We start from the raw sequence: 141,051 nt of genomic DNA, 5'->3' as shown, positions 1-141,051 counted from the left end.
ATTGGGCCAGGCACAGTGGCTCATGCCTGTAATCCCAGCACTTTGGGAGGCCAAGGTGGGTGGATCACCTGAGGTCAGGGGTTCAAAACCAGCCTGGCCAATATGGTGAAACCCCATCTCTACTAAAAATACAAAATTAGCTGGGCATGGTGGTGCATGCCTGTAATCCCAGCTACTCGTGAGGCTCAGGCAGGAGAATCACTTGAACCTGGGAGGCGGAGTTTGCAGTAAGCCGAGGTCATACCACTGCACTCCAGCCTAGGCAACAAGAGAGAAACTCGTCTCAAAAAAAAAAAATTAAATTAAATTAAATTAAATTAAATTAAATTAAATTAAATTATCTCTGTTCTTTAGTTGGTACTAAAGTATCCAGTACTCAAGCACTACAAGAACTAGTTTATTGGCTGGGCATGGTGGCTTACGTCTGTGAGTACTTTGGTACTAAAGTATCCAGTACTCAAGCACTATAAGAACTAGTTTATTGGCTGGGCATGGTGGCTTACGTCTGTGAGTACTTTGGGAGGCCAAGGCGGGTGGATCACCTGAGGTCAGGAGTTTGAGACCAGCCTGGGTAACATGGCAAAACCCCGTCTCTACTAAAAATACAAAAATCAGCTGACTGTGGTGGCACACGCCTATAATCCCAGCTACTCCGGAGGCTGAGGCAGGAGAATTGCTTGAACCTGGGAGGCAGAGGTTGCAGTGGGCTGAGATCGCGCCATTGCACCCCAGCCTGGGCAACACAGCAAGCCTCCGTCTCAAAACAACAACAAAAAAGAACTAGTTTATTGTGACAAACCTAATAACCTTCTTTATGGGCTGCACACGCGCACAAAACAACACATCCATCCTCTGTCTTTTTTCCAAATTTTTCCTTTCTTCTTCCATCCCTATCAGCTTAAAAGACAGAGGAAATGCCCGGTGATATTTTTGCTTTGATGCTCTTAAACTGAACCACTGGGAAGAGACTTGCGGCTTTTAAATAATCTCAACACCAAATACACATAAAGGAACTTCACCATCTTCAGGACAGGGTTCTGGTTTTCAGAAGTACTCATTTATACCTATGTGCCTTTTTCAACAGGAAAGGTGCCTTTCCATGTTGACATGCATGTAAAATTGTCATTGTTATTATACAAGACTGTCTCTTTGCTGCAACTCCATGAAGTGCTCACTACTTTTTCCTTTGGTCAAAATTTCGTTTTTTTTTTTTTTTTTTTTTTTGAGACAGAGTCTCGCCCTTTCGCCCAGGCTGGAGTGCAGTGGCGCGATCTGGGCTCACCTCAAGCTCCGCCTCCTGGGTTCATGCCATTCTCCTGCCTCAGCCTCCCCAGTAGCTGGGACTACAGGCTCCCGCCACTATGCCCGGCTAATTTTTTGTATTTTTAGTAGAGGCGCGGTTTCACTGTATTAGTCAGGATGGTCTCGATCTTCTGACCTCATGATCTGCCCACCTCGGCCTCCCAAAGTGCTGGAATTACAGGCGTGAGCCACCGTACCCGGCCCTTTTTTCTTTTAAATAAAAGCCTAGCGGCCGGGCGCGGTGGCTCAAGCCTGTAATCCCAGCACTTTGGGAGGCCGAGACGGGCGGATCATGAGGTCAGGAGATCGAGACCATCCTGGCTAACACGGTGAAACCCCGTCTCTACTAAAAAATACAAAAAACTAGCCGGGCGAGGTGGCAGGCGTCTGTGTTCCCAGCTACTCGGGAGGCTGAGGCAGGAGAATGGCGTAAACCCGGAAGGCGGAGCTTGCAGTGAGCTGAGATCTGGCCACTGCACTCCAGCCCGGGCCACAGAGCCAGACTCCTTCTCAAAAAAAATAAAATTAAATTAAATAAATAAATAAATAAATAAATAAATAAATAAAAGCCTAGCACAGTGCCTCATGCATGTAATCCAAGCACCTTGGGAGGTTGGGGCAAGTGGATCACCTGAGCTCAGGAGATTGAGACCAGCCCAGGCAACATGGCAAAATCCTGTCTCTACCAAAAATACAAAATTTGCCATGTGTGGTGGCATGTGCCTATAGCCCCAGCAACTTGGGAGGATAAGACGGTGGGTGCTAAGACAGGAGAATCACTTGAGCCTGGGAGGTGGAGGCTGCAGTGAGCCGAGATCGTGCCACTGCACTACAGCCTGTGTAACAGAGCAACGCCTTGTCTCAAAAACAAACAAACAAACAAAAATAGACACAGGGTCTTAGTATATTGCTTAGGCTGGTCTCAAACTCCTGGCCTCAAGCTATCCTTTCACCTTGGCCTCCTGAAGTGCTAAGATTACAGGCATGAGCCACCATACCTGACCATGGTCAAATTTTCTCATACTCAAGGTACGAGTGAGAAAAACTGTGCTTCCCAATTTGCTATTAACTAGCTCATTTTTTCATGCTTCTTTTGTCCCTTCCCTGGAAGACACTTGCACACTAATGATCCTTCATTTGTCAAGTTCAGTCTTTACTGCCCCCAGCATCACTCTAGATTGCATGTATTAAATACTTATATTGAGCACTCTTGGTTACCATGTAATATCAAAGTCAAGAATTTTATAAAATTCACCTTTTTATCACAAAGGACATTAACAATATGCTGTTTCTATGCTTGACTAGTTTGAGATAACCACGAACGGCCCAGCGCGGTGGCTCAAGCCCGTAATCCCAGCACTTTGGCAGGCCGAGGCGGGCAGATCACTTGAGGTTGGGAGTTCAAGACCAGCCCGAGCAACATGGAGAAACCCTGTCACTACTAAAAATACAAAATTAGCCAGGCATGGTGGCACATGCCTGTAATCCCAGCTACTCAGGAGGCTGAGGCAGGACAATCGCTTGAATCCGGGAGGCGGGGGTTGTGGTGGGGTTTGCAGTGAACCGAGAGCGCGCCATTGCACTCCAGCCTGGGCGACAGAGTGAGACTCTGTCTCAAAAAAAAAAAAAAGAAAGAAAAACTGTCTTTCACAAAACTAGTCCCTGGTGCCAAAAAGGTTGGGGACTATTGGACTATCTAACAAAATGGGGTATCAGACGTGAGGAGGTTCTAACCTCTTAGCTTCTCCTAACTCATAGACGATCTCTAAATACATGTAACAAAACAAAAGTGCCAAGAGCACAGCTGCTCATGTGCCAGAGGAGAACTGCTCTGATCAGCCACTGACTCAGTTCAGTCTTTTCCTGGAGAAGTCTGACTGAAATTCCAGGTTACAATGCAGACCGACAAACTAGTGAGTGTTAACAATTTGACTTTTTTTTTTTTTTTTTTTTTTTTTTTTTGAGCTAAGATCTGGCTCTGTTGCCCAGACTGGAGTGCAGTAGTGCAATCACAGCTCACTGTAGCCCTGACTGCCCAGGCTCAAGTGATCCTCCCAACTCAACCTCCGGAGTAGCTGGGACTATAGGTGCACACCACCATACCTGGCTAATTTTCAAATTTTATTTGTAGAGATGGAGTATCACTATGTTGCCCAGGCTGTTCTCAAGCCATCTCGGACTCAAGTGACCTTCCCGCCTTTAGTGTCTCAACGTCCTGGAATTACAAGCGTGAGTCACTGTACCTGGCCAACGAGATTTCTTTTTTTTCTCTTTTTTTTTTTTTGAGACGGAGTCTCGCTCTGTCGCCCAGGCTGGAGTGCAGTGGCCGGATCTCAGCTCGCTGCAAGCTCCGCCTCCTGGGTCCTCGCCATTCTCCTGCCTCAGCCTCTCGAGTAGCTGGGACTACAGGCGCCCGCCACCGTGCCCGGCTAGTTTTTTGTATTTTTTAGTAGAGACGGGGTTTCACCGTGTTAGCCAGAATGGTCTCAATCTCCTGACCTCGTGATCCGCCCGTCTCGGCCTCCCAAAGTGCTGGGATTACAGGCTTATGCCACCACGCCCGGCCTGAGATTTCTTAATGATAACTCTTCACATGACAAATCCTTTTGTTATCACAAATTCGATTAGGGTAGTAAAGAGACTTCACCAATCAATACTGCTTTTAGAATCAGACCCCAATATTTCTTGGAGGATTAGTGACAAACCTGGCCAACCCATGGCTACAAAGACCATGGTCTATTACTCTGCACCCTTCCACCAACTAGTAGAGAGCTCTCAGTCATCTAAGGTGGCCAAACCATGGACCTAGGGTCACATGTGGCCCTTTCCTATGCTCTAAGGAACTCAAGAATGCAGAAAAAATAGCGATGACAAAGTAACCTTACTATTCACTACCAACAAAACCCAGGATAATCACAGACGGCCAGGGAACAGCTATGTGGTGTGCCAAAGCTCCCTTCCGACAGGCACTGTACCCCTAGGCAAGCCCCTCAGGTCTTCCCCTTATTTATAAGATGGAGAGTCAGGCCAGGTGCAGTGGCTCACACCTGTAATCCCAGCACTTTGGGAGGCCGAGGTGGGCGGATCACGATGTCAGGAAATCAAGACCATCCTGACTAACACGGTGAAACCTCATCTCTACCAAAAAATACAAAAAATTAGCTGAGTGTGGTGGCGGGCGCCTGTAGTCTCAGCTACTCGGGAGGCCAAGGGAGGAAAATGGAGTGAACCCGGGAGGCAGAGCTTGCAGTGAGCCGAGATCGTGCCACTGCACTCCAGCTCGGGCAACAGAGCAAGACTCCATCTCAAAAAAAAAAAAAAAGATGGAGAGTCAAACAAAACTACCAGGCAAAAAAGACTCCAGTCACCAGGAGGCAAACAATATAAAACCAAAACTGCTGAAGAAAATGTGAATTAGGGCCGGGCGCGGTGGCTCAAGCCTGTAATCCCAGCACTTTGGGAGGCCGAGGTGGGTGGATCACGAGGTCAGGAGATCGAGACCATCCTGGCTAACACAGTGAAACCCCGTCTCTACTAAAAAAATACAAAAATTAGCCGGGAGCGGTGGCGGGCGCCTGTAGTCCCAGCTACTGGGGAGGCTGAGGCAGGAGAATGGCGTGAACCCGGGAGGTGGAGCTTGCAGTGAGCTGAGATCCGGCCACTGCACTCCAGCCTGGGGGACAGAGCGAGACTCCGTCTCAAAAAAAAAAAAAAAAAAAAAAAAAAAAAAAAGAAAATGTGAATTAGTACATCCTCAGTGAGGGCAATGCAGCCCCTTCCCTCAATACCACAGGGAATGGACCCTCACAATCAGAAATTCCTTAGGATCTTCCTACAGATATACCTGAAACACGGATAACATGATGTACATACGATGAGGCTCACAAGAGCCTCTATTGTGTCAGCATAAGACTAGAAACTGACACACGAGACAATGAATAAACCGATGCATCCACACAAGTTGCCATGAAGCAGCAGGAAGACAATGGAAACACATCTTCCTTCCAAGGTACATGAATCTCATCATAGTGAAAGAGCCATCATGGTGAAACCCAAATTGAGGGACATTCGACAAAGTAATTGGTAAAATGTCACGGTCTTCAAATGTGTCAAAGTTTTCAAAGTCAAAGCCGGGTGTGGTGGCTCATGTCTGTAATCCCAGCACTTTGGGAGGCTGAGGTGAGTGGATCACTTCTGAGTCCAGTAGTTCAAGACTAGCCTGGGCAACATGGCAAAACCTCATCTCTACTAAAAATACAAAAATTAGCCCAGGATGGTGGCACACGCTTATGGTCCCAGCTACTAGTGAGGCTGAGGTGGGAGGATCGCTTGAGTTCAGGAGCTTAAGGCTGCAGTGAGTCATGATCATGCAACTGCATTCCTACATGAGTGACAGAGCAAGACCCTGTCTCAAAAAAAAAAAAAAAGTAAGTCAAGGAAAGGCTGTGAGGAACTGCTCCAAACTAAAGAAGACTGAATAGGGCCGGGCGCAGTGGCTCACGCCTGTAATCTCAGCACTTTGGGAGACTGAGGCAGATGGATCACTTGAGGCCACGAGTTTGAGACCAGCCTGGCCAACATGGTAAAACCCCATCACTACTAAAAATACAAAAAAATTACCTGGGCATGGTGGTAGGCGCCTGTAATCCCAGATACTCAGAAGGCTGAGGTAGAATCACTTGAACCCGGGAAGTGGAGGTTGCAGTGAGTCAAGATCACACCACTGCCCTCCAGCCTAGGCAACAGAGTGAGACTCCATCTCAAAAAAAACAAAACAAACAAAAATGAACCATAAAAAGCATCCAGCACACTAGTGGCACTCAGTGCCATTCTTATGACTAATATAGTCTGGGCAATGTAAACTGATCAGGACATGAAGGTCTGGATTTTTCAGAGACACAGATGGTGTAATTGCCCACTCCCTGTGAGGCGATGAGGAGATAGTCCCATATAGAAGCATGGACGCTCCCAGGCCAGGATTCCCCAGGCGTCAGTCCCCTGCCCTCAGGGAAGCAAGGACGATGCTCTCTGAAACAGAGATAGGCTAGAAACAGGCCACAGTGCAAGATAAAATGCAGTGCAAAAACCTGTCTTGATGGGCATGAACCAGGAGCAGTTATGCACCACACTTAACAACTAGAAGCTTTTCAGCAGAGCTGAGCTGACAGACACTGGCCTAGGGTCAGTGCAAACCATGGGAAAACACTTTGTCATTGAGGAGTTTAAAGGTTGGGGAGTGGTGGCTCACGCCTGTAATCCCAAAACTTTGGGAGGCTGAGGTGGGCGGATCACTCAAGGCCAGGAGTTCAAGACTAGCCTGGCCAACATAGTGAAACCATGTCTTTACTAAAATACAAAAATTAACCGGACATGGTGGTCAGCACCTGTAATCCCACCTACGGGGGAGGCTGAGGCAGGAGAATCACTTGAACCCAGGAGGTAGAGACTACAGTGAGCCAAGACTGTGCCACTGCACTCCAGCCTGGGCGACAGAGTAAGACTCTGTCTCAAAAAAAAAAAAAGCCTGCAGAGAAGTACACAGGTAACAGTACAGCGTGACAAACGGCAGGAATTCCAGAAGACAGTAATTGTATTTGGGGAAGCATTTAGTTTCACATGCAAATGAATGTATAACTTTTTTTTTTCCTTTGATGAGACGAGTCTCACTCTGTCGCCCAGGCTGGAGTGCAGTGGTGCGATCTCAGCTCACCTCCGCCTCCTGGGTTTAAGCACTTCTCCTGCCTTAGCCTCTCAAACACCTGGGACTATAGGTACACACCACCATGCCCGGCTAATTTTTGTATTTTTAACGGAGACGGGGTTTCAACATATTGGTCAGGCTGGTCTCGGACTCCTGACGTCGTGATCCACCCACCTCGGCCTCCCAAAGTGATGGGATTACAGGCGTGAGCCACATGCCTGGCTTGAGTGTATAACTTTTTTCTTTTTTTTTTTTTTTTTGAGACAGAGTCTCACTCTGTCGCCCAGGATGGAGTGCAGTGGTGCGATCTCAGCTCACTGCAAGCTCCACCTCCCAGGTTCACGCCATTCTCCTGCCTCAGCCTCCCGAGTAGCTGGGACTACAGGCACCCGCCACCTCGCCCGGCTAATTTTTTTTGTATTTTTTAGTAGAGACGGGGTTTCACCGTGTTAGGCAGGATGGTCTCGATCTCCTGACCTCATGATTTGCCCGCCTCGGCCTCCCAAAGTGCTGGGATTACCATGCCCAGTCTGAATGTATAACTTTTAAAAACGGCCGGGCGCGGTGGCTCAAGCCTGTAATCCCAGCACTTTGGGAAGCCGAGACGGGCGGATCACGAGGTCAGGAGATCGAGACCATCCTGGCTAACACGGTGAAACCCCATCTCTACTAAAAAAAATACAAAAAACTAGCCGGGCGAGGTGGCGGGCGCCTGTAGTCCCAGCTACTCGGGAGGCTGAGGCAGGAGAATGGCGTGAACCCAGGAGGTGGAGCTTGCAGTGAGCTGAGATCCGGCCACTGCACTCCAGCCTGGGCGACAGAGCGAGACTCCGTCTCAAAAAACAAAAACAAAAACAAAAAAAAAAAAAAAACTTTTAAAAACACTAAGTTGGTTCTTCATATGAAAAGATAATCAATTATATTGTTAAGGTTTTTACAGAAAAGAGATAAAGTAGTCAGTCCTCTTACCTGGGTATTGTCTGTATAATGAAAATATCTTGGCCACGAACAGATTCTTTTATTTCAACTCTTGTTTCTGAAAAATAAAAATGTTCTAAAGTTTTAAGAAAAGCTCCTATGTGTAAAAAGGAGAAAAAAGAAAAAAAAAAGCACTTCATGCCAGGCACAGTGGCACATGCCTGTAATCCTAGCACTTTGGGAGGGCCAAGGAAAGGAGATCACTTGAGCACCAGAGTTCAAGAACAGCCTAAGCAACATGACAAAATCCTGTCTCTACAAAAAATACAAGAATTAGCTGGGCATGGTGGCTTACGCCTGTAATCCCAGCACTTTGGGAGGCCAAGGTGGGCGGATCACTTGAGGTCAGGAGTTCGAAACCAGCCTGGTCAACATGGTGAAACCCTGTCTCTACTAAAAATACAAAAATTAGCCGGGCATGGTGGCAGGCGCCTGGAATCCCAGCTACTCAAGAGGCTGAGCGGAAGAACTGCTTGAACCTAGGAGGTGGAGGTTGCAGTGAGCCAAGATTGTGCCATTGCACTCCAACCTGGACAACAGAGCAAGACTCTGTCTCAAAAATAAATAAATACATAAATAAAAAATTTTAAAAATACAAGAATTAGCAAGGGCCAGGCGCAGTGGTTAATGCCTGTAATCCCAGCACTTTGGGAGGCCGAGGTGGGTGGATCACAAGGTCAAGAGTTCTTCAAGACCAGCCTGGCCAATATGGTGAAAAATCATCTCTATTAAAAATACAAAAATTAGCCAGGCGTGGTGGCACGTGACTGTAGTCCCAGCTACTCAGGAGGCTGAGGCAGGAGAATCACTTGAACCCGGGAGGCGGAGGTTGCAGTGAGCCGTAATCGTGCCACTGCACTCCAGTCTGGGCTACAGAGCAAGATTCTATCTCAAAAAAAAAATAATTAGCCGGCATGGTGGCAGGTGCCTGTAGTCCCAGTGGGAGGATCACCTGAGCCAGAGAAGGTCGTGGCTGCAGCATGAGCTAAAACTGTGCCACTGCACTCCAGCCTGGGCAACAGAGACCTTGTCTGGGGAAAAAAAAAAGAAAGAAAGCAGAAAAGCAAAGCACTCATGATGCAACAGTTAGATAACATTTGGAGGGAGTAAAGATTAATCTAAACCAACATTTAATCTGGTGCAAAACAATAAATCTCAGAGCAGTATGAAGAAGAGGAAGCAAGAACGACCCCCAGACTGACCGCAGTCCGTGCACTGCCACTGCATTCCGCTCCCAGTGCCTGTATCTGGCCGCTTTTGCTGCCACCATGCCCAAGAGAAAGGCTGAAGGGGATGCTAAGGAAGGTGAGGCCAAGGTGAAGGACGAACCACAGAGAAGATCCGTGAGGCTGTCTGCTAAACCTGCTCCTCCAAAGACAGAGCCCAGGCCTAAAGAGGCCGCTGCAAAGAAGGGAGAGAAGGTACCCAAAGGGAAAAAGGGAAAAGCTGACGCTGGCAAGGAGGGGAATGACTCTACACAAAGTGGAGATGCCTGAACAGACCAGGCACCTGCTGGAGATGCCGAGGGAAGTGAGTGCATTTTTGACAACTGTGTATGTCTGGTGACTGTACAGTTTGAAATACTATTTTTTATCAAGTTTTATAAAAATGCAGAATTTTTTTTTTCTAAGCTATGTTGTCAGCACACAGAACACTTCATTGTTGTTTTGGGGGAAGGGGCACATGTCATGAATAGAATGTCTCCGAAGCTGGATTGATGTGGGGAAAGCACCTTTCCCTTCCAGTTTTTTTGTTGTTGTTGTTGTTTTGGTTTTTTTGAGACAGAGTTTTGCTTTTGTTGCCCAGGCTGGAGTGCAATGGCGCGATCTCGGCTCACCGCAGCCTCTGCCTCCCAGCTTCAAGCGATTCTCCTGCCTCGGCCTCCCTAGTAACTGGGATTACAGGCATGTGCCACCATGCCCGGCTAATTTTCTATTTTTAGTAGAGATGGGGTTTCTCCACGTTGGTCAGGCTGGTCTCGAACTCCCGACCTCAGGTGATCCACCCGCCTCGGCCTCCCAAAGTGCTGGGATTACAGGCGTAAGCCACCGCGCCCGGCCCCTTCTAGTTTTGAGACTTCCTCTCGGCTCCCAGGAGGAGGGGTCCCCTGAGTTTGACACACATGGCCACCTCAGCACACAAAAGCCTCGTGGTCTGAAAAGACAAATTCGTGTCTATGTCCTCTTCTCCCTTTCCACCTTTCAGCATAGACTTAAATCCCTTAAAGCCAGACACTGCTGGGACCTGACTCCCCATAATTGATTTCCAGTGTGTCAGGCAATCTGCACCTTCCAGTGATGCCACTGACATGGCGCCCCTCAAAAGAGCAGTGGTTCCGTTTCTACACTGTGGATCTTCAGATAAATTCTGCCATTTTCAATTCACTTCTGAAAGTCAGGGTCAGCTCGTGAAAAGCTGTTAAACATGCTAAATGTTCACTGGGTTTTACAGTGACTTTCTGACTTTTGGTAGTTCATTGAAAAGGGGAGTTTGAAAGTTATTGGGCCAGGCGCAGTGGCTCATGCCTATAATCCCAGCACTTGGGGAGACTGAGGTGGGCGGATCACCTGTGGTCAGGAGTTCAAGACCAACCTGACCAACATGGCGAAACCCTGTCTCTACTAAAAATACAAAAATTAGCCAGGCGTGGCTGCACATGCCTGTAATCCCAGCTGTTCGAGAGGCTAAGGCAGGAGAATTGCTCGAACCTGGGAGGTGGAGACTGCAGTAAGCTGAGATCACGCCACTGCACTCCAGCCCAGGGGACACAGCAAGACTCTATCTCAAAAACAAAAAAAAAAAGAAAGTTATTATATGCTGTTAATGATTGTCTGCCCATGTCCTGCCTGAAATACCATGATTGTATATTGAAAGTATCTTTAAAGGCCGGGCAGTGTGGCTCATGCCTGTAATCCCAGCACTTTGGGAGGCTAAGGAGGGCGGATCACGAGGTCAGGAGATTGAGACCATCCTGGGTGACACGGTGAAACACCGTCTCTACTAAAAATACAAATAAAAACAAAATTAGCTGGGCATGGTGGCGGGTGCCTGTAGTCCCAGCTACTCGGGAGGCTGAAGCAGAAGAATGGCATGAACCCAAGAGGCAGAGCTTGCAGTGAGCTGAGATCGTGCCACTGTACTCCAGCCTGGGTGACAGAGTGAGACTCCGTCTCAAAAAAAAAAAAAAGAAAACATCTTTAAGAAAACTGAATACAGCTGGGCGCAGTGGCTCACGCCTGTAATCCCAGCACTTTGGGAGGCCAAGGCAGGCAGATCACCTGAGGTCGGGAGTTCAAGACCAGCCTGACCAACATGGAGAAACCCTGTCCGTACTAAAAATAAAATTAGCTGGGTGTGGTGGCACATGCCTGTAATCCCAGCTACTTGGGAGGCTGAGACAGGAGAATCGCTAGAACCCGGGCGGTGGAGGTTGCAGTGAGCCGAGATGGCACCATTGCACTCTAGCCTGGGAAACAAGAGCGAAACTCCGTCTCAAATAAAAGAAAAAAAAAAACAACTGAACACAGTTTGATTTGAAAAAAAAAAGGGCCAGATGTGGTGGCTCACACCTGTAATCCCAGCACTTCGGGAGGTCAAGGCAGAGAGATCATTTGAGGTTAGGAGTTCAAGACCAGCCCGGCCAACAGGGTGAAACCCTGTCTCTACTAAAAATACAAAAACTAGCCGTGCGTGGTGGCGCATGTCTGTAATCCCAGCTACTTGGAAGGCTGAGGCAGGAGAATTGCTTGAACCGGGGAGGCGAAGGTTGCAGTGAGCCGAGATGGTGTCACTGCACTCCAGCCCGGGCGACCGAGCGAGATTCCGTCTCAAAAAAAAAAAGTCAAACTCGAGGAAAATAAGTCCCCTAAAATAGAAGACAAAACTAACCAACAGTTCAGCATAAAGTCTCAGGGTCAAAAGCAACAATAAAACAACAACATGTTATCAAAATAAAGACACAGGCTGCGCACGGTGGCTCACACCTGTAATCCTGGCACTTTGGGAGGCCGAGGCGGGTGGATCATGAGGTCAAGAGATCGAGACCATCCTGGCTAACACGGTGAAACTCTGTCTCTAATAAAAATACAAAAAATTAGCCGGGCGTGGTGGCGGGCGCCTGTAGTCCCAGCTACTCGGGAGGCGGAGGCAGAAGAATGGCGTGAACCCGGGGCATGGAGCTTGCAGTGAGCCTAGACTGGGCCACTGCATTCCAGCCTGGGCAATGGAGCGAGACTCCATCTCAAAAAATAAAAAATAAAAGGTAAACAAAGAGGCCAAAGATTAACATCCTTATTATTATTATTATTATTTTTTTTTTTGAAACGGAGTCTGGCTCTGTCGCCCAGGCTGGAGTGCAGTGGCCGGATCTCAGCTCACTGCAAGTTCCGCCTCCCAGGTTTATGCCATTCTCCTGCCTCAGCCTCCGGAGTAGCTGGGACTACAGGCTCCCGCCACCTCGCCCGGCTAGTTTTTTGTATTTTTTAGTAGAGACGGGGTTTCACCGTGTTAGCCAGAATGGTCTCGATCTCCTGACCTCGTGATCCGCCCGTCTTGGCCTCCCAAAGTGCTGGGATTACAGGCTTGAGCCACCGCGCCCGGCCCATCCTTATTATTTTTTAAACAAATGCTGACGCCTCCTCCATGTCGGGAACTGTACTGGGAACCACAAAATGCAGGACTTGGACGAAGGGACAAAGACTGACTCAAGAGACATGATACGACACCAAGGCCAGCAAACCCTCAGGCCCAGCATGCCGGAGATGCTATAGCTGTGACGAAGGAGAGAGAACAATGGGGCTGGAAACAAGGGCCTCACTGCAATCCAGAACGAGCAGTGCAGAAGGGGGTTCAGGACTCAGGAAGATGTGGATCCGAGCGTGCCAAGCAGAGGCGCAGGCAGTTAGTCTACTTAGAAAGCAGAGAGACTGAGGGGAAAGAGAGAGACAGGAAGTCAGTGAGCCAAGGGACCAGGACTTGCAGGACTTTGGATTTCATTTCTTATTCACTAATGAGTGGAATTTATTCTAGCAGTGATAGGAAACCCACTGGAAGATTTGAGTTTGGGAAGGGTTTCATCTACTTGTTTTAAAAAGACTACTGGTTGGCCGGGCGCGGTGGCTCAAGCCTGTAATCCCAGCACTTTGGGAGGCCGAGACGGGCGGATCACGAGGTCAGGAGATCGAGACCATCCTGGCTAACACGGTGAAACCCCGTCTCTACTAAAAATACAAAAAAACTAGCCGGGCGAGGTGGCAGGCGTCTGTAGTCCCAGCTACCTGGGAGGCTGAGGCAGGAGAATGGCGTGAACCCGGGAGGTGGAGCTTGCAGTGAGCTGAGATCCGGCCACTGCACTCCAGCCTGGGTGACAGAGCAAGACTCCGTCTCAAAAAAAAATAAAATTAAATTAAATTAAATTAAAAAATAAAAATAAAAAGACTACTGGCTACTGTGTGAAGAAAACCATGGCAGGGCAGGAGTGGCCACGGGGAGGCCACGGCAGCTGTTTTGGAAGATGTCTAGCAAGCAGCAAATGGCAGGCTGGACTGGAGTGGAAGCAGCAGAGGCTGTGAGAAGAGGTTAGATTTAACAAGTATTCCCAAGTCAGAGCACACAAGATGTGGTAATGGATGGATCAAAGATGAGGCAGGTAAAGGGGTAGAATCTAGATTCCCAAAGGGCCCCATGTAATTGCTAAAAAGACTGGACTCCAGCCTAGAGGGCAGGAGTAAGGAAGCAGTAGTAAGAAAAAATATTTGCATTTTAGAAATACCATGGTGGAAGCCGAGCACGGTGGCTCACGCCTGTAATCCCAGCACTTTGGGAAGCTGGGGCGGGAAGACTGCTTGAGCTCAGGAGTTCAAGACCAGCCTGGCCAACATAGTGAGACCCCATCTTAATAAAAATAAATAAATAAGTAAAGGCTGGGCACAGTGGCTCATGCCTGTAATCCCAGTACTTTGAGAGGCCGAGGTGGGCAGATCACCTGAGGTAAGGAGTTCAAGGCCAGCCTGGCCAACATGGTGAAACCCCATCTCTACTAAAAATATAAAAATTAGCCGGGTGTGGTGGCGGGTGTCTGTAAACCCAGCTACTTAGGAGGCTGAGGCAAAAGAATTGCTTGAACCTGGGAGGCGGAGGTTGCAGTGAGCCAAGATCGTGCCGCTGCACTCCAGCCTTGGCGACACAGTGAGGCTCTGTCTCGAAAAAATTAAATAAATAAAAAATTTTAAAAAAAAGAAATAATTTTAACTTACCTCCATTGGTTTCTTGATATACAACAGACTTCCCCAATTCAGCACCAAGGCGCCTATAGACCAAAAAGAACAAAAAAGGGAAATTAAGATTTCTCTCTTTTTTTTTTTTTTTTTTTGAGACGGAGTCTCGCTCTGTCGCCCAGGCTGGAGTGCAGTGGCGCGATCTCGGCTCACTGCAAGCTCCGCCTCCCGGGTTTACGCCATTCTCCTGCCTCAGCCTCCCGAGTAGCTGGGACTACAGGCGCCCACAACCGCGCCCGGCTAATTTTTTGTATTTTTAGTAGAGACGGGGTTTCACCGTGGTCTCGATCTCCTGACCTTGTGATCCGCCCGCCTCGGCCTCCCAAAGCGCTGGGATTACAGGCGTGAGCCACCGCGCCCAGCCAAGATTTCTCTCTTTAAAAAAATTCCAGTTTATGGCCGGGCGCGGTGGCTCAAGCCTGTAATCCCAGCACTTTGGGAGGCCGAGATGGGCGGATCACGAGGTCAGGAGATCGAGACCATCCTGGCTAACACAGTGAAACCCCGTCTCTACTAAAAAATACAAAAAACTAGCCGGGTGAGGTGACGGGCGCCTGTAGTCCCAGCTACTCGGGAGGCTGAGGCAGGAGAATGGCGTGAACCCAGGAGGCAGAGCTTGCACTGAGCTGAGATCCGGCCACTGCACTCCAGCCTGGGCAAGAGAGCCAGACTCCGCCTCAAAAAAAAAAAAAAAAAAATTCCAGTTTATATGCATATGTCTAACAAAAAGACTCAAATAACTAAGCTGGCACTCTTTCCAAAAAATAATTTAGAAAATCTAATTCATTGAACTAAAATTCTGCTGTCACTCCATAAGCAGCTCACCACGTTGTAACATACTGCTTTACCAGACGGAGCTCACAACCCATGGTTATGTCTGGTCCATTGTTCTTTGAATAGTAATTTTCTTGGAAAATCACTTCCAAGTACTTGGTTACTAGCAACGATTTCAGTAACACACGCCAGAGATAAATGCCTCAATTATCAAAAGCATAGAGAAAGAAAGAGGCTTCAGCACCATTGACCAAATGTGGTGTGGATCTTGTTTGGATCCTGCTTAGAATAAACCAAGTATGAAAACCCATTTTTGGCCAGGCACAGTGGCTCATGCCTGTAATCCCAGCACTTTGGGAGACCGAGGCGGGCGGATAACCTGAGGTCGGGAGTTCGAGACCAGCCTGATCAATATGGAGAAACTCTGTCTCTGCTAAAAATACAGAATCAGCTGGGCCTGGTGGCACATGCCTGTAATCCCAGCTACTAAGGAGGCTGAGGCAGGAGAATTGCTTGAACCTAGGAGGCGGAGGTTGCAGTGAGCTAAGATCACGCCGTGGCACTCCAGCCTGGGCAACAAGAGCGAAACTCCGTCTCAAAAAAAAAAAAAGCCATTTTAAAAAATAATCAGAGAAATATGGACAAAGACTAGATACTACGTAATATTAAGGAATTAATAGTAGTGTGAAGTTTTAAGTCCTGATTAGTAAGCATTACTATTTTTACAAGAGAAATGATATGATGTAAGGGAATCTATTTAAAAATACTCCAGGCCGGGCGTGGTGGCTCACGTCTGTAATCCCAGCACTTTGGGAGGCAGACGGATCACCTGAAGTCAGGAGTTCGAGATCAGCCTGACCAATATAATAAAACCCCATCTTTACAAAAAATAGAAAAATTAGCTGGGTGTGGTGGCGGGCGCCTATAATCCCAGCTACTCAGGAGGCTGAAACAGGAGAATTGCCGGAATCCAGGAGGCAGAGGTTGCAGTGAGCCAAGATCGCACCATCGCACTCCAGCCCGGGCAACAGGAGTGAAACTCCATCTCCAAAAAAATAATAATAATAAAAATAAAATAAAAATCTCCAGTCAGGCCAGGCTCAGTGGTTCAATGATTGTAATCCCAGCATTTTGGGAGGCCAAGGTGGGCGGATCACTTGAGGCCCGGAGTTCAAGACCCGCCTGGGCAACATGGAAAAACCCCGTCTCTACCAAAAATACAAAAATGGGCCGGGCGCGGTGGCTCAAGCCTGTAATCCCAGCACTTTGGGAGGCCGAGACAGGCGGATCACGAGGTCAGGAGTTCGAGACCATCCTGGCTAACACGGTGAAACCCCGTCTCTACTAAAAAATACAAAAAACTAGCCGGGCGAGGTGGCGGGCGCCTGTAGTCCCGGCTACTCGGGAGGCTGAGGCAGGAGAATGGCGTAAAAACCCGGGAGGCAGAGCTTGCAGTGAGCTGAGATCCGGCCACTGCACTCCAGCCTGGGCGACACAGCGAGACTCCGTCTCAAAAAAAAAAAAAAAAAAAAATACAAAAATTAGCTGAGTGTGGTGGTGAGTGCCTGTAATCCCAGCTACTTGGGAGCTAAGAAACGAGAATCACTTGAACCGGGAGGCGGGGACTGCAGTGAGCCAAGATTGTGCCACTGCACTCCAGCCTGGGTGACAAAGCAAGACTCTGCCTCAAAAAAAAAAAAAAACAAAACTTCAGCCAGGTATACACATACAATGGAATATTATTTGGCCTTAAAAAAAGAATAAATTCTGGTATGTGCTATGATACGAGTGAGCCTTGGGAAACGTATGCTGAGGAAAATAAGCTAGACACAAACAGAGAAATGCTGTATGATTCCTTTTGTATGAAGTCCAGAGAATAGGCAATTCACAGAGACAAAGTAGAACAGAGGCTACCAGGGAATGCGGGGAGGGGAGAATGGGGAGTTAGTATTTAATGGGTACAGAGTTTCTGTTTGGGATGATGAAAAGTTCTGGAAATGAATAGTGGTGATGGTTGTGCAACACTGTGAATGTAGTTAATGCCACTGAAGTGTACACTTGAAAATGGTTAAAAAGGTAGGCCAGGCGCAGTGGCTCATGTCTCTAATCCCAGCACTTCAGGAGGCCAAGGTAGGTGGATCACCTGAGGTTGGGAGTTCGAGACCAGCCTGACTAACACAGAGAAACCCTATCTCTACTAAAAATACAAAATTAGCCAGGTGAGGTGGCGCATGCCTGTAATCCCAGTTACTTGGGAGGCTGAGGCAGGAGAATCACTTGTAACTCAGGAGGCAGAGATTGTGGGTAAGCCAAGACGGCGCCATTGCACTCCAGTCTGGGCAACAAGAGCAAAACTCCGTCTCAAAAAAAAAAAAAAAAAAACAGTAAACTTTATGTTATGTATATAACAATTTTTTAAAATACTCCAGGCCAGGCACAGTGGCTCATGCCTGTAATCCCAGCACTTTGGGAGGCCAAGGCGGGCGGATCACGAGGTCAAGAGATCGAGACCATCCTGGCCAACACGGTGAAACCCTATCTCCATTAAAAATACAAAAAAAAAAAAAAAAAATTAGCTGGACATAACGGCACACGCCTGTAGTGCCAGCTACTTGAGAGGCTGAGGCTGAGGCAAAAGAATCGCTTGAACCCGGGAGGTGGAGGCTGCAGTGAGCTGAGATCACGCCACTGCAATCCAGCTTGGCGACAGAGGGAGACTCTTCTCAAAAACAAACAATACTCCAGCATCTCCCCCACCTCAAAAAAAAGCATGATAGAGACAAGATTACCAAAAAGTTGCTAAGTGTGGAAGCTGGATTAAGGATACCAGGTTGGGGCGGGGCAAGTAACAAAATACATGTAACTTTCACATATCCTGGGAAGGTCATGTATCTAACTATTTTATTGATTAAAGTTCACAATCAGCGGTGGCTCAAGCCTGTAATCCCAGCACTTTGGGAGGCCGAGATGGGCGGATCACGAGGTCAGGAGATCGAGAGACGATCCCGGCTAACACGGTGAAACCCCGTCTCTACTAAAAAATACAAAAAAATAGCCGGGCGAGGTGGCGGGCGCCTGTAGTCCCAGCTACTCAGGAGGCTGAAGCAGGAGAATGGCGTAAACCCGGGAGGCGGAGCTTGCAGTGAGCTGAGATCCGGCCACTGCACTCCAGCCTGGGTGACAGAGCAAGACTCCGTCTCAAAAAAATAAATAAATAAATAAAGTTCACAATCAAAAAAGTTTGAAGATCCTTGCTTGAAGTTTAGACAGTCTGAAAGAAATCATGGAAATACAATATCATAACTTCAGGGGTTAAGTAATCTACTGATCAAACTTTGTTCAGGGGCAAACAACCTTCTTGTAAAATAAAATCTTACTGGCCGCGCATAGTGGCTCATGCCTATAATCCCAGATCGCCTGAGGTCAGGAGTTTGAGACCAGCCTGGCCAACAAGATGAAACCAACCGGTCTCTACTAAAAATACGAAAATTAGCCACGTGTGCTGTCGGCACCTGTAATCCCAGCTACTTGGGAGGCTGAGGCAGGAGAATCGCTGGAACTTGGGAGGTGGAGGTTGCACTGAGCCAAGATGGCACCACTGCACTCCAGCCTGGGTGACACAGCAAGATTGTCTCAAAATAAATAAAACAGATAAAATAAGGGAAGTATTTATGAATATGTATCATTGATAGTAATTCAAAACCTTTCTGGAATTTGCCAGGAAATAATCTAAAACAAAAAAAAAACCCTCACTGACTTTTAAAATGTGCCCTGCTCCCCTCTGCTCTCCCTCAAGGTCAGGTGGGGTAAATCTGAACCACTAGATACACACAGAAGCTTCCTTTAAAGTCAGTGTTTTCACTGGCCTCAAAAAGAAAGACAAATAATCAGGGGTTAGAAATAGAAACTAGGCAGTAGACTGCAAAAGGATTGATTTGTTTTTTTTAACATTCTTCCAATCTCCAAACTCCAACTATTAAAAAAAACAGGCAGAGCTGAAAAAAATGACTAAAGTTTTCCCTTTCTTCTACATTTCCCCCAAGAAGTTTAAAATATATCCCTGCAATTATTTATCAACCCTAAAAATTTAACGAAGTAACTCTATAAAAACTGTTTAAGATGTGAAAATGACTTTAAATATTAAAAGACGAGCTATTCATTTTGTCTTTGATTTCTTTTTTTTTTTTTTTTTTTGAGACGGAGTCTTGCTCTGTCACCCAGGCTGGAGTGCAGTGGCCGGATCTCAGCTCACTGCAAGCTCCGCCTCCCGGGTTTATGCCATTCTCCTGCCTCAGCCTCCCGAGTAGCTGGGACTACAGGCGCCCGCCACCTCGCCCGGCTAGTTTTTTTTTTTTTTTTTTTTTTTTTTTTTTGTATTTTTTAGTAGAGACGGGGTTTCACCGTATTAGCCAGGATGGTCTCGATCTCCTGACCTCGTGATCCGCCTGTCTCGGCCTCCCAAAGTGCTGGGATTACAGGCTTTGTCTTTGATTTCTAACAAGTGTATGTGGAAAGGACATATAAGGCTCCTCCTTTATATCAGAGCTCTGGGATTCTCCAAAAGAGCCAACTAGAAAAGAGGCCATTTAACCAGGCACAGTGGCTCACGCCTGTAATCCCAGCACTTTGGGAGGCCGAGGCGGGCGGATCACGAGGTCAGGGGGAGTTCGAGACCAGCCTGGCCAACATGGTGAAACTCCACCTCTACTAAAAATACAAAAATATTAGCCGGGTGTGGTGGCACGCGTCTGTAGTCCCAGCTACTTGGGAGGCTGAGGCAGGAAAATCCCTTGAACCTGGGAAGCAGAGGTTGCAGGGAGCGAGATAGCGCCACTGCACCCAGCCTGGGCGACAGAGCAAGACTCCATCTCAAAATAAAGAAATAAATAAAAAGAAAAGAGGCCATTTAGTAAACAGGTATTCAGAGGGCCACTAGGAGCCCTGCTCTGCTAGAACCAGATACTACTACTACATTATCCCGGTCATACTCACAATATTCTTGGCCAACAGACAGAATCATGCCCATTTCACAGATGAGGTTCAGGGAAATCAAGTCTCTTGCCCAGTGACAGAGCTAGTAAGTGGCAAGGCTGGGAAGGCATCTCAGAGCTGTCAGACCCCAAAGGCGACTTGAGACCAGGGCCTTCCTTGAGTTAAAGACACACATGACTGGTCTTATCCCAAGCTGATTTGCAAAGCAGGGTCAGGCCTGTCATTTCTACCACCAGCTCCGGCCCATCTGCCTCCCTGGAATTGCCTTCTTCACGCTACCAGTCCCCACACCTTTGCTCTGCGGCCGCACCCGCCGCGTCGGGTCCCCCAAGTCACAACCACGAGTCTCACTGCAGGGAGACTCGAGAGTGGCGGCGGTCAGATTCCCAGGTCAACTCCAGCCGTGGGAAAGGGAGCCAAGACCAGAGCCCCTCTCCCCAAGGCACGCACTTTGGGAGCTCCAGAAAGCTCGGCCCGCCCCGGAGTGTGGGAGTGCGGAGACGAAAGGCAGGTAGGCCGCGGACCCAGTCACGGGGCGGGGGCTGAGGTCACCGAGAGTCCGCCCCAAGCCTCCCAGCTGGGAGGCGGGTTCTGGTTTCCGTCACCTCCAAGGTTTGTCCGGCTGGGAAAGGACAGGCCCGCGCCTCCCGCCCAGGTGCAGGAGGTGGGGCGGGTGGAGGGGAGTGGGTACCTCGGGGCGCGAAGGCGAGCGAGGCGCCGCCGCCCCCGGCCCGGCCCTCCCGCCGCCCCCTTACTCTGTGATGCGCTTGGCCAGCTCCGTGCAGGCGGCCGTGGAGTTGGCCGAGAAGACTCGGTAGCCGGTGCGAGCGGCGTTCATGGCCGGCGGGGGAGCGGGGCGGGCGCGCGGGACACGGAAAGCCGAGGACGCGGAGAGCGGGGGCAACAGCAGCAGCTTCTTGGGCATCGTCCGGCCCGCGGCGCGGTTACGGCCGGCCCCGCGCGGGGCTGCACCCGGAGCGTTTCCAACCGCGAGACCCCGGTTCGGGTGGGGAAGGCGCTGAGAAACGGCGCAGGCTGGGAGAGCTCCGAGGTCCGCACCCTTGCGTACCCCACACCACGGACTGCAGCTGCGAGCGTTTGCTGCGCCCCGCGCCGCCGCCTGAGAGCCAGAGACAAGGCCACCGCCCCCTCCGGGCATCCGAGGATTGTCGGCTAGAGCGCCCTCAGGCAGCCATCTCGGATGAGGGCAGGGAGCCGGGCGACTCTCTAAAAGCCTGTTCTGCCGATGGGGCGTGTCACAGGTTCGCTCCACCCCTGCTTTGACCGCTTCCACGGGAGCTCTTTCGGTCTCACCTTCTTGGGAGGAGCATCCTACCTCGGTAGTGGCTCCAGCTGTTTCCAACTTTTTTGGCCAGGACCCAACATGTCCGCCTCCGAGGAGGTAGACGATCTAGCTCTGCATGTCTATGGTAGCACAGTGCCCGACCCCCGAGGCGCGTGCGCCGGCCTGAGATTAATTTGAAAAGTGGAGGGCGGGGTTCTTTCCAGCTGGTTGACCGCAGTACTGAAGCGTCAGTACTGAATACTGAAAGGTGGTGTTCTGCTGAGCCTGATCTTTCAGGCGTTTCCGAACAGATCCCCAACCCTGTGTCTGCGTGTAAGGCAAGATTCCCTGAACGTGCCAAAGGCCCTCTTGCCGGTATTCGCTTTCAATCATAAAAGCCCTCCTTTGGGCCAGGCGCGGTGGCTCACGCTTGTAATCCTAGCACTTTGGGAGGCCGAGGTGGGTGGATCACGAGGTCAGGGGTTCGAGACCAGCCTGACCACCATGGTGAAACCCCCGTCTCTACTAAAAATACAAAAATTAGCTGGGCGTAGTGGCGCACACCTGTAATCCCAGCTACTCAGGAGGCTGAGGCAGGAGAGTTGCTTGAACCCGGTAGGCGGAGGTTGCAGTGAGCAGAGATCGCACCACTGCACTCCAGCCTGGGCGACAGAACGAGACTCCGTTTCAAAAAAAAAAAAAAAAAAAAAAGCCCTCCTTCCCCTCTTTCCATATGCACCACCCCTCCAAGACCCACTCACGATGCGTCTGCTTCACAATCTTTCTGGGTGACCTCAACCACAGAAGCCACCCAGCCCGCGGGACTGTGCCACATGTAGGTGCTTGCATTTTTTAAATTTTTGTTGTTGTTGTTGTTATTTTGATTCTTGCATATTTATTCACCTTTGCAAACATCTGTTTTCCCAACTAGGATGTAACCCCTTTTACGGCCACATTGTGAGTTCCTTTTTTTAAATTATTATTATTATTTATTTATTTATTTTTTTTGAAATAGGGTCTCGCTCTGTCGTCCAGGCTGGAGTGCAGCGGCGTGATCACGGCTCACTGCAGCCTCTACCTCCCGGGCTCAAGCCATCCTCCCGGAGCCTCAGTCATTCAAAATGCCAACATTATAGGCCTTAGCCATCACGCCCCGCCAAGATCGTGTATTCCTGAGTGCTCCGTGTTTCCCAGTGTCTAGGGCAGTGTGTGGGCTCCAGAGGCCCGCAATCAGTACTTCTTGAAGTAGAAAATAAAGCCCAGGGAAGCATTTGAGGTCTCTAGTTATCAGCTGCACCAGAAATTGAAGGGAGGAGAGGTGCCTCACACATTTACAGTACCATCATCTGAGAATGTCCTTTAGAGACTCTGCTTGTAGTGACATTGGGTTTGAGGGAGCAGTAGATTGTGACTCAGCATGTCATGAAGGACCACAAGCCTGAAGCTACAGGATTTGGAAGTTGAGCTGCCCTGAGCCTGCAGCAGCCTGGTCCCTATTCCAATAGCTCTCTAGAAAAAAAAAAAAAAAAAAAAGACCTGGCGCGTTGGCTCAACCCTGTAATCCCAGCACTGTGGGAGGCCGAGGCGGCAGATCATGAGGTCAGGAGATCGAGACCATCCCGGCTAACACTGTGAAACCCCGTCTCTACTAAAAACACAAAAACATTAGCCTCTCTACTAAAAACACAAAAACATTAGCCGGGTGTGGTGGCGGGCACCTGTAGTCCCAGCTACTGGGGGCTGAGGCAGGAGAATGGTGTGAACCAAGGAGGCGGAGCTTGCAGTGAGCCGAGATGGTGCCAGCCTGGGGGACAGAGTGAGACTCCGTCTCAAAAAAAAAGAAGGACAGTGTGTACACAGCCTAGGCCGAATTATTTAACTACTGCACACATATCCAGCTCATGGACCCTGACAAAAATCTTGATACCTTCTTCAAAGTGGGGAACAGGCCAGGCGCGGTGGCTCACACCTGTAATCCCAACACTTTGGGAGGCCGAGGCGGGCAGATCACGAGGTCAGGAGATTGAGACCATTCTGGCTAACATGGTAAAACCCCGTCTCTACTAAAAATACAAAAAATTAGCCGGGCGTGGTGGCGTGTGCCTGTAGTCCCAGCTACTCGAGAGGCTGAGGCAGGAGAATGGCATGAACCCGGGAGGCAGACCTTGCAGTGAGCTGAGACCTTGCCACTGCACTGCAGCCTGGGCGACAGGGTGAGACTCTGTCTCAAAAAAGAAAAGCCAGGGGGAATAGGCTGGGTGCAGTAGCTCATGCCTGTAATCCCAACACTTTGGGAGGCCGAGGCGGATGGATAATTTGAGGTCAGGAGTTCAAGACCAGCCTGGGCAACATGGTGAAACCCAATCTCTACTAAAAATACAAAAATTAGCCAGGTGTTGGCTGAGCGTGGTGGCTCACTCCTCTAATCCCAGCACTTCGGGAGGCTGAGGTGGGTGGATCACCTGAGGTCAAGAGTTTGAGACAAGCCTGGCCAATGTGGCAAAACACTGTCTCTACTAAAAATACAAAAATCACGCTAGGCATGGTGGCTTATGCCTGTAATCCCAGCACTTTGGGAGGCTGCGGTGGGTGGATCACGAGGTCAGGAATTCAAGACCAGCCTGGCCAACATGGTGAAAACCTGACTCTATGGCCGGCAAGGTAGCTGTGAAACCCCATCTCTGCGGCCGGGCGCGGTGGCTCAAGCCTGTAATCCCAGCACTTTGGGAGGCCGAGACGGGCGGATCACGAGGTCAGGAGATCGAGACCATCCTGGCTAACACGGTGAAACCCCGTCTCTACTAAAAAATACAAAAAACTAGCCGGGCGAGGTGGCGGGCGCCTGTAGTCCCAGCTACTCGGGAGGCTGAGGCAGGAGAATGGTCTAAACCCAGGAGGCGGAGCTTGCAGTGAGCTGAGATCCGGCCACTGCACCCCAGCCTGGGCGACAGAGCAAGACTCTGTCTCAAAAAAAAAAAAAAAAGAAACCCCATCTCTACTAATAATACAAAAAATTAGCCAGACGTTGTGGCGCACACCTGTAATCCCACCTACTCAGGAGGCTGAGGCAGGAGAATCGCTTGAGCTCAGGAGGTGGAGGTTACAGTGAGCCGAGATCATGCCACTGCACTCCATCCTGGCAACAGAGCAAGACTCCATCTCTCTCTCTCTCTCTCTCTCTCTCTCTCTCTCACACACACACACACACACACACACACACACACACACACACACACACACTCACACACACACACACACACACACACACACACACACACACACACACACACAATTAGCCAGGTGTGGTGGCAAGCACCTGTAATCCCAGCTACTTGGGAGGCTGAGGCAGGAGAATCGCTTGAACCTGGGAGGTGGAGGTTGTAGTGAACCAAGATTGTGCCACTGCACTCCAGCCTGGGCAACAGAGTGAGACCTCGTCTCAAAAAAAAAAAAAAAACAGGCCGGGTGCGGTCGCTCACACCTGTAATCCCAGCACTTTGGGAGGCCGAGTCGGGCGGGTAGCGAGGTCAGGAGATGGAGACCATCCTGGCTAACACAGTGAAACCCCATCTCTACTAAAAATACAAAAAAAAAAATTAGCCAGGCGTGGTGGTGGGTGCCTGTAGTCCCAGCTACTTGGGAGGCTGAGGCAGGAGAATGGCGTGAACCTAGGAGGCAGGGTTGCAGTGAGCCGAGATCGTGCCACTGCACTCCAGCCTGGGCGACAGAGTGAGTCTACGTCTCAAAAAAAAAAAAAACAAAAAAAAAACAGGTTGGGCACAGTGGCTCACACCTGTAATCCCAGCACTTTGGGAGGCCGAGGTGGGCAGATCACAAGGTCAAGAGATTGAGACCATCCTGGCCAACATAGTGAAAGCCCATCTCTACTAAAAATACAAAAATTAGCTTGGTGTGCTGTTGCGCGCCTGTAGTCCCAGCTACTCAGAAGGCTGAGGCACAAGAATCACTTGAACCCGGGAGGTGGAGGTTGCAGTGAGCCGAGACCACACCATTGCACTCCAGCCTGGGACAGAGCAAGACTGTCTCAAAAAAAAAAAAAAAAAAGAAAGAAAGAAAGAAGAAAAAAAGGTTTGATTTTAAAAGAATCATTGATGATGGGGAAATGTTCATGAAGAAAGTGGCAAAATAACCTGACTTAGGCATTATCTGAGTCATATTTTCCTGCATGTCTGAAGAGAAAGAAGGCACACAAGATCATGTTCTGAGGACCTGAAACTCCCTTAAGAGGCTTTTATTATTTTTATTTATTTATTTTTTAAGAGACAGGGTCTCACTATGTTGCCCAGGCTGAACTCAAACTCCTGGGCTCAAATGACGCTCCCAAGCAGCTGGAATTGAGGCTTTTATTATTGAAAGCCTAAATTCCCAAAGGCAAGAACTGGAGTGTCCCTGAGTGCTCCAGCTTTGGAGAAAGGGAGTCCTCACAAGTTGAAGGGACAGTTGGACGAGGAGGTGGGGACTCTAGCAAGTACCCTGGGGACTCTCATAAAGATGAGGAAAGAATGAAGACCAGAGGCTCTCCTTGAAGCTCAGGAACTGGGTAGGCCCTGGGTCTCTTTTATGTACCAGTCCCGGCAGAGGACTTGGAGTCAGATTTGATCTTGTTAAACAGAATTTATGGCCCGGCATGGTGGCTCATGCCTGTAATTCCAGCACTTTGGGAGGCTGAGGCAGGCAGATCACCTGAGGTCAGGAGTTCGGGACCAGCCTGACCAACATGGTGAAAGCCTGTCTCTACTAAAAACACAAAAATTAGCTGGGTGTCGTGGCATCCGCCTGTAATCCCAGCTGCTAGTGAGACTGGGGCAGGAGAATCGCTTGAATCCGAGAGGCTGAGGTTGCGGTGAGCCAAGATCGCCCCATTGCACTCCAGCCTGGGCAACAGAGTGAGACTCTGTCTCAAAAAAAAAAAAAAAAAAAAAAAAGAGAGAGAGAGAGAGAGACTCTCTGAAATAAAGCAACATTTATTTGGGATTGGGCATGACAATGGGAATATGTGTACCATAGTAAACTATGTGTGTATCCAACGAGGTAAAGGAGGACAAACGTTTTTAGAGGAAGATTGAGGGGGATTACACAATTGTTTGGGGATAATTTTCCTTGGCTACAAGGATCAACAACAAGTGTGACCCAGTGCCAGGTTGTACAGGCAGTTGCTGGGCAGATGTCCTCGCAGAAGTATTTTTTGTGTAAGATTTCAGTGGCCTTTGTGCAAGGTTGTGATTGTTGCTGCGTCTTCTGTGATAGTTTTTGTTATCTGGCATTTATGCATAAGAATCTTCTCTTTATAGCCTTCCTAGCTCTATTTGTCAGAGTTTTTTGTTTTGTTTTAACACAAGTGATTCAATTTTGCTTCTGACAACTTTCACAGAGTCTTCATTTTTACTGATGGGTGAGGGATTTTTTCTTTTTTTGAAACGAAGTTTCGCTCTTGTCGCCCAGGCTGGAGTGCAATGGCACGATCTCGGCTCACTACAACCTCTGCCTCCTGGGTTCAAGCAATTCTCCTGCCTCAGCCTCCCAAGTAGCTGGGATTACGGGCATGCGCCACCACGCCTGGGTAATTTTTGTATTTTTAGTAGACACGGAGTTTCACCATATTGGGCAGGCTGGTCCAACTCCTGACCTTGTGATCCGCCCACCTCAGCCTCCCAAAGTGCTGGGATTACAGGCGTGAGCCACCGTGCCCAGCCTTAACATGACTTTTTTGACGTTTGAAGTGAGACTTCACTTGACCAGTTTTGTTTTTTTACCGTTTGTCTTTATAAGACTAGGCTGACTCTTGAGGCTCCAGACCCGCTGGACACCTCCCGCAAGATTGAAGACAGCTGTGCCTCCACAAAGTGACATTTTGCATCTCCAACCCGATTTCAGTTTTCAAGTTTTAAAAAATGAGCTGCTTGTTAACCGGGCCAGTTTCAGCATGAATTATGGAAAGATCTCCTCTGTACTAGAAACTAGAAGACAAACGGTGGCATAAGTACAGATTTGGCATGAAATATTGTCCAGGAACAAACAGGACAAGACAAAGAGGGGTGTGTTTAGGGTTGCTCAGCCCTGTCCCCAAGGGAGGAACTAATTGGAAGACAAGGTCAGTCTTTGCAAGGAAAGGGAACATTTCAGGCAATAATTCAGAAGTTTTGCATCCACGTTGCACCACTTGAACTTGAACTTTGGAAAAATATGAGGCCTTTCCCTGTTTTCATTCTCCAAACAAGCCTCAGCAAGCTGGGACTGAGTGATCTTTATTTCTAAAAATAATACCAACTTGGATCTCTAAGCTGATTCTCTCTATAGGGTACCAGAAACCATGCTGGGGGCAGGAGCAAAAAACAGGCAGACAGAGCCAAGCCTGCTGGGAGTGACCCTTCCCAGCTTCAACAAGGACAGTGGTAGGCAGCAGCTGCTGGGCTGGTCGCTGGAAAATCCGAAATGGAATCGCAAGGCACTGAGCCCTCAACCCCACCTATGCCTTGGTTTCAATAGCTCTTGGTGAGAGTCTTCGGAGGCATTTGAGGGTGTCTGAAATGCCCAAACATCACTGAAGACTTTGGTTCAAGTGGAAACCCTCGAGGGGCTTCTAGTGCCTTCTCTCTGTGCATCGCAGAAGCTCCTGTCAAATGACGTGCTTCCTTGCCCCTGTGGCCAGATTCATAGTGGCACTGGCAAGATGGGGTGGAAGTGGAAGAAATGAAGCAAGGAAAAAGGCCAGGGCCGTAGGGGCTGAGAAGGCAGAAGGCAAACACTAAGGAGACATTATAACAACTCAGGAGGCAAATGATTCAGGAAGTCACAAGGTTCTTGGCTCAAGTGTGCCAAATTTGTCAGTTCAAGGGGGTCCAGGTCTACGAGAGCTAAAAACCCCCAAACAATGCAAATGTCCAAAGGTAGCTATGGGCTGGGCATGGTGGCTCACATCTGTAATCCCAGCCTCCCTTGGGAGGCCAAGGCAGGTAGATCACCTGAGGTCAGAAGTTTAAGACCAGCCTGGCCAACATGGTGAAACCTATCTTTACTAAAAATACAAAAAATTAGCTGGGCGCCGTAGTGGATGCCTGCAATTCCAGCTACTTGGGGGGCTGAGGCTGAGGCAGGAGAACTGCTTGAAGCCGGGAGGCGGAGGTTGCAGTGAGCTGAGATGGCGCCACTGTACTCCAGCCTGGGCAACAAGAGCAAAACCCTGTCTCAAAAAAATAAAATAAAATAAAATAATAAAAATAAATAAATAAAGGCCGGGCATGGTGGTTCATGCCTGTAATCCCAGCACTTTGGGAGGCCAAGGCGAGTGGATGGCTTGAGCCCAGAATTCAAGACCAACCTGGGCAACATGGTGAAACCCCATCTCTACAAAAAACACAAAAGTTAGCCGGGCATGGTGGTTCATGCCTGTATTCCCAGCTAATTGGGAAGCTGAGGTGGGAGGATCCCTTGAGCGCAGGAGGTTGAGGATGCCGTGAGCTGTGACACTGTCTCTTTTTTTTTTTTTAAAAAAAGGGCAATAAAAGTGAGACAGGAGAATAGGTTCTGGAAGCAGAGAATCTAAGGACTTCCTAGAAATGAATCAAATGGAAACACTTCAGCTATGACAGGAAATATCCTCTCCATTTACAAAGGGTGCTCACCGAGTGAATGACTTTGTAACTTTACTTAATCCCTTCATTTACATAGGGCGTACACCAAGTAACCAATGGAAACTGCTAGAGGTTATTTAAACCCCCCAAAATTAGCCCCTATGCTCGGGCTGCTCCCACCCTGTGGAGTGTACTTTCTTTTTTTTTTTTTTTTTTTTTTTTTTGAGACGGAGTCTGGCTCTGTCCCCCAGGCTGGAGTGCAGTGGCCGGATCTCAGCTCACTGCAAGCCCCGCCTCCCGGGTTCATGCCATTCTCCAGCCTCAGCCTCCCGAGTAGCTGGGACTACAGGCGCCCGCCACCTCGCCCGGCTAATTTTTTTTGTATTTTTTAGTAGAGACAGGGTTTCACTGTGTTAGCCAGGATGGTCTCGATCTCCTGAACTCGTGATCCGCCCGTCTCGGCCTCCCAAAGTGCTGGGATTACAGGCTTGAGCCACCGCGCCCGGCCCTTCTTTTTTTTCTTTTCTTTCTTTTTTTTTTTGAGACGGAGTCTCGCTCTGTCGCCCAGGCTGGAATGCAGTGGCTGGATCTCGGCTCACTGCAAGCTGCAAGCTCCGCATCCCGGGTTCACGCCATTCTCCTGCCTCAGCCTCCCGAGTAGCTGGGCCTACAGCTCGCCACCTCACCCGGCTAGTTTTTTTGTATTTTTTAGTAGAGACGGGGTTTCACCATGTTAGCCAAGATGGTCTCGATCTCCTGACCTGGTGATCCGCCCGTCTCGGCCTCCCAAAGTGCTGGGATTACAGGCTTGAGCTACGGCACCTGGCCTCTTTTCTTTTCTTTTTTTTTGAGACAGAGTATTCTCATGTCTCAGCCTCCTGAGTAGCTGGAATTATAGGCATCGCCACCACTCCCGGATAATTTTTGTTTTGTTTTGTTTTGTTTTGTTTTTGAGACAGAGTCTCGGTCTGTTGCCCAGGGTGGAATGTAGTTGCATAATCTCAGCTCAATGCTGACCTCCACCTCTTGGGTTCAAGCAATTCTTCTGCCTCAGCCTCCGGAGTAGCTGGAACTACAGGCGCCCGCCACCATGCCCAGCTAATTTTTGTATTTTTAGTAGAGATGGGGTTTCACCATATTGGCCAGGTTGGTTTTGAACTCCTAATCTCGTGATTTGCCTTCCTTGGCCTCCCAAAGTGCTGGGATTACTGGTGTGAGCCACTGCACCTGGCCTAATTTTTGTATTTTTAGTAGTGACAGGGTTTCACCATTTTGGCCAGGCTGGTCTTGAACTCCTGGCCCCAAGTGATCCTCCTGCCTTGGCCTCCCAAAGTACTGCAGGGATTACAGGCATGAGCCACCATGCCCGGCCTGTACTTTTGTTTTCAATAAGTCTCTGCTTTTGTTGCTTTATTCTTTTCTTTTTTTGTGAGTTTTGTACAATTCTTTAAGACACCAAGAACCTGGACACCCTCCACCAGTAACAAAAGGATTTTATCCCAAAATATATTTCTTTCTTTCTTTTTTTTTTTTTTTGAGACGGAGTCTCGCTCTGTCACCCAGGCTGGAGTGCAGTGGCCGGATCTCAGCTCACTGCAAGCTCCGCCTCCCGGGTTCACGCCATTCTCCGGCCTCAGCCTCCCGAGTAGCTGGGACTGCAGGCGCCCGCCACCTCGCCCGGCTAGTTTTTTTTTTTATTTCTTAATAGAGACGGGGTTTCACTGTGTTAGCCAGGATGGTCTCGATCTCCTGACCTCGTGATCCGCCCGTCTCGGCCTCCCAAAGTGCTGGGATTACAGGCTTGAGCCACCGCGCCCGGCCCCAAAATATATTTCTTTCTTTCTTTTTTTTTTGGGGATGGAGCTTCGCTCTTGTCGTCTAGACTGGAGTGCAATGGCGCGATCTCAGCTCACTGTAAACTTGGCCTCCTGCCTCAGCCACCCTAGTAGTGGGATTACAGGCACTCGCCACCACGCCCAGCTAATTTTTGTATTTTTAGTAGAGACGGGTTTCACCATGGTGGCCAGGCTAGTCTTGAACTCTTGACCTCAGGTGATCCACCCACCTTGGCCTCCCAAAGTGCTGGGATTACAGGCCTGAGCCACCTCGCCTGGTCTCCCAGAATACATTTCTTTGACATATTTTGAAATGGCCCTGCAAAGCTTTCTTTTATGGGGGAAATCTGTATTCTGTAGAGAATCCCCTTCCCTTCTCAGGTCTCTCTGGAGAGACTGGCACCTGTGACATTCACATCTCTTCTCTCGGAAGCCTGCTACCTGAAGGCTTCATCTACAAGAGAAGAACTTTGGCATCCACAACTGCCCGCCACTTACCATAACTCAAGCTGATTTCAGCTCTTCAGGCAGAGCTTAACCTTTTCAACCAATTGCCAATTAGCAAATGTTTAAATCTACCTATGACCTGGAAACCACCCCCCCCTTCAAGATGTCCCACCTTTCTGGGCCCAGCCAAAGTATACCTTACCTCCGTCCATTTATGTCTTTTCCTGTAACTTGTCTTCCTAAAATGTATAAAATCAAGCCTTAGGCCGGGCACAATGGCTCACGCCTGTAATCCCAGCACTTTGGGAGGCCGAGGCGGGCAGATCACTTGAGGTCAGGAGTTTGAGACCAGCCGGGACAACATGGCGAAACCCCATCTCTACTAAAAATACAAAAAATTAGCTGGGTGTGGTGGTGTGAGCCTGTAATCCCAGCTACCTGGGAGGCTGAGGCAGGAGAATCGCTTGAACCCAGGAAGTAGAGGTTGCAGAGATTACACCACTGCACTCTAGCCTAGATCGAGACTCTGTCTCAAAAAAAAAAAAAAAAGCTGGGTACAGTGGCTTATGCCTGAGCCTGCCTGGAGGTTGCTGTGAGAGCTAAATGAGATGGAGAGTGGATGACAAGGAGGAGTGAGGTGCCCTGTGCGGTCCTTCATGTTTTCCAGGAATTATGAGAGCTCACTGCTGAGAATAAAATGCACCCCCAATTATTGGTTCAGGGAACCACCCACTGAGGGGGCTGACTGGGAGATACCTCTCAGCCCTGACACTGTCAATCCTGTGTGGAATTGAGAATTCCACTGGCTTTTGTCCCTGGTTCCTTGGAGGTAACTTCTAAATCCTCGGAATTTCCTGAGTGACAGTAGTGTCTGTGTTAGTCATGATCGGGCCTTGGAGGACACCCAGTCGTTTATGCAAATGACTCAAGGTCCAGGAAGACCAACTGCGAGAATAGAAGGCTGTGGCTCTGGAGCCTGGGTGATGGAAGGTGATTGAGGCTACAGTGAGCTATGATCCTGCCACTGCACTCCAGCCTGGGCGACAGAGGGAGCCCTTGTCTCAAAACAAAAGAGGCCTTGTCTCAAAAAAATTTTTTAGGCCCCGCGCGGTGGCTCACGCCTGTAATCCCAGCACTTTGGGAGGCCGAGACGGGCGGATCACGAGGTCAGGAGATCGAGACCATCCTGGCTAACACGGTGAAACCCCGTCTCTACTAAAAAATACAAAAAACTAGCCGGGCGAGGTGGCGGGCGCCTATAGTCCCAGCTACTCGGGAGGCTGAGGCAGGAGAATGGCGTGAACCCGGGAGGCGGAGCTTGCAGTGAGCTGAGATCCGGCCACTGCACTCCAGCCTGGGCGACAGAGCGAGACTCCGTCTCAAAAAAAAAAAAATTTTTTAAATTAGCTGGGTGTGGTGGTACACGTTTATGGTCCCATAAGAGGGATCATAAGGGAGGATCACTTGAGCCCAGGAGTTTGAGGCTGCAGTGAGCCGTGATCCCACCACTGCACTCCAGCCTGAACAACAGAGCAACAACCTGTCTCAAACAAACAAACAAACAAAAAAATAGCAGAAAGAAGAAGACAAAAAAATTAGAAGGTTGGGTCTTTGAGCCACTTGTTATCAGCCTGGCTTCCGGGGACGGAGGGGCTGGAGTTTGAGTTCAGTGGGTAGTGAATGATTCCTCCATCATGCCTGCATATAAAACCCCAAGGTGACTCTACACGGAGGCTCGGGTGGACTTCCCTGGTTAGCGATGCTCTGTGTATTGTCACACGTGGAGGTACCAGGAGGGTTAAAGTGTCCCTGAGGATAACAGCGCTTTGCACCGGGGACCCACCCAGCCCTGGCCCAGTGCTTCCTAGCTGTGGCTGGTTCTGATTCGTGTTCTTTCGCTGTAATAAAACCGTAAATAAACTTCAGCATTTACCTGAGTGCTGTGAATCATTCTAATCAATTATGAATCTGAGGGGGTGGTGGGAACCTCTGAATTTGAGGTCATCTGGTCAAAAGTGAGGACCCTGAACTTATAGCTGGTGTCTGAAGTGAGGGCTGTCCTGTGGAGGAAGGTGGCTGCCACCTGTCACCTGCGGCCGAACCCCGGGTAGTTGGTGTCAAATGTCATTGCACCTGCCCTGAAAGAAGGAGGGAGGGAAGTGAGGGAAGGGGCCACCTTTTGGAGACAGCCAGTGTCTGTGACAAAAGGTCTCAATCTTTTTTTTTTTTTTTTTGAGATGGAGTTTCACTCTTTCACCCAGGCTGGAATGAATGGCGCGATCTCAACTCACTGCAACCTCCACCCCGTAGATTCAAGTGATTCTCCTGCTCATCCTCCTGGGTAGCTGGGATTGTAGGCACCTGCCACCACACCTGACTAATATTTGTAATTTTAGTAGAGACGGCGTTTCACCATGTTGGTCAGGCTGGTCTTGAACTTCTGACCTCAGGTGATCCACCCACCTCGACCTTCCAAAGTGCTGGGATTACAGATGTGAGCCACCCCGCCCAAGCCCCTCATTTTTCTCTTTCTCTCTCTCACCTGATCTAGGGTGATCAGCCTTCCTCGGCTTCCCAAAGTACTAGGATTACAGGTGTGAGCCACCATGCCCAAGCAAGCCTCACTGTTTCTTTTTTTTTTTTTTTTTTTTTTGAGACAGAGTCTCACTCTGTCGCCCAGGCTGGAGTGCAGTGGTGCGATCTCAGCTCACTGCAAGCTCTGCCTCCCGGGTTCATGCCATTCTCCTGCCTCAGCCTCTCGAGTAGCTGGGACTACAGGCGTCCGGCACCATGTCTGGCTAATTTTTTGTATTTTTAGTGGATACAGGGTTTCACCGTGTTAGCCAGGATGGTCTCGATCTCCTCACCTCGTAATCCGCCTGCCTCGGCCTCCCAAAGTGCGAGCCACCACACCCGGCCTTTTTTTTTTTTTTTTTTTTTTTTTTTTTTTTTTTTTTTTAGACAGGGTCTCGGTCTGTCACCCAGGCTGGAGTCCAATGGCGTGATCTCGACTCACTGCAACCTCCACCTCCCAGTTTCAAGTGATTCTCCTGCCTCAGCCTCCTGAGCAGCTGGGATTACAGGTGCCAGCCACTACACCCAATTAATTTTTGTGTTTTTAGTAGAGACGGGGTTTCACCGTGTTGGTCAGGTTGGTCTCCAACTCCTGATCTAAAGTGATCTGTTTGCCTTGGCCTCCCAAAGTGCTAGGATTACAGGCGTGAGTCACCGTGCCCGGTGAAGCCTCACTCTTTTGAGAGGACTTGACTGGTTTCTCTTGAAACCAGATGGAGGTTGTGGGAGTTGGGGACACAGTGGAATCACTGTCTGTCGAGTGTGTGGGAGGGCAAGGAAGCACACCTCTGTCCCAGCTGGCTGTCTTCTTGGCTGTGCACTGGCTGTTCTGCCCTGGGGCTCCTGAGGTGTGGAAAGCACTGAGCTGGGACCACCCATCCCTTCAGAAGATATTTTTGTTTGTTTGTTTGTTTGTTTGTTTTTTGAGACCAGTCTCACTCTGTAGCTCAGGCTGGAGTGCAGTGGCACAATCTCCGTTCACTGCAACCTGCACTGTAGGGGTTCAGTCAGGATGGTGGGAGAAATTGTAAAATAAACACAAACTTTCTTGGAAGGCCTGCAGGTTTTTGCAAAAGCCTCAAAATAGAGTTATGGCTGAAGGCAGCCTAATCCTCTTTGAGCTATAGCAAGGGTAATTAACATAGGAATGTAGAGGAGTCTATCTAAATAGCTTGTTTACTTTTGTGGTCCTAAGACTAACCTTTGACCATCTATGGGTGCAAGATTGCTCTCTACTTGGGGGGTCAGCAATGGTAATTACCTTCTAGTGGTGTTTACTTGGTCATTTAATGTGTCCTGAATAAATGCCAGGAGGGTCAGTGAGTCGAGACCATGGCTGCTATTCTTTACAGCACCTTCCTTGGTGTCTGTGAGGGGCCTGGACCCTTAGCCGGACTGACAAGCAGAATATCTGTGTCAGTGTACATTATTCATCCATCGTTGGGTCAGGGTCTGCGGGACAGACCCCCCCCCCCCCCCCCCCCCCGCCGCACTCCACCTCCCAGGTTCAAATTATTCTCCTGCCTCAGCCTCCTAAGCAGCTGGGATTACAGGTGTGGGCCATGACGCGTGGCTAATTTTTGTATTTTTAGTGCAGACAGGTTTTCATCCTGTTGGTCAGGCTGGTCTTGAACTCCTGACCTCAAATGATCGGCCCACCTCGGCTTCCCAAAGTGCTGGGATTACAGGCATGAGCCACCGCACCTGGTCCCCTTCAGAAGATGGACGCTGTACCTTCAGGCCCAGAGTCGAGTCTAGAGTATGGTCGAATCCAGAGTATGGGAGTCCCAGTCCTGCGGATTACGGGACTGGGGGTGGGGGTACCCTCTCAGAGCAATATGGTGTGAGGCCACCTCCTAGAGTCAGCAGAACGCGTCACCCAGGGGAGCCGCTTAGGAGACAGCCTCTCATCAGCAGGCCTGAGCAGCTGTCCCTTGGCCACGACAAATCAGTAGAGGCCTGGCTCTCAATCAGTGGTAAGTGTGTCCTGCAGGGGCATTTGGCAAGGTCCAGAGACATTTTTGGTTGTCACAACTTGGGGGCTGCTACTGGCATCTGGTGAGCAGAAGCCAGGGACGCTGAGGAACAGTGCACGCACAGGCCCCTGCTGCAGAGAATGAGCCGGCCCCAAACATCAACAGTGCTGAACTGGAGATAGCCTGGTCTCTGCAACAAAGCCCCCAGCAAGGGGAAAGCAGAGCCACTACCCACCAGGAACCGCGGGAAACACGTCTACTTTCCATTTCTCTCCTTCCTGACACAGCCTCACAGAATCAGCACAGGGACAGGGTGGTACTTTTTTTTTTTTCTTTTTTTTTTTTTTTTTTTTTTTTTTTTTTTTTTTTTTTGGGCGGAGACTTTTTTTTTTTTTCTGTTTTTTTTTTTTTTTTTTTTTTTTTTTTTTTTTTTTTTTTGAGGCGTGAGTTTCGCTCTGTCTCCCAGGCTGGAGTGTCACCTCATTCTCCTGCCTCAGCCCCCAGTGTTGGCGCCTGTGCTGGGAGGGGATCAGGGTCTTTTGAGACAGGATTGATTTTTTTTTTTTTTTTCATTTTTTTTTTTGAGACAGAGTCTCACTCTGTTGTTCAGGCTGGAGTGCAGTGGTGCGATCTTGGCTCACTGCAACCTCCGTCTCTCTGGTTCAAGTGATTCTCATGCTTCAGCCTCCTGAGTAGCTGGAATTACAGGTATGCACCTCCACACCCTGTGCTAATTTTTGTCTTTTCAGTAGCGATGGGGTTTCACCATGTTGGCCAGGCTGGTCTCGAACTCCTGACCTCAAGTGATCTGCCCACCTTGGCATCCCGAAGTGCTGGGATTACAGGCGTGAGCCACTGCGACTGGCTGTCTTAATAGCAAAACATGACTAGAAAAATGTGGAATCATACTGAGTGCCCTCGCAGGGAATCTTATGCTCCGTGGAAATGGGGATTTCGAACAAACAAACAAAGCTGATGGTGTTTATCAGAGAAGACTAAACTTTTTCTTAATGTTCACTTTAACAGGACGTGTGTCCTTCACGAAACTGGCTACATATGTGCATTGCTTAGGCCAGTGCCGGCACAAAACAAGAGCTGGATAAACGTTAGCCGCTTGTATTGAGAGAGGAGTGAGCTGGGGGTGGTGGTGCGTGCCTGTAGTCCCAACTTCTGAGGAGGTGAGGCGGGAGGATTGCTTGAGCCCAGGAGTTGGAGGTTACAGTGAGCTAAGACTGTGCCACTGCACTCTAGCCTGGGCGACAGAGCATGAACTGCTCCTCACAAGGCGATGGGGGTTCTAATTCCTGTCCCTGAAATCTGGGTTGGTCTCAGTGACTTGCTTCACCAAAATGTGGCAGAAGGGACATTCTGGGATGACTGAACCTCAGGCATGAGAAGCCTCGCAGCTTCGGCCTGGGTCTCCTGGACTGACTGCTCCTGGGACATTCCCTCCTAGAGCCTTGCCGCCATGTCACACGGGGGGCCACACTCTGGCCAGCAACCCGTCTCAGATGTTTCACCCTGCTGACACCGCAACCACCAGAGACCCCAAGTGAGAGCCACCCAGCTGAGACCCATCAGCCAGCAGCCCACAGTGGGGGTTACTAAATTACTGCTTCAGGCCACTGCACTTTAGGATAGTTCATTACTCAGAAGCAGATAATGTGAACGCTTCCCCAGGGAGTCAAGTGCTTTCAGAAACATATGCTCTTTTCTTGGATGAAAAATTGTCTTTCTAGTGATTATCCAGGAAGGGTTCACACAAATGGGATATCAGGGCTGGTGGAAAGACACAAGTCGGACACTGTTATGAGCCCAAGTTCCAGACTGTGCATAGAGTCAATTCCTAAGCCAGGTCACCCTGACCTAAGAGCTTCCCAGCACCTCCTTCCCCTTCCCCACTGGCCCATGCCTTCCTCCTTCCTTCTCCTCTTGTCTTTCCCATTCCTTCACACATTTCAAGCTGCTATTCCAAAACCACCACCATGGAAACACGGTCAGGTTCTTAGAAACTTAACCCATATTGGAAAATAACAGTGCGGCAAGAGGCGGAGGCAGCAGGAAAATTCCAGGCTCACATCCTAGCTGGCCACCAGGGTGCGGTCTCAAAGTCCTCATGGTAGGAAGGTAAGTTTATCTTCATTTTACACACCAGGGAAAATAGAATCCCCCAGTAATTAAATACCAATTGGCTCTTAAGAAAAATGCATTTTCAAAATTGTATTACTGTTCAACAGGGAAATAGGATTTAATTTAGTTTTTTTTTTTTTTAAATTCACAAGAGCACCTGCTTTGACACCACCTAGCGGGAGCCACTGTAGGAACAGCAAAGCCAGGCCTGGCCTCACTCCTCGTAAAGCCTGGGTGGCAGCCAGCGCTGTCACTGTTCCCACATTCCCACGTCGGTGTCCGGGAGGATGTGGGGAGAGATTATAATAGTACGTGTCATTTCTGCACTATGCCTGGTTCATTTCCAGATGTGAAATAGTCACTGGGATCACTATAGTTCCTAATGCCTTTCTTTTTTTTTTCTTTTTTTTTCTTTTTTTTTTTTGTTGAGACAGAGTCTCGCTTTGTCGCCCAGACTGGAGCGCAGTGGCCGGATCTCAGCTCACTGCAAGCTCCGCCTCCCGGGTTCACGCCATTCTCCTGCCTCAGCCTCCCGAGTAGCTGGGACTATAGATGCCCGCCACCTTGCCCGGCTAGGTTTTTGTATTTTTTAGTAGAGACGGGGTTTCACCGTATTAGCCAGGATGGTCTTGATCTCCTGACCTTGTGATCCGCCCGTCTCGGCCTCCCAAAGTGCTGGGATTACAGGCTTGAGCCACCGCGCCCGGCCAAAATTTTTTTCTTTTTTTAAGACAAGAGTTTTGCTCTTGTCACCCAGACTGGAGTACAGTGGTGCCATCTGAGCTGACTGCAGCCTCCACCTCCCAGATTCAGGCAATTCTCCTGCCTCAGCCTCCTGAATAGGAGGGATTACAGGCGCCCACCACCACGCTGGGCTAAGTTTTGTATTTTTAGTAGAGACGGGGTTTCGCCATGTTGGCCAGGCTGGTCTCGAACTCCCGATCTCAGGTGATTCGCCCACCTCAGCCTCCCAAAGTGTTGGGATTACAGGTGTGAGCTACTGTGCATGGCCTGATGCCTTTCAAGAAGTTTTCTGAGGCAATTACAGAAATCTCCCTGAGTCCTTATTTAGTTTGTTCACCTACTTGGAAAACAGCCTTCCTTTATACTAAGTCAGTAGTTCCCAAACTTGTCTACGCATTAGAATCACTGGGGAACTCTGGAAAATTCCAGACCAGGCTGAGTACAGTGGCTCATGCCTATAATCCCAGTACTTTGGGAGGCTGTGGTGGGAGGATCACTTGAGCTCAAGAGTTCAAGGCCAGCCTGGGCCACATAGTGAGACTCTGTCTCTACCAAAAAAAAAAAAAAAAAAAAAAAAATGGGCACAGTGGCATGACCCTGTGGTCCCAGCTACTCGGGAAGCTGAGGTGGGAGGATCACTTGAGCCCAGGAGGTTGAGGCTGCAGTGAACTGTGTTTGTGCCTCTGCACTCCTGCCTGGGTGACAGAGACCCTGTCTCAAAAAAAAAAAAAAAAAAAAAAGAAAGAAAATGAAAAATTCCAGAGCAGTGAAGTCATAGTCATTGGCAGTGGGACACAGGCTCTGCAGGTGATTCCTGCCGTGCTCCCTAGTTGGGAACCTCAGTGCTAAATGACCCCGGAAGTAGATGTGGCCCTCAGCCGTTCCCTAGGCAGGCACCCTTGCTTGATCCCCCTGTTGCCTTCTCCCCAGAAAGCAGCTTTCTTAAGGAATAGCCCGAGGCCAAACTCACTTAGGCGTCCTCTTAGTACTTACCATGTCCGAGCCACAAAGAAAAGAAGGCTTTTCAACATTTCTACTTTTTAAATTTTTTTCTTTTTGAGACGGAGTGTCACTCTTGTTGCCCAGGCTGGAGTACAATGGTGCGATCTTGGCTCGCCGCAACCTCCACCTCCTGGGTTCAAGTGATTCTCCTGCCTCATCCTCCTGGGTAGCTGGGATTACAGCCATGTGCTACCACGCCCAGCTAATTTTGTATTTTTAGTAGAGACGGGGTTTCTCCATGTTGGTCAGGCTGGTCTTGAACTCCCGACCTCAGGTGATCCTCCCGCCTCAGCCTCCCAAAGTGCTGGGGTTACAGGCGTGAGTTACCACACCCGGCTTATTTTTACTTTTTTGTTTTGTTTTGTTTTAAGACAGGGTCTCCCTCTGTTGCCCAGGCTGGAGTGCAGTGGCAGGATCATAGCTCACTGAAACCTCGACCTCCCAGGCTCAAGCAATCCTCCTGCCTCCACCTCCTGAGTAGCTGGGACTATAGGCTGATTAAGTAAGTCTTTTTTCCCCCAAATATAATAATACATAACATAAGTGGTTACCCTTGGGGCAGGGGGGAGTAACTGGTAGGGGGCACGAGAGGTTTCTAGGATGCATTGTTTTTTTTTTTTGAGACAGAGTCTCGCTCTGTCGCCCAGGCTGGGGTGCAGTGGCACAATCTCAGCTCACTGCAAGCTCCGCCTCCCGGGTTTACGCCATTCTCCTGCCTCAGCCTCCCGAGTAGCTGGGACTACAGGCGACCACCACCTCGCCCGGCTAATTTTTTGTATCTTTTAGTAGAGACGGGGTTTCACCATGTTAGCCAGGATGGTCTCAATCTCCTGACCTCGTGATCCGCCCGTCTCGGCCTCCCAAAGTGCTGGGATTACAGGCTTGAGCCACCGCGCCCGGCCTTTTTTTTTTTTTTTTTTTTAGATGGAGTCTTGCTCTGTCACTCAGGCTGGAGTGGAATGGCACGATCTTGGCTCACTGCAACGTCCGCTTCCCAGGTTCCAGTGATTCTTCTTCCTCAGCCTCTGGAGTAGCTGGGATTACAGGTATATGCCACCATGCCCAGCTGATTTTTGTATTTTTGTAGAGACAGGGTTTCACCATGTTGGCCAGGCTGGTCTCAAACTCTTAACCTCAGGTGATCCGCCTGCCTTGGACTCCCAAAGTGCTGGGATTATAGGCGTGAGCCACAGCTCTGTCTATGGAGCAGTAAAAAAATAATAATAATAATAAAAACAAAGAAATGGGCTGGGCGAGGCGGTTCACACCTGTAATCCCAACACTTTGGGAGGCCGAGGTGGCTAGATCACCTGAGTTCGGGAGTTTGAGACCAGTTTTAGTCTCTACTAAAAATATAAAAATTAGCCGGGCATGGTGACACACAGCCTGTAGTCCCAGCTATTCGGGAAAATGAGGCAGGAGAATCACTTGAACCTGGAAGGCAGAGGTTGCAGTGAGCCGTGATTATACCACTGCACTCCAGCCTGGGGAAAGAATGAGACTCTGTCTTTTTTTTTTTTTTTTTGAACAGAAGCCATTTATTACCAAACCAATTTTTTTTTTTTTTTTTTTTTTCTGTCTTTAAAAAAAAAAAAAAAAAGAGGCCGGGCGCGGTGGCTCACGCCTGTAATCCCAGCACTTTGGGAGGCTGAGACGGGCGGATCATGAGGTCAGGAGATCGAGACCATCCTGGCTAACCCGGTGAAACCCCGTCTCTACTAAAAATACAAAAAAGTAACCGGGCGAGGTGGCGGGCGCCTGTAGTCCCAGCTACTCGGGAGGCTGAGGCAGGAGAATGGCGTGAACCCGGGAGGCGGAGCTTGCAGTGAGCCGAGATCCGGCCACTGCACTCCAGCCTGGGTGACAGAGCGAGACTCTGTCTCAAAAAAAAAAAAAAAAAAAAAAGGGGGCGCGGTGGCTCACACCTGTAATCCTAGCACTTTGGGAGGCCATGTAGGCAGATCACTTGAGGTCAGGAGTTCGAGACCAGCCTGGCCAACATGATGAAACCCCACCTCTACTAAAAATCCAGAATTAGCTGGGCATGGTGGCGCACGCCTAAAATCCCAGCTACTCAGGAGGCTGAGGTGGGAGAATTGCTTGAACCCGGGAGGTGGAGGTTTAAGTCAGCCGAAATTGAGCCACTGCACTCCAGCTTGGGTAACAAGAGCGAAACTACATCTCAAAAAAAATAAATAAATAAAGCCGGGTGTGGTGGCTCACGCCTGTAATTCCAGCACTTTGGGAGGCCGAGGCAGGTAGATCACGGGGTCAGGAGATCAAGACCATCCTGGCTAGCACAGTGAAACCCTGTCTCTACTAAAAACACAAAAAATTAGCCGGGCGTGGTGGTGGACGACTGTAGTCCCAGCTGCTCAGGAGGCTGAGGCAGGAGAATGGCGTGAACCCAAGAAGCGGAGCTGGCAGTGAGCCGAGATGTTGCCGCTGCACTCCAGCCTGGGCAACAGAGCGAGACTCCGTCTCAAAAATAAATAAATAAATAAATGAAAATAAACATAAAACAAAAGAAAAAGAAAAAGAAAATCTGTGGTGAAATTCACGTAACATCTTAAAGTGCGCAATCAGTGGCATTAAGTACACTCACAATATTGTGAAACCACTACGTCTATGTAGCTTCGAAACATCTTCATCACCCCAAAAGGAAATTCCATACCCTGTAAGCAGTTCTACCTCATTCTCCCTCTCCCCAGTCTCTGGCAACCACCAACTTGCCTTCTGTCTATAAATTTGCTTATTCTGGACATTTCGTATAAATTGACTCATACAATAGGTGACCTTTTGCATCTGGACTCTCACTCTGCATCATGTTTTTGAGGTTCATTCATGCTGTAGCATGTGTCAGGACCTCATTCTTTTCTATGGACAAATAATATTCCACTGTGTGAATAGGCCACATTTTCTTTATCCAGTCATCCATCAACATTTGGGTTGTTTCCACCTCTCGACTATTGTGAATGATGCTTCTGTGAACGTTCCTGGACAAGTTTTTGTGGGGACATGTTTTTATCTCTCTTAGGTACAGACCAGAACTAGAAGTGGAATTATTAGGTCATATAGTAATCCTATGTTTAATTTTTTAAGGAATCTGAGTCTCTCATTCTAAAAGACATTTTTCTCAAGCACTGGTTGGTAAAACTGGCTTAGTTTTCCACGTCTGTGAAGACCATTTTCACGGGTGACATGCCAGCCAGCCTTCTTTGAGCATGCATGACATGCACGCTGTTGGTTTCGAACTAGAATTAGGCTCCTGCGCCGGGCGCGGTGGCTCAAGCCTGTAATCCCAGCACTTTGGGAGGCCGAGACGGGTGGATCACGAGGTCAGGAGATCGAGACCATCCTGGATAACACGGTGAAACCCCGTCTCTACTAAGAAATACAAAAAACTAGCCGGGCGAGGTGGCGGGCGCCTGTAGTCCCAGCTACTCGGGAGGCTGAGGCCGGAGAATGGCGTGAACCCGGGAGGCGGAGCTTGCAGTGAGCTGAGATCCGGCCACTGCACTCCAGCCTGGGCTACAGAGCGAGACTCCGTCTCAAAAAAAAAAAAAAAAAAAAAAAAAAAAAAAAGAATTAGGCTCCTGCTGTTCTGCTCAGGGTCCTTGCAGATGAGAAGCCTCCTGCCACACTGCCCTCCGCAGCAGCCATCACCCAGACAGCCACCCAACCATGCTTTTTTTTTTTTTTTGAGACAGAGTCTCGCTCTGTTGCCCAGGATGGAGTGCAGTGGCACGATCTCAGCTCACCACGACCTCCGACTTCTGGGTTCAAGCAATTCTCCTGCCTCGGCCTCCCAAGTAGCTGCGACTACAGGCGCGTACCACTATGCCCAGCTAATTTTTGTATTTTTAGTAGAGACGGGGTTTCACCATGTTGGCCAGGCTGGTCTCAAACTCCTGACCTCGTGATCTGCCCGCCTTGGCCTCCCAAAGTGCTGGGATTACAGGCGTGAGCCACTGCGCCTGGCTCCAACCATGCTTTTAAAAACTAAATTGATCAGGTATGACTCATGCCTGTAATCCCAGCACTTTGGGAGGCCCAAGTGGGCAGATTGCTTGAGTCCAGGAGTTCAAGACCAGTCTGGATAACAGAGTGAGACCCAGTCTCTAGAAAAAAGACAAAATTACAAAAAAGTAGCTGGGGGTTGTGGTGCGTGACTGTAGTCCCAGCTACTCAGGAAGCTGAGGTGGAAGGATTGCCTGGGCCCAGGAGGTGGAAGTTGCAGTGAGCTGAGATTGCGCTACTGCACTCCAGCCTGGGTGACAGAGTGAGACCCCATCTGAAGAAAAAAAAAGATTTGAGGTGGAGGTTGCAGTGAGCTGAGATGGCGCCACTGCACTCCAGCCTGGGGAGACAGAGCAAGACCCTGTCTCAAAAAAAAAAAAAAAAAAAAAAAAAAAAAAGACTCAGGCCACTGTGTCCTGGGCTTGGCTGTGGCTCCCGGCTCCCGCTCAGCCTTTCCCAGGCAGTGTGGCTCCTACACTACTAAAGGCTGCAAATTGAGGTAACAGATCAGCTAGTGAGACTGCACCTGCCTCTCCCCTTAGGAATGACACTGGCCGGGCGCGGTGGCTCAAGCCTGTAATCCCAGCACTTTGGGAGGCCGAGACGGGCGGATCACGAGGTCAGGAGATCGAGACCATCCTGGCTAACACAATGAAACCCCGTCTCTACTAAAAATACAAAAAAAATTAGCTGGGCGAGGTGGCGGGCGCCTACAGTCCCAGCTACTCGGGAGGCTGAGGCAGGAGAATGGCGTAAACCCGGGAGGCGGAGCTTGCAGTGAGCCGAGATAGCGCCACTGCACTCCAGCCTGGGCGACAGAGCGAGACTCCGTCTCAAAAAAAAAAAAAAAAAAGGAATGACACTTACGCCTGCCAAGAGCTGAAAGGAGGCAGAGCCGACCCTGAGTTTATCATCTTTTGCAGTTATTAGGTGTTTTCTTTCTTTAGAAGCTCAAAGTTCTCAATCTGAGAGTCAAGTAATGGCAGATACTTGTCACACGGCAATTGGAACTCAGTCTTTTTTTTTTTATTTTTAAGGCGGAGTTTCGCTCTTGTTGCCCAGGCTGGAGTGCACTGGCGCAATCTCGGCTCACTTCAACCTCCACTTCCCGGGTTCAAGCGATTCTCCTGCCTCAGCCTCCCGAGTAGCTGGGGTTACAGGCATGTGCCACCACACCCAGTTAATTTTGTATTTTTAGTAGAGACGGGGTTTCTCCATGTTGGCCAGGCTGGTCTCGAATTCCCGACCTCAGGTGATCCACCTGCCTCGGCCTCCCAAAGTGCTGGGATTATAGGTGTGAGCCACCACACCCAGTCTTCAGTGGTTTGTGCTTGTTTGCAAATGCCGCAAGTTCTGACGCTATAGACTTTTCTAGGCCATGCAGAGTCATTCGGAAGACTGATATGTCTTTTTAACTCTGCATCGGGACCATCTGTCCCTCAAGGGACCCATCAGGAGGAGCTGGAGTGTGGGACACTGCCCTTCCTGGCTCTCCATTGCTGCAGTGCACCCGGCTCCCTCCCTGGGGTGCTCTGCTGCATCTGCCAGTGATTCAGATGGAAGAGGTCAGCCTGCGGGCATTTCTTGAGGATTTTTGTGTGCAGAACCTTCCTGATTATAGTTCTAGGGAAGATGCAAAAAGAGAATGGAAAAGGTATGTCCTCCAGCTGCTTGTATGCTCCTCATTGCTCAGGAAGGGGCACTCTCCCGGCCCTTTCAATTTTATTTTTTTGAGACAGAGTTTTGCTCTTGTTGCCCAGGCTGGAGTGCAATGGCGCGATCTCAGCTCACCACAACCTCCACCTCCTGGGTTCAAGCACTTCTCCTGCCTCAGCCTCCCGAGTAGCTGGGACTACAGGCACCCGCCACCACTGCTGGGTTTTTTTTTTTTTTTTTTTTTTTTGTATTTTTAGTAGAAATGGGGTTTCACCACGTTAGCCAGGATGGTATCGATCTCCTGACCTCGTGATCCACCCGCCTTGGCCTCCCAAAGTGCTGGGATTACAGGCATGAGCCACCGCACCCGGCCATTATATATATATTTTTTGAGACAGAGTCTCACTCTGTTGCCCAGGCTGGAGTGCAGTGGTGCGATTTTGACTCACTGCAACCTCCATCTCCTGGATTCAAGCGATTCTCCAGCCTCAGCCTCCCAAGTAGCTGAGATTACAGGTGGCTGCCACCACTTCCAACTAATTTTTGTATTTCTAGTAGATACAGGGTTTCTCCCTGTTGGTCAGGCTAGTCTTGAACTCCTGACCTCAGGGGACCAGCAAGTTTAATTTTTTTTTTTTTTTTTTTTTTTTTTTTTTTGAGACGGAGTCTCGCTCTGTAGCCCAGGCTGGAGTGCAGTGGCCTGATCTCAGCTCACTGCAAGCTCCGCCTCCCGGGTTCACGCCATTCTCCGGCCTCAGCCTCCCGAGTAGCTGGGACTACAGGCGCTGCCACCTCGCCCGGCTAGTTTTTGTATTTCTTAGTAGAGACGGGGTTTCACCGTGTTAGCCAGGATGGTCTCGATCTCCTGACCTCGTGATCCGCCCATCTCGGCCTCCCAAAGTGCTGGGATTACAGGCTTGAGCCACCGCACCCGGCCTAATTTTTTAATGTCTCTGATACCCCAAGGCATGCATATATAATATATGTTATATATTATATAATATGTTATATATGTCATGTTATATATTATGTATCTATTATATCTTATAACATATATAATAGATACATAATATATATAATCTATTATATAAAATCTATTATATATGTTTTTCATATATATATATAAAACAAAAAAAATCAAACTCCCCAGCATCTATAAAGGTAATCACTTGGTTACCCATTCAGTTTCAAAATGGTGAGTTTCAGGGACGGCTAGGATCATCAAATGGCCTTGAAAGAAAAATGACATCTTAACTCATTCTCAAGATGCCAGTCACGTTGCCGTGATCGGGACTTTAGGGCAATGAGCAAAGAGAACAAGGAACTCTGCTGTCTCAAACAGCTCTCCTGTCAGATCAGCCTAACGTCACTCCTGTAGCTGCACAAAGGCTCATGGGCACCAGCCTGGAATTAGGCGTCCCTTGTCCTAAGCGCCCCTCCCCAGCCCCAGCTCTCCAGCCCATCCTGTCTAATCATTACTTAAATTACCAGGGTTGTGTCTGGAAAGAATTGAAGGGTTTGACCTTCAGAAGAGAAGCCTCCAGGGAAGGGGAATTTCTATTTTTTGGCATGTGGTAATGAGCACAGGGGAGGGCAATCCCTGCTCCAGGCTCCATGTCTTTTTCCAGCTTGTCGAAATAGGACGTCCACACCCTCCCTTGCCCCCACGTCCCTCCACCAATTGGCATCAATCCGAGCGGCTGCATGTTTAGGTAAAAGAGGAAAGGGGTGGGGTGGGGGGCGGTGGCTCATGCCTGTAATCCCAGCACTTTGGGAGGCCAAGGCGGGCGGATCACAAGGTCAGGAGTTCGAGACCAGCCTGACCAACATGGTGAAACACCGTCTCTACTAAAAATATAAAAATTAGCCGGGGGCCGGGCGCGGTGGCTCAAGCCTGTAATCCCAGCACTTTGGGAGACTGAGACAGGTGGATCACGAGCGCGAGATCGAGCTCAACGGTGCTCTACTGTACAAAAAAAATCCCAGCACTTTGGGACTCGGGACTGAGACAGGTGGATCACGGGAGGTCAGTGAGATCGAGACCATCCTGGCTAACACTGGGTGAAAGACTCCGTCTCAAAAAAACAAAAAAACAAGGCCGGGCGCGGTGGCTCAAGCCTGTAATCCCAGCACTTTGGGAGGCCCGATCACGAGGTCAGGAGATCGAGACCATCTGGCTAACAAAACCCCGTCTCTACTAAAAAATACAAAAAAAAATAGCCGGGCGAGGTGGCAGGCGCCTGTAGTCCCAGCTACTTGGGAGGCTGAGGTAGGAGAATGGCATAAACCCAGGAGGCGGAGCTTGCAGTGAGCTGAGATCCGGCCACTGCACTCCAGCCTGGGTGACAGAGCGAGACTCCGTCTCAAAAAAAAAAAAACCAAAAAAACAAAAAAAAAAAAAAAAAAAAAAAAAACAAAAAAAAAACAAAAAACTAGCCGGGCGTGGTGGCAGGCGCCTGTAGTCCCAGCTACTCGGAGGCTGAGGCAGGAGAATGGCGTGAACCTGGGAGGCGGAGCTTGCAGTGAGCCGAGATCCGGCCACTGCACTCCAGCCTGGGCGACAGAGCAAGACTCCATCTCAAAAAAAAAAAAAAAAAAAAAAAAAAAAATTAGCCAGGCGCCGCGTGTGCCTATAATCCCAGCTACTAAGGAGGCTAAGGCAGGAGAATTGCTTGAACCCAGGAGACGGAGGTTGCAGTGAGCCAAAACTGCGCCACTGCACTCCAGCCTGGGTGACAGAGCAAGACTCCATCTCGGGGGAAAAAAAAAAATAGAGGAAAGGAGTGAATCCCCTGGGTGGCCAGCCGGGCGCCTCAACTGGGTGTCTCCAAAGGAAGCTTGGGCTTGTTTGTGACCAGGGTGACAAAGGACTTCACCATCCCTTAGCGCGGATGGGGGTCCACCCTCAGGTGGGTGGAAACAGCCCAGGCCGTTAGTGCAAATCCCCTGCCTGGCCCGGGGCCACATTCAGCCCGCTGTCTGTTTGCTTTGGGACCCACCCAAGGTTACATTTTAGCTTTTCAGAAATGTGAAAGTGGAAAACATTGCAAAACAAAAAGCCCCTGGAAAACTGCACACACCCATCCCGTCAGCCTGATGCTCCAGCTTGGCTGCTAAGAGATCAACGCAGCTCCGCCTTCCTGCTCCCTGTGCAGAGGTGCTGGCTCCTGCTTCCTAGCTTTCCTTTTGGGAACTGCCTGAGGTATTCTGACACACAGCTGTTGGGCTTCTCTTCCCTTGAGGTCTCTGAACCAGGATACCCACGGGGGTAAACACAAAAGCAGAGTGGGGTGGAATGGGGGTGCTGGCTGTAGCCTCAGCAGAAGGGGACCCGCCTCTCCCCTCATCAGTATCCAGGATGTGGGATTGGATATTGACCAGACCAGAGCCCACTTTGGGCCCACATGGGAGTTAATGTCAGCGCGGGTCTGTGAACCGTTTCCAGTGAATGGCTCTTTCTGCTGGCTGTGGTTCTCAGTGTGGCCGGCCTGGTCCAGCCTGGCACAGGACAGGACCTGGGAGGGCCACACACTTCCCACCTCCATTTCGTGCCCAGGGGGCCTGTGCCAACAGCAAGCCCTTCCTGCAAGGCAGTGTGGGGAATTCTCCCAGGCTGCAGATGGACGGGCTGCTCTGCTTCCACCCCTTCCTCAGGTGCAAAGTTGGGGTTTTGCGATCCTGTAATTACTACGTTTAGCAAAGTTGCCAATTTCTCCCTTTAGGGTCATTTTCAAAAATGGAAACCAATTTTCTTTGTAGGGGCTTCTGCTGGATAAACCAAACACCACAAAGTCTACAGGAACATGTCTTCACTCCAGCCTCACTCCACAAATGCTTCTTTGGTGGAAGGCATGTTCCTGGTTTGTGTTCATTTGGGTAGAGCTGCGGAGGGGGTAGGAGTCAGAAATGAAGGTTCTGGAGCCCAAAAGCCACTGTTCCCAGGCTAAATTTCCCTACTCATCTGTGGTTGGCAAAACCCCTCGAAGATGTCCACGTCATCATCACTGGAACTTGTGAGTGCGCGTTACCCTCTATGGCAAGAGGGATTTTGCAGATGTGATTACGGATTTTGAGAAGGGGAGATTGTCCTGGGTTCTCTAGGTGGGGTGAATGTCATCACAGGGTCCTTATATGAGGAAGGCAGGAAGGTCAGAGTCAGAGGAGTTGTGTCAACTGGAAGACGCTACGTTGCCGGCTCTGGAGGTAAACGAAGGGGCCCTGAGTCAAGGGATGCAGGTGGCTTCTAGAAGCTAGAAAAGTCAGGGGAACACAGCCCTGCAGTTCATTTTATATTAGGCTGGTGCACAAGGAACTGTGGGGTTTTTTAAATTTTATTTTTATTTTTTGACAGAGTCTCACTCTGTCGCCCAGGCTGGAGTGCAGTGGCGCGATCTCAGCTCACTGCAACCTCCGCCTCCTGGGTTCAAGAGATTCTCCTGCCTCAGTTTCCCGAGTAGCTGGGACTACAGGCACATGCCATCATGCCCAGCTAATTTTTTATTTTTAGTAGAGATGGGGTTTCACTCACTATGTTGGCCAGGCTGGTCTCAAACTCCTGACCTCAGGTGATCCACCTGCCTTGGCCTCCCAAAGTGCTGGGATTACCGAGCGAGCTACTGTGCCCGGCCTGTTTGTTTTTTTGAGACACAGTCTCACTCTGCTGCCCAGGCTGGAGTGCAGTGGCGTGATCTCAGGCTCATGGCAACTTCCGCCTCCCAGGTTCAAGCTATTTTCTTGCCTCAGCCTCCCAAATAGCTGGGACTACAGGTGTGCACCACCACACCCAGCTAATTTTTGTAGTTTTTAGTAGAGAGGAGGTGTCACTATGTTGGCCAGGTTGGTCTCGAACTCCTGACCTCAGATGATCCACCCACCTTGACCTCCCAAAGTGCTGGGATTACAGGCGTGAGCCACCGCGCCTGGCCTGGGGAAATTGCGGTTTTTGGCATAAAAGTAATGGTATTAGCAACCATCCTAATACTTCTGACCTCCAGAAATGCAAGATAAAAAATCTGTGTTGTTTCAATTGTGTGTAGCAATAGGAACCTAATACACCATCCAACACAACACTCAGCTTTGCTCTTCCAAAGACTGGGCAAGAAACCCATCTGCTCAGGAAGCTGAGAATGCCATACGCAAGGTGTAAGATAACATCTGAAAGTCAAGGGAGCGGGAGCACAGGAAGTCCGGCTGCCAGCACACGCATAAACAACTCCTCCCAGTAAATCACACCTTGGCAAGCCTGGGAGGATGGAGGCCTGGCAGCCAGAAACCCCTTTCCTCCTATACCCTTAGGAGACTACACTATCCTTTATCAAGACACCTGGTATTGTTACATCTTTTCATTCAAAACATGAAACGCTGGCCAGGTGCAGTGGCTCATGCCTATAATCCCAGCGCTTTGGGCATCTGAGGTGGGACGATTACTTAAGCCCAGGTGTTTGAGATCAGCCTGGGCAACACAGGGAGACCGTGTCTCTACAAAAAACAAAAAACAAAATTGGCTGGGCTTGGTGGCATGCACCTATAGTCTCAGCTACTAAAGGGGATGGAAGTGGGAGGATCACTTGAGCCTAGGAGGTCGAGGCTGCAGTGAGCTGTGACTGTGCCACTGCACTCCAGCTTGGGTGACGAGGATGTACGACCCTGTTTCAAAAAACAAAAAAAACAAAAAAACCCCCCATGAAACACTAATTCACACTAGGGCCCTAATAACTCACTGGTTTTCCCTCCAAGTCATTTGTAGTAGAAAAAGAACAGGCTCATGGGCCCTACAGAACAAGTTCCAACTCTTTCCCAGCGAGAGGGCCCTCTGAGGGTGAAGGCAGAGACTGGGACGATGCAGCAAGTCACGGATGACCAAAGGCTATTGGCAAACCACCAGGACACAGGCCTGGGACAGAGTCACAGCCTCAGAAGGAACCAATCTCGCCAACACCATGATCGCAGATTTCCCAACCTCCAAAACTGTGAGACAGGTTGTCTAAGCCACCTGGACACTAATACAAATGCCTACAGATGCTGGGCAGGCAGCTGAGACAAGTGGAGTGGGTAGGGCTGCAGGTCACCACCTGCAGAGCCCTCACCTTCGGAGAGGGCTCCTAAGATAATCGCCCTGAATTGCAGCCACAGTCAGCAGCCTGGAGGTGAGGGCATGTGGCAGGCAGAGCCCAGAGGCCCAGAAGAGACCTGGGTCTCCAGCCTCAGCAAGGAGGACAAAGACAAGGAAACCACCCAAGGGACAGAGCTAGGGTCACCCCACCACACATTCATAGTAGTCCAACCACTGGGGAGAAACAGAAACTCGGGCAAAGCACACACTCCCTGCAAGCAGCCAAGAATCCTGCATGACCAGTCTGGTCCTCTGGATCGCCACATGTGGCCATGTGTGGCATGTGGCACCCCCTCCACCCCAATGCCTGGCATGGCTGACCTGGAAATGATATCTAGGAAACTGGGGATGGAAAGCCATGCGGGGACAGCACTAAGCTTTTTTTTTCTTTTTCTTTTTTGAGACGGAGTCTTGCTCTGTCGCCCAGGCTGCAGTGCAGTGGTACGACCTTGATTCTCTGCAACCTCTGCCTCCTGGGTTCAAGCAATTCTCCTGTCTCAGCCTCTTGAGTAGCTGGGACTACAGGTGCACACCACCATACCCAGCTAATTTTTGTATTTGTAGTAGAGATAGGGTTTCACCATCTTGGCCAGGCTGGTCTCAAACTCCTGACCTTGTGATCCACCTGCCTGAGCCTCCCAAAGTGCTGGGATTACAGGCATGAGCCACTGCGCCCGGCTAGGCCTAAGTTTTTTTTTTTTTTTTTTTTTTTTTTTTTTTTGAGATGTAGTCTTGCTCTGTCCCCAGGCAGGAGTGCAGTGGCACCATCTCAGCTCACTGCAACCTCCACCTCCCGGGTTCAAGCAATTCTCCTGCCTCAGCCTCCCAAGAAGCTGGGACTACAGGCGCCTGCCACCACACACAGCTAATTTTTGTATTTTCAGTAGAGACTGGGGTTTCACCATGTTGGCCAGGATGGTCTTGATCTCCTGACCTCATGATCCACCCACCTTGGCCTCCCAAAGTGCTGGGATTACAGACGTGAGCCACTGTGCCTGGCCCCTAAGCTCTTAAAAAGAGCTTGTGAGCTAGAACCTCCCTTCCCTGGTCCTTGCAACCTCCCAGGCAGTAAAATACCATAAAAAGGGAAAAACCAGAGTGGTGGCTCCTGCCTATAACCCCAGCACTTTGGGAGGCCGAGGCAGGCGGATCACTTGAGGTCAGGAATTTGAGACCAGCTTGGCCAACATGGTGAAACCCCATCTCTACTAAAAAAACAAAAATTAGCTAGGTGCAGTGGCTCACGCCTGTAATCACAGCTATTCGGGAGGCTGAGGCAGGAGTATTGCTTGAAACCGGGAGGCGGAGGTCGCAGTGAGCCAAGATCGCACCACTGCACTCCAGCCTCAGCCTGGGCAATAGAGCAAGACTCTGTCTCAAAAAAAAAAAAAAAAGAAAGAAAGGAAAGAAGTTGAGGTCAAGGAAGGCCTTGAGGCCATGCAATTAGGGAGCTGAAATCTCTTGGGGAAGGTAGCTTCAGGGAAGGGTGAGAAGGCAGGAATCCTCTCCTCATAAAAGCAAGTAATTTGCCATCTGGCAGCCTTGACTCCAAGTTTCTGGAGAGCTAGGGCCAGGCCGGGTGAATGCCTGCTTTCTTTCTCTGGAAAAGAAAAAAGGGGGTTCTCAGGTGTGTCTCCCTGGGGAGGCTGCCCACAAGGAGGGGGAGGCTGGGAAAGATAGAAAAAGTCTCCCACCTGTGAGACAGATTACCTGCAAGCCAAGCTCTGGGTTTGTGATCAAATCAGACCTCTCTGCCGCGGCGGCCCAGCTGTTTCCAGGCTCAGGATGAAGCCTGGGGAGGGCTTGGAGCTTCATCTTTCTTTCCTTTCTTTTCTTTTCTTTCTTTCTCTTTTCCTTCCTTCCTTTCTTTTTTTGAGATGGAGTTTTGCTCTGTCACCCAGGCTGGAGTGCAATGGCACGATCTCAGCTCATCACAACCTCCGCCTCCTGGGTTCAAGCAATTCTCCTGCCTCAGCCTCCCAAGTAGCTGGGATTACAGGCATGTGCCACCACACTCGGCCATTTTGTATTTTTAGTAGAGACGGGCTTTGAGATGGGTTTCTCTACGTTGGTCAGGCTGGTCTCAAACCCCCATCTCAGGTGATCCGCCCACGTCGGCCTCCCAAAGTGCTGGGATTACAGGCGGGAGCCACTGGGCCCGGCCTGCTGCCTCTTTCTCAGGGGGACTCCACAGCTCTGCGGCAAGCAATCCACCAAGCACCAGATCGCCAGATATCTGCCCTTCAGGGAGAAACAGCCTGGGATAGAGAGAGGCCCAGAAGTGAGCTCTGGCTGGACTTGGCTTCTCAGCGTGGGGTCTGAGCTCATGGGTTTGCTTCTCTGCTTTGTGGGGAACTGGTTGGAAGCTTGTGCAAGTCTCTTCACCTCTCAGGGTTTCGGTCCCCCCCACCCCCTCCCCACCTTGTCCTTTTTTCTCTTTTAAAAAAGGAAGTAAAGTACAGTGGGAAACGGGCCAAGCTGGCAGCTTGAGAGATCCAAGTGCCTGCCCCCCTACCCGCAACTGTGGGAAGGGGAACCGTCTTGCTCTTGGCCAACCCTGCCTCTCAGAGCAGGGATGCAGCTGGGGGAGTTTCTGGAGACAGGATCAAATTCTTTAGAAAGGGAGAAGGGGAAAGGGGTCTGGAGAAAGGCAGCCTGGGTGGGGGGAAGTGAATGACAAGAATGTGGGGGGCAAAGGCCTTGGAGGTGAGGGGGGCAGGGGGTTAGGCGCCAGGGAGGACAGAGGACCCATTGTGCGGCCTGGAACCGGGGCCAGAGGGCTTTGCCCTTCGCTTCCCTCCCGCGGGGCCTTCCAGAGCCAGGAGGGGAGCTGGGGCCCCGAGGCTGTTGGATAAAGAGCCCAGCAGGCTGCCCCGCCTCCCCTTGCCAACTCAGTTTGCAGTCAACCCCGCCCCCGCCCGCTCCGCGGACTCAAGGCTGGTGGTAGTGGGTCTGGAGGCGCAGGATCCGACCTTTCTGGGGCCTCAGGAGGGAAAAAAAAAAAGGGGGGGACCCTAAACCAGGTGGGCTTTATCACGACGAACTCACAGTGCTTCCCTGTGCCTCAGTTTTCCCTCTTCAGACTATGGCTAATGACCGAGCTTTTCAGATTTGGTGGAAATGCTCTCCGGAGCAGGGAGCAGAAGGGGAAGGCTGCCCCAGCTAGTCTCCGCAGCCAGTCCCCTCGAAGGCTGAGATCTCCGGGAGCACAGCCTCCGATTCGCGTCTTCTGGGCACCAAAGCCCACGTCTGGACCCTACACTCGCTGGAGGGAGAGGACGGGAAGAAGGAAAAGGAGAGGGGAGGGGCGGACGGATCTGGTCCTGGGCTCCCGCGCGGAGCCCCCTCCTCCCGCAGCCGCTCGCGTCCCCGCAGCGCACGACCGCGGCACTGCGGCTGCAGCGCTCCATACCCCGCCCGCGCCGGATTCCTGGGGGGAGGGGGTGGGGGTGGGGGTGGGGCCCAGAGGTGCAGGACCTTCAGTCGACACGAGCCGCAACGCCATGAGTCGGGAATGACGCCCGTGCTCCCTCCCCTCGTTCCTGTTTCTCGGAGTTTTTCGACCCGTGAGCGCGTCGCTGAGTCACCTTACCGTAACGCGCTCGGGACGCTCTGGACCCAGCGGGGACTGCCCGGGGGCCGCGCAGGGCGAAGGCGCACCCGCCGAGACGCGCGCGGAGCTGCGGCCCCAGGGACCCCGCGTCCTAGCCTGTGCACCCCCCACCCGCCCGGGGACTCTCGGGTACCGCCCGTCTGACCCCCCAAGTGTTGGGAAACGGGGCCGAGCTGCCTGGGTCCTCCCGGAGAAGACACCGCGGAGGCGTGCCGGAGTTCAGGGCGCCGCCCGGCTAATTGGCTGCGTGCTCCTCCCGGACCTGCCTCTTCTCGACTTTTAAGAAGCGATGAGAGAGGTGTGTGGGGGCGGGTGGTGCCGGCGGGGGCGCGCGAGCCCCGCAGCCTCCCGCAGGGGCTTGGGTTCTCCTAACTCTGGCCCTACCTGGGCAGGTCACCAATGGGCCTTGGCAACTTCTTCCTCCGTGTCCTTCGTAACCCCCCAGGGATCTAACTCGAGGTGCTCGCGGACACGTTCTGTGGCTTGCCGCGATAAGTGTATCACAAACACACTGACAAGCGCGTCCCCATCGGCCTCCAAGGAGGTGACAACTTCTGAGCGTGTTTCCGGCACCCCTTTTTCACGCTGAGCCAGAGGGGGCGGGGGGCACGTGCCCCATGCTTGGCTTTCCAATCCCGACGGGGGCCCCTAGGCCCATCTACACTGTCAAGGCTCCTCTCCGGTTCGGAGCCCTCGGCCTGTCGCCTCCTCTGCCCCGGACAGCGCGCTAGGCGGCCTCGGGCTCGGTGGCCCAGCTGCGGCGTCGGGAAGTTAAAAATAACCTCCGTGGGAGAGCCGGGGAGGAAGAAAAAGGGAAGCTGGCGGGCGGCAGGCGAGACGCCCGGGCCTGGGGAGGCGCACCGGGTGTCGTGCGGGCCTCGAATTCCGGGTGGGCTGGGGCAGAGCGCGAAAAAGGGGCGCTGCATCCCGGCTCCGGCAGCACCCGGAGCGGCAAGGTCGTGGCGTCGAGGTGAAGCCAAGGGTCTCCTGGGAGAGCGGAACCGCGCGCGCCCGGCGCTCGCTCCGACACGAGTTCGCGCGCAGCCCACGCCTCCGCCTGCGCCGCGGTCACTTTCGCGCGCCCCAGACACTGCGCTTGCGGCCGGGCCCAGGACTCCGCGCCTCGTTGCCAGTCGCCGCAGCTCACCCGGCCGGGCCGCGGCGCCGCCTTCTCGCCAGACGCCTAGGACGAGCGGCGGGGGCGCGCTTGCCGCTTCCTAGGACCCCGGTGGGAACCAGCGCGTGGCCCGGCCGTGTGCGCGGGCCATGCCGGAGGCGGTGCGCTGAGGCCGGGGGCGGGCGGAGTCCGAGGCCGCGTCGGGCTCAGGTTCCACCCCCGGGAGCGCGGGGCGGAGCCAGGCCGGCGCCGAGGCTCAGCGCCTTCCCCGCACCGCGGCGCCGGCTGCAAAGTTGAGCGAAAAGTTTGAGGCCGGAGGGAGCGAGGCCGGGGAGTCCACTCCAGCGGGGCGCTCCAGTCCCTCAGACGTGGGCTGAGCTTGGGACGAGCTGCTTTCCGCCCCAGGCCACTGTAGGGAACGGCGGTGGCGCCTCCCCAGCAAACCGGACCGACTGGGTAGGGCCGCCCACCCTGCCTTCGCGCCGCTCGTGGCTCCTCTGCGGCCCGCCCTCGCGGGGCCTCGGGGAACTGGGCCACTTGTCGCTTGGGCGAGAGCAGGCGGCAGCTGGTGGCCCGGCTCGGGTTCGGTACGCGCGCGGCCCTGGAGCGGCTCCCACGAGCGCCGCACGCGTCCCAACGGAACGGGGCCCCAGGAGGAGCGCGCCGCGGCTCCCACCGCTCTGGAACTCCGGGCAGGGGACACGGCAACCTGACTGGCTGGGGCCGGGATCCTTGCCCAGAACTTCGTCCCAGCAATGTCCGCTCAAGTTCTGGGATTTTTACGCAGCTGGGCTCCCCTCCCCCTGGCAGCCCCGAGGGGTGAGGAGCTAGTCCGTCGGAGGCTCTTGACTCATCCGTCGGCCGGAACCGAACCCGAAGCCCCAGGGAGGAAAGCCCCGGAGCAGGCGCTCTTCTCCTCCGGGGTTGGAGGCTTAGTCACACGACGGGGGCGCCCTCGGAGGCACCAGACCTCAGCTCTCTGGACGTCCCGGGAACCTAGGGCCCCGCCCCACGGGCTTCGGGCGATGCGGGAGCGCGCAACTCCCCGCGCGTGGTCCCGGGATTTAGTCGGGCCCTCCCCGCCTTTGGGAGCTGCGGCTCCGGACTCCGCCAGCGTTGTCTTCTCTCCCTCAGATCCAGCCGCCGCAGGGAATGACGCCGGTGCTCCTACAGCCACGGCTCCGGACGGGGAGGGCGAGCCCCACAGCCGGCCCTGCGACGCCCGCCTGGGCAGCACCGATAAGGAGCTGAAGGCAGGAGCCGCCGCCACGGGCAGTGCCCCGACAGCGCCAGGGACCCCCCGGCAGAGGGAGCCACGGGTCGAGGTTATGGATCCAGGTTTGTGGGGTCCCTGCTGGGAAGGGCTGTAGGGGGATTCCTGTTCCTCGCCAGGAATGATGGAACGCCCAGCTGGACGAACGGGGGTGTGGACGATCGAGAGAAACACTATCCCTCACGAGGCCAGAAGCCGGCCGCGTCTGAGCCAAGGAAGGGGGTGGCAGGAGCGCCGCGTCCCTACCCCAGGGCTCCCAGCAGAGGCTGCTCCTCTGGCCAGGGTCAAATTACCCGGGTGTTGCGGACACCACGTTCCCACACCAGTGCCCCGTTGTTACCCGTAGCCCCCTAGTGGTCGGTTGCGGACGCGGCCTCTTCGGGTTTGTTTTCTCAGCGGGCGGCCCCCGGGGCGTGCTCCCGCGGTCCTGCCGCGTGCTGGTGCTGCTGAACCCGCGTGGCGGCAAGGGCAAGGCCCTGCAGCTCTTCCGGAGTCACGTGCAGCCCCTTTTGGCTGAGGCTGAAATCTCCTTCACGCTGATGCTCACTGGTGAGTACCTCTCGAGGGGGTTCTGGGAGCATCCCCTGTCGGCACCCCCAGTCCTGATGGCTGCCGGTCTCCCTGCAGAGCGGCGGAACCATGCGCGGGAGCTGGTGCGGTCGGAGGAGCTGGGCCGCTGGGACGCTCTGGTGGTCATGTCTGGAGACGGACTGATGCACGAGGTGAGGACCGCACCGCACGGCTTGGCATGCGGCTTGGCCTGGGACTTGGTGCTGTGCGACCCGGGCTGAGGCCACGTGTGCTTCAACAGGTGGTGAACGGGCTCATGGAGCGGCCTGACTGGGAGACCGCCATCCAGAAGCCCCTGTGTAGCCTCCCAGCAGGCTCTGGCAACGCGCTGGCAGCTTCCTTGAACCATTATGCTGGGTGAGAGCCCAGGGCCAGAGTGGGCCTGTTTCCAGTCTGTGCCCCTCTACTGCGGGGTTTTCTTGTCTAAGTTCCCATAGGCTGAGGTCATTTCCATTTCCCCTTCTCCCTTAGTCTTGGGGCCCTCTCCTGGTGACCCCAACTGACTGCTTCCATTTGCTCCATCTGTCACCTATCAGCCCTGCCAACTCCCCAGGGACCACATGGCGCTTTGCCGGCTCCCACTCCCAGGGAGGAGGAAGGGGGGGATGCATGGGGGCTCCTGTCCTGCCTCATCTGACCGTTTCCCCCTGCAGCTATGAGCAGGTCACCAATGAAGACCTCCTGACCAACTGCACGCGGTTGCTGTGCCGCCGGCTACTGTCGCCCATGAACTTGCTGTCTCTGCACACGGCTTCGGGGCTGCGCCTCTTCTCTGTGCTAAGCCTGGCCTGGGGCTTCATTGCTGATGTGGACCTAGAGAGTGAGAAGTATCGGCGCCTGGGGGAGATGCGCTTCACTCTGGGCACCTTCCTGCGTCTGGCAGCCCTGCGCACTTACCGTGGCCGACTGGCCTACCTCCCTGTAGGAAGAGCCGGCTCTAAGACACCTGCTTCCCCCGTTGTGGTCCAGCAGGGCCCCGTAGATGCACACCTTGTGCCATTGGAGGAGCCAGTGCCCTCTCACTGGACAGTGGTGCCCGACCAGGATTTCGTGCTGGTGCTAGCGCTGCTGCACTCGCACCTGGGCAGCGAGATGTTTGCGGCACCCATGGGCCGCTGTGCAGCTGGTGTCATGCATCTGTTCTATGTGCGGGCGGGAGTGTCTCGGGCCATGCTGCTGCGCCTCTTCCTGGCCATGGAGAAGGGCAGGCATATGGAATATGAATGCCCTTACTTGGTATACATGCCTGTGGTCGCCTTCCGCTTAGAGCCCGAGGATGGGAGAGGTGTGTTTACAGTGGATGGGGAATTGATGGTTAGCGAGGCTGTGCAGGGCCAGGTGCACCCAAACTACTTCTGGATGGTCAGTGATTGCGTGGAGCCCCTGCCCAGCTGGAAGCCCCAGCAGACGCCACCTCCAGAAGAGCCCTTATGACCCCTGGGCCATGCTGTGCCTTAGTGTCTACTTGCAGGACCCTTCCTCCTTCCCCAGGGCTGCAGGGCCTGTCCACAGCTCCTGTGGGGTGGAGGAGACTCCTCTGGAGAAGGGTGAGAAGGTGGAAGCTATGTTTTGGGGGGACAGGCCAGAATGAGGTCCTGGGGTCAGGAGCCCAGCTGGCTGGGCCCAGCTGCCTGTGTAAGGCCTTCCAATTTGTTCTAGGACCCCCACCCCATGAACCAAATCCAAATAAAGTGACATTCTCAGCCTGCTGGTCCTGTCCTGGTGACTGGGGAGAGAATGGGTTCTTGCTCTGGCCAGGACTATAGAATTTAATGTTAATGATGGCCAATACTGCCCCCTGGGATGGACAATGGATTTTATTGGCCTCAGGCATAGTCACTCTGGTGGGGGACTCAGGCCCAGAGCTGGTTCAGCCTAACGGTGGGGGGTGCCTCTACTACCCTGATAATTACAGTACCTCCAGCCTGAAGCAGCCTCAGAGTTCAGCCAGCTGCCTGACCACACACAGGCTGCAGCTCGGACCTGGCATGTCTCAGCTAGGGCCACACAACCAGCTAGTCCCAGAAAATCTCATCAGAGCCCCATGTAGATTTAGCAGGAAAGGGAAAATATCTGAGTTAAGGGCATTAGAAAACCGATGGGCCAGGCACGGTGGCTCACGCCTGTAATCCCAGCACTTTGGGAGGCCGAGGCGTGTGAATCACTTGAGCGCAGGAGTTTGAGACCAGCCTCGGCAACATGGTGAAATCCCGTCTCTACAAAAAATACAAACATTAGCAGGGTGTGGTGATGGGCACCTGTAGTCCAGCTACTTGGGAGGCTGAGGCAGGAGAATCACTTGAGCCCAGAAGGTTAAGGCGGCAGTGAGCTGAGAACACACCACTGCAATCCAGCCTGGGTGTCAGAGTGAGAATGTCTCAAAAACAAAATAAAAACACTACCCCCGCCACTCTCCAAAATTGGCAAGGTGCAGGAGACTTCAGAAGTAAAAAAATGGCAGTATCTTGCCTTTTTTTTTTTTTGCTCACTGCAAAAAAAAAAAAAAAAACCCTCCTGGGTTCAAGTGATTCTTGTGCCTCAGCCTCCTGAGTAGCTTGAATTACAGGTGTGCGCCACCATGCCTGGCTAATTTTTGTATTTTTAGTAGAGATGGGGTTTTACCATGTTGGTCAGGCTGGTCTCAAACCCCTGACCTCAAATGATCTGCCTGCCTCTGTCTCCCAAAGTGCTGGGATTACAGTTGTGAGCCACCGCACCCAGTCAGTATCTTACCTTTTTAAAAGGAGTCTGTCATCCCCACCAATGAGGGGTCTAGGGTTCCCCCAGCCTCCCTCAGCCACCTCCCTTCCCCACCTGTCCTCGTGGAGGAGTGCCAGGCAGGAGTGGAAAGACTGCGGCAGGGAAGAATGCATGCAAGTCTCATAAACTGGGTAACCATTTTGGCTTAGGGTCCAGGAGATGTGGCACCTGTCCACCACCAGGTGCTATGACGTCAGCTCTCCCAGAATCTGGAAGGAGCTGAACTGGTCAGTTGTAGGTCTCTGGAGACTACAGCCACTGGAAGGCTGCTCTAAGCTGGCTCTTAAGGAGCACACCACCAGCCAGGAAGAGGCCAGAGGACTGCTCCAGGACAGGAAGTACAAAAGGCATGCAAGCAGATCTGGCAGGCGGAGGGCAGCGTGGGCAGGTGGGGGGTGCTGCTCACAGTGGCCCCCACCTGGCCAGGAAAGCCAGGACCCACTGCCACATGCCTTCCCTGGCAACAAGGTCTTTCCTTCCCCAGGAAGGGTGTGTGTGAGGGACACAAGCACACAGTGCCCCAGAGAGGAAGAAAGGCAACGGAGCCCAGATGAATGGCAGAGGGAGGTTTAATGGTGTCACCTTGTCTTGTTAATGAGCCAACCCAAAAAAAAAAAAAAAAAAAAAAAAAAGCAAGTAAAAAAAAGTTTAATCACACAGCACTTTATACAGATATTGTAAGCAGTAGGCATTCACATCTCCACATGTACAATGCACTGGGAAGCACAGCCCCACCAGTCACTCCGGGTGTTTCTCAAACAAGATACTGACTCGGCTCCAAATGCCATGGTGTGTGTTCCAGCTCCGTCCTCCGGCAGCTCTGCTGGCTGGGCGGTCACAGCACAGCACAGGTGTGGAGCCCACTTAAGGCTGACAAGACGCATCATGCTTTGGCTTTTTTTTGTCTTTTTATCTAATAAGAGTTAATATCTTTGCTTTTGAGTTTTTTTCCAACCTTAAATATTACATACATACACCAAAAATTACATAGCTGCAATGTGCTCAACAGCATCCTCTTGGCCTGGAGCTTCACATTATCAAAAGCTTAGAAAACTTGTAAACCTCTGGGCCTGTCTCTGGGCACTAGGAGAGCCCCCGCCGGCCGTCCCCTTCTGGATTGAGCCTGCAGTTTGTAAGCGAAGGGCTGACAGTAGGCCTTCTAGTCCAAGAGAGGGCTGGCTCGCTTGGAGTTCAGTGAGCTGCACGCCACGTCCCAGTGTGACCATGTGATAGGGGAGGGGCCCTAGCACTTGCCCTGGCCTTGTGCAGCTGCTCTTGCCCCCAGCAGCCTCCAACAGAAGAGCAAGGCACCTACAGCTGTTGCTTTCCCCACAGCTCCCTGGTCCTCACTCCATGTGCATTTGTGAAGGCCACCACCTCTCCTGGGCGTCACCCTGAACCTAGCCTGGTCCCAACCTCTCTTAGAGAGCAAGTTCAACAGACCTGAGGGTTATAATGTGGTCGACAGGCCATGTATAGCCAGGAGTCAGTGACAGCAGCTACAACTCCCAAGGTATAGTGTTGACGCTGGGGGACTAGGGAGGACCTGGTGGCGGTGGCAGCAGGAGGGTCTAGGACACACGGAGGCTCAAGTTGAACTTAAGAGGTTGAAAGGGACCAGGGGAATTGTTGGCGCAACCCACACTTCATGCAAGGCACATGTGCTCTCCTGCGGGTCTGCAGGGCACCGGCCCAGAGAGCCCCGCGGCAGGCCCTGGAACATCCACCTCTGACCTGAGAAGGGACAGCAAGGGAGCAAGTGCCGGGACATTCTGCTGGGGTGACAAATGGAAAATCGGCAATAGGGTTCCGATTTTCTTTGCCACGGGGGACCCACCTGTTGAAAGCTCGCTTCAGAATAGAAACGGCGGCATCTCAACACACTTCTTGCACTTCAGCATCAAACTCACCTTGGGGAGAAGAGGGCAATGAGGGGTTTGCAGTGGGGACAGAGGGGCATGGGAAGAGGGGCGATTCCGGCGGGGAGTGAGCAAGCGGCGGCTGGCCTCTCCCACGGTGATGCTCCTTCCTCCGCACCTGGCAGCTACTTGTCCTCTGTGCACTCCGGCATGCCTGCCTCTAGCAGCGCAGCCCGGAACTGCGTCAGGACACCCCGGATGCTCTTGATGAAACCCTTGGAAAGTGGGAAGAGGGGGAAGCCGATGTCAGGGTAGCCACTCTTCTCAGGTAAGAAGCTCCGGTAGCTCTTTCTCCGCTTCTTTGGTTTGACACTGGGTGGCACTGATGCGTCTGGTGCGGTCTCCGAAGTCTGGTCTGTGTGGTCCCTGCTAGCTGAGGCCAGGCCCTGGGCACCGCCCTCTGAGTCTGAACCCTGGGAGACCTCTCCTGGGGCTGGCCCTCCATCCTCAGGTTCTTGTTGGCCGGAGTCTGAGAGCTCGGCTACAGCTGGGGGCTCTGGTGAGCTGCTGGCTTTGGGGACCCCGTTGGGCAGCGCCTGGGCCTTCTCCAGCAGGGCATGGGTTTCCAGCCAGGACTCGATGCGGTTCACCAGCCGCCAGCCACCAGTGCTAAAGTGTTGCCTGATCTCCTGCTCAAAGACCTCAGGGGGCCGCCGCACCAGCTGGGTCATGGATTGCACCACGCGGATCAGCGCCATCTCATTGTAGCAGCGACTGTTCTCATAGCCTTCCTGCAGGCCCCGGTCACTGTCGAAGCCAGCTTCGTTGTAGTATGGTTCATTTACCAGGATGAGACCTGTGGGGGAGGGACAGCTTCCCTCAGTGGGCGAGAGAAGCCCACCATGCAGGCCTACCCTCCACCTGCCAGGGGACCATCAGAGTCACTTCCCTCCACTGGTCCTCCCTTGTCCGCACCCCCGCTTCAGCCCAACTGTACCTTGGATGGAGATGAGCACCTGGAGAAGGCTGGACTTGCTCGTCCACCTCTCTGTCCCCTGAAACACACAGGGCACCATCAATTCTGTTCCCCAGGCCCCTATCCCCCACTGGCTCTTCCTCCTTCTTGGCTGGGGGCCTGGCACTATACTCACCTTTCCAATCCAGGTGCCCAGGAGGCTGACGCACACCTTCCCATTGTCATACAGGTTGGGGTTCAGGCGGCCACTGCATTGGGAGAGGTAGCAGAAGTGGGGGGGCACGGCTGGGTAGATGTTGGGGAGCTGGATGTCAAACAAGTAGAGGCCATCTTCGTAGGGGGTTCGAGTGGGGCCCTTGATGAGGGCTGAGAAGAGGTCCTAGGTAGGGAGGGAGGGAGGCCAAGGTTGGCAGGGGTGGAAAGGGGTGTCCTACATGTGGCATCCGCATCTGCACCTGCTCTTTCCCAGGACACTGTGCAGATCACGCAGGATGAGCAGCACCTGGGACTCCAGACGCCACCAGCAGTGGAGAAGCTAAGCACAAATCTCTCTCTGCAGAACAGCCTGGAATCTTTTTTTTTTTTTTTTTTTTTTTTTTTGAGACAGGGTCTTGCTCTATCCCCCAGGCTGGAGTACACTAGTGCGATAATAGCTCACTGCAGCCTCCCAAGTAGCTGGGACTACAGTGTGGGCCACCACGCCCAGCTGACTTTTTTATTTTGTGTAGAGACAGGGTCTCACTATGTTGCCTAGGTTAGTCTCAAATTCCTGGGCTCAAGTGATCCACCTGCCTTGGCCTCCCAAAGTGCTGGGGTTTACAGCCCCGAGCAGTCACGTGCCCGGCTCTTGCCTGGAGTCTTTGAACCTTGGCTAAGAGAAATACTCGAAATGAGTTTTTATCTTATCAGGTGTTTTTCCTCATGAATCATTACTTTAAGACTGTATTCCAGCTGGGTGCAGTAGCTCGTGCCTGTAATCCCAGAATTTTGGGAGGCCGAGACGGGCGGATCTCGAGGTCAGGAGTTCGAGAGCAGTCTGGCCAACATGGTGAAACCCTGTCTCTACTAAAAATACAAAAATTAGCCAGGCGTGGTGGCACGTGCCTGCAGTCCCAGCTCCTCGGGAGGCTGAGGTGGGAGAATTGCTTCAACCCGGAGGTGGAGGTTGCAGTGAGCCGAGATCGCGCCATTGTACTCTAGCCTGGGTGACAGTGAGACTCCATCTCAAAAAAAAAAAAAAAAAAAAAAAAGATTGTATTCCTCAGTCAGATATGGTGGCTCACACCTGTAATCCCAGCACTTTTGGGAGGCCAAGGTGGGAGGACTGCTTGAGGTCAGGAGTTCAAGACTAACCTAGGCAATATAGTGAGACCCTATCTCTACAAAAAATAAAAAATTAGCTGGGCATGGTGGTGCATACCTGTAGTCCCAGCTACTCAAGAAGCTTGGATGGGAGGATCACTTGAGTCCAGAAGGTTGAGGCTGCAGTGAGCTATGATCACACCACTGCACTCCAGCCTGGGCAACAGAGCGAGACCCTATCTTTTATTTTTTTGTTTATATATTTTTTTGAGATATAGAGTGTAGCTGTCACCCAGGCTGGAGTGCAATGGCGAGATCTTGGCTCACTTCAACCTCCACCTCCCAGGTTCAAGCGATTCTCTGCCTCAGCCTCCCGGGTATCTGGGATTACAGGCGCCTGCCACCACGCCTGGCTAATTTTTTGTATTTTAATAGAGATGGGGTTTCACCATGTTGGTCAGGCTGGTCTCGAACTCCTGACCTCGTGATCCGCCCGCCTCGGCCTCCCAAAGTGCTGGGATTACAGGTGTGAGCCACCGCATCCGGCCAACCCTGTCTTTTAAAAACGAAACAAAACAACTCCTCTAAACACCTGCTCCAACCCTTATCTCCAACAAGGCAAGTAGTACAAGCAGTTTCAAGCTGAAAGACAGTTCCAGGCTGGTGAGGCCTGGGGAAGGGGGATGGTCTCACAACCAGAAGCTGACAGTGAGGGTCTGAACTGCAAGGGAGGCTTTGGGAGACCACCGCTCCACAGACATCTGGAATCTGTGCATCTAGTTGCGTGCATGTGTGTGCATACGTGTGTGTGGGATCTCAACTGCCAGGGAAATGGGCGATGTCAGTGATGAGCTGAGAAGCAGGGAGGGCAGAGCGCCAGCTGGGGTGAGGGAATCTCTGCGCATGCTCTTACTGGTGCCACCCTGGGAGCCTTCAGAGAATGCACTACTTTTCTTCTCCTGAGTGAGATGTGGGGAAAACAGAACAAAATAAAAAATACTGTTCCTGTCTTCCCTCAGCAGAGCTGAGACAGAATAGGATTTTCAAAAGGAATTTTACTACAACCCAAGAATAAACCAAAAGCGTTATTAAGAATCTCCAGCAGCACTGGGACTTAGGGCTCTGCCTAGCCCTGTTCCAGGGTTGTGGCTACTCCGGGCCCACCTCAACAGTGCCTCGCTTGGCTGCTCTCAGGATCCCTGCTCTTTCTTTTCTTTACTCCCTTCCAGGACAGGGCCAGAACTGGGGCCTCAGGCTCATATTCAGAGTCTAGCATGGTGCCTGGCTCGCTGCACAGGCCCAGTAAGGGAATGTTGAGTAAACAAGGTGGCAGGCAAACGGGCCTGCCTGTTCCTGGAGGAGGCACTCACCGCTGCCTCAGTAAACATGACTCAGAGACACTAGGCCCCGGCCATGAACAGAGGAGTGGGAAAATGGAATGTGGTGTGGCCACATGCTGTTGTCCTATTTTGCAGGTAAAAAGGAAGAAACTAGATCATATGAATCAACACGGGTTGGTCTTAAGCAAATTAGAGATGATGTGTACAATGACATACTCTGTGTGTAAACAAATCATACAAAATACCATGTACTTATGGTGACATATGAGAATGTGAAAATATGAGAGTGTATAAAAAATGTAAAAATATAAAAAAAGGTCATCCGTTTGGAAGGAGACCCACTAAACTTCTAAAAATCCTCTGGGTGTGGGAAGAGGCCTATGATTCGGGGAGAAACAGAAGTGAGGGCTGGTCAAAGGCAACTTTAGCTCCTCCATTTCCACTCAAAGGATCTGTAATGTTTTAATTTTTCAAAAAGAAAAGTAGGCTTGAGGAGTAACCATAATATAATTAATTCCAAAGTAATTTTTTTTTTTTTTTTTTTGAGATGGGAGTCTCACTCTGTTGTCCAGGCTGGAGTGCAGTGGCGCAATGTCAGCTCACTGCAACCTCTGCCTCCCCGGTTCAAGTGATTCTCCTGCCTCAGCCTCCCGAGTAGCTGGGATTACAGGCGCCCGCCACCACATCTGACTAATTTTTGTATTTTTAGTAGGAACGGGGTTTCACCAGGTTGGTCAGGCTGGTCTCGAACTTCTGACCTCAGGTGATCCACCTGCCTCGGCTTCCCAAAGTGCTGGGATTACAGTTGTGAGCGACCGCACCCGGTCTATTTCAAAGTAATTTTTTAAAGGAGGGAGGAAAAAAAGAACCATCTGGCCTGGACACAAGGCTGAGACAGCCCTTACCTGACTGAGCCTGTGACCGCCCCTGTAAAAGGTGGGTGGGTGAATGTCTTCGCAGGTGCCAGTCAGCCCCAGAGGTTTGGGGACCCAAGGTTGGTGACCTCTTGGGCACTGGCCCACAAAGCACATCTGCACCTGCCCATGCCAAGCCTACTTGCCATTCTGTCTTCAAAAGTCTTGACCATGATGCCCTCAGGCAGCGAGGTAGCCAGCAGCGCCATCTCCTTCCGCACTGTGCTGAAGAACTTCTTGGCTTCTGGAGGCTGGAACTCAATTTTCTGAAAAGAATGATTTGCTAGAGGGGGAAAGAGAACAGTCAGTCCCTCACGGAGAGGCCCTGGAGCTCCATCTGCAAACCTGGCTGGAAAGGTGAACACACCCACAGACTTCCCACTCGCCGCTCCTGGCCTCAGCACTGTGATCACACAGTGAAATGGTTTGGGGGCAGTAGCTGGGGGCCGGCAAGGGGACTAACCACCCTGCACCCAGATCTGGTGACACAAACAGGAGCCCTGAGAAGGCGGGGAAGGCGAAGACCGGGCAAGGGCTGACTCACAGGGTGCAAACTCCAGCACGGAGAAGACCTCGCCCTTGGCGCTGGTGAAGGTGACACCAGGCTTGCCACCACACTGCTGGCAGAGCACCGGGGTCTCGCTGGGCCACTCAGCCTTCACAGGTGACTGCCCCTCGGGCTTGTCCTCCTTGCGCTCTACGTCGGGCACTGCCTCCATCTTCTCCTCCTCTGCAATGGCCACATTGTCCAGGGTCTTCTTGAGGTTTTCCTGTAGCTTCTTAATGTCATCTAGAAACTTCTTCTCCCGAGTTGGCTTCTCAGGCTCCACAGTCGGAGAGGTGGGCGAGCCTGTCAGCAGCTGCTCCACGGTCATGTTCTTGAGGCTTTCCAGGATTTTGATGGCCTCTTTCAACTCCCGGAAGCTCTTGGGTGGCCCGTCCTTGCCAGCCTTCTCCATCAGCCCGGCCATGGGGGCGGCCATGGCCACAGCCCCTTGGACAGCAGCTGTGGCTGCCTCTTCACTGATCACCACTCCCTTGTCCTCCTCAGGGGCCGCTGGCTGCTCTAGGGGTAGGATGGGGGGCTCCTCTATCTTGGGGTGCTCATCCTCCACCAGCCCATTGTCCGTCTCCCAGCTGTCACTATCATCTTCCCATTCATCCGAGGATGCCCCGCTGGTGCTGCCTTCTACCGAATCGTAGTCTGACTCCTCAATCTCAGACTCGATGTTGTACAAGTGCTGGGGGCAGAAGGAAGTGCCAGGGTAATGCAGACAGGAAGTCACCTCCCCACCACTAAGGAGGAGCTCTGGGGATCCATGATCCTCACAGCTGATGGGGACTGGGCTCATGAGGCCTTGGCAACCTCATTCCATTCTTTCCCCGCCCTCTGCTCTGGATTTTGCAGTCCCTAGGTCTCTGGGAGAGGCCCTTCACCTGTGCCACCCCTAAGCCGGACCCAAAGCCCCAGCCAGTGGTCTGTTCCAGCCTCTGCTCCTGCTCTGTGCACTTGGTCAGCATCTGCCCAAGGCAGTAGGGGACCTTGGCAGGCCCAGCCCTACACCTGAAAAGCTCAGGGTCAGCTGATGATACAGCCAAGGAGGCCTGTGTGGGGCTGCGCTGGGAGCTGGGAACATATGACAGGAGGGGACACGTGGAAGGGCCAAAACATCTGGCTGCCTTCCCTGGAATGGCCGTTAAGGTGATGGGGCAAGCCATTCCCACTCCCACTCCCGCCCCTGTGTGGACCAGGAGAGGAAAGCTGGGCTGTGTGGCTCCAACCAGGAGGCGAGGGAAGGAGAGCCCATGTAGCTCTTCTGCTCAGGACCCAGCAGCTGGGGTTAGAACTGCACCAGCTCCTTTCTCTCCTTCTCTGTTAGAGCTTTCTAGAAAGGGTGGTAGGAGTTTCCATCTCCTTTTAGGAGGGAACTTGCATTCTTTGCAGCACAGTGAGCTGACAATCCAGGAAAATCCTGGAGGTCTGTGAAAGTCTACATGCACCAGCGATGGATGGCCGGGAAGAGACTGCTGGGAGAAGCGAGGCTGGTGGGCCAACTGCGGGCTGCCCCCAACCCTGCACCAAGGGCTGTGTGGAATGCCTGCCTTGCCCCCTCATGCTTTCGCTGAGATCTCACCAGGAAGACCTGAGAGCCCATCTTCTGGCTACACGACTATGGTCCCCAGCCCAAGCTGCCATAGTCACAAGCCCAGTGGGGGGTCTTGCCAGAGCCTCACCTGGGGCAGGATGATGGTCTTTGAGTTGTCAGCCCACACCACCTCCACCTTGCTGCTGACGTCCACACGGGCCACCTGGCCCACCGATGGCTGCTGGGCAAAGGGGACAAAGTCAGGGGGTCCAGCTCAAGCTCCAGCTCCCCAGCCCCTCCTGTGCTCTGCAGTGACTGACATCATGCCCACCCAGCTCGTGACAAGAACTTAGCTCCTCTGGTAAACGTAACCAGCGGCAGCTGAAGAAGCCTGACCCCAGAAGCGAGGCAGGGAAACAAGTCCTTCTGCAGCTGCTAGGGCTGAGCAGCAGCAGCTTGACTTTGGGGCAGCTGCCCTGGGGACACTGAGCCCAGAGGACTTTCAGGTCTTGTCTCCTAGAGCCACCTGGTGGCAGCATCAGGGACTGCAGCTGGTGCACAGGGCAGTGAGCAGCGATCCAGAACTTGAATTGGAAGGCACACCTCATCCTCCTTGTGAGGAGCCCCGTCCTCAGTATTGCCGATGCGGATGACGATGTCAGTTGTACGGAACCTAAAGTCAGGGTGGTCAGCAATGTCGTAAACACTCACGTCTTCCTCTTCTCCAATCAGCTGTGGCACAGGACAGGTTGTCATGAGCTACGGGTCCTACACCTAACCCCAGAGCCCACCTGAAGAAAGCAGTAGGGGCTGCACACACCTCCACGTCGTCCCCACTCGGCCGCAGCTTGAACCACTTCACCATGCAGGTGCGGCCGAGGTGGTCCCCAGACTGTACCACGCCGTAGACAGCAGGGTCTGGACAGCTCTGGACTAGGGAACCAGAGGAAGGGACGTGACTAGCTAAGGGATCCCGGCTAAGGAGCCGACATCTCAAGCCAGTGCAGGGTGCAAACTGTGACCTTCCCCCGTCTTGGAAGTGGTGAGACCCCTTCCTGAGGGCAGTCCCCTTCTGGACCTCATTTTAGCTCTGACCCCAGATCCACTGCCCATTCTCCACAAGCCCCAACCTGGGCCCTCACTGGCAACCACCCTGCTGGCTGCCCTTCCAGAGCTGGCACTACCTCGCTTATCTACCACGAAGTCTCCGGGGCAGAACTCGTTGTTGTCCAGGTGGTGCACAGGAAAGAGGTCGTTGGAGCGGATGTTGCATTCCACAGAGCCATCCTGCCACATCACGTCGGCTGAGGTCATCGTGGTCACCACCTCCACTGCCACCCTGCCGGATGCAGGCCAGTCAGCAGGCCATGCAAACACCACCCCCGCCCACGGAAAGGGCAGAGAATCTTTTTGTCCCTTCCTGTCCCTGTGGGCTTAGTAACCTGAAACTCCGAATCCCAGGTTGGCAGGATGAGTTTCTGGTGCACAGGAAGCTCACCCAGGGTTCCGAGGCCATGCACTCTCTGAGAACGAGACCCACTTGGGAGAGCTCAGGCAAATGTGTTCCCAGAAGGCCAAGCTTAAGGCCACCACCATCCCACCCTCTGCACCACTCCTCAGTCTCCGCTTTGCACCAGGGCCTACCCCAGGCACCTACGCTGTCTCGGATGGGCGTCCCTGAGCCACTACAAGGCATGCAGAGGTGTGTGTGCGAGCACAGGCACGCACACCCAGGGGACGCGCACTCTGCCTGGCTTCACGCTGACACCGCTGGGGAGGGGCACAACTCTGAGTTTACCTGTCCCCTGGCTTGAAATCTCGAGTGATTTTATTCTTCTTCCTCTTGTGTTTGCGCTTTAAGTTCTTGATGGACAAGGGGATGCTCTTTTTGCGACTCGTGCCACTGCCACTCTGGGAGGAAGTGGTGGAGCTGGCAGAGGAGGTCACTGAGCTGGTGTCGTCCGTGTCGTCAGCAGCCTCATCATCTGCGTCCTGCTCTGCCGAGTGCAGCCTGTCATCTCTGCCTTCTTTTAGCAGGAATGGGGGCAGCTGCTCTCCTGCCTCGTGGGGCTCCTCTGCACCTTCGTCCTGCATCTCCACTGGACTGGCAGAGCCATCAGGCGTCTCCTCGGGACTGGCAGACTCTGCTTCACTCTTGGCTTTGGTTTCCCCCTTCTTGTCTGGGTCTTCCATGGAATGGTCCCGGGAACACTGGGTGTCTGGGGAGCACGACATGATCCGCACAACCTGCTTCTTCAACAGGCGCTTCACCTGCAAGGGCGGAGCAGAGAGGACAGGGCTGTGAGGTGCACCTGGGCAGGCCTGGCCCTAGGCATCTGAGGCTGGGGGGATGACAGTTGTATACACCTGAGTAGCCGGCAAGGGTCATCAGGGCTGCCCCCCAAGGCCTAAAGCACAGACTGTCCTTTTTGGCCATGGAAATGGCTCAAGGCCAGTTCCTCAAATGCCCACCAACCCCCAACCCCAAGGACATACCTTCTTGGCCATAGAGCCCTCCCCCTGGGCGCAGTTTTTTTCTGGACATTCCCAGGCAATCTTGGCTGGCTCTACCTTGGCTGGGAAGACATACAGACAGCGCTCCCCAAGCTGCCGCTGAGCATGGTCAAAGCATCCGAGACGCTTCACCCTGGTTGGGAAAGAAGCGGGGGTGAGCTGAGCTGGACTCCTGGGAGGCCAGCAGTGTTCTTGAGCCTCCCCGGGCATGTGGCCAGGGCCCAGAGGCCTGTTCCGCGCGTGCCCCTGGGTTGCTGGCAGTAAGGGCGTGCTCACCTGCCTAGGTTTTCCTGGGTGATGACAGAGGGTGGGGGGCTGACGCTGTCCGTGCCCCCTGGACAGAAACTTTTGGTAATCCATGTAACTTTCAACTCTACAACCTGCACCTGGGGATGGCAGGTGGGACACGCCAGTCAGGGCAGGCTCTGACAGCACTCTCTTTAGCCAGTTGCCCAAAGCCCACTCGACCTCCAGAGCAGGAAACTGATCTTCCTAGTGTAGCACCAAGTACAGACACATCAGAGCAGACCCCAACTGTAACCACGGCCCACACCCAATGCCCAGGACCCGTGTCACTGCTCATACCAGCCAGGGGCCACTGGAACTGCCACTTGCCACCCTCCCACCTTGCTCAGCCTGTACAGGCTGGGCTGGGGGACGTCTGTCTTTTGGTCACTATGACCAGAGCCTGGGTTCCCTTTATCCTCAAAGCCCTTTGAGATCAACAGGGTCCAGATGCCGAAAAGTGGGGCTCAACCCTCAGAGCGGGCAGGAAAGGGGCAGCAGCTCAGCTCCGGGGTGCGGAGGTCAAGGATTCGGTTTCCTGCCCCTGGGCCCGGACCCACCTCTTCCACCACCACTCGGAACTTGCTCTTGGTGCTGAGCACAGGCTTGACACCTGACAGCCATTGGACGCTGGAGAAGATCTTGGCAGGGCCAATGAGCACCTGGCCTGGGTAGAAGCCGTAGGAATCGTCAAAGAAGAGACCCTGCAGGATGTGGGGCCAGAGGAAAGTCCCTGTGAGCGGTGTCTCCTTGGGTGACCGTGCTCTCCACGCCTGTGCCTGCTGGCTGCCCACCTGCAGAAGCCCACTCACACACAGGCCCCACACGCCCTAAAACAAGTCCTGTGGCTCCAGATCAGCGCTTCCCAAACCCCGGGTCCGCAGAGGTCACCTGGCACCCTTGTTCAAACATAGGTGACTCATTCCATGCTCCTTGGTCAAGGGCTCACACGCTGAGGAACAAGGCTCCAGAGAGCAGCGGTCCTGAAACCTGTTTGCTCACACACCCCCTGTATATCTACTTGTTTGCCGTGTGTGTCCACGTACTATTATAACTACTACATCATCCTGTACTGAGAGACAAAGTGGGACCTTAAAGGACGAGAAAAAAGCTAACAAAAATGCAAATAAAAGTTCTAATACTGTGGGCGCAGTGGCTCATGCCTGTAATCCCAGCACTTTGGGAGGCTGAGGTGGGCAGATCACCCAAGGTCAAGAGTTCAAGACCAGCCTGGCCAACATGGTGAAACCTCATCTCTACTAAAAATATAAAAATTAGCCGGGCGTGGTGGCGCATGCCTGTAATCCCAGTTACTCAAGAGGCTGACGTTGTAGTGAGCCAAGATCGCACGACTGCACTCCAGCCTGGGCAACAGAGTGAGACTCCGTCTCAAAGAAAAAAAAAAAAAAGGTTCTAATATTTTCTGCCTATACCCAAACTTTTAGATCCTCTGGCGTGCACCCGCCCCTTTTCTAGGAAACCGCTCTTGTTTAGCTGGGTCCAGCTACAAGCTCTTTGCTAAGAAGTCCTCCTTCCAGAGGACTGAACAATCAGAGAAGGGTGCCGGCCTGGATGGAGCACACTACCGAGTCGCTGACGTGCGGGCAGACGTCGTAGAGCTTGGCGCCATCTTCTGTGTTCATGGAGCACCTAAAACAGAGAACAGAGGTTTAGTCTCCACCAGGGGACACAGGGAGTACCAAACAGTTGCAATCCTGAGATGCCAATGTGTCACATGCCCTAAATAGCACAATTCGTCTTCAACCATTAACAGCCCGAGGTAGTACAAGAAACTCTCCCACAATGAACAAGACCCCAAGTGCCACTGGAGTGCTTGCTCAGCACCCTCACAGTGCCTCAAGTAAAGCATTAGCCTCCAGCAGATACCCTCAATGAAAATGTTTCTCCCTATGCCAGGACAGATCAGAAACAGCAACAGAATTAGGCCACGGCAGATAAGGAGAATGGTACAGGGTTAGGCCCTGATTTGCAGGCCCTGGATGCCTGCAACATCTGTCACTGCTCTTGATCAAACCTGTCATCACTGTCCCTAGGAGGAAACACCCTCCTCCTCCCCTTTTTCCAAGAGGCTGTCCTTCCCAAGCCGATGGCTCTCTGGTGGTGAGACTCTACCTGGCACCGTTGGATAGCTTCAGGATGATCTGGTTCTTCAAGTCGTAGACCTTCCCCAGCCAGCAGTCATAGGCAATGTAGTCCCCATACATGAAGGGCTGCAGACCAAGGGGGCAGGGGCAGTGAGACACAGCAGACAATGTTCATGTCCAGGGCACAGATTCCTCTATGCCCCACTGAGACAGGAAGCGAGAGGATCTAGACAGCTCATTGTCTGGACCGGTTGGCTACTAGCCCTAAACAGCTGCAGCAGCAGGCCCTCCCTACAAGTTCTAGGCTGCATCCCAGCTGCTCTTCCCAGTGAGGAGGAAGTGGTGGTGGCTGTGGGGCTGCCTGGAGGGAACGGGGTGGGTGATGCAGGGGCAGAGGCCTGATGGCATCCATGGACATGGGACAACCATGGACACAGGACACCTGGCAAGTAGGCTGTGGAGGTGGCAGGCAGAGGAGGCAGCCACACCACTGGGGGATGGCTATATGGATAGTGCTCTGAGTAAATACGTTAACACATCAAGGATATCGAGAGCCAAGGCCCTCACTGTTAGAGAAGGTGCCCAGGTGTTTACTAACAGAAAGGGAGCAGGAAGGAGGAGAAGGAAGAGGAGTCTGAGGTGTTTAGGTGGAAGTGGATGTATCAGGATTAACTCACATATTTTATTTTACTTTATTTTTATTTTTTTAGAGACAGGGTCTTGCTCTATTGCCCAGACTGGAATGCATGGTGTGATCTTGGCTCAATGTAACCTCCATCTATGGGCTCAAGTGACTCTCCCACCTTAGTCTTCTGAGTAGCTGGGACTATAGGCATGTATCACCAGGCCTGGCCAATTTTTTCATATTTTTTTTGGTTGAGATGGGGTTTCACCATGTTGCCCAGGCTGGTCTTAAACTCTTGAGCTCAAGTGATCCATCTGCCTCAGCCTCTCAAAGTGTTGGGATTATAGGCGTGAGCCACCGCACCCGTGAACTCTGCCTGAACTCATATATTTTAATATACACATACAGCAGGCAGTGATATATTTAGATGTGTGTATACATGTAATACATCTGTATTTCCTAGTGTGTCCCAAAAGGGCCAAGTAGCAATGAGCACACCTAGCATCCAGATCTTGGGTTTTAAAAATACCATTCTCTGAAAGCAATGAGGCTTCTTGGAGAAATGGTTGATTCTGGGGCTGGACCACAAAGAGTACAAGATGAGCCTGGCACACCTCATGCCAGAAAGAAAGAAAGTGCTTAAAAAACCAACAGAAAGGGCCATGTGAGAAGGACATGAAAGCTAGCTTGAAGTGGCTCCCACTGGCTAAATCTGGGACCATCTAAACAACAGAACAGATAATAGTAGTAATTAATTATAACCAATGAATAAAACAGAAATCTCTAAGTTCATACTGATAAAAAAAAAATGAATACATAAATGGGGCAGAAGATAAAGTTCTTCTACAGAGCAGAATGCCAGCTAAAAGAAATGAGGGGGAACAAGGGAGTCATAAAACCACCATTTAGCAACATCAGAGCAATGGCTGGTGCAGGCAGGACTGTGAATGGACGCCAAAGCTGGTGGATTTCAGTTTGACAAATGACAGGGTATAGACATAATCTGGGACTATGTTCCCACAAAATACAATCACTTAAAGGGGGTAAATGGTGAGTTTACGGTGGAGAGATCTGGTGGACAACAACATGACCAGGAGTCAAAGTGAACAACCCCAGCACTTTGGCTATGGGGTACCATGGACCAGGGCAGAGCTCTGCGGCGGGTCTGCAAAGAACACATGGGCATGAGGCAACACCAGACAGACCCAGGCTGAGGGTCAAGTTACTGAATGCATCACTGTTCAGGGCATGGAAGACAAAGAAAGGCTGGGAAACGATTCCAGATTGGAGAGAAAACGAAGAGATGACAACTCAATGCAAGATGTGTTCCTGAATTGGGTCCTGCATCCGCAAAGAAAAGAGTAGTGTTGGGACAACTGCATGTGGTCTGTGGACTGGACAGTAATTATCAACGTCCACTTCTCAATCTGGGGGTCATATGGTGGTTACGCAGGAGGCTGTCCGTATTTTTGGAAAACACACAAGAGGTGTGTGTATTTGGGGGTGGGTGACAGGGCATCATATCTATAGCTTGCTCTCAAATGTTTTGGGAATAAAAAAGACTGGAGGGGGATCTCGGGGAGAAGGAGGGAGGGAAGGTGATGGAGCAAATGGAGTGAAATCTTAACAGCTGAGGAACCCAGATGAGAGGGACAAAGGAATTTACAACTTTTGGTAAGTTTAAAATCATTAAAAAAATAAATTATTGGAAATAATTAATTTTTTAAAAAGAAATATTAGAGGAGAAAGGAAAACACTTAAAGATAACCACACTGGTAGCCTATGCTGGGGTTGGGGAAGGGCACGTCCTGACCTCACATCTAAATGGCTTACTTGAAAGCAGGGAAAACAAGGCTATAGGAGCCAGCTGGCTGCTGTGCTCCGCCTTCTGACCCAGGAAGGCTGTGCTTGGCAAGAGCAGGGAGGAGGCTGTAGCGCACAGGTCGTGCCGCTGAGAGAACCAGAGGGCCCAGAAAGCATGATGAGAAGACAGGGCTGGCTCACCCAGATGTGCTGTAGGTCCTTGCTGTTTACAGGATAGATGATGCAGTTGGTGCCGATGAGCTTGACGGCGCAGTCGATGTTGACGTCGATCACCGTGCCACACTGACTGTCCTGGGGGAGGGAGGAGGCATATGCAAGTCCCACGGTGCAGCAGCCCTGGTCACCATGGGAGACCCAGCCCAGGCAACCCCAGCACGCCCCCTGCAGAGCTGGCCAGCTCTCCCACATACAGAGCACAAGGTGGGCAGGCTCAAGTCCCTAAGGTGGCTGCACCCCAGGCCCGGGACGCAGGACTCACGGTGGATCGCATGTGCCGGACCACATCTCGGGGCACCACAGAACGGTCCTCTAGTTTCAGCTGTAAAAGAATGGAAATGTGAGAGATGTGAGAGAATGGGCTCTAAAGCCACCACAGAATACGGTTTTCTTCCAACTTCTTCTGAAGTGTCACATCCACACTGTTAAGTGCACAAATCCTAAGCGTTCAGCTAGCAGCATTTTCACAGACCGCACACACCTCCGACCAGCACCGCGACCCAAGGCGGAGTGCGTCATGCCCACAGGCCTCCTGGGGCCCCTCTGGTCACTGTCTCGCCCACCAAAGGCAAACACTCGGCTCGCCGGGGGTATCCTTCCTCACGCTGAACAGTGGGGCTCAATGACAGATCACATAAGGTCGCACTTTAATGAAGGATTTAACAGCCCATTCTACAGAGAGCAAAACATTTGCTTTGCGTTAAATCTTTTTTCTGCCCTCTGCAAGTGCCTGCCCTAGCTGATCAGTGCTGAGGGAGAGTGGGCTGGGGGAGGAGCAGGACACCGGGCTGCGGTGGGTCACCCTGAAGCCTGGCTATCACCGGACACCACGTTCTAATCTGGGTTATCCTCCTGACCAGCTGCGGCCTGCGCCTTATCTGCTGTGCTTGGAGCCCTGCAGGCTGCTAAGTAACCCTCAGGATGGTTGGCTCTTGAAGCCCGGCCAACTGCACGAGCACCTGATTGTCCCTTTATGCACAACTGGCAGCGGCCGCTGCCTCCTGCTGCTCCATCTCCCAACAGCCCAGGCAGGAGATGCTCCCACCAGGCCAGCCTGCCTTCTTTTTTAGCTGGTTCCTCCAACCTGGGGCAGCTCCTCAATGGTTCTTCACTGAGTCATAATCAGGGACAGGTCTGTGTGTGTGTCCACCTCCAAGACCCCAAACCACATGGCTGGAGAGCGGTTTCCTCAAAAAGCCAACCAGACACTCCTCCTTGACCTGGGGGCACCGAGAGTTCACCACCAAGAAAGGAGAACCAAGTCACTGAACAAGGAAGACACTGGCTCACTTAATTGCTGGCAACGACAACTAAAACAAACTCTGTTAGTAGAAGAACATGACTCACAAAAAAAGGAAAGAAAAGCAATGGAGCCCAGCACCAACCAGCAGTGCAGAGAGTCCCACAGGAACTCATGAGCCCAAGTTTTGTTTGTTTGTTTTTTTATTGAGATGGAGTCTTGCTGTATTGCCCAGACTGGAGTGCAATGGCACAGTCTCGGGCTCACAGTAACCTTCGCCTCCCAGGTTCAAGCAATTCTCCTGCCTCAGCCTCCCAAGTAGGTGAGACTGCAGGCACGTGCCACCACACCCGGCTAATTTTTGTATTTTCAGTAGAGATGGGGCTTCCCCATGTTGGCCAGGCTGGTCTCGAACTCCTGACCTTGTGATCCGCCTGCCTCAGCCTCCCAAAGTGCTGGGATTACAGGCATGAGCCACTGCATCCAGGTATGATCCCAAGTTTCAAATGACAACGAGCCCAGTAAATGCAGCGTTCTCGAGTCAGACACAGGAAAGTCAGGCAAACCACTCCTGCCGACACGTGGAAGGAGGGATGACGGCAGCCGTCTCAGCATGGCTGAGGCGGAGTCACCAAGGCAGCGGACCACAGGTGGCACAAAGTGCACGGTACAGAGTAGGTGCTCAGCAAGGCCGGCAGCTGTGATCACCAGCCCTGTGAGCTGCGGGGTGAAGACCCCTGAAAGGTCAGGCTCTCCTTATCTCTGCTTCAAGACCCCAGGAGGCTGCAGGGGCATGTTGGCGTAACAGTGCCACTTTTCTAACTCAAAGAACATTCTGTGCTGTAACCCTCTGTGCCCAAATCTCCACTCTGGGACATGGTATTTTTTGCGCTGCCCCACCCTATCTTAATCCCCTGCTCCCATTTTAGACTTCAGAAAGCCACAATTGCTCCCAGAGAAGCCAGAAGCTACAGGACAGCAGACTCCAATGCAAGGGGGACTGCACCATGTGTGGCGGGAGGGCTGCTGCCTCCACCACTTGGGGGTCCCTGAGAGAGCAGCCAGGAAAGGAGGCAAGAACAGCGCAGACACAGACCTAAATCAGGGCAGGCACTGATGGGACACTCTGTTCAGCCTAACTGGACCCTCAGGAATGCAGGGAAACTGAGGTGTCAACTCTGAGGCTGAAGCAGAAAAAAACAGCTGGTGAAAACTGGCATCGTGGCAAGGCCAGAGGCTGGCAGGGCAGGCAGTGCCCAGTGCTCCCAGGAGAGGGAGCCTGGAAGCAAACGCCATTCTTCCCATGGGGTCTCCAGACAAGAGCAGCTCCACCCCACCAGGACGCTGCCTCCAGGGGCTCTTCTGACCTTTCTATGACAAGGCATTACGTTTCTCCAAAGCCCTGATGGTGCTGGGAGCAGACCGGGAGTGACAAGGGGCTGGGTGATGCTAACATGGTGGCTACACTCCCTTCCACTGGGAATTAGAACCTGAGACAATGGCATCTGGAAGGACTTAGGATGACTTGGGAGGCTCTCATGACTTTCCTTCCTAACTTCCTGTACCCCACCTATACTGGGCACTGGCTTTCTCCAAATAAGCCCACACACCCCCATCTGTAAGCCACTCCACTGAACAGCTCCCTCCAAACGTCCTCCTCTCCCTGCCCCATGTGCACGACCTGCCTCACAAAGCCTGTCAGTGCCCCTGTCAGGAAGGAACCGTTGTGCTCCTGGTGAACGCAAGAGCTCTGGAGTTTTCCGCCTCATGCTAACCAGGTGCTTCCTACCTGCCAGACAGTTCTCCAGGTGCTTCGCTGCTTTCACCCATGAGGTGCTCCACAACCCATGAAGCACCTCACTACCATGCTCATTTCGCAGATACGCAAACTGAGACAGAGAAAATAAGCAACACATTCAATGTCATCAAGCTCATAAGTAGTGGAGCTGGGACCTGAACTCAGGCAGTCTGGCCCCAGAGTCCGTTCTCTTAACCACATAAAAAAGCTCATCTCTCCCCAGAGCTACAGAGACAGGAAAAGACTTCTGGCGGTCTACACATTTAAAGACAGTGTTTCTTCTGCTTATGAAAGAAATGAACACTCTCTTCATTTCTGGGGCAAGTGGAAGGCAGCAGTGGTGGCCACTGACTGCAGATGCCTGCTGGGCGCAGTTTGCCCTCCACTTCCCCTTCTACCTCCAAAGAGCAAATGACAGGTGCCAGCCGGCCTGGCAGGTGAACACTAGAGGGCACTGTGTCCACTCTGGGAAAACACCAGATTTGTGAACAAAACTAAACCGTGGAATAAACCCAATCCCTACTGTTAAGAGGTGCCTTGCTTATAGTTTTAAAAAAATTGTTGGCCGGGCGCGGTGGCTCAAGCCTGTAATCCCAGCACTTTGGGAGGCCGAGACGGGCGGATCATGAGGTCAGGAGATCGAGACCATCCTGGCTAACCCAGTGAAACTCCGTCTCTACTAAAAAATACAAAAAAAAAAAAACTAGCCGGGCGAGGTGGCGGGCGCCTGTAGTCCCAGCTACTCGGGAGGCTGAGGCAGGAGAATGGTGTGAACCCGGGAGGCGGAGCTTGCAGTGAGCTGAGATCCGGCCACTGCACTCCAGCCTGGGCGACAGAGCGAGACTCCGTCTCAAAAAAAAAAAAAAAAAAAAAAAAAAAAAAAAAAAAAATTGTTACTAGGAGGGGATCTGGGGTCAGGAGGTGAAGAGATTTCTTTCTTTTTTTTTTTTTTTTTTTTTTGAGACGGAGTCTCGCTCTGTCGCCCAGGCTGGAGTGCAGTGGCGCGATCTCGGCTCACTGCAAGCTCCGCCTCCCAGGTTCACGCCATTCTCCTGCCTCAGCCTCCCGAGTAGCTGGGACTACAGGCGCCCACAACCGCGCCCGGCTAATTTTTTGTATTTTTAGTAGAGACGGGGTTTCACCGTGGTCTCGATCTCCTGACCTTGTGATCCGCCCGCCTCGGCCTCCCAAAGTGCTGGGATTACAGGCGTGAGCCACCGCGCCCGGCCGGGAGGTGAAGAGATTTCAACTGTCCTCATGGGCTCTGAAATTCTAAATAATGTGAGTTGGTAAGCTATTTATTGTCTAACATTTCCTTTTTTTTTTTTTTTGAGACGGAATCTCCCTCTTTTGCCCAGGCTGGAGTGCAGTGGCGTGATCTCAGCTCACTGCAAGCTCCGTCTCCCGGGTTCATGCCATTCTCCTGCCTCAGCCTCCCAAGTAGCTGGGACTACAGGCGCCTGCTACCATGCCTGGCTAATTTTTTGTATTTTTAGTAGAGATGGGCTTTCACCGTGTTAGCCAGGATGCTCTCGATCTCCCGACCTCGTGATCCACCCGCCTCAGCCTCCCAAAGTGCTGGGATTACAGGCATGAGCTGCCGCATCCGGCCTATTGTTTAACATTTCTTAGAAAGTTGTAACTATCAGAGGTTTCTGAACAGAAAAAGGACAAGATAAGATACCAAAATGCTAACAGTGTCTCTAAGCCAGAAGGGGTGGTGGCTGGTTTAAAATGAACACACACTACCTTTTTTTTTTTGAGACAGAGTCTCGCTTTGTCACCCAGGCTGGATTGCAGTGGCACGACCTCGGCTCACTGCAACCTCTACCTCTGTGGTTCAAGCGATTCTCCTGCCTCAGGCTCCTGAGTAGTGGGATTACAGGCACATACCACCATGCCCAGCTAATTTTTGTATTTCTAGTAGAGATGGGGTTTCACCATGTTGGTCAGGCTGGTCTCCAACTCCTGACCTCGTGATCCACCCTCCTCAGCCTCAGTGGCTTACAGGCGTGAGCCTCCACACCTGGCAAACACACACTACTTTGCACACATGTGACGTGACAGTGGGGCTGCCCAGTGGAACCCAGGACCGACATCCTTTGTGCTTCCACTGGAAACAGGAGCAGCAAACAACACAGCTGCCCTCCAAAGAGAGGGATTCTGGCACATGCTAAGCGCCCATTCTCCTGCAGGTGGGATGTAGACAGAGACTCAGGGAAGGTGGTACCAAGTGCCACAAAGAAAAACTAGGCCACATGGGGGCCAGCAGGAGGAAAGCACAGTGAGGAATTTTAAATGGGTGGTCAGGAAAGGCCCCTCCAGGGTGATGCTGAACCAGAGATCGGGATGAGATGGGGAGTGAGCTTACCAAGCAGAGAGGAGTAGCTGTCAAGGTGCTGGGCGGAGTGACCAGCACAGGCTGGCAGGGCTTCAAGAAGGCAGAAGGCATGGAGCCCGGTTATTCAGGCCTTAGAGAGCCACAGGGAGGGCGTGAGATTGTATCCTGAGCAAGATGGAAGTCCCTGAAGGCCTCCACTCAGAGCCCTGCCTGATGGTGATATCCAAAAGATCACCTGATTTTTGGGCAGGGAACGTGCTGAGAGAGGGAGTAGAGGCCAGTTAGACCAGTGGTTCTCACCTAGGGGTAATTTTGCTTCTCAAAGGACATTTGGGCCGGGCGCGGTGGCTCAAGCCTGTAATCCCAGCACTTTGGGAGGCCGAGACGGGCGGATCACGAGGTCAGGAGATCGAGACCATCCTGGCTGACACAGTGAAACCCCGTCTCTACTAAAAAATACAAAAAAACTAGCCGGGCGAGGTGGCGGGCGCCTGTAGTCCCAGCTACTCGGGAGGCTGAGGCAGGAGAATGGCGTGAACCCGGGAGGCGGAGCTTGCAGTGAGCCAAGATCACGCCACTGCACTCCAGCCTGGGCGGCAGAGCGAGACTCCGTCTCAAAAAAAAAAAAAAAAAAAAAAAAAAAAAAAAAAAAAAAAAAGGACATTTGGCAATGTCTGGAGACACTTTCAGTGGTCATAAAGGGTGGTGGTGGGGTTCTGGTATCTAGTGGGCAGAAGCCAGAATGCTGAGCATCTTGCAGTGCACAGGACAACCCTCAGCAAAGAATGGCATGACCAACGCACCCGCAGTGCCACAGCTGAGAAGCCCTGAAGGTGCTCTGGAGACGCAGGTGCTGAGACCCAAACAATGGTGGAGAAGGTGGGTCTGCGGACCAGCCTCTGGGTGTACCAAGTAGGAAATCAATCAAATGGCAAGTGAGGGTGAGGGACAATGCCAGGGCAGTAAGCAACGTGGCAGGAGGCTGGGCACTTCTGTTCTGCCCTATTTGAGCTCCCTGAAGCTCTGCTGGGGGCCACTTAGAGCAGGCATTCAGGAGTCGGGGAAACTCACTGGGGGCCTCTCCTGCCAGGAGCACTCTCCTCCACGGCTGCCTGACTCCCAAGGCGCATGCTGCTTCTCTGAGCTGCAATCTTGAGGCTCATCCCTGACAACACGGCAAAAGCAACCAGCTCCTCCTGCAGCTCCCGGTCCAGACCCTCATTCATAACATTGACCTTGACTGACCAGGTGGAATCCGAATTCACTGTATAAAGTGTTCCAGGAATAGAAAACACAAACTGAGGCTGATCAACATGTTGAAAATACAAAGAAGCTAAATAAAGAAGCTACTTTTTTTTGGTGAGGGGGCGGGGTGGGGAGTGGGTGGGTGGGAAGGGCAGGGTTTCACTCTGTCGCCAAGGCTGGAGAGCAATCATGGCTCACTGCACCCTCCATCTCCCAGGTAATACTCCCACCTGTGTCCTGAGTAGCTGGGACTACAGGTGTACGCCACCATGCTTGGCTGATTTTTGTATTTTTTATAGAGACAGGGTTTTGCCAGGTTATCCAAGCTGGTCTCAAATTCCTGGGCTCAAGCAATCCTCCTGCCACCAAAGTGTTGGGATTACAGGTGTGAGCCACTACACCTGGCCAAGAAGCTACTTTCAAGTGATTTTGAATGTCATGTCCCTGTAGGAGTGGGTGGCTCCTAAAGGCTGGGCTGCTCCCTGGAGGCCATGCCCTTACCCCAAGGCAAAAGGCAGCTTTGTGCCTGGCCACTAGCACCAGCATCTGAACACTAAAGGGGCTCCCAGTTCAAAAAGGAGAGCTGGAGGAAGTCCAAAAGAAGCGGCCTGCATGGAGCCTAAGCACTTGCCACAGTCATCTCCAGGTGTCAGACATCAGGGAAGGCCACACCGGAGGAGACATGGGTGCTCTCTTTTAATCCCAGAGGAAAAAACAACCCCACCTCTTTGGAGGTTAGCGATGTAATCAATACCAGATTTTTTTTTTTTTTCTTGAGACAGGGTCTCACTCTGTCACCCAGGTTGGAGGACAGTGGCGCAAGCAGGGCTCACTGCGGCCTCAACCACCTGGGCTCAAGTAATCCTCCTGCCTCAGCTTCCCGAGTAGCTGGGACTATAGGCGCATGCCACCACCTGGCTAATTTTATTTTTTTGTAGAGACAGGGTTTCACCATGTTGCCCAGGCTGCTCTTGAACTCCTGAGTTCAAGGGACCTCTTGCCTCAGCCTCCCAAAGTGCTGGGATTACAGGCGTGAGCCGCTGTGCCTGGCCCAACACTAGGTTTTCAGCTTACAGCCTGGAGTAGTCTCAAACAGAAAAGGTCACGCCAATTGCTCACTGAGGCTTCGCAGACAGCCTGGGACCTCAAGGACAAGCGGACGGCCAGCCCCACGCTATGTCCCTGGTGAGTGTGTAGAGAACAGGTCAGCTTGCAATGGTTCCTGACTTGGATTTGTGTTCAAAGAATGAGGCTTTCCCTTTGTAGGACGGAGTCAGACCCTAGACCTCTGAAGGTCCAGCAGCCACACATAGGACTGAAGCTGTTGACCTAGGCCAGGACTCAAAGACCAGATTCCTAAAAGGAAGATGAGGTTAGACCAGCACTGGAAATTCCTAAATTCCAACTTGATACTTCCCAAAGAGTAAAAACAATCTGAGAAATGCCACTCCCCCACCCTTCCCCTGACCCCCCATCTCTTATAGTCTGAGCGGGGTCTGAGTCCTAGGTGTATGGAAAAAGAGTGAAATTGACAGTGGTCAACTGGGGGTGTGGGAGAGACAGAGCTTCCAATTGTGCTGGGGACCTCAGGGGCTCCTAACCAGCCTCCCTCCCTCCCCTCCTGTCCCAGCTGAGGCCCCTTTGGCTCTTCGGTCGTCCCTGAGTTTGAAGGGTCTAGCTCCTTGCTGTCGTGTGCCCACTCCACTGTCAGCACAGATGTGGTGCCACTATAGTCCAAGACAGGGGTCACGTGTGTTAGTGCACATATAGATATTTTTCAGACTAAGAAACCCAACTCGGCCGGGCGCAGTGGCTCACGCCTGTAATCCCAGTGCTTTGGGAGGCTGAGGCAGTCGGATCACGAGGTTAGGAGTTCGAGACCAGCCTGGCCAACATGGTCTCTACTAAAAATGCAAAAATTAGCTGGGCATGGGGGTGGGCACCTGTAATCCCAGCTACTCAGGAGGCTGAGGCAGGAGAATTGTTTGAACCCGGGAGTCGGAGGTTGCAGTGAGCCAAGATTGCACCATTGCACTCCAGCCTGGGTGACCAGAAGACAGGGTGAGACTCTGCCTCAAAAACAAAACAAAACAAAAAAACTCAACTCAGTTTTGGGGGGTGGAAGCAGGAAACTTTGCTGAAGCCTAGGATCCCACTTTTTTAGTGATTCCTACAGATTCAAGGCTAGACAAGAATACAAACATAAAATAAGGTACATATATTGTCTTTAAAGATTTTGCAAGAATCTGATGTAGAGATGGGGTGGAGGAAGTAAGGGTCAGTGACATTCAGCCCCATCACACAATGTTAATGCAGCTTGATGACCTGAGAAGCTACTTACATCAGATTGGAAAGTTTATCCCAGTGTGGATTTCTGAAAAAGCTGCGGAAATCTTAGAATGGCACATTCCCCAAAGCAGTACTTTTTTTCAAACCATGTGTTGTGACCCGTTAGTCGGTTATGGAACCAATTTAGTGGGTCATGGTCAACACTGGAAAAAAAAATCTGAGTGCATTAATATACATGTGGTGAGAATAAGTACTATTAGGTTAGCACAAAAGTAATTGCAGTTAAAATACTTTGAAAAAATCCTTTCAGTTGCATATATAACATATATGTGTCCTTGGTCATGATATAAAATTGTATTTTACTGTGGGTGACTGCTGAGAAGCTGGAGAATCTCCATTCTACTGGATTCTCTACCCAGCACCTGCGCCGACTCTCGGTCCTCTCTAGCCAGGCTTCAGGGCAGTTACATCAGAGGGAAGACATCCCTCTCATCAGAAGCTGGTCTTGGAACCAAAAAACACACAAACCAACACAAAACCCAAGACCCACACAGTCACACTCAGGCACTTTTAGGGTGAGGAACTTTAACTTTCTGACCTGACTTCAAATGCTACTAAATGGGCTCAAACAGTAAAACTAGGAGAGGCAGAAAATGGGGCCTCCTGTTGGAGCTGGACTCCTCTTCCAGCCTCCTCCTAAGCCTGAGTTTCCAGTTTGGACTGGATTTGAGGATACGACTGGTCAGTAACTCCGGCTGGTGCCAGTGTGAGGACTTTCTCAGAGCAGTTGACCACCACGTGGCTGAGCCCTGATAACCCAGCAATCAGCTCACTGCCCACCTGAGGACAGAAGGTTTTACCAGCAAAGCACAAATGGCCAGGGGGCCTCACATGCCTGGGGAAGGGGAGGGAGAACCTCCGGTGCCCCTAGCTGGAAAATTCTGTCAATCATGAGCTATGGAAGCCATTCAACAGAGAAGCTGTGCTGACTGTTAACTGATTCAATAGTTTTTGAGTATTTTCTATAGACTTAGGACAAGACAAGAATACAAATATGTAATTAAGAATGGGCATTAGCTCTCTAGAACTTACACTGAGATGAGGGAGATAAAATGAAATTACACCTGAAAACAGTTATATACAAGTAAATAGAGCACTAAGCTGGGTGGGGGGAACAGAAACTGAGTCCTGTTTCTGGGTGGCAGCAGGGGAAGGCAAGCGGCCCCGGGTTGCAGGGGAACTGCACACCAGGGACAGCCCCCACGCCCTCATCCCTGACATCCTCTCTGATCTCATTGCAGACTCTCAGGCCGGGCAATGCAGTGCCGCTGCATCAACGCCTGGAAACTCGGTTACAGCTCGCCAGCTTGCTGGAATGGCCTGGAGGCAGAGCCTGCCCGAGGGACAGAGAAAGGGGACTGAATCCAACTGCCTGCTAAGTGATGGGGAAGGACTGCAGAGATCGGCCTGGCAGGGGGCCAGCGGGCTGGTCTCTGCAGATGCTGCGGTGTTTGATATGCAATATGTGCAGTTGGCAGCAGGAGCTGGGAGCCAGCCTGCACCCCTTGGCTTGGCTCTCGGTTTGTCAACCTGGCTTAAAAAAAGACAAGAACAGCCCAGGCCTCCTGCATTTGAAGGGAGGAGACAGATGGGCATCTTTAGGAGAAGGCAGCCTCCTTCCTCAAAAGTATAAGTAAAAGGCAGAACAGTGATCAGCACGATTTCATGTCCTGTTCTTGTCAGGCCTGACTGGGATATCACTGCCTAACCAGTGGGCCTGGACTGCTCCATTTCAGATACAGGCTGCGGTCCTGTGGCTGCCGGGCATCCCGGAAAGAAAAGAGTCGGCCAGTTGGCCAGACACAGAGAAGTTCACAGCCTCCACACCCCTTAGTGTCTGATGCCATGTTAGCTCACGGAATGAGGGCCCAGGCTGCTAATCACACCAACTGACCCTGACGGAGCAACGGAATGAGGGCCCAGGCTGCTAATCACACCAACTGACCCTGACGGAGCCCGCCAGGAAAGAACCCCACGTGCACCGCCTCTTCCAACCATGTGACCCCACGGAGGAGGGGCCACTCTTGCTCTCACTCCACAGCAGACTGGGTGGCTTGCAGAGGTAAGTGACCTGCCTAAGGTCACCCAAGTGCCAGGACTCCAGAGCCTTTATTTTGCTCACCTGTCCTTCCTCATTTGACCTGTCTGGTCCCTGAGCATGGCCCTTGCTACCCCTGGACCAACTGGAACCATGCTGCCATTCAAGTGTGGCCCTGGGCCTGGCAACGTGGCTCACGCCTGTAATCCCAGCACTTTGGGAGGGCGAGGTGGGTGGATCACTTGAGGTCAGGAGTTAGAGACCAGCCTGGCCAACATGGTGAAACCCTGTCTCTACTAAAAATACAAAAATTAGCTGAGCGTGGTGGTGCATACCTGTAATCCCAGCTACTCAGGAGGCTGAGGCAGGAGAATTGCTTGAACCCAGGAGGCTGAGGTTGCAGTGCGCTGAGATCGCACCACTGCACTACAGCTTGAGCAACAGAGTGAGACTCTCTCTCTATATATAGAAAGTGTGGCCCTGGACTGGCAGCCCAGCATCTTCCCTCAGCTTGCTGGAAATGCAGACTCTCAGGCCCCAGACCTGCTGCCTGGGAATCAACTGAAAAAGTTCCCCAAATGATTCTGATGCACACCCCCCGAGAAACAGCTAAAAGGGACTGCATCCCTCTGAGCTGCTTCTGGGAAAATTCTAGTTTTGGGGAAACAGCGGTGTTCCCCTGTAGCTATGCTCCCCAGGAGAAGAGGAGCCCTTGAAGGGGCTGTGTCCAAGAAGTGGGGCAGGGCCTGCTCTCAGCCATGACAGACCTCACGTGGAAAAGACACCACCTTGCTGAGCCCACACCACCTCCCCGTGCTTCTCAAACACCTGCACTTACTATTTCAAGGCAGATGAAATGAACACCATCCCGGGATGCTGGCATCACTGGGACACCAGCTGGCCTGGAGAGTGGGAGTTGACCAAAATGTCACTTCTTGGCTGGATCATTAGGTCCCAAGACCCTCAACTGCCCACCTTTCCACCTCCATCTCTCCCAAGGCACAATAGCAACAAGCAGCTCATCTCAGGACAGTGAGCCAGGACTCAAATACTAACTACAACAGCACCATCATGGAGACTGGGAGGAGTTTCTGCCCACTTCTGCAGGTGCAGTGAGGCAAAGCTGCAGCTGGTCACGTGGAGGCTACACGCTGCAGGGGACAGAGATGTGGAGTATAAGCTTCCGGGCACAGAGACCAGGTCCTGCAGGGGCCACAGAGTCGCCACTCCCCAGCTGTGTGTGCTAGAGTCATGTCACCTCTCTGGGCACCAGATGCCTCATCAGCTCAGTGGGCAACACTGAGGTGAATGAGCTCCAGGCCCTTCCAGCTACAGCTCCAGAGCTTGTCCCCTAAACGCCTCCTGGGGCCCTGATTTCCACCTGCCTGGCACCTCTTCCTGACTCAGGGGCAGGCTTCTGCTCTTCACATGTGGGCATCCCCACTGACCGTCAGAGCATGCCAGCCAAATGGCAACGACATCCCTGGGCAGCATGGCCCAAGGAGGCCCGCACGGCTGGGACACCAGGGCAGGTCCCTAGACGAGGACATCTTCCCTGGAGAAGACAATAACATTTACAAAGAACAGAACACAATGCAAAATTTCATGTACGGGCACATCAGGATTTAGATGTATTAGTAAAGTGAGGGGATTTTAGATAAGCTGGGAGAGCTATCTGAAGGGAACCAACAGGAAATCTTACAGTGTTAACTACCTCCTTGTTAATATGATCAACATTCTCTGCCCCCTCCTTTTTATGAGTGGGGACACACCCACCCCTAGTGATAAGAGGACATGGTTGGAGGCCAAATGAGAGTGCATGGGGGCTGAACTGAGCTGGGTCTTTAGAGGCCATCACTAAAACACCTGGCAGAGAGTGCCTTCGACTGCAGGAGGAAAGAATGCTGAGCAGGTCAAGGGGCAGGAAACAGACGTCCGTGAAGAGACGTCTGGGTGAAGAGACGAATGCCTCACTGCACCTGCAGAAGTGGGCAGAAACTCCTCCCAGTCTCCATGATGGTGCTCTTTCAGTTGGTATTTGAGTCCTGGCTCACTGCACTCAGATGAGCTGCTTGTTGCTGTTGCGCCTTGAGAGAAGTGGAGGTGGAGAAGTGGGCAGATGAGGTTCAATGCTCTTCACCACCTCAGGAGGAAGGCACCGGGGAGGTCACAGAGGTGGGACGCGTGGAGTAGGCCTACACCCAGTCCCATCCTGGGGACTGGGATAGCTGCCCCACACTGCCCTGGGGTGCCCTGAAGAAGGGACAATAGAACAGACACCAGCATGTGAGACCTGGAACCCCAGCCTTCTGATAATTTTTTCCATACAATTATGCATAAAACTTCCCTCTTCTAGGAGCCCAGAGTCTCCTGGAGGGCTCTCCTGGCCTCACGCAGAAACTCATTTTATCACAGTCCTGAAGGAGGTACACAATTCCTGAAAGTAACAGACCAAACTGTACTTGGACTATAGGACACCCTCTTCTAGGAGCCATGCCTTACAACCAGCAACTGTGAGGCAGCATTTGGCTGTCTGCACCCTGTGCTGGTCTCTGAAGGGCAACCGGTGGAAGTTAACAGTTGGAGGAAGTCTAGATATTCAATTCAGCAGTGCTGAGAGCAAAAGTCTATGAAGCAGTGGAAAATGGTGCAGCCTCCACAGGCCCCTTGGAAGGAGGAACAGGTTTTAAGGCAGTTATCAGCTTGAAAAACACGGATTCAACATCCGTGAAAAACACGGATTTGATTTTTCAACCCAAACCCACTGAATGAATCTCTGGGTGGAGACATTAATGTTCCCTAGGTTAATCTGATAGTTAAAAGAGTTCAACTTCTGACTGCCACGGTGACTCATGCTGTAATACCAGTACTTTGAGAGGCTGAGCTTTGAGAATCACTTAAGCCTAGGAGTTCGAGAGCCAGACTGGGCAACCTAGTGAGACCCTATCTCTACAGAATTTTTTTTTTTTTAATTAGGCCGGATGGCTTATGCTCATTGTCCCAGCTACTTGGGGGGCTCCGGTGAGAGGATCAAGGCTACAGTGAGCCACGATCGCACCACTGCACTCCGGCCTGGGTGACAGAGTAAGACCCTATTTCAAAAAAAAAAAAAAAATCCCTTTCTCCTAAAACAAAATATACTCTGACTACTTAGGAATATTTGTTTTGAATTAAAAAAAAATGTTTTTAAGTTTACTGCTGATATGGGGGTGTAATGAAGAAAAAAACAGAAAACACATTTTAAGTGAAATCCAGGGATCAAGGTATAAAAGTAAGGTGACTGAAAATAACTAAGAAAGCGAGAGTTGACTGATGGCCACCCTTCAGCACTCCCTGACACACCCTTCCTGTGGTCCAGCCCTTGGGAAAGACACAGAGGCACCAGGTCCTCAAACTGATACAGCCTCAACCTTGACCCACCTCTGCTCAGGTGGTCCAGATCCCAGCCTGGGCCGGTTTCCACACTGACAAGAACAAGGCCCCGGGCCAGCTGCTGTCACTGTGGCAAAGAGCAGATCCTGCCAGCACGCATCCCTGGGAACCTGGGGGACATGGTTTCGCCACCTTAAAGACTTCCAGGCAGGAAGGCCATGCTGTGGCCCTGAGAACCCGATGCTCAGAGCTGTGACCAGATGGGAGCAGGTGGTGTGAAAGTGTGGTTCTACCCACAAGGAAACTCAGAGTCTGAGAAAGAAGCATGCCGGCAGAAGGAGGCATGCCCGCTTGGCCCCATTCCTTGGCCATGGCCCTCGGGACCCTGGTGCTCCCTGCCCCTCTTTTATCACCTCCCTGCAACTGCGAATGCACAGAAGCATGACATAACCTTGGGGCAGCAGAAAGCTGCTGCCTCACTCTTGCCGCAGCTCATGATCCGGAGCCTCACCCCTACCCAGCGCCGCAGCGGCCCTCTTCACGCCACACTCCCAAATGCCAAGGCTTGGCTGCTAATCAATAGCCACACTCTGCAAATGCACCGTACCTTCCCAGGCAGACTCATGCTGAAAAGGAGCCACTCAGCAGTGCTATTTTTAAAAATGCAAATATGGTAGGAAAAGGCAGTAAAAATAACACATGAGAGCCCTGATCCAAGGCCAGTTCTTTCCCCGGGGGCCAGGTTCCCACTGAAGTGGGAGCAGGCGGCTATGGAAGAGCAGGGGGGCCTATCTTCCCACAGTGGTCCTGGCTTCCTGCATCGTTTTGTATTCCTAATACCTGTGATTTCAGATCAATCCCAGTGGCCAGAAATGTTACAGACTCGCCCACATCTTCCCCCAAACACACCACCGAGCAACCCCACAAGCAGGCCAGGAGAATCTACCCCAGAGGCACCGGCAGGTTTCATGACCCACCCTGGAATGACTATGTCAAAACATTGCTGATTCTCCACTCCTTACAACTCTGTAATTACATCTTTCCGAAACAAACTGGGCTGGGGCGCTGCAGACATTTCTTTTTCACAGAGAAGCAGGAGCTTGGTAAAGGCGTGGGAAGCCAAGGAGGAAGAGACACGAGAGCCCTGGGATCAAGTGCAAGCTGGGGTCTTGCACCACTAGGTGCCGGTCCTGGCAGCATTCTAAATCGGCCTGCCACACACTCTTCATGTCTGTGGCCACAGAAAACCGCAGAGACAGGCTGACCCCAGTGGGTCGGCAGGGACAGCCTTGTCACTCACCCCCCTAGACTCCCAAATGCTAACCTTGACAGTAGGAGTCCTCCCTTTCTTCAGCCCCCCACATTCCTGCAATTAGGTCAGGACAGGCTCAGGTAGCCTGCCTTCTAAGCCAAGATTTCCAACAAAAATAAATATAAACACATAGCATGATGTATCTGGGCTGAGTTCCTGGTAAAAGGCATGGATGGGAAAGTGAACAGGACTCAGCACCGCTCATTTGCTAAGTGGGTGCAGTCCATCAGTACTGCAGACTTCGCTCCAACAGGCCCTTGCTCCTCTGACAGGAAATGGGAAACTCACAGCTACAGTGAGCTCCCTATAGCTGAACTCAACTGTAGGGAAATACTGCAGAAAGAAGCGACAGCCTGCTGTCAGCGCTCATGGCTGACACTGAAACACTGGAGTCACCCACATTAAAGCCACCAGAACATGGAACATGATTTGAGTGACTATTTTCTTTTTTCTTTGAGACAGAGTTTCACTCTTGTTGCCCAGGCTGGAGTGCGATGGCGCAATCTCAGCTCACCACAGCCTCAGCCTCCCAAGTAGCTGGGATTACAGGCATCTGCCACCACGCCCAACTAATTTTGTATTTTTAGTAGAGACGGGGTTTCTCCACGTTGGTCAGGCTGGTCTTGCATTTCCGACCTCAGGTGATCCGCCCACCTCGGCCTCCCAAAGTGCTGGGATTACAGGCATGAACCACCACACCCGGCCCTGAGTGACTATTTTCTATTTTCCCAGGGATGGAGTAATTAGCACCATTTGAGATCCATTACAACTAGTAACTGATGCCTTGGGACCCCTGGCAGAGAAGGGCTTTCTTTCATGGAGTAAAAGTCATATGCTTCCCATTTCTCCCATCCTGGCTGGCTCTATTTCCCCCAGTCCCTGGATCCCAGGAGGAAGTCAACAAGTCGCTGGCCAGGAGTCTGGAGAAGACAAGACGCCACCAGACTGCATCTGAGGACCCATCCCCTCTCCAATGGATCTGCATCCAGCGTGTTCAAGGACCACAAATCCCAGGTGGAGGAAAATGGGAAGATGGAGATGTCTCAATCTTTAAGGGACAACCAAGCCACAGGAGGGTCAGGCAGGCCTGTGGTGATGTTTTTGAGACCTCTATGTGTGGTAAGTAATGGGACATGTCCTAAGTAAGCCCAAAATGCTAGTTCTCGTGGCCTCTCTCTCCAGCTTTTCCTCAGTGGCTCCCAACTATTTCAGTCACTCACTCATGCACAGACTGAGTGGTCCTGAAAGGGAAGATGATGTGCAGAAGCACGACCTAAATGAACGACATGGGGAGAGGGCATGGGCAAAGGGGGGCTCACCTTAACCTGGCTTTTCCCAGGCTGAGCTCAAGTCCCATCTCTCTTCCAGCAAGGGCTTGACAGGGATACAAACTGCTCTGTCATAAGGTCTGGGCCCCCAGTGACCTCTTCCTCCCATTCATCATATACTGTAGACCATTCATTCAGTTGTTCCCTTACTCATTCAGCAAACTGAATAACCACTGGATGGGCAGACGCTGTGCCAGATGCCAATGAAACATCAAGAACATGAGACAGTCCTGCAGGAGTCCCAGCAGGACGGAGGTTCTGTCCTCAATGGTGCCGAGACACACCAGGCTGGGGGAGGTGTGGCCACCATGGGGAACAGTCATGGCTCACATGTTCCCCCAGATAGCTGCACCCAAGTTTCTGCTCAGATGTCACCTCCTCAGAAGGGCTTCTCTGGCCACCATGTCTGGAATTGCTCCTCCTCATTCTCTATCTACCTGCTTTATTTTTCTTCACAGCACTTACTGTTCCCACATCTGGAGTCCCTGCATACCGCTGCCACTCTCTGTGTGCCCCATGGGGGTTAAAATGTGAACCCCACAAGGGCAGGCACTACGCACCACTGCACCCCAGCAAGTGCCTGGAACACAGAAGGGTGCCTCCGAGGAGTCACTAGAGAGAGCTGCAGGAAGGGTCATGGGAATTCAGAACAAGTGTCAAGAAAGGAGTGGTCAGCAATGCCTGATGCTGCTGAGAGATCCAGTGCTACGGGGAAGTGTCCCTGCTAATCTGGCCTCAGTGGTCCCAATTGGTGGTGTGGGCAGAAGCCCCAGGGGCGGGGCCTGGAGAACATCTTGGCAATGCAGGAAATAGGAATCACAAGGTGGAGCTCATTCAGGAACTATGGCTGAAGAGCAGGAAAAGGAGGAAGAGGCAGGTGAGAGATGGATGTGGGCTGAGGAAGGGTCTCTCTTCAAGACATTAAAAATAGGGTCAAGCTGGGCATGGTGGTGCGCACCTGGAGCCCCAGCTACTCACAAGAGGCTGAGGTGGGAGGATTGCTTAAGCCCAGGAATTCAATGCTGCAGTGAGCCCTGATCATGCCAATGCACTCCAGTTGGGTGACAGAGTAAGACTCTATCTCTAAAAAATAAATACAGTAAAAATAAAAATGGGGGCCAGGCGCGGTGGCTCACGCCTGCAATCCCAGCACTTTGGGAGGCCGAGGTGGGGGGATCATGAGGTCAGGAGATCGAGACCATCCTGGCTAACATGGTGAAACCCCGTCTCTACTAAAAATACAAAAAATTAGCCAGGCGTGGTGGCACCTACCTATAGTCCCAGCTACCAGGGAGGCTGAGGCAGGAGAATCGCTTAAACCTGGGAGGCGGAGCTTGCAGTGAGCCAAGATCGTGCCACTGCACTTCAGCCTGGGTGACAGAGGGAGACTCTGTCTCTAAATAAATAAATAAATAATAATAGGGTCAGGCGGGAAGCTGCCAAGGGAGAGTCTGAAGATTCAGGTTGGGGACATAATCGATAGAGGTGGTCTACGGCACAATGTCCACAAAGGAACGAGAACACAGGAGAGGAGACCTCTCTTCACACTAGGAGGCTCTCAGCTACTTCCAGCAGGTTGTGTTTTCTTTTTTTTTTTTTGAGATGGAGTCTCGCTCTGTCGCCCAGGCTGGAGTGCACTGCCATGATCTCCACTCACTGCAAGCTTCACCTCCCGGGTTCACGCCATTCTCCTGCCTCAGCCTCCCAAGTAGCTGGGACTACAGGCACCTGCCACCACGCCCGGCTAATATTTTTTGTATTTTTAGTAGAAACGGGGTTTCGCCATGTTAGCCAGGATGGTCTCGATCTCTGACCTCGTGATCCGTCCGCCTTGGCCTCCCAAAGTGCTGGGATTATAGGCGTGAGCCACCACACCTGGCCTTTTATTTTTGAGACAGAATTTCACTCTTGTTGCCCAAGCTGGAGTGCAATGGCACGATCTAGGCTCACTGCAACCTCTGTCTCCTAGGTTCAAGCGATTCTCCTGTCTCAGCCTCCCAAGTAGCCGGGATTACAGGCATGCATCACTATGCCCGGATAATTTTTTTATTTTTAGTAGAGATGGGGTTTCACCATGTTGATCAAGATGGTTTCGAACTCTTGACTTGAGGTGATCCACCCGCCTTGGTCTCCCAAAGTGCTGGGATTATAGGCGTGAGCCACCGTTCCTGATCTGCAGGTTGGATTTTCTAAATGGCAGCTGGAAATCCTTCAGTTGGTAAGCCCAGTGTACAACACACAATCACCATCACTTTGATGGCAGGCAGCGCCTCTGCTACTACTCCCAACTGTGCCACACGCTACCAGAACCAGATGTCCTGCTGATAGCCACTTTTCATGCACGACTGCCCTCTCCCCTAGACTACAGGCTGCTCAGGGACAGGGTTGTATCATACCTCTTAGTCTCTCGTGGCTGGCAGAGTACATGTGCATGGGAGGCTCACAAGCATTTGCACACCACCTTTGGTCAACATTCTGGCCCAACAGATCAGCTCCCAAACCCCACCAATGGCAGTCTGTCAGTCTGATGTGACAGTTCTGATGGGTGTCCATAGCACTGGATATGGCATTGCATACAGTGATGTGCTCAGGGCCACAGGCCTGTGCCCTTGCCAGGATCTTGGAGTGGGAGGAGTGAGATCAATCAGGAGGCAGAGCATGGGGAGGCACCCACCCTTCCATGCTTGTGGTCAGCTCGAGACACTTCCTTCATTCCTGGCTCAAACACTGGACCTACAGTCTCAGTGGTGGCTTTTGTGAAACTGGATCTTTTTTAGAAGGGGTGAAAAGTGGGAGGAGTTGAAAAGGAACCATGCGGGGGATTATTTGGGGGGATGTGTGTGTTTGTGTGTGTGTAAATCCACCAAATGGACCGGGACTTTCAGGATCCTCAGAGAGGTATATAAAAAACAAGGCAACAAAAAATGGAGGGGGGTGTGGATTGACTGCCAATAACTTTAAAACACAAAACAACCTTAGCACCCTTATTAAACCCACACAACTGCATGGCTCTCTGTTGATTTAAAACTGAGGACTGAATTCCAGGAATCTAGGTAGAACTACAGTTTAAGAGACATTCATTCATTCATTCACTCACTCATTCATTCATTCATTCATGAGAGTAGACTTGCTCTGTTGCCCAGGCTCCTGCCTGCAGTGGCATGATCTCAGCTCACTGCAACCTCCACCTCCCGAGTTCAAGCGATTCTCCTGCCTCAGCCTCCCAAGTAGTTGGGATTACAGGTGTGAGCCACCACACCTTGCTAATTTTTTGTATTTTTAGTAGAGATAGGGTTTAACCATGTTGGCCAGGCTGGTCTCGAACTCCTGACCTCACATGATCCGCCCACTTCGGCCTCCCAAAGTGCTGGCATTATAGGCGTGAGCCACCGCGCCTAGCCCACTAATATTTTTTATATTCATTACATTTTGAAATTATATCCTGGATACATACGGGGTTAAATAAAACATTAAAATTAATTTCTGGCTGAGTGAGGTGGTTTATGTCTGTAATTCCAGTACTTGGGGAGGCCAAGTGGGAGGACTGCCTGAGGCCAGGAGTTCAAGACCAGCCTGGGCAACATAGTAAGACCCCATCTCTACATTAAAAAAAAAAAAAAAAAAAAAAAAAATGGCAGCAGGATCCCTTAAGCCAGGAGCAGGAGTTTGAGATTACAATGAGTTATGATCGAGCCACTGCACTCCAGCCCGGGCAACAGAGCAAGACCCCTTCCACTACCACCTCCAAAATTAATTTCACCTGTTTCTTTCAATGTTTTTAAAATGTGGCCACTTCTCAAGGTCCTTTTCACAGAAAAAAAAAAAAAAAGTAAAAGAAAAAAATGTGGTCACTAAAAAATTTTAAAGGACCTACTTGGCTCATATTGTATTCTTTAAAATAATAGTTTAGCTTAGTTTAGCTTTATTGTATCAAAGTAACGCAGGCCTAAGTTTAAAAAAAAACACAGTGCTAAAAGGCTTAACAAAAAAAAGCAGTCCCCATCTTACTCTCTCAACTGTGCTCTTTTGAAGCAAATACTTTCTAATTTCTTGGCTGTTTGAGAGTATTTACCTCCATACATATAAACAACAGGCTTGCACCTCTAATTCCTAACTTATTATAGACATTATCTACTGATGTCCTGTTTTGGTACCTGATGACCTCTTTGTTTTGTTTGTTTTTTAGACAGAGTCTCGCTCTGTTGCCCAGGCTGGAGTGCAGTGGCGCGATCTCGGCTCACTGCAAGCTCTGCCTCCCAGGTTCACGCCATTCTCCTGCCTCAACCTCCTGAGTAGCTGGGACTACAGGCGGCCGCCACCACGCCTGGCTAATTTTTTTTTCTTTTTTGAGACGGAGTCTCGCTCTGTCGCCCAGGCTGGAGTGCAGTGGCCGGATCTCGGCTCACTGCAAGTTCCGCCTTCCGGGTTTACGCCATTCTCCTGCCTCAGCCTCCCAAATAGTTGGGACTACAGACGCCCGCCACCTCGCTGGACTAGGTTTTTTTTTTGTATTTTTTTAGTAGAGATGGGGTTTCACCGTGTTAGCCAGATGGTCTCGATCTCCTGACCTTGTGATCTGCCCGTCTAGGCCTCCCAAAGTGCTGGGATTACAGGCTTGAGCCACCGCGCCTGGCAAATTTTATTTTTTGTATTTTTAGTAGAGACAGGGTTTCACCATGTTAGCCAGGACGGTCTCGATCTCCTGATCTCGTGATCTGCCCGCCTCGGCCTCCCAAAGTGCTGGGATTACAGGCGTGAGTCACCGCGCCCAGCCTGATGACCTAACTCTTACCCTCCCCTCTGACGCCTTTTTCCTGTACTCCATCCTTCCAAAAGTTCCACTGCATTAATTGTCCTCACACAACTATGTACATATTGATACTTTTGTCAAATACCTATCCATAACTTTTCTAAACATCTTCAAATTACCTACAAATTACCGATCAGGTGTCCTTGGGCTTTGTCTCTTTTTCTTGTCGAATCTCTCTCCCTCCTGCAGAATTCCACCCTGTCTCTCTAACTCAGACTTTCCTCTGCTGCTCACCTGTTTTGGATCCCGTTTCCTGGATCCTGGGAAAATTCCCTGGTTTTGGTGAAGAACCATTCCTTCTATCCCTTCCCCACAAGAAGTTCATGGGAGGCATTTATTTTCCAGCCCTTACATGCCTAAAAGGAACTTTTTTTTTTTGGAGACAGGGTCTTACTCTGTCACCCAGGCTGGGGTGCAGTGGTGTGATCATGGCTTACTGCAGCCTCAACCTCCTGGGCTCAAGTGATCCTCTTACCTCAGCCTCCTGAGGAGCTGGGACCACAGACGCACACCACCACGCTCGGCTAATTTTTGTATTTTTTTGTAGAGACAGGGTTTTGCCATGTTTCCCAGGCTGGTCTCGAACGGGGCTCAAGCAATCCTCCTGTCCTGGCTTCCCAAAGTGCTGGGATTACAGGCGTGAACCACCATGCCCAGCCAAAAGAACTTTTTTCTATTCTACTTGACGCAGTTGGGCTGGATATGGAATTCTCTCAGAATGTTGTAGGATTTGCTCTGCTGTCTTCCAGTCTGAGAACCTGTCTTAACTGGCACATATAATCTGTTTATGTTCACTGTGATCCATGTGGATTTATTTCTATTACCTTTAGGGCTTTCTGGCTACCATAATTTTTCTTTGCTCTCTTTCTTCTAGACAAATGACCTAGTTCTAAAATTCCGTATTTTTCCCCTCTGTGAGTTTGAAAGTTTTAAACCCTATTTCTATTCTTTTAGTGGTTACCCTTAAAATTGGAACATGTCTACTTGACTCAGAAAGTTTGAAGTCAATCAATATCCCTCCTACACTTCCCAAACGGTTCAAAGAACTTAAGAGTGTGTTCATTCAAATCACCCCCTCATTGATTTCCATTTTTTGTTGGGATTTTGGTTTTTAATCCTCTCCAAATTAGTGACGATCACTTTCATAAGCAAATGCTTATTCAGATTTACCTGCACTTCCCAACGCCTCTGGATACCATTACTGTCCGCATCCCTCCTTTCTCCTTACTTCCTTCTTCCTGAAGTACAGCGAAGGTCTCTTAGTAAATACAGTTTTTTTTTCCTCCTGTGAAAATGTCTTTATTTGTCTCACTATTGAATGATAATTTAAGCTGGCTGCTGAAAACTAAGCCACCAACTGATTTTCTTTAGCACACTGAAGATTTTCTTTCCTTATGGCCTCTACTGTTGCTACTTAGCATTTGCTGAGTTCCACTGTTGAACCTGCGGGGTAACCTGCCTTTCTTCTCAAGCTGCCTTTAGGATGCTATTTTTCCCGCCGGGCCCTCTCACACCACCCTCCATGTTTGTAACATCTTTTCTTCACAAACATCTCTTTTATCTCTGTGCAGAATTCTAACTAACTTCTCCAGATCTATTTTCCAGTTCCTATAATTCTCTCTTGAAAATTTATGCTATCTCGTGTTCAACATTTCCATTAGGTTTTTAACTCAATGTTTTCATTCTAGAGGCTTTATTTGATTCTTTAAAAAATAATGCCTTTTAAAATGTATTCTGTCTTATTCTTTCTTTTGACATCTATTCCTTCTTTTAGCCCTTCAATCACTTTAGACATTCTATTATAATCTCTTCTATTATTTGAATTCCCACGTTGAAGAATCTTGTGTTTGTTGTGATCGCTGATTCATGTTCTAATTTCTACATGCTTGGTAATTTCCTAGAACAAGCTCATCATCTGTGGGCATCCTAGGATTCCAAGAGGCCTGTACTGTCACTCTAGAAAAGTTCTGCCTTTGCTCTGCAAGCAAGGAGCTTCAGGGGTATTGCTGGTCTGCTGGCTGTTCTGGTGCCAGCTCGGGCATTCCTGCCACATGTGGGTGTTATAAACACAGACTCCTTTGAACTTGGATGTTTTCCACTGCTCACAGAAGACTTCCTCCAACACCATCCGGAGTGTGGGGCAATGATCAGCTTCCTTAACATTTCTCTGATCCCATGGGGGAAATTTTCTTGCATCCCTTTTACCTGGCAATGGCTTTGAGGAGATTTCTGTTTCAATTCCATGCTTTACATGTTCATGCAAATCCAAACCTCTATTACGGTTAGGATCGATTTTGGGGTCCAGTGAACCCACCCTGCCCCTCCCCAGAGCTGCCTACTCTGCTCTGGCTTTATACTCCTGCTTTGCTTTTGGTTCTGTTTTTCTTTCTTATTCTCGTTATAGCTTATATAGCATTTTAAGTGATTGTAATGGGAGCAATTCTACTTTAGCTCGATCTACCATGTCACTGAAACAGGAAATCCACTCCATTGTCTTCTGGCTTCCAACAAGGTTGAAAATTCCGATCCATCTTCATTCCCAATCTTTTGTACATGACCTGCTTTTGCTCTTCGGAAGCTTTATGCCCAGTGCTCTGGAATCACAGAGTGTGCCACAGGACATTTTCCATTTGCCATTTTTGAAACTTATGACTGTCCATTCTGAAACAATTCTTGTTTCTCTGATACATTATGGTCTTTACTTTTCCCTTTCTCTCTTTATAGACTAGATGTCAGACGTTTTTAATCTGTTTCCTGGGAGCCTTCGTCAACTTCAAAGAAAAAAGTAATGGTTTTAATTTCCAAGACCTCTTTCCTGTTCTGATTTTTATAGTAACTTTTTATTTCATGGATAAAATATTGGCTCTTCTTTCTGAGTATATTCGCCATGTGCTTTAAGGCTTTCTCCTGCCTGAATCAGCTCTGATTCCTCGGAGATAATTTTTCTCTTTGCTTTCTCTGGCCTCTACCTTTCATGTTGGAAGCTTTCTGACTATATCCAGTGGTTCTTGGCATCCATTCCTACTTAAAAGTGAGGCAATAAGAGATCTCTGTGGTGATGGAAGAGTTGTGGATCCTGATTGCTGTTTCACGTGGTTACATGCATCCACACATGTGATAAAGGGTGTGGAACCGTATGCACGTATTGTGTACCCATGTCAATTTCCTGGTTTTGATATTGTCTATGATTATATAAGACGTGACCATCAAGGGAAACTGCATGAAGGGTAGAGGGGATCCCTCTACTATTTTTTTTGGAGATGGAGTCTTGCTCTGTCACCCAGGCTGGAGTGCAGTGTCATGATCTTGGCTCACTGCAACTTCTGCCTCCTGGGTTCAAGCAATTATCCTGCCTCAGCCTCCCGCGTAGCTGGGATTACAGGCACATGCCACCATGCCCGGCTAATTTTTGTATTTTTAGTAGAGACGGGGTTTAACCATGTTGGCCAGGCTGGTCTCGAACTCCTGACCTCGTGATCTGCCCGCCTTGGCCTTCCAAAGTGCTGGGATTACAGGCATGAGCCACACTGTGTTCAGCTAGCCCTCTACTATGTTTGCAACTTCCTATGAATCTAGAATTATTTCAAAATAAAAAGTTAGGCTGGGCATGGTGGCTCATGCCTGTAATCCCAGCACTTTGTGAGGCTGAGGAGGGCAGATCACTTGAGCTCAGGAGTTTGAAACCTGCCTAGGCAACATGGCAAAACCTCATCTCGACAAAAAATACACTAATTAGCTGGGAGTGGTGGCACATGGCTGTAATCCCAGCTACTTAGGAGGCTGAGATGGGAGGAGTGCTTCAGCCTGGGAGGCAGAGGTTGCAGTGAGCCAAGATTATGCCACTGCATTCCAGCCTGGGTGACAGAGTGAGACTCTGTCTCAAAAAAATAAACATAAAAAATAAAAAGTTTAGGCCGGGCGCGGTGGCTCAAGCCTGTAACCCCAGCACTTTGGGAGGCCGAGACAGGCGGATCACGAGGTCAGGAGATCGAGACCATCCTGGCTAACACGGTGAAACCCCGTCTCTACTAAAAAATACAAAAAACTGGCCGGGCGCGGTGGCTCACGCCTGTAATCCCAGCACTTTGGGAGGCCGAGGCGGGCGGATCACAAGGTCAGGAGATCGAGACCACGGTGAAACCCCGTCTCTACTAAAAATACAAAAAATGAGCCGGGCGCAGTGGCGGGCGCCTGTAGTCCCAGCTACTCGGGAGGCTGGGGCAGGAGAATGGCGTGAACCCAGGAGGCGGAGCTTGCAGTGAGCCAGGATCGCGCCACTGCACTCCAGCTTGGGCGACAGAGCAAGACTCCGTCTCAAAAAAAAAAAAAAAAAAATACAAAAAACTAGCCGGGCGAGGTGGCGGGCGCCTGCAGTCCCAGCTACTCGGGAGGCTGAGGCAGGAGAATGGCGTAAACCCGGGAGGCGGAGCTTGCAGTGAGCCGAGATCACGCCACTGCACTCCAGCCTGGGTGACAGAGCCAGACTCTGTCTCAAAAAAAAAAAAAAAAGTTTAAAAAGTTGAGGCAATAAGATGATGATGGAAACCTTGCGAACATGAGCAAGGCTCTGGACAGGTGAGGACCACATTAGATGGAGTAGAAAGCTGGCCACTGCTATGAAGCCACTACATGCTGGTAATGCTGGCAATGGCAGGTCTTGTTTCTGACATGCTCATTTTTTCCAGACTGGAATCCAATGCCATGCCTCATGCATGGCCTCAGCACTCCAGGAGCAGGCAGGAGCATGGCTGGGATTTGCTCTTTTAGTGTGCAGACATTCATGAATCCCTCTTTCAGTCCAGCAATACCCTGCCCCTTGCTCTGCCCAAGGCACCTCAATCTGGCGCATAAGCGTCTACTCTCTCATTCGCCAGCAAAGGAGATTGAGTATTTTCTCGTTTGCAGAATTAAAAGAGATGACTGGGGAAGTTTAATTCCTCCCTATAGAGACTGTCAACTAATCATAATCCCTCTGATTTTCGGCCGAAACCCTATTCCCACGTTGAGTGTCACCAGGTGCCTCTACTTCCTGGTGCTTTCTAAAGCGCTTTTCCTTGGTGTTTTTCCGCAGGTACCAACATTTCAGCTTCTGCTCTGCTCAGTCTTCTGTTCATCTTCCACCTTCCAGAAATTGAAGATCTTTTGTTTGTTATTGTTTTCTCTCCCATTCTGTGTCCTTATGGGTTTATACATTTAAAAACAATTATTTTGCTCTTATTTTAGCAGAGTTTCTAGGGAAAGTAGATTTAAATGAGTATGTTCAACCTACCGTGTTTACCTAAAGAATGCTAACCGGAGATTTTTTTTTTTTTTCCAATTTGAGATCAGGTATTATTTATTAACTGACCAGATTGGAAAAATAATCATGGTAGACACCGCAGTTCATTCTTCTAAGCAGCCTGTGGATCTGGTCCTCCCTGTTGGCAGCAGCTCCACCTTCTATAAAATGGGTGGTCTTTTTCTTCATTCCACCTTGTGGAGAGGGTAACTTGAAGGGCCATAGAAAGTTGTCTGCTTCTTTGAAACGTTTTCCAACAGTATAGAGCTCATGAATCAGATCCTCCATGCAGATGATGCCATATTTACCACGAGACTGAGCAATCAAAATGTTATCTGTGAAAGCAATTCACTTCTTATTAATTTTGCCATAGCCATACTTGTAGATTGGTTCGTTTACTGATTTCAGATTTGGGTTCCTCCTTGTAATACATGGTTCTACAATCCTCAGCACGTTAACTGAAGGCTTGCTGAGCTTCACAAAGGTTCCATTAAAGATCTGACAAAGGCAAAGAAGCTGCAACACCTTTTGGCCCTTTGGGCTCACACCACTGATACCTCTGACCCTGATGACAAATGCCAATTCGCGTTCTGCAGGCACAAAGAAGCTGCTAGCTTTTCTCTTCATCCCAGCCTTTCAAATTTCGGTTCTGTACATCTGCCTAGATTCCTTGTGACAGCGCTTCGCTTTTTCATGCAGAAGTTTCCTCCTTGCCTTTTGAAGCATCTTTTGGGCAAACTTCTTTCTCAGGCGCTTGATCTTTAGCTCTGTGAAATTCCTTCACTTTTTCTTAAGGGTTTCTGGCACAGCAGGAACCTTCTTCTTCTCTTCAACACCCTCCATGGTTCCAGGCAGAAAAGAGGCAACCAGAGGTTTTTAATCTTTATTTCGCAAAGTACTTATATACAACTAGATCTGAAGATGAAGGAAAAGTAGTAAGTCAACAAAAGCTGGGCACGGTGGCTCACGCCGATAATCCCAGCACTTAGGGAGGCTGAGGCGGGTGGATCACTTGTGGTCAGGAGTTCAAGACCAGCCTGGCCAACATGGTGAAATCCCGCCTCTACTAAAAATACAAAAAAAAAATTAGCTGGGCATGGTGGCACGTGCCTGTAATCCCAGCTACTAAGGAGGCTGAGGCAGGAGAATTGTTTGAATCTGGGAGGCGGAGGTTGCAGTGAGCTGAGATTCACCTACTGCACTCCAGCCTGGGCGACAGGGCACTCTGTCTCAAAAAAAAAAAAAGAAAAAAAAAGTCAACAAAAAACAGGAAATCACAAATTCAAAAATTAGCTACCCTTAGTTCAGACATTCACCTACTCCCCAATTCATTTTGATGGACTCTCCTCGTGTTGCTGTTCTGAGATGTGAAATGGTGGGCAGGGAAAAGAAAGAATAACTATTAGGGCCAGACACTGTGGTTCACACCTGTCATCTCAGGAGTTGGGAAGCCTAGGTGGGAGGACTGCTTGAAACCAGGAGTTTGAGAACAGCCTGGGCAACAAGGCCAAGACTCCATCTCTATGAAAAAGTAAAATTAAGAAGAAAAAATTTTTAAAAAGAATAGCTCCATTAGAAACTCCCCCAGGCACCTGAAAGGGCCACACATCTGCTCCTACAAATGGCTTTTTGTTTCAGACGTTAAAAAAATTTTAAGTCCCACGGACTACTGTGATCCAACCATGACAGTCAGAACTGATCCAGGCTGAGGGTGGAAGACACTCACCGTCAGTGTCATGCAGCAGGCATGGATAAATCAACACTTTACACACCCACAAAATTAGATCAGATTCTTAAAAGGCTAAACTAAAAACAATCACTGAGAAAGTCACCAAACATAAATAGCAGCACATGTGCCCCTCAGCAGACAGCCACACAGCATGGAGAATCTGTGAGGCGGCAGCAGCCAAGAGGCTTTGGAAACTCAGGGCCCCCTATCGCCAGGCACACACACCAGACACTCTCACACACATTTCGGCACAACCATGTCTTAGACCCGTCAAACTGCTACAGAAAGGACTCAGTTATCAAAGTATGTTCCTGTCAATCAATGAATACTTCATCATCCCACTGCATAAGAAGTACTATAATTGTACTATGAGAGAGACTCAAAAGAAAAAGATTGTATGGTCTCCACCTTAGAAAGACTTATACCCAGCATGCCACAGTACATGTCACTGGTAAATATTTGAAAGCTTGCCCACTGTCCAAGAAAACCTATTTAGCAACCCCTTTCTCATCCTAGGATGCTTGCGGGGCCCCAGATTTAAAACAATTACAACTCTGTTCCTGGAAAGACTTAGGACTTAAAGCCCTTTCAGTTTCTAAGGGTCTTAAGCATACTTAAATACGAAAGGGGGTTAAATCCCATCATAAGGCAAGATGGCTAGCACAGATCCCAATGACACTGACAGGCACCTGCCACAAGAGGTGGCCCACCTGCCAGACTCCATGGGAGAGAGGGAAGATCCAAATGCAGGGTGTAATAAGCAGATCAACAGAAAACTCAGTTCAAAAATAAGCACAGGACTTATTTGAATAAACATTTATCCAAAGATACACACATGGCCAATAAGCACATGAAAAAGATGTTCAGCATCACTCATCACTAGGAATGCACGCCAAATCACAATGCAATACCCGTGCATGCCCATTGGATGGCTACAAACAAAGTGACAATCACAAGCGTTGGTGAGGATGTGAAGAAACTGGAACCCACCAACATTGCTGATGGGTATGTAAAACGGCGCAGTCACTTCAGAAAGCCATTTGGCAGTTGCTCAAAATGCTAAACATGGATTTACCTACCATACGACTCAACAAGTTCTCTCCTGGGTATAATACCCAAGGGAATTGAAAATATATGTTCACACAAAAACGTGGACTTGAATGCTCATAGCAGCATTATTCGGAATAGCCAAAAAGTGAAAATGACACAACAACAAATGTCCATCAACTGATGAATGGATATACAAAATGTGACCCATCCATATGAGAGAATATTATTCAACAATAAAAGCAAATGAAGTACTGATACATGCTACAACACGGATGAACCTTGACAACATCATGTTAAATAAAAGAAATCAGTCACGAAGGCCACATCTAGTATGCTTCCATTTATATGAAATGTCCAAAACAGCCAAACCCACAGAGACAGAACATGGCTTCCAGGAGTTGGGGGGGTGCAGGGGAATATGGTGTGACTACTAATGGGTATGAGGTTTCTTTTTAGGGTGATGAAAATGCTCTAAAATTAGATAGCGGTGATGACTGCACAACTGTTTGAGTATACTAAAAACCACTCGAACTGCACACTTTAAAAAGGCGAATTGTATGGTATGTGAATTGTCTCAATAAATCTTTTTTTTTCCCCAAGAGATGGGGTCTCGATCGTTTGAACCCAGGAGGCCGAGTATCGCACCACTGCATTCCAGCCTGTAATCCCAGCACTTTGGCAGGCCAAGGTAGGAGGATCGCTTGAGGACAGGAGTTTGAGATCAGCCTGGGCAACATAGTGAGATGGTGACTCTACAAAAAACTTAAAAAGAAATGAAAATTAGCCAGGCGTGGCGGTGAGCACCTACAGGCCCAGCTACAGTGTTTCCTGTAAATCCTCTGTGTTATCAATTCTATTTTTCAAGTCAAATACCAGAACTTATCTCAAACTATACTCATCAGACAACAAAAACCAGCCCTCCTAACATCTTCTACTCTTAGAAATTAGATGAGTGTCCTCCTATGGACTTTTCTTTCCTAAGAAAGAAGTCTGTTTTCTTTGTCTGTGGCTTCCATCAATCTTAACCACTTAGCCTCTCTGGGCCCGACAATAAAATAAGGGGCTCCAGGCTGGGCACGGTGGTTTATGCCTGTAATCCCAGCACTTTGGGAGGCTGAGGCAGGCGGATCACAAGGTCAGGAGATTGAGACCATCCTAGCTAACACTGTGAAATTCTGTCTCCACTAAAAACACAAAAAATTAGCTAGGCGTGGTGGCGGGCGCCTGTAGTCCCAGCTACTCAGGAGGCTGAGGCAGGAGAATGCTGTGAACCCGGGAGGCGGAGCTTGCAGTGAGCCGAGATTGCACCACTGTACTCCAGCCCAGGTGACAGAGCGAGACTCCGTCTCAAAAAAAAAAAAAGGGGGGGGGGCTCCAGCAAAATCACGCCGAGGATCCCCTCCAGTCCTACCACTACCACTATAGACCTAAACATACATGGAAACCCAGCACACAAGTCCTATCTCAGAGGCTCAGATGAGGAGTCCACCTGCAATGACCACACTGTGGCTGAAAACTCCTTCCTATTCTGATATTCCCAGCACAGAAGAGGAAAGTGTTAGGGGCAAGTGTCTATGGGAGAAACGGAGAGGAAGGAAACCTCAACGTGTAGGAAACACAGTCCTACCCTGGAAATCATAGGGCACATTTATCTTCCTGGAAACTGTAAAGGACACACCAATAGTCCTGCCATGAACTGTGTTACCTGAGACATGTCTCACAGGAATCACATAAACAGGGAGCTGAAGCATGAATTAGGGTGACTCCTTGTCCTGGGGAAAGGCAACAGAACCCACCTTGTATGGCCATGGTTTGCTTTTGGGTTGTGGAGGGTCCTTTTAGAGTCTTGCCTTGGCTTCTGCAAGGAGCTCAGGGCGGTCCCACACTACTAACACAAACTAAGCAATTCTGACAGGGCACAGGTCAGGAGTGAAGTCGAAAGGCACCTGGGATGTTCTGGAAATGCTTTTTCACTTAAGCTTTAAAAAACAAAAAACTTTGTCTCTGCCTTCACAGAGGTCTTTTGAGTCATATACCTCTGTTATACTCCTTCTACCCCCATCGGTGGTACCTCTGGCTACTGAGAAAACCCTGCCCTAATAGAGGGGCTTGGGCGCGCCCACCCAGAGATCATAGATTCCTACCCTATCTCCCAAACAGCAGAGCTGGGCTCTCCCTGCAGTGGCACACTAGGCTGGATTTAGCCCAACAGCCTGGCACAAAGGACAACACTGAGGAGAGGAAAGGGGAGGTGACGTGCCTGGCGAGGCACTGAGGAATGAGATGCACCAAGCCAGCTGTGAGCCACCACGAAGCAAACAGGAAGGTCAGGATCCAGATCCAGGTTTGTGTGAATCCAAAGCTCTGACCTGCCAAATACAGAGCAGCTGTACAGAAAGTTACTATTCATGTAAAAAGCTAAAATACAAAAAAGGTACACTCACACACATAGAATTTGTTCACAGTGGCTATCCCTGGGGAGTGGAAATGGTAGGCGGGAGACAAACATTTCACTATATATTTGTTTAAACCTTTTGAATGTTGTGATATTTGCATATATTATCTGTTCAAGTATATAGATAGATACACACACACAAAGATTAAGATTTAGTTTTAAAGTCGGCCTTATCCGGGCGCGGTGGCTCAAGCCTGTAATCCCAGCACTTTGGGAGGCCGAGACGGGCGGATCATGAGGTCAGGAGATCGAGACCATCCTGGCTAACCCGGTGAAACCCCGTCTCTACTAAAAAATACAAAAAACTAGCCGGGTGAGGTGGCGGGCGCCTGTAGTCCCAGCTACTCAGGAGGCTGAGGCAGGAGAATGGCGTAAACCCGGGAGGCGGAGCTTGCAGTGAGCCGAGATGGCGCCACTGTACTCCAGCCTGGGCGACAGAGCGAGACTCCATCTCAAAAAAAAAAAAAAAAAAAAAGTTGGCCTTATGAGGCAGACAAGCTAATTTGCAATATTCCCCCTCATGTTTACTACATGGGCTTCTAAACAATAGGGAAACAGGCAGAGCTAAACTACTCCCCCAGCAGCAGTGACCACTGGTCAGGTGCTGTGCTGCGCCCTCTCAAAGGGGATCTCATGCAATTCCCAGTAACTCTACAGGATTCTGTCTTTTCTAGTCATAGGCACTAAGCAATCCCAGGTCTACATGCCCACTCTGAGCCCCATGACTGAGGCCTCCTCTGGCTCACCTAACGCCTCTCAGTCCAGTCCTATGCTTGGGAGCTGCATTCCCTGAGCTGAAGGCACAACAGACCAGCCTGTCCTGAAAAGCTCAGGGACACCCCAGCACAGAGGAGACAGAAAATAGTTAGCGGCCGGGCGCGGTGGCTCAAGCCTGTAATCCCAGCACTTTGGGAGGCCGAGACGGGCGGATCACAAGGTCAGGAGATCGAGACCAGCCTGGCTAATACGGTGAAACCCCGTCTCTACTAAAAAAATACAAAAAACTAGCCAGGTGAGGTGGCGGGCGCCTGTAGTCCCAGCTACTCAGGAGGCTGAGGCAGGAGAATGGCGTAGACCCAGGAGGCGGAGCTTGCAGTGAGCTGAGATGCGGCCACTGCACTCCAGCCGGGGCGACAGAGCGAGACTCTGTCTCAAAAAAAAAAAAAAAAAAAGTTAGCAAAAGGCCCAGTCAGCTGGCCAGAGTTCCAGCCCTCTAGATGCTGCTGACTAGCTGGGGATCCTGCAGATGTCACATCAAATTCTCATCATCGTTAGGCCCGGTGCGGTGGCTCATGCCTATAATCCTAGCACTTGAGGAGGCCAACGTGGGTGGATCGCCTGAGCTCAGGAGTTCGAGACCAGCCTGGGCAACATGGTGAAAGCCCGTCTCTACTAAAATACAAAACATTAGCCGGGCATGGCGGTGTGCACCTGTAGTCCCAGCTACTCAGGAGGCTGAGGCAGGAGAATTGCTCGAACCTGGGAGGCAGAGGTTGCAGTGAGCCGAGATAGTACCATTGCACTCCAGCCTGGGCAACAAGAGCAAAACTCCATCTCAAAAATAAATAAATAAATAAACAAATAAAAAATAAAAGACTAGAACAGCCATCCACTGAAATAATAAAGAGAAGTTCTCCCTGAGTGGGAGAATTATGGGAGACGTTTTTTACCCGCCTCTCCTATGTTCTTGTACACTTTTGTATTATGTATATAAATAATAGACCAATCAGGAATAAAGCTATAAATCTAAGACAAATCAGAGAATGACTCCAGCAATTTTTCTTTGGTGCTGGATTGTCAGAGACTGAAGATCAGACTATTAAACCTGGGACTTTCCCTTCTTGCCGGACCCTGAATCCCGGAAAGCCTGGCCGATGCCTCCAGGCCCCTGCCTTGCCCTGCACGCTCTCCCTCACCTGCTGCTGCTCTGGTGTCCAGCCACCACCTCTACTCAAAAGTGCTATCCAAGGTTCCTCACAACTCCTGAACTGCCTCTCTTTACAAAGCATCTTACTTGACCCCTTGCCCTGACATCAAAAGCCACTGGCGGCCGGGCGGGGTGGCTCAAGCCTGTAATCCCAGCACTTTGGGAGGCCGAGGCGGGTGGATCACGAGGTCAGGAGATCGAGACTATCCTGGCTAACATGGTGAAACCCCGTCTCTACTAAAAATACAAAAAACTAGCCGGGCGTGGTGGCGGGCGCCTGTAGTCTCAGCTACTTGGGAGGCTGAGGCGGGAGAATGGCGTGAACCCGGGAGGCGGAGCTTGCAGTGAGCCGAGATCACGCCACTGCACTCCAGCCTGGGAGACACAGCGAGACTCCGTCTCAAAAAAAAAAAAAAAAAAAGCCACTGGCCAGCACCCTCCTTCTGAACAAAATTCAAAAAAGGTAACTCCTCTTAGGACAGAGTATAAAATGGGGATTAATGAAAGATCAACAAGGAGCATTTATTTCAAAATTCAAAAGGCAATTATGCTAGGCTGGGTGCAGTGGCTCATGCCTTTGGGAGGTCGAGGTAGGCAGATCACTTGAGGTTAGGAGTTCCAGAACAGCTGGCCAACATGGTGAAACCCTGTTTCTACTAAAAATGCAAAAAAAAAAAAAAAAAAAAAAATTAGCTGGCATGGTGGTAGGCATCTGTAATCCTAGCTACTCAGGAGGCTGAGGCAGGAGAATAGCATGAACCCGGGAGGTGGAGTTTGCAGTGAGCTGAGATCGTGCCACTGCCCTCCAGCCTGGGCGACAGAGCAAGACTCCCTCTCAAAAAAAAAAAAACAAAACAAAGGCAATTATGCTAAATGCAATGTAGTATCCTGGATTGGATCCTGGAAGAGAAATAGGCCACCAGTGGAAAACGAATCCAAATAAAAGTGTACAGTTTAGATAACAGTATGTGGCTGATGTCAGTATCTTTTTTGTGAGAATGCGGTCTCACCACATTGCCCAGGCTGGCTTTGAACTCCTGGACCCAGCGATCCTCCCTGTGGCCTCAACCTCCTGAGCAGCTGGGACTACAAGCACGTGTCACTGTGCCTGGCTCAATGTCAATTTTTTTACTTTTGACAAATATATATCATGATATGTAAGATGTGAACATTAGGGAAAACTGAGTGAAGGGGATACGAGGACTTTCTGTATGATCTTTGAAACTGTTCTATAAATCTAAAAAATGTTTGTTTAGAAACTGCAATTATGAGGGCATGAAATATGACAGCAATAAGAATTAAAGGAAGATGGGGAACAGGCTAAATACACGCTTCAAAGGGAGATGTTTCTCGTTGCCTGGATGCTTCCAGGCATCTAATTCGCAATGTGTTCAAAACGGAATCTCCCTCCACACTCCTCTGTCCACACAGCTATTACTGGCAGGACCAGCCACCTGGCCATGCTCATGAGAAGCTTGAGTCTCTGCCATGCTTCCCTCTTCTTACTGCCTTTTTGTAGGTGACCACATGTCTACATCTACTGCTTTTAGAAAAGGTTTTTCTAAAAGCTATAAAACTTAATGGTTTGAGGAGTTATTATTTAATGGAGACAGAGTTTCAGTGGAGAATGATGAAAAGTTCTGGGGTGGATGGTGGGGATGGTTGCACAACAATGGGAATGTACTTAATGTCACTGAATTGTTTATTTAAAAATGGCTAAAATGGTAAATTTTGTTATGCATATTTTGCTACAATTAAAAAAAAAACCAACTTAAAGCCTCCTCGTCGCTCTTCTGATCATCTCAAAGCCCTGGCACACTAATGTCCCTACTCCTGCTCCCACCTCCCCAGTGCACCCCAGCTCAGCTGTATGTGCCAGGCTGTGAAATGCACACTTTACCTGTTACTCCTCAAACGTCCTTCACACCTTTGTAACCCACCTAAGAAACCTTCTCCAACCACTTCACCTTCCTCTCTACCTCACTACTCTAATAATAGAAAGCTTTATTACTGTTCTCTTAGATACAACAGATTTCAGATTTTACTGGGGGGTTAGGTACTAAGTTGAACATCATTAAAATTATCCTTGAAAAATCCCTTAAACCCATCAGTAAGTCCAACATAACCAGTGTTTTCTCTTGCACTGGAACAGATCACTGCTTCTTCCACTGAATATGGAATGAAGATGTTTGTTCACACTCACGGGTCATTTTGTGTGAGAAGTCAGCAACTCTAGCATTTCACGCCATGCATGCATAGGTGACACCATGCACACTGAGGGCACAGAGGACACAACTCACCTGCTCCATAAAATCCTCCTAACTGGCCTCCAGGCTTCCTAACTCCCCACATTCCACCTTGTAAACTGGTGCCAAACCACCCATTGCAAACTCTGATGTGAGTCCTCTTTATGTAAAAAACAAATCCCAACTCCTGAGCCAGTCATCCAAAGACCTGCACACACACAGCAAGCACGACACTAGTGGTCTTTCCAGGGGCAGCTGATGGCATGGTATGGGGGTGCTTGCCTGGCTTTAACCCAAGCCTTTCTGCTTACTGCCTTAACCTCACCCCATCTGTGAAGTAAGAACACCTATTTCACAGGGTTCTCCAGTGACTGTGCCTAGAATGCGGCAGGCACCAACAAATCTTTGCTGTGAACATTATTTACAGTCCTGTCCAGCCTCGCCTGCCAGCACTCTCTCATCTGACTTCTTCCACCCCACCTCTAGCTCAGTGGTCCTCAAAATATGACAGAGGGATCCCTAACACCCTTTCAGGAGGTCCAAAGTCAAAAATTTTCTATAACAAGACTAAGACGTTATTTGTCTTTTTTCCTCTCATCCTCTCAAAAGTTTGCAGTGGAATTTTCCAGAGGCTACATGATGTGTGACATCACTACTCTGATGGCTAACAGAATGTATGCCCAGGTATTCTTGGTTTTTAAGTTTGTTTTCTTAAATGGTAGATGTTAATAGAAACAACCCATATAAGTAAAAGCTCACAAAGCTAAAAAATTATTGGGGTCCTCAATGATTTTTAAGTTAAAGAAGTTCTGAGGCCTAAGTCTGGAATCACTGAAGTGAACCTCCTGCCTCTCTTGCCTTTATGCACACTGGACTTCCCGCCCAGGATGCCCTGCGCTCCACTGCTGCTATTCCAAGCTCTTATCTTTCAAGAGTGAACTCAAAAGCCACCTCCATGATAGCATCTCCTAATGCTCCCCACCACATCCCTCAGCATCTTAACTGTGTCCTGCACATGGAACTAGGCTCTCGCTCCCTTACGTGCATCAGTCATTCACTCACTAATTCCACTCATTTGCATGTGTACAATCTGCCATTTCCCAAGTGCTCACTAAACGAATCTCTCCTGGCACCTACTTTGGGCCAGTCACTGAGGATACAGCAGTGACCGAGATGCTTCTGTGCTTCTCTTACCTTCTGGCTGGGGGACGGTAAACAGGACGTGAAGTAGTATAACAATAATCTCAGGTAATGCTAGGTGCTATGAGGGGAAAACAGCTGAGTAGGGGATCAGAGCGATGGTTCCCTCTCCTACCTAAGTTTCTGAAGCAGTGCTACCCAATCCAGTAGCCACTATGGAAAAGGAACGCACAGCCTCTCATTAGTACTTCTCATGAGTTATACGTTGATACAATATTTTGAATACACTGGATTAAGTAAAACATATTAAAATTAATTTCATCTGTCTCTTTCTTTTTTTGAGACAGGGTCTTGCTCTGTTGCCTAGGCTAAAATGCAATTGTGGTGGCACGATCACGACTCACTGCCGCCTTGACTTCCAGGACTAAACGATCCTCTCACCTCAGTCTCCTGAGTAGCTGGGACTATAGACGTGAGCTACCACGCCCAGATAATTTTTGTATTCTTTGAAGAGATGGGGTTTCACCACGTTGCCCAGGCTGGTCTCGAACTCCTGGCCTCAAGTGATCCGCCTGGCCTGGCCTCCCAAAGTGTTGGGATTATAGGCGTGAGCCACCATGCCTGGCCTCTATTTACTTTTTTCAGCTGTGGCTCACATTATACCTCCATTTTTCAGGATCCTTCTAGAGCAGAGGTGGGAAAACTACAGCCTGCGGGTCATGTCCAGCCTACTGCCTGTTTCTTAAAAATAAAATTTCACTGGAACATGGCCATGCCCATTCATTTGCTTACTGCCTTGAATGCTTTTGTGCTATAATGAAATGGCAAAGCTGAGTCATTGTGAAGGAGACAGTATAGACTGCAACACTAGGATATTTATCATCTGGCCCTTTACAGAAACTTCTACTGGCCGCTAATCTACAGAGCAGGGCCTGTGTGGGGGTGTCTCTCTCCCCACAGCACCCCGCCCAGTGCAGGGGGCACCCACGTAGTCAGTGAAGAGAACCTGCACTCGGGCAGCACAAACTGGCCTAAGTTTGAATTTGGGTTGGCCTCTCACTTGCTATGTGGCCTTGGTGAGTTATAAGCTTTCTCTGGGTTTCAGTCTTTCCTTCTCTAAAATGGGGCACTGGCCACTTTAGGGGAAGTGAGATGACACAGGTAAAGTGTGAGTTAACATGGCCTGGCTCACAGCAGGAATCCATTGACATTGGCTGGATAAAAGACAGCAATTTCATTAAAATGCTGAATAATCATTTTCCTCTTGGATTGGGTGTGTTATACTCACAACAATTATCATATTTGCATCCCAAAATGAAATGAAATCAAATGAAACTTCTTAGCAACAGCAGTGCATTGATAACAACCACCAGCAAGCAATGGGGAGGGAAAAGGAGGCAAGCCTTTCTAACACTAAAGCACTGGCGGATGATGAGGCCGCCTTATCCTTTCCTGCCCCTCCTGCAGCCCACCTTTGGACAATTCCGGTTCATTAACACTGGCGCAAGAAGAATAAGCAGAGGGGAGAAAAAAGGCCTCAAACCAAAGATGTACTAAAACTGAACCCACTGACATCAACGAGGTTTGGAAGGGCCCATACCAATGCACTTCAAAGGGCAGTCCCAGCCAGCGGTGTCAATGTCACTGGGAGTTTGTTAGACACACAGATTCTTCAGCCCAATGGAATTAGGACAATTTGCATTAGGACACCCTAGGTAATAGCATGCGGCATTCACCTTAGAAAAGTGCTGGACTAGAATCCATTTATTCATGCTCTCTTCACTTCCCCACCCCCCTCCACTGATAAACAGGGGTAGTTATATCCACTTTCTTTCTTTTTTTTTTTTTTTTTTTTTTTTTGAGACGGAGTCTCGCTCTGTCGCCCAGGCTGGAGTGCAGTGGCCGGATCTCAGCTCACTGCAAGCTCCGCCTCCCGGGTTCACGCCATTCTCCTGCCTCAGTCTCCCGAGTAGCTGGGACTACAGGCGCCCGCCACCTCGCCCGGCTAGTTTTTTTGTATTTTTTAGTAGAGATGGGGTTTCACCGTGTTAGCCAGGATGGTCTCGATCTCCTGACCTCATGATCCGCCCGTCTCGGCCTCCCAAAGTGCTGGGATTACAGGCTTGAGCCACCACGCCCGGCCTATATCTACTTTCAAAAGACGTTCCTGACTCCTTCGAAGTAATAGGCCTGGTGTAGCCACTGCAACTCCAGGCCCCGCCCCCAAGGGTCTTGGTACATGCAGAGTGCGTAGCCTAAGCTGCATTCCTGGTTCATGTGCAGTTGGGTGGGCATTCTTTTTCCAATAGAGAGCCTTGTTCATACTTAGCCATCCTCCTAAGGTGAGGACTGGGTGCTGATAACCATTCAGGAAACCCACATGTGTGGAATCTGCCATTTGTCAAGTGCTTTTGGTAGGGTTCTTACAGGGAAATGCAGCCAGAAGCAGCTTCATTTTGACCACAGGTGACACGAGCTCTAGCCAGCTCTAGCCTAGTCCACAATGCACATAGTCTGCTTGGGGAGCCCCCGACGGAAGTTGCCAAAATAGTAACTACAATATGGTGTACTCTGATTAATCTGCTCTTCCTAGTATTAGGATGCCCATATGTCCCAGTCCTGGAGTAATTATTCATAGTACTCTCAAAAGAACCCAGCTTGGGCAATAAATTACCGTACATGGTCAACACACCTAGTACGCAGGGTGGGAGACAGAGTGGTCTAGTAAGGGGCCCACACAGCTCCAGCAAAGACCACAAGGCATCTGGAAGAAGACTAAGAATACTATTTGTAGGTAAGTGGGAGGGAGCAAACTTTGGTCATTCATGAAGATGTTTCCCAAGAATCTGCATGTGTATGATAGCACACAAGCTTTAGGATTTGCTGTCTCTGTTTCTCAAGGAGCTTCCCATCCAGGAGAGAGAATGTGGGTGTGTCATGGGGCATGAGAGGAAGGGAACAGCACAAGTGAGTTGGGGAAAAGCAGTCAGATCGGCTGGAGTCAACTGAAGAGGCAGGAGATAGGGCAGGAAGTGTAGGTGAAGGGCCCTGAATGACAACCAAAGCATGATCAGAGGCTGGGTCCTGATGCAATCTAGGCGATCACTTGGGAGGTCAGGCCTTGGGAGGTCAGTTGGGGGCAGCGCTGTTCACTGGTTGAAACAGGCACTAGAGGCAGGGAGACCAGGAAGAAGGCTACACAGTGCAGGTATGAGGCAAGCAGAGAGCAAACCAGGGTTGTAAAAGAGAAACGCAGGCACAGGATGCAAGAGGCCTCTCAAAGAACTGATGACAGGTTAGAATGAGGGCCAAACAGGTAAATTAAAAATGACCCTAAATGCTCTAACATTTAGAAGATTCAAGCTTAGGTATTTAGGGGTGAAGTGCTATCCTGTCTGTCACAACTTAGCAGGAATTAGTACCAGACATAACTCAGGAGGAAATATATTTACATAAACATGCAGATAAAGCAAATATGGCAGGATGTTAACAACTGCTGACTCATAATGGTTGGGAGTTAGCAATTACTGGCTTTCCACATTTTGGTATGGTCAACATTTTTTCCTATTAAAAAGTTGGGTCCTGGGTTTAGAACCAAAAACAAAAAAGTTGGGGAATATATATATATTTTTTCCTCGAGATAGAGTCTCGCTCTGTCACCCATGCTGGAGCGCTGGGGCACGATCTTGGCTCACGGCAACCTCTGCCTCCTGGGTTCAAGCAATTCTCCTGCCTCAGCCCCCTGAGTAGCTGGGATCACAAGCACCCGCCACCATGCTCAGCTAATTTTTGTACTTTTAATAGAGACAGAGTTTCACCATGTTGGCTAGACTGGTCTCGAACTCCTGACCTCAAGTGATCCACCCACTTTGACCTCCCAAAGTGCTGGGATTACAGGTGTGAGCCACTGTGCCCAGCCAGATTTTTTTTTTTTTTTTTTTTAATCCACAGACTTGAGGATGGGAAGGGCAGTCACAATCACAAGATTTTATACCTATGAAGTCTACATGGCACGACGGAGCTATCAAGTAAGCAGCTGGGCATGTGATGTCAATGTGGAAGTCATCTAAATACAGGTACCAGATGCAGCTACAGGCACGGAGGTCACTCCAAAAAACTGGGGAGGAAGAGATGAAGAAAAGACAGGTCTTTGGAAAAGCTGCACATCTACGGGTAAGAGGAAAACAAAAGGCAAAAAAGAGAAACATTTGGTATAGTCTGGTATAACAGAACCCCAGGGAAGGAAACATCTTTAAGAGGGCATAGTCGGCCTGGGCGCAGTAGCTCATGCCTGTAATCCCAGCACTTTGGGAGGCTGAGGCAGATGCATCACTTGAGGTCAGGAGTTCGAGACCGGCCTGACCAATATGGTGAAACCCTGTCTCTGCTAAAAAGACAAAAATTAGCCAGATATGGTGGCGGGAGCCTGTTATCCCAGCTACTTGGGAGGCTGAGGCAGGAGAATCGCTAGAACCCAGAAGGCGGAGGTTGCAGTGAGCCGAGATTGCACCATTGCACTCCAGCCTGGGGGACAGAGTGAGACTCCGTCTCAAAAAAAAAAAAAAAAAAAAAAAAAAAAAAAAAAGGTGGCGAGATCAGCTAGACACCATGGCTCACACCTGTAATCCCAATACTTTGGAAAGCCGGGGTGGGAGGATCACTTGAGGTCAGGAGTTCGAGACCAGCCTGGCCAATACCATGGTGAGACCCTGTTTCTACAAAAACATTTTTAAAAGCCGAGTGTGTAGTTCCAGCTGCACTGGAGGCTGAGGTGGGAGCACTGCCTGAGCCCAGGAGGTGGAGGCTGCAGTAAGCTGTGATTATGCCACTGCATTCCAGCCCGGGTGACAGAGCATAAGGCTGATGGATCAAAAGGAGGACAAGGACTGAGAAAATGTCAGCAAATGCAGTGACCAGAAATTCACTAGTCATTTGTGACCTTCAGGGGAGCCATCACACTCAGTGGTGTGAGAGGCCAGACAGAAAATGACTGAAGGGGAGAGCAGGTCACGAGGAAATGGAGGCAGACATCCATTTCCCCCAGTACTGGGCTGGGATGACCCACAAGCACACTGGAGGACCAGAGAGATGCTTTCTTCCTTGGCTTGAAGATGATGTCATCAACCTTCAGGGCCCTCAAAATCCCTTAAGTAATAAAACAGAGCACATGAATACCAGGATGCTTTCAGCACTGCACATGTAAAGTCCTGATGCTCCCTGGAGACGTATTTGTGTGTCTACACTTCCCACCTGCACCAGGGCGACCACACACACAGTCCACTGAATCTGCCAGTCAAGGTATCTATCTTCAACTGCCCTCTTCCAGAGGGAGCTCCCACAAATAGGACCAGAATTACAAAGAGGAGGCAGAACATCACAGGAGCTGCTGAGTGTGAAAAGACCAGCTCTCTTGCAGGATGCAAATGAAGGCCTCTCTTTTTAAGGGTGCCTGCAGGAAATCTCTCTGTCAATGCTAGCTGGGAATTTTCATCTCATTGTTGGGTAGGACTGACTGCCTTTTTTTTTTTTTCCCCCAAGCATGACTCAGTATCTTAATTTTTTTTTTTTTTTTTTTTTTTTTTTTTACTTTAAATCATCATAGACGGTTTCCTAGGTATAGTTATGCTATCAATTTAAACCAAAAGTGACCTGAAGAATGTCTTACTCCTTTGACTTAGCTGTAGAATATTAAATGTTGCTGTGGCCTCTCTAAAAATGCAAGCTAACTCAAAATCCCCCAACCAAAGAACCAGATTAAACCCAAAAAGGACATTCATTCCAATCCTTATTGCCCACTGAATACTTCTGAGTGGTACGTCAATCGACTGCAATGTTTAAACCATAAAAATTTGCTTTTCACAATACTGCTTCAGGAGAACACAGCCTACCTGTGTCTAGGGGTGACCTGGACAAAGCTGACCCAAGGATCCATTCAATACAGTCAGCCTGGGTTGAAGGACATTAAATCCTCAACCACAGAGTATAGCTAACGAACGAAACAAGAGCAAATAACTTGAAGCAGATAAATCCAGAGGGTTATCCAGTAACACAATTCAATTTTATTCTCAACTACAACAAATTCCAATAAGCTCTTCCCTGGCTGTAACCACACATGTCAAGAGGCTCCTGACATTGTCCCCCCGAGGCTGGCTGGAATGTCAGAAACTGAAGCAATTCTGAATGGGCACTCCTGCTCAGTAAGAGCTGCAAATGTGGATGGGCAGCATTTAAACCATGACCTTCTCCTGGACTGGCACCCATTGACGGGGCAAGTGGAGCCTCAGGAAGGAGCTACAGTTAAAAATACTGAGATCTGACCAGGCACGGTGGCTCACGCCTGTAATCCCAGCACTCTGGGAGGCCGTGGCGGGCAGATCACGAGGTCAGGAGATCGAGACCATCCTGGCTAACGTGGTGAAACCCCGTCTCTACTAAAAATACAAAAAAAAAAAAAAATTAGCCAGGCATGCTGGCGGCCACCTTTAGTCCCAGCTACTCGGGAGGCTGAGGCAGAATGGCATGGACCTGGGAGGCGGAGCTTGCAGTGAGCCGAGATCGTGCCACTGTACTCCAGCCTGGGCGACAGAGCAAGACTCCGTATCAAAAAAACAAACAAACAAACAAAACCCCTGAGATCCTATTAAGTGAGGTAAATGACAGCCTCTTGTAAACTGGAAAGCGCATTACAGACATTCCTGATTGTACCTTTCCCCCTTTTGATTATCATTTTAAATCAGCAACTCCCCATCGCCATACAGAAGCAGGCTAAGCCTTGGGCAAGGAAACTCCAAAAGCTTCCATCAGAATAGAAGCACAGATCACATCCTCCTGGGTGAAAACCCACATGTCACAGAAAACCACCCTGACTCCAACTCTGAGGGGACCGACCACCAGGGGCAGCTGACACTGATCACATGCCCAGGACTGTTGTGCTGGCAATTCATGTTACACACGACAATTGCACCCTTTTAAAAAGTGCTGGCCCCAAACAGGTTCCATTGGATTCCATGAGGCCCAATGGTGGGTTAAGTAGTAAAAAAGAGAAAAAGTTCCTCTTAGTATAACAGGAAAATGAAAAAACAAACAAACAAACAAAAAAACAGAAACAGGGATAAAAGTGAAGTAGAGATGGGGAAGGTGCAAAAGGCCTCTAATGTTCTAAAGTGAAAACACACGGAAACTGAAGGGAACAGAAACTGAAATTGAGGTGGAACTCAGTCTCTCCAAGGAATCCTTCCTGAACCTGTCTCATGACTCAGCATTCCCAGCCGGAGGATGACAGCAGCAGAGGGGACAGAGGTCAAGTTGGAGCTCCTAATGCTGACCACTTCTGAGACGACACGGAAACGCCAGTTATGTGGAGTGTCTGCACACTTGTTTTGCTCTAGGAGGTGGAGTTGGGGAATAAAACTCAACTGTAGTTCAGTGTTGGAATGAATCAGACTACAGAGGTTGCTTCATTCAACATTGAGGGTCATTCAAAAGTTCTCTAGAAATGCAACGTGTTTTTGACAGTTATTCTGAGAATGACTGAGGGGTCAGGGAATGAAAAGTGTGGAAGAGCAGAAGCACACCGCCAGCACGAACGCAGTGTTCCTCCCGTCCTGCTCCCTACCCATCATCTCCCTCCCTCCTGCCTGCCCACTGGCACAACTTCTACCCATCCCAACATCCTGTGCCTTCCTCCCTCCTCACTTGTAGTACCTCCTATTACACTAAGACTTTCAACTGTTTAAAGAGGGGATGATTAATGCTAACCACAGGGCCTGTGATTCATGTTGGATCAGGGCACTCGGTCACGTATAGTAATGATCTATGAATCCTGAATTTAAGTATTCTCAGGTGAGAATAAAGTACATTTAGTTCAATTTGCATTCAGATTCCTCCACTGAGACACTGGGCAATTTACTTAACCTCTCTGTTCCTCAGCTTCCTGCTCTGGCATATGGGGCTAGTAACAGCACCACAGGGTTGTTGTGAGAGTTAAGTAAAACATCTGAAGCATTAACAGTGCCTCGCCCACAGTAACAGTATCCTGTATCATGACTGCTCTTATTACCTTAAAATACAAAAGCAATACTCTATCATCCTTGTAATTCATAATCTCATTATCAGTCTTGGGAATTTCAAGAGACTTTTCAGACTCTGGAAACATACACACATACATACTCACTCATTCTATCCCCCTCCTGGAGGATGGCTGGGGTTACTTTAAATGTGCATTACTGAATTTCTTATAAAGTAACAGAGGTAGGGCCGGGCGTGGTGGCTCACGCCTGTAATCCCAGCACTTTGGGAGGCCGAGGCGGGCGGATCACAAGGTCAGGAGATCGAGACCATGGTGAAACCCCGTCTCTACTAAAAATACAAAAAATGAGCCGGGCGCAGTGGCGGGCGCCTGTAGTCCCAACTACTCAGGAGGCTGGGGCAGGAGAATGGCGTGAACCCAGGAGGCGGAGCTTGCAGTGAGCCAGGATCACGCCACTGCACTCCAGCTTGGGCGACAGAGCAAGACTCCGTCTCAAAAAAATAAAAAAAATAAAAAAAAAAAAAAAAGTAACAGAGGTAGGAAGTTCATGAGTATTTCTAGAAGAGGTTTAATAAAGTCAAACCTATAATCCACCTGGTCACTAGCAACATGAGCCATTAGGAATTCCTGTGCCCCTGAAACAACCCCCTTCCTCACAAACCGCCTCGTGCACCTTTTGCTTCCCAAGATGCCTCTTTGGTGCGGCACCACCCTCTGTCTCCTGGAAGTGATCTCCTGAAGGCGCAGGGCTGGCTCTCTCTGACAGACATCAGAATGCTGTCTGCTAATAACCAAGTGGTCCTCCTAGGCTCGACCTAGCTACACTTCTGGTTATTCCATCTGTGCCGGCTCATATCAGGGGTTAGGAAGACAGACCTCTTATTTTATTGCAGAGGGAGAAAATGAGGCAGTGACTTGGTCAAGGTCATTCAGAGTAGATGACAACCAGGAAGAGCACCCAAGGGTTTTGGCTTCCAATCACAGTACAAAACACACACCCCTCATCTGAGGAAAGTGCCCTTGAGTCAGGCAGCAGCCAGACAGAAGCACCATCAGGGCATTGAGGCCTGAGGGCTAGAAGGGGGAAAATCAAGGGACAAAGAATAAAATCACAGGACAGCTGTTGAGAGTCTACAAGTGCTGTGATCCTATCTGAATAAAATGCAATTTAGATTCACTTAGTCCTGCATCTTGGTTAACCTTATATAACTTCTTTATATTACATCACTAAGAACAATTGCTTTTAATGGGCCCGGCACCCGGACAAGTGAGACAAACTTCACGTGCCATGATGCTACACCTAAATAGCTTCCCCATGGAAATGCTGGCCAGCGTAGGAGCCAAAAATAAACTGCAAAGCCAATTCCCGAGGGACCTGTCATCAGGGATGTTTCACACACACAGCCTCATAAAAGCAGGGTGATCACAGACAGCCCTAATTTAGAGGCACTATATCTCAAACCTGGTGAAACTCTGAATGTCATGGCAACTTAAAAGGCAATGCAAAAGACATGAAAAAGCACAAGAAAGCTAAAGCATAAACACTTCGCCTCCAAAATGAAGACTAAGCTTGAACTGACCGACAGCAGTCCTGCTCCCTTCCTCGCAGGGGGCCGTTCTGCCCAACCATGACAGGTGGAGACCAGAAGGACCCCCCATGTCTAGCCAGTGCCTATGAAGGTTTAAGTGGCTGCGGGCATTTGGCTTTATTACAAAATTTTATTCAAAGGATGACTGGTGATGGGGAAGGGGCAAAGCCTCCTCTAAGGAGATCTGTGGCCAGATGGACAGTTTCTTTTTTTTTTTTTTTTTTTTTTTTTTTTTTTTGAGGACGGATCCGTGGCCAGTGATGGATCTCAGCTCACTGCAAGCTCCGCCTCCTGGGTTTACGCCATTCTCCTGCCTTCAAGTGGAGAAACCTCGCCCGGGTTTTTTTTACCTCGCTGAAGAGGTCCCAAAGACACCGCGCCCGGCCTAGAGATGGACAGTTTCAAGTGGAGAAATGGGTTACCTCGCTGAAGAGGTCAGAAGACTGGAGAAAGGAAGGAGCATATAAGAGGCACTGGCCACTTGCTCCTTTTGAGTCCTTAAGAAGCTTAATTTTGGTGGCTGGAAGCCTCAGAAACAACCATAAATTCCATAGCTTCATGGAAGAATTTACTTTGTTTCTGTTGCTATTTTCAAGAAGGCAGCAGGGAAAGGACATGACTTGCTGCCCAGTCTCTTCATCTCTTTGTAAACTTGTTCACTAAAAATTTGAGACTAAGACTAAGCCTTTACTCATTGCCCTCCAACTTACAGAGAAAACTACAAAAATACACCACACCCGATGAAACACTCCATATTAGATACTATTAAAAAATTTCAATGGGGCGAGGCACGGTGACTTAGGCGTGTAATTCCAGCACTTCACGAGGCCAAGGCGGGTGGATCACTGGAGGCCATAAGTTCAAAACTAGCCTGGCCAAAACGGCAAACTGCCGTCTCCACTAAAAATACAAAAATTAGCTGGGTATGATGGCACATGCCCGTAATCCCAGTTATGCGGGAGGCTGAGGCACAAGAATCACTTGAACCCAGGAAGCTGAGGTTGTAATGAGCCGAGATCATGCCACTGCACTCCAGCCTGGGTGACAGAGAGAGACTCTGTTTAAAAAAGAAACTCACACACAAAAAATTTCAATAGGTAGCATTTTATTAAAAAATAAATTTCGGCCGGGCGCGGTGGCTCACGCCTGTAATCTCAGCACTTTGGGAGGCCGAGACGGGCGGATCACCGGAGGTCAGGAGTTCGAGACCAGCCTGACCACCATGGAGAAACTTCATCTCTACTAAAAATACAAAAAATTAGCCGGGCGTGGTGGCGCATGCCTGTAACCCTAGCTACTCAGGAGGCTGAGGTAGGAGAATTGCTTGAACCCAGGAGGCAGAGGGAGCAGTGAGCCGAGCTGGCGCCATTGCACTCTAGCCTGGGCAACAAGAGCAAAACTCCCTCTCAAAAATAAATAAATAAATAAATAAATAAAAAGTTTATCAAAACCATCACTAATGTAGTCCCAGCTACCTGAGAGGCTGAGGCAGGAGGATTGTGTGAGACCAGGAATTCCAGGCCACCTGAGCAACATAGTGAGACCCCATCTCAAAAATAATAAACCAACCAGTAACTTAAAAAAAAAAAAAACTGCCACTCCATTATTCTACCAATAATTGGGTTCTGAAATCTCAAAACTAGATGAGTCAATCTCGGTCTAACGATTTTTCCTCTACAGCAAACTATCACCTTGATGGAATTTATAAGGAGCAGGAGGTGAGAAGAAAAATCATCCTAAGCCACAGTGCTGCAAGGCCCCAGGACCCACCCTACCACTCTGCGTGGTGGTCAGCAACAGACCAGTAAACATTCAGCTAATCAGTCACCTGTGTCTATAGCTCATGGTAACAGAGCTACCTATCAGGTATAAACTCCACCCTCCAAAACAAACCTATTCTAAATCCTAAAAGAACTGGATCTTGCCACCCATAAATGAGCATTCCATTCCACCACTTCCTTGGAATTCCTATGTCCCTTGGCTTTTGCTAAGCCCAGAAGCTACAATGACAAACCACCACCACCGAGCCACAAAACAGATTTCAACAAATTCAAAGCAAGTCACAGGAGGCCAGCTGTAAAATCTATCCAAAGTGGTCCCTCAAAGTTTTTTTTTTTCTTTTCTTTCGAGAAAGAGTTTCACTCTTGTTGCCCAGGTTGGAGTGCAATGGCACCATCTCAGCTCACCGCAACCTCCACCTCCCGGTTTCAAGCAATTCTCCTGCCTCAGCCTCCTGAGCAGCTGGGGTTACAGGCCTGTGCCACCAAGCATGGCTAATTTTGTGTTTTTAGTAGAGACGGGGTTTCTCCATGTTGGTCAGGTTGGTCTTGAACTCCTGACCTAAGGTGATCCGCCCGCCTCGGCCTCCCGAAGTGCTGGGATTACACGCATGAGCCACCGCGCCCAGCCTTTGTTTTCGATTTTACTCCAAAATAGGTAGTTCAAGTCAAACTCTGTATAATTACACATGGTGCAGGAGGCAGACAGAACATAACTGTAAACAAAGTTAACCACCAGAGTCAAGACGGAGGGGAACAACAACTGATAAACATGGCGGCTCCCAGTAGTGAGCTGGGCCTGCCTCCCCCTGAGTCCCAGGGCAGGAGGCCACAACACAGAAGATGCTGCAGTCAAATGAGTTACGTTCCAAAAGTTACAAACCTCTCGAGTAGACGGGTGGTGAAAAACATTCTCAAAAACTCACAGAAAGACACCAGCAATGGTGTCACACAGTACACAGCAATAACCCTCTTTTCCTGACACAATACTGGGTAATTTTTAATCAGCATTCTGCTGCACAAGTAATATTTTCCAAATACTCTTGTAAATGGACTGATAATTTTCCTTCCAAATCTCAGAGCTGTTGCCTGATTCGCATTTCTCTGAAGGAAAGCAGGGTCCTGTGTGTGGATTTGTGTCTGTGGATGTACGTGCATCCCCAACAAAAAGACTGCTGGTATCAGTAGTCACTTCTGCCGCTAGGAAATGGATCACGGGCTCTTCTCTGGAGTGGGGCCTTCTTCCTTCTCAAGCCGTTGTCACAGACCCCCCTTTGTAGTTTGGTATGAAGCCCCATTCCTCTGTAGTCTTTGTCTCCCACTGTGTGAGAAACCCAGATCAACTTCCAAAGTGCCCTCCCCTGAAATCAGACCTCTCAACCTCCCAAGGACCTAAAACAGTGTAGGCCTGATTCCTGCTTAGAAATGTTTTCTTGAAGGGGAGGGGAAGTAGGAGAGGAAGAAGGGGTATGAGATACAGGGGTGTGTGTGTGTGTCAATTACTGATAGGAATTCACATTCCGGAAAACAAGCCACCAAACCAACTCGGGTTCAAGGTTTCGGGTTTATGACGGCAAGCCTCTTTGTTTTGTAAAACTGCTATATTCACTAGCATCACCCCAAAAACCATATGGGAGTCAGATGTCTGCTTAACAGCCTCAGGTCAAGAAAAACCCTTCAGGTTTCCAAATTGGTGACTCCCCTCTACCTAGGGTTCTGGAATATTTTTTTCAAGAAGTCTCAATCCGGGTAGCAGCTGTCAGAATTCCCCCCACCCCCCAGTACTATTCATATCGCGGCTCTGATTGCTAATGTTTTTACTCACAAAGTTCCCTGTAGCAATTAAAATGAGGCAGCAGGGTAAAACAAAAAGAGACTGGGTGGCTTGACCATAACGCAGCCTGTAAGCTAGTGAACTTCTTGGGTTCGGCTGGGATTTTCACCTCTATCTTTGTTTTGGAATGCCCACAACCCCTCCCTGCATGGACCCGGCACGGCCTTCATTTCTGGATGCACAATGCAGCACCGAGCTCCTTGGGGGTCAGCAAAACGCCGCACTGGTGTAATGCCGAACGCGCCCCAGGGCCTGAGGAGTCCCCACGGGAGTCGGTCCACGTTTCCAAATCTCGAGGTCGACACCACAGCATAGCATGGCTTAGAAGTCCCCTCAAGTCGGAAAGCCCAGCGCCCGCCCGGTCCCGGGCCAGCAGTGCCCGGCTGGTGTGTGTGCCCAGAGCTGCTGCAATGACTTTGCATGGAGTGTACCCTCCACTGGGGCTGTCCTCCTGCCTCGGCCACTGCAGTGGCACCGCTCCGGGCAGGGCCCCGATGCCGTCCCTCCCTGGCCTCGGCCCGGCCGCCGACCCCCTGCCTCCCGCGCCGCCCAGCCCCCGCCCGCCGCACCTTGGTCTCCTTCACATGCTGCTTGACGCCCTCCGGGTACCACTGGACGCGCACGTAGCCGCGGCGCAGCGGGCTGGCCCGGCCCTCCTCGTGGCCCGCGCCCCCGGCCTCGGAGCACCCCGAGCTGCCGCGGCCCTCCTCCTCGCCCTCCGAGTCCGAGTCCTCGCCGTGGATGAGGCGCACCAGCCCGAAGTGCACGGAGCCCCGGTAACGGCCCGACACCAGGTCGTGAGAAAACAGCAGGCGCTGCGAGCCGGCTTCGGGGCCGGAGTCCGAGGACGGCCCAGAGGCCGAGTCCGAGGCGGGCGCCGGCGCCGGGACAGGGGCTGCGGCTGGGGCCGGGATCGCCTCCGGGGCTGGAGCCGGGGCCTGGGCGGGAGCAGGAGCTGCGGGCGTGGGGGCTGCGGGATCCGCCATAACTGCTCTGCGCGAGTCCCGGGCGGCGGCGGCGACAGCGGCGGCGAACGAGGCGCGGGGAGGCGGGACCAGCGGGCGCCGGGGGCGGGGCCATGGCGCGCTGACGTGTCCCTGCGTGGCGCCGTCGTCAGGGAGCCGGGATGCAGTTGCTAGGAGCCACCGCCTCGTCGCTAGGGGACGCTGAAGATGCCGCGGGGGGCGGGGGCAGAATGGAATCCACTAAGTGGGGTCGAGGCCAGACAGGATTAAACTAAAGGGAAAGAGAAGGGGCGGGCCAGGAGGAGGAAGTGGAGTGGCCACCGAGGCAGAGGGGAGTGGTCGGGGTGAGGCACAGGATGGTGGAGAGCCTGTCAACAACTTTTGATGAGCTCCCTTGGCGTCCTAGCCTAGCCCCCAGGCACTGCGAGGGTTGCAGAAAGAGAAAGATACTGTCCCTGTCCTCGAGGTGTTTCCAGTCTAGTTGGGGAGACAAAACAAATACACATTAAATAGATAAAAAACAACCCCAACTTGTAAGGCTATAATAGATGTGTATAGAGCATATGTATAATGCACCGTATTCGGGAATTCCAAGCAGTTTGGAACGTCATAACCCCTCAGGAATTGACCCAGGAACTGGTGAAGGAGGCCCAGAGAAAGGGAACAAAAGGATCAGTGGCCCCAATGGTTTGGGTATAGATCCATTTAGATGTGTTCAAAGCTCCCTGAAGCCAAGAATGAATGGCAAGAGGTAGTATAATGAGGTAGCTAAGAGTGGGGGCCATGGATTCCAATTTTTGGCATTGCCACTTACTAACCTGTAAAAATAGGCACACTGATTAACTTAGTTTCACCTTAATTTTCTCATCTGTGGAATAGGGATGATAATAGCAGTACTCATCTCACTGGGCAATTGGGAGGATTACATGAAGTAGAACAGTGCCTGGCATTTAGCTCCTTCAATAAGCTTAACCATTGTACTATTTCCAACCCCCCTGCCTGGATTAAATTCCAGACTGGCAGAACTGTTATGGTCTGCTCCAAATTGTCATTTTAAAATATAAAAAGGAGTCCGGGCGCGGCAGCTCACTCCTGTAATTCCAGCACTTTGGGAGGCTGAGGTGGACGGATCACGAGGTCAAGAGATCAGACCATCCTGGCCAACATGGAGAAACTGCGTGTCTACTAAAAATACAAAAAAAATTTAATTTAATTTAATTTAATTTAATTTAATTTAATTTAATTTAAAAATAGCTGGGCGTGGTGGCGTGTGCCTGTAGTCCCAGCTACTCAGGAGGCTGAGGCAGGCGAATAGCTTGCATCTGGGAGGCTGAGGTTGCAGTGAGCCCAGATTAAGCCACTGCGCTCCACCCTGGGCAACAGAGTGAGACTCTGTCTCAAAATAAATAAATAAATAAAATATAAAAAGTAACTCTAGGGCCGGGCGCAGGTGGCTCATGCCTGTAATCCCAGCACTTTGGGAGGCAGAAGTGGATGGATCACCTAAGGTCAGGAGTTCGAGACTGGCCTGGCCAACATGGTGAAACCCCTTCTCTACTAAAAGTAGAAAAATTAGCTGGGCATGGTGGCATGTGCCTGTAGTCCCAGCTACTTGGGAGGCTGAGGCAGGAGAATTGCTTGAATCTGGGAGGCGGAAGTTTCAGTGAGCTAAGATCATGCCACTGCACTCCAGCCTGGGCAATAGAGCGAGACTCCGTCTCAAAAAAAAAAAAAAATTAGCTGGGTGTGGTGGCACGTGCCTGTAATCGCAGCTACTCAGGAGGCTAAGGCAAGAGAATCGCTTGAACCCAGGAGGTGGAGGTTGCAGTGAGCCGAGATCATGCCACTAAACTCCAGCCTGGGCGACAGAGCAGGACTCTGTCTCAAAAAAAAAAAAAGACTGGACACGGTGGCTCATGCCTGTAATCCCAGCACTTTGGGAGGCCGAGGCAGGTGGATCACGAGGTCAGGAGTTCAAGACCAGCCTGGCCAAGATGGTGAAACCCTGTCTCTACTAAAAATACAAAAATTAGCCGGCGCAGTGGCAGGCGCCTGTAATCCCAGCTACTTGGAAGGCTGAGGCAGGAGAATCACTTGAACCCGGGGAGCAGAGGTTGCAGTGAGCCTTGATTGCACCACTGCACTGCACTCCAGCCTGGGCAACAGAGTGAGATTCCGTCTCAAAAAAAAGAAAAGTAACTCTAGGCTGGGTGCAGTGGCTCACACCTGAAATCTCAACATTTTGGGAGGCTGAGGCGGGTGGATTAGTTGAGGTCAGGAGTTCAAAACTGGCCTGGACGGGCGCGGTGGCTCAAGCCTGTAATCCCAGCACTTTGGGAGGCCGAGACGGGTGGATCATGAGGTCAGGAGATCGAGACCATCTTGGCTAACATGGTGAAACCCCATCTCTACAAAAAAATACAAAAAAATTAGCCAGGCGAGGTGGCGGGCGTCTGTAGTCCCAGCTACTCGGGAGGCTGAGGCAGGAGAATGGCGTGAACCCGGGAGGCGGAGCTTGCAGTGAGCTGAGATCCGGCCACTGCACTCCAGCCTGGGCCACAGAGCAAGACTCCGTCTCAAAAAAAAAAAAAAAAAAAAAAAAAAAACTGGCCTGGCCAACATGGCAAAACCCCATGTCTACTAAAAATACAAAACTTAGCGGGGTATGGTGGCAGGCGCCTGTAATTCCAGCTACTTGGGAGGCTGAGACACGAGAATCACTTGAACCTGGGGGTTGGAGGTTGCAGTGAGCCTACATCACGCCACTGCACTCCAGCCTGGGCCACAGAGTGAGACTCCATCTCAAAAGAAAAAAAGTAACTCTAATTTAACGTGTCACCTAAGTTTCAAAGGGTTTAGAATCATTCTCAGAGGACAGATTTATAATAGATTGTTAAGGAAAACAAGATCTGGCCCTAACCCTTCTCAGTCAACATCACTTTTTCCACATTTTTCTACACGATCATCAATGAAAGACTAGTAAGTTGGATTGATATTACAGTATTTAGATTCTTCAAAGAAGGCAGAATCCCAGTTCTTTGGGTTGTTTACAGGATCCTGAAGATACAGAACTACATTCATAGAAAAGTTGGCTGGGCGTGGTGGCTCACACCTGTAATTCCAGCACTTTGGGAGGCCGAGGCAGATGGATCATTTGAGGTCAGCAGTTCAAGAGCACCCTGGCCAACATGGTGAAACACCGTCTCTACTAAAAACACAAAATTAACCAGGCGTGGTGGCGCATGCCTGTAGTCCCAGCTACTCGGGAGGCTGAGGCAGGAGAATCGCTCTAACCCGGGAGCAGGAGGTTACAGTGAGCCAAGAACACCACTGCATTCCAGCCTGGGTGACAGAGTGAGACTCTTTCTCAAAAAAAAAAAAAAAGGGGAGAAAAGTTAAAAGAACATGAACAAGGTCGGGCACAGTGGCTCATGCCTGTAATCCCAGCACTTTGGGAGGCCGAGGCGGGCAGATCACCTGAGGTCGGGAGTTCCAGACCAGCCTAACCAACGTGGAGAAACCCCATCTCTTTTTTTTTTTTTTTTTTTGAGACAGAGTCTCGCTCTGTCACCCGAGCTGGAGTGCAGTGGCCGGATCTCAGCTCACTGCAAGCTCCGCCTCCCGGGTTTACGCCATTCTCCTGCCTCAGCCTCCCAAGTAGCTGGGACTACAGGCGCCCGCCACCTCGCCCGGCTAGTTTTTTGTATTTTTTAGTAGAGACGGGGTTTCACCGTGTTAGCCAGGATGGTCTCGATCTCCTGACCTCGTGATCCGCCCGTCTCGGCCTCCCAAAGTGCTGGGATTACAGGCTTGAGCCACCGCGCCCGGCCGAGAAACCCCATCTCTACTAAAAATACAAAATTAGCCAGGCATGGGGGCCCATGCCTGTAATCCCAGCTACTCAGGAGGCTGAGGCAGGAGAATCACTTGAACCTGGGAGGCGGAGGTTGTGGTGAGCCAAGATTGAACCATTGAACTCCAGCCTGGGCAACAAGAGCAAAAATCCATCTCAGAAAAAAAAAAAAAAAAAAAAAAAGAACATGCACAAAACAGATGGCAGCCTAAGTATTTAAGATGTCCTAGGCCAAGTACTAATAGAGTATTGATGTAATATTGGGATCAGGGTGGTTGTCAATGGACCCAAATCTTCGAAAATTTATGTACTATGATACAGAACAAACAGGAGCTGAATGAGCTGAAGGGGAGATAGGATATGATTTTGGGGCAAGACTGGGTTCTCAAATCATGGCCTTCCCATCCCAGACCACAATGGCAAATGGCCACCTGGAATCATTGCTGTAAGGACGCAGGTCCCTACTCCCTCTCCTGTAGAGACCTGGGGATTAAACAGCAGTAACATAGTAGCTTCTGTTCTGCCTCCCATGACCCTTTCAGCACTGTTTTCTTGCCACCTGATAACATAGCATTTATTTATTTATTTATTTATTTATTTATTTTTGAGACAGAGTCTTGCTCTGTTGCCCAGTTGGAGTGCAGTGGCCTGATCTCGGCTCACTGCAAGCCCCGCCTCCCAGGTTCATGCCATTCTCCTGCCTCAGCCTCTTGAGTATCTGGGACTACAGGCGCCCACCACCACGCCCAGCTAATTTTTTTGTATTTTTAGGAGAGATGGGGTTTCACCATGTTAGCCAGGATGGTCTTGATCTCCTGACCTTGTGATCCACCCGCCTCGGCTTCCCAGAGTGCTGGGATTACAGGCGTGAACCACTGCGCCCAGCCAACATAGCATTTATTAAGCACATATTATTGACCAGGCATTGTACCAGGTACTTCCACGAACATTATCTCATCTGTTATCACAATCTTGGATATAGAGGGTTTTAACCTCATTTTACCAATGAAGAAACAGGGCCCAAGGAATTTGGTGCCTAAGGTAACAGGTAGTAACCTGGGGAGTCTCCCCACGCCAAGGGCAGGGGCTTTTCTAGTTACGCTGTTTCTTTAGGCTTCCCTCGGAAGAACGCCTGATCGTAGCAGGGAGTCCATGTGTCTATGTGTCCCACGGGGGGATGGGGCAGTGCAGACCTCAAATCCGCTTTTTTTTTTTTCATGGCAGAGTCTCACTGTGTCGCCCATGCTGAAGTGCAGTGGCGTCATCTTGACTCACTGCAACCTCCACCTCCCAGGTTCCAGCGATTCTCTTGCCTCAGCCTCCTGAGTAGCTGGGATTACAGGCGCCCACCACCATACCTGGCTATGGGTGTTACCATGTTGGCCAGGCTGGTCTCAAACTTCTGACCTCAAATGATCCTCCCGCCTTGCCCTCCCAAAGTGTTGGGATTACAGGCGTGAGCCACCGTACCCGGTCTCAAATCTGCTTTTGATGTCAAAAAATCAAGTGAGTTTTGCATTGTACTCCGGAGTATGCCTATGTTTGTTGTTTTAATGTAAAAACTAATGCCTTTTTGTCCTGAATCTTTGAGTAATATTGACACTCCTGGACGATGTGTTGTGTTTATTCTGCGGCTTCTTGTAATAATGGCTAATAATAGCTATCACTTATTGAGCTGTAACTTCATGCCAGGTACTCTACTAAGTGCTTTACATAGATTATCAGAAAACTGCCAGGTTGTAGGTAAGAGTCCTTGATTTCACATGCCGATCTCTCCCTCACTAGACTAAACCCTTAAGCATGTGCACCATGTTGTATTTGTGTGTGTAACTCTGGTGCCTAGGACAGTGCCTGGCATAGGGATGGAGCTCAATAATGTGTCATATTAGGCTAGGCCCATACAGTGGTTCACGCCTGTAATCCCAGCATTTTGGGAGGCCAAAGCAGGTGCATCACCTGAGGTCAGGAGCTTGAGACCTGGCCGACACGGCAAAACCCCATCTCTACTAAATATACAAAAATTAGCCAGGCTTGGTGGCATGCGCCTGAAATCCCAGCAACTCGGGAGGCTGAGGCTGGAGAATTGCTTGAACCCAGGAGGTGGAGGTTTCAGTGAGCTAAGATTGTGCCTCTGCACTTCAGCCTGGGCGACAGAGCAAGACTCCGTCTTGAAAAAAAAAAAAAAGAAAATTATCATATTAGTGAATGTCAAAGGCCTGAGAACCTGTACATCCATTCTGTCAGTTTCCTATCCTTTGTTTGACAAACACCCAAAAGTTGAAGAAGCTGGGACAGAGCTGCCCTCTTTGGCTGCTCCAAATCCTTTCAAGTACCCCCAGTTTCAACTGCATCTGAGCTACTTTAGAGAATGAGACTCAGTAAATTCCTACCCATCCAATGGTGTCTTTCAGTGACTTCACTCAGACCCAAGATGCTCTGGATAAAGTTTGAGGCTTGTCTCCTTCCCAGACCCTGAGCCCCCAGCCACAGTCTCCATACACTCAGGCTGGCTAGCAGGGTAAGCGTGGACGGAAGCCGCTGCTTAGTTTTTATTTTCATCATTGTTGAGGTGTAGGAAGGAGGAAAAAACTTGATTCCCTAATGAAGAAACCCTCTCCAATCATGGCCCCATCACCCAGCCTTTCCTGGGAAATAGAGCTATTTCGTGGGAGAATTTCACTTATTTATAAATGTGCTTGCCAGAAAGTGAGCTGGTCTGGCCTCTCCCTTTGCTAAGTGGGGTGGGTGGTGTGCAGGAGGCGGCAGAGCCAGCAGCAGAGTGAACTGATCTCAGCGAATCAGGCCCTGTCTCGTCCCTATCTTAATCAGCCACTGGGGCACTTCTCTGGACCCACAAAGTGTGCTCAGGCCCAACACTGCCCTCTGTGGGAGCCTGCTTGGCCTCTCCATTGTTGTGCAAGTGATTTCAGCCTGGCCCAAAGAGCTCCTTCCACTCTGGAGCAGGTGTTTGGGGGTGCTAGGGAGCCTTAGGCACTGGAGACTTCAGCTGGAGGGTGGGGTGGGAGGTGAGCTGCCTTGGGAAGCCCCCCACAGCCTCATGTGGCTGGCTGAAGAAATGCCTCTGAGGCTCCAGCTGAATGCTGCTCAAGGCTTTTGGAGTTAAAAGGGCCCTTCTCGTTCCTGGAGCCTCACCTGCTCCTTGCACAGGTGCCCTGGGAGAACTGTGGGACTTGCCCAAGGTCACTCTGCAGTACAGTCAGGATCAGGACCCAGCCCAGCTGACCCTTGGCCATTCTGACTCCTACTGTGAGGGGAGGTTGCAATCCACTGGGCAAAACACTTTGTGCTGGGGCAACAGTGACAAGTTTGAGCAATAGTGACAGCCCAGGATCACCAGGCTCGTCCTGTTTCCCTCCTTCCTGAAGATACAGGGCGAGGCACAGTGAATCTGCTGGACCAGCTTCAAGAACAATATACCAGCCTATCCACTGCCACCTCCCACAGCTCCAGATTCGTAGGTGCTTCCTGGATGTAACCAGTCATAGATACAAAGTAGACTCATCATCTTTTCCTCAAATAGTTTCTTCTCCCAGAGTCCTCATCCTGATTGATGGCAGTGTCACCTACCTGGGTACTGAGCTGGCCACCTGAGGGTCAGCCCCTCACTCTTTTTTTTTTTTTTTGAGATGGAGTCTCGCTCTGTCACCCAGGCTGGAGTGCAGTGGCGCAATCTCGGCTCACTGTAAGCTCCACCTCCCGGGTTCATGCCATTCTCCTGCCTCAACCTCCCGAGTAGCTGGGACTACAGGCGCCTGCTACCACACCCGGATAATTTTTTGTATTTTTAGTAGAGATGGGGTTTCACCGTGTTAGCCAGGATGGTCTCTATCTCCTGACCTCGTGATCCACCCGCCTAGGCCTCCCAAAGTGCTGGGATTACAGGCGTGAGCCACTGCGCACGGCCGTCAGCCCTCACTCTTAAGCTCCACACACAATCAAAGCCTGGGTCTTGGCCCCTCCACTGCCTTTCCACACCCTTCCTGTCCAGAACTGCTCCACCAGGGGGGCAGATCCATGGAGAGGTGGGGAGGTGGGAGGTACAGTGGCTGAGAGTGAGCTTCCGGAGTCACAGGGACCTGGGTTTGAAGCTTGTGCTACTGCTGGTCACTATGTGACCTTGGGCAAGTTATTTCACCCTCTAAGCCTCAGTTTCCTTTCTGTAAGGTGGGAATAATAATAGTACCTACTTCATAGGACTGTGGAGACTGTAACTGACCAGCTGAATATAACGTGCTTTGCCCAGTGACTGCACGATGGCAGGCCTGATAACATTAGCTTTTGTTACGAATTCATCTCCATCTCTTGCCTAGACCTCGGCTGTAGTCCCCTCACCAAGCCCCAGGCTGTCTAATCTATCTGCTGCCTTGTTCCCAGGGTGATTGAAAATGCAAACATGGTCATTGGACTCTTGGCTTTATTTCTTTCTGTGGCTCCCCAGGGTCCACACAAGAAGGCATGTGGCCTTTCATAAGCTGATCCAATCCTTCCAAGCCCTCCTACCCTCTGCTTCCAGCATGGAGTGCTCTGTGCTCCAGCCTCAGGATCTTTTTTTTCTTTTTCTTTTTTGAGACAGAGTCTCTCTCTGTTGCTCAGGCTTGAGTGTCCTGGCAGGATCCTGGCTCACTGTAACCTCCGCATCCCGGGTTCAAGAGATTCTCGTGCCTCAGCCTTCTGAATAGCTGGGATTACAAACGCCCACCACTACACCTGGGTAATTTTGATGCCTCCATTCCAGAATGGTCTGGAAGTTTCCTGAGGTAAGCCTATCTAATACGGCAGATATTGAGCCCCAAATGAGGCAGGGTCCCACTCATCCCTAAGTGCCACCCTCCTCAACAGAAGACTCTGGGCCGGACGTGGTGGCTCACGCCTATAATCCCAACAATTTGGGAGGCTGAGTTGGGGTGGATCGTTTGAGGTCAGGAGTTTGAGACCAGCCTGGCCAACATGGTGAAACCCCGTCTCTACTAAAAATACAAAAAATAGCCAGGCGTGGCGGCATGCCCCTGTAATCCCAGTTACTCAGGAGGCTGAGGCAGGAGAATTGCTTGAACCCAGGAGGCAGGGGTTGCAGTGAACCTAGATCACGCCACTGCACTCCAGCCTGGGAGACAGAGTGAGACTCCATCTCAAACAAAACAAAACAAAACAAAACAAACAAAAAACAAAACAAAAAAACAGGAGACTCTGCCCCTAGCTGATAGGCACCTGCTCTGTGGGTGGCACGATGCCACATTCTCAACCCAGCCTCTGTTTTCCAGGGGTGCATAAGCCTCTTGCGGGGACAGGTGTGTAGTGGATGCTGTGGTGTACCTCCCCATCCCCTTCCTCTCCAAACACTGCCCTTGGCTGAAAGAAGATGCCTCCCCCATCCACTGACTGTCTGTAAGGGGCACAAAGCCTGGCCAACATGGTGAAACCCCGTCTCTACTAAAAATGCAAAAGTTAGCCGGGTGTGGTGGTGGGCACCTGTAATCCCAGCTACTTGGGAGACTGAGGCAGAATTACTTGAACCCGGGAAGCGGAGTTTGGTGAACTGAGATTGTGCCATTGCACTCCTGCCTGGGTGAGAGAGCAAGCCTCCATCAAAAAATAAAGAAAGAGAGAAAGAGAGAGGAAGGAAGGAACGAAGGAAGGAAGGAAGGAAAGAAAGGGAAGGGAAGGCAGAAGAAAGAAAGAAAGAGAGAAAAAAATAAATCAGCGGTGGGTGCAACATCTCAGATGTCTGACAGGTACAGGGATGGAGTCAGTGTAAGGACTGGGGAACTGGATGGTTGTTGGGGCAGTCAGTGCAGGGGAGAAAGACAGCCAGAGGCTGGGGGTGAAGAATCGCTGCTTGAAGGCAAAGTGGAAAAGCAGAGGGCCTCCTTGGCAGCATGTAAAGAAACTCACCTCCTGAAGTTAAGGAACAGAGAGAAGTCAGCGTGGCAGAGCCTGAGAGCAGGTTGAATTCCCAACCTTAATGAGTCAGCTATACAGAGGAGGCCCCTGGGGAGAAGTGGGAGACATCCAGGGACAGAAATTAGTGCCCCTCCTTCCTTGGGGACAATGCCTCTTCCTCAGGAGACAGGTACTATCCCCTCCCCAACCCTGAGTATACACTGCACCTCCTCTTCTTGCACTAGGCCAGTAACTAGGGCTAAATTGCAACCTCACCCACTGGTGAAGTGCTGGGTCGGCTGAGGGAGGAAGGAGGCTCTGTCCTGAAGGAGCTGCAGGTCCCAGCTAGAGCCAGGAGAGTGGGGACTGGAATCAGAGAATGCTGGCTGGGCCAAGGGGGTCAGAGCATAAAGTTGGATAACGAACATGTGTTGGTGTGGGAGCTCTTTTCCCTGTTACAGAATTTATCACCCTGGCAAGGACCCTGGTACTTGGAAGCTTGGAGAAAGTGATTCAGGGCTCTTACCCGCAGTGGGCAGGATGGCTGACGGCTCCCAGCTGGGTTCTCCTGCAACTGCCCTCAGTGAAGCAAGGTTGATGCAGGACAAAGAGGCGGGTCCAGAAGGGCTTCCTAGGTCTGAGGCTCCTCAGGAGATGGGCCAAGGCCTCGGTTACAGCTGCACCATCACAGCTCAGCTTCCACTGCCCAGCCGTCTGCCCTGCTCCACGACAGGGATTGCTCATGAGACCTCTCCCCAGTAAACTTCCCGCACACAGCTCTCCATCTCTCATCCCCTGGGGAGCCTGCCACATGGCAGGACTCAGGCTGGAAAGGTAAAGGCGTAAAGGCAAGATGTGCTCAGTGCCAGGTCTGTGGGGCGGACCTTAAGTGCAGGGGAGGAGTTGAGAGAGAAAGTGACCATCAAAACCACCAGAAAATGCAGCCACTGCACAAGAGCCTGAAGAGAGGGCTGTGCTTCCTGCACGCTGGGCCTCTCAACTGCTCTGCATGGAAAACTGGGGTCTCAGAGGCATCGTCAAGGTGTCCCTGGGACATGGCCATGGGGCCCACTCCTTGGTCTGCCCCAAATGGGCTCCCTTCAGTCCCTTCAGTCTGGAAGTGAAACTGGGCAGCTGACACATGGAGGGGAGCGGGTGTGTCCCCATGCCGGAAGCTCTCAGATTCCAGGTCTGGGGCTTCTGCACCGGGCCCGGCGGGATGCTCACTGCCCCTGCACCAGGCTCTCCGGGTGCATCAGCAGCTGTGGCAGGCTCGGCGCCCGGGATGGGGTGGGGTCTGTGGGGAGGTCTTCTCCAACCCCCGGCCGTGGTGATGGGTCAGTGTGCCTTTATTCAATGGCCTCTGCCCTCCACCTCTCATTGTCACCATTAGGGCCACTCCTCTGCATATGGCCTCTCCACCCATTTCTCCCTTCTGGAAGGACTCCTTTTTTTTTTTTTTTTTTTTTTTTCCTGAGATACAGTCTCGCTCTGTGGCCCAGGTTGGAGTGCAGTGGTGTAATCTTGGCTCACTGCAAACTCTGCCTCCCAGGTTCCAGCAATTCTCTTGCCTCAGCCTCCCGAGTAGCTGGGATTACAGGCACCCACCACCACACCCAGCTAATTTTTGTATTTTTAGTAGAGACGGGGTTTCACCATGTTGGCCAGACTGGTATTGAACTCCTGACCTCAAGCTATCCACCCACCTCAGCCTCCCAAAGTGCTGGGATTACAGGTGTGAGCCGCTGTGCCTGGCCTTTTCTGGAAGGATTTTTTTTTTTTTTTTTTTTGAGACGGAGTCTCGCTCTGTCGCCCAGCCCAGGCTGGAGTGCAGTGGCGCGATCTCGGCTCACTGCAAGCTCCGCCTCCCGGGTTCACGCCATTCTCCTGCCTCAGCCTCCCGAGTAGCTGGGACTACAGGCGCCCACAACCGCGCCCGGCTAATTTTTTGTATTTTTAGTAGAGACGGGGTTTCACCGTGGTCTCGATCTCCTGACCTTGTGATCCGCCCGCCTCGGCCTCCCAAAGTGCTGGGATTACAGGCGTGAGCCACCGCGCCCGGCCTCTGGAAGGATTCTTAAAGGTCATCAGAGCCTCCCTGTTGGCAGAATCTGAGATCTGTTCTCCATTCTTTGTGGCATTTCAGGCTCTAACTGCCCCATTTCTTGGACATTCTCCCCTGGGTTCTTCCCTTCTTATGACTTCACCTGTGTTCCTGTTAATAACTCCTTTCCCTGCTAACAGTGGTCATCCCGAAAGCTTGGTTCTCAGCTTTCCTGTGGTGACGCACATCCCCTCAGAACCTTCTTTTACTGCCATGACATCAGTTATCCGCTGAATAACTGTTGTCATCATCCTCGCCACATCTGATTAGGAGTGGGATGGGGGCTCTGATGGGTCAGAAGTGCGGCTCTGCCAGGGCAGGTGGGGAGTTAGGTAGCATGGCCCCTGGGAGTTCTCTGTGCCCTGGACAACCCATCTCCAAACTGCTATAGAATATTCTGGAGTCCTGCCTGGGCGCGGTGGCTCACACCTGTAATCCCAGCACTTTGAGAGGCTGAGGCAGGTGGATCACCTGAGTTCAGGAGTTCGAGACCAGCCTGACCAACACAGTGAAAGTCCATCTCTAGGAAAAATACAGAAAGTTAGCCAGGCGTGGAGGTGTGTGC

General features: G+C 50.7%; 4 protein-coding genes and 1 long non-coding RNA gene across 11 annotated transcripts in view; 1 reads left to right on the top strand and 4 right to left on the bottom strand.

The window, feature by feature from the left end:
* The window catches only part of PRPSAP1 (phosphoribosyl pyrophosphate synthetase associated protein 1), a 50,180-nt gene extending 28,740 nt beyond the window's left edge, over window positions 1-21,440 (bottom strand). Inside the window, exons 1-3 of one of the 5 annotated variants that reach the window (XM_050764316.1) lie at window positions 20,778-21,440; window positions 14,236-14,288; window positions 7,973-8,039 (exon numbers count right to left, since the gene is read on the bottom strand). In XM_050764316.1, coding sequence (XP_050620273.1) covers window positions 7,973-8,039; window positions 14,236-14,288; window positions 20,778-21,181 — 524 coding nt within the window. In that variant the 5' untranslated portion in view covers window positions 21,182-21,440. Of the gene's footprint in view, window positions 1-7,972; window positions 8,040-9,183; window positions 9,836-14,235; window positions 14,289-20,022; window positions 20,211-20,472; window positions 20,492-20,777 lie in introns of those variants that run through there. The other 4 variants (XM_050764320.1, XM_050764318.1, XM_050764319.1 and 1 more) reach the window with 4 other exon arrangements.
* A 33,780-nt stretch (window positions 21,441-55,220) lies between these two features.
* Window positions 55,221-59,668, top strand: SPHK1 (sphingosine kinase 1). 2 transcript variants are annotated; one of them, XM_050764420.1, is made up of 6 exons: window positions 55,221-55,306; window positions 57,260-57,463; window positions 57,795-57,947; window positions 58,026-58,120; window positions 58,210-58,325; window positions 58,622-59,668. In XM_050764420.1, exons 2-6 carry the CDS (start codon window positions 57,454-57,456, stop codon window positions 59,400-59,402), a joined length of 1,155 nt encoding a protein of 384 aa, XP_050620377.1. In that variant the 5' UTR covers window positions 55,221-55,306; window positions 57,260-57,453; the 3' UTR covers window positions 59,403-59,668. The 2 variants fall into 2 exon arrangements, with proteins under 2 accessions (XP_050620377.1, XP_050620378.1); XM_050764421.1 differs by lacking the exon at window positions 55,221-55,306 and adding an exon at window positions 56,704-56,944.
* LOC126939276 (uncharacterized) lies at window positions 55,315-56,065 on the bottom strand. The gene has a single exon (XM_050764509.1). The coding sequence runs from the start codon at window positions 55,932-55,934 to the stop codon at window positions 55,509-55,511; it is 426 nt and encodes a 141-aa protein (XP_050620466.1). The 5' UTR covers window positions 55,935-56,065; the 3' UTR covers window positions 55,315-55,508.
* Window positions 59,669-61,360: 1,692 nt separating the features above from the next.
* UBE2O (ubiquitin conjugating enzyme E2 O) lies at window positions 61,361-128,742 on the bottom strand. Of its 2 annotated transcripts, none has more exons than XM_050764168.1 (18): window positions 128,233-128,742; window positions 77,038-77,097; window positions 76,740-76,850; window positions 74,139-74,236; window positions 73,592-73,655; window positions 72,566-72,709; window positions 71,997-72,106; window positions 71,703-71,853; window positions 71,005-71,477; window positions 70,391-70,545; window positions 70,027-70,139; window positions 69,810-69,938; window positions 69,355-69,444; window positions 67,664-68,360; window positions 67,266-67,402; window positions 63,739-63,942; window positions 63,585-63,642; window positions 61,361-63,443 (listed from the first exon to the last, which is right to left on the bottom strand). In XM_050764168.1, the coding sequence occupies exons 1-18, from the start codon at window positions 128,647-128,649 to the stop codon at window positions 62,773-62,775; spliced, it is 3,882 nt and encodes a 1,293-aa protein (XP_050620125.1). In that variant the 5' UTR covers window positions 128,650-128,742; the 3' UTR covers window positions 61,361-62,772. The 2 variants fall into 2 exon arrangements, with proteins under 2 accessions (XP_050620125.1, XP_050620126.1); XM_050764169.1 differs by having other exon boundaries at window positions 71,778-71,853.
* Window positions 95,380-96,743, bottom strand: LOC126939297 (uncharacterized). The gene is made up of 2 exons (XR_007720338.1): window positions 95,672-96,743; window positions 95,380-95,467 (listed from the first exon to the last, which is right to left on the bottom strand). It is a non-coding gene; the product is annotated as an uncharacterized LOC126939297 (long non-coding RNA).
* Window positions 128,743-141,051: the final 12,309 nt, after the last annotated feature.

Source organism: Macaca thibetana, chromosome 16 (assembly GCF_024542745.1).
Source record: "Macaca thibetana thibetana isolate TM-01 chromosome 16, ASM2454274v1, whole genome shotgun sequence".
Lineage (NCBI taxonomy): Eukaryota > Metazoa > Chordata > Mammalia > Primates > Cercopithecidae > Macaca > Macaca thibetana.
Note: the sequence above shows the minus strand (reverse complement) of the source record. Positions and strands in the feature narration are given on the sequence as shown.

Coding starts and splice junctions, on each gene's coding strand:
- LOC126939276 (XM_050764509.1), bottom strand. CDS start 55,934: ATGCAGCGCCCCTTTTTCGCGCTCTGCCCCAGCCCACCCGGAATTCGA.
- SPHK1 (XM_050764421.1), top strand. CDS start 56,881: ATGTCCGCTCAAGTTCTGGGATTTTTACGCAGCTGGGCTCCCCTCCCC. Junction 56,945..57,259: donor CCCCCTGGCAGCCCCGAGGG/GTGAGGAGCTAG, acceptor TCTCTCCCTCAG/ATCCAGCCGCCGCAGGGAAT. Junction 58,121..58,209: donor GAGACGGACTGATGCACGAG/GTGAGGACCGCA, acceptor GTGCTTCAACAG/GTGGTGAACGGGCTCATGGA.
- UBE2O (XM_050764168.1), bottom strand. CDS start 128,649: ATGGCGGATCCCGCAGCCCCCACGCCCGCAGCTCCTGCTCCCGCCCAG. Junction 73,656..74,138: donor AAGCTATCCAACGGTGCCAG/GTAGAGTCTCAC, acceptor TCTCTGTTTTAG/GTGCTCCATGAACACAGAAG. Junction 63,943..67,265: donor AGACTTTTGAAGACAGAATG/GCAAGTAGGCTT, acceptor CTCCCTACCTAG/GACCTCTTCTCAGCCCTCAT.